The following is a 144,179-nucleotide window of genomic DNA, read 5'->3' on the forward strand; positions in this document are numbered from 1 at the left end:
TCACTGTTTAGAATGTCATCCCTGTGTTTACACATAAACCAATTACTGCCAAGGCGATGAGACCCCCACTGGCCTTATCAAGTTGGCTCAATTCAAGCTGAATCTATTCTCTGAAGCTGCCTCCTCCTTCCCTGAAGGACATGGAAGATATATGTGAATAAAATCACCACTTTGTTAGTAAAGAAGAAGTACACCATTTCACTTTTCTTCCTTTTTCAAGTGCGTGCATTTTGTCACTTCAGTCGTGTCTGACTCTTTGTGACCCCATGAACTGTAGCCTGCCAGGCGCCTCTGTCCATAGGATTTCCCAGACAAGAACACTGGAGTGGGTTGCCATGCGCTCCTTCAGGGGATCTTCTCCAATCAGGGATTGAACCCATGTCTTTTATGTCTCAAGTAGTTGTTTCAAATATTATTACTCACAATTTTAATTACCTTTTGACCCTAAACTTGCTGTCATCATTATTCTCATGTGTGAATATATGCAGAGATAATATAAAAATATACTAGAATGTATTAACTTTCCATTGCTGTATATCAAATCATCACAAATTTAGCTTCTTAAAGCAACAGGTGATTATGATGTGGGGACCTTATTCAGACCCTGATTCAAACAAAACAGTTACAAACACATTTGGAGATGATGCAAGAAGATTGAATGGGTACCAGGTATTAGATGACTTTAAGGTATTATGGTAATTCTGTTAGGTTTAATAGCAGCAATGAGCCTTGTAAAAATATTTATAATTTTTAGGGGTTTGCTTGAAAATATGTCAGGGTAAAATAATGGCTGGGGCTCTATTTAATAATTCAGAAAGAGAGGAAGAGGAAGGAAGGGAAAAGAGAGAGACCGCAGACAAAGTAAATGTGGCAAATTCTTGATAATTATTGAACCATGTGATAAGTATATATGGTAACTCATTATCTTAGTCTTTTTTCATATGTTTTAAATTTTTCATAATGAAACATTTTAAAATGAAATTTACCAATCTTCCATTAAAATTTAATGTGTTTAGGCACTTACTTCTCCACTTCAATGCCTTTTGCAAAAGCTAAAAGTGTAATGTAGCAGGATGTTTATTTTCCCCCTATATTTTTAATAAGAAGAGACTTAAACCATGAAATGATAAGTGTACTTAAAATAGATACCTTCCAGATCAATTTAAAGTTACCTTCCTGTAACATTTTAAAAGTCAAATCTGAATTGTTATGAAGTCCACAGTCTTGGCATCAGTCTTGAATCAAAATTTATTTCCCTTTCTCTCAGTGCCTTCAGAATAATTTTTTTAGAATTCATTTGGCAAGGTATCTGAAAGTTTGCCTTTATTTATTCATAAATCCCTGGGTTCTGCCTGCATATTTGGCAGTAAGGCCATTATGAAACTAGTTTGTGAGTAGACCCTGTCCTTTCATATATATTGGAATAATTCAGAAAGACCCAGACATAAAAGGTGTTATAGAGGCAACCTAAATAAATGGATGGTGGTGGTAGATGAACTAAAATGTAATAGAAAAATGCCTCTGTGTTGGTTCCTGCCCTGGTATGAAAATGCAGATACTATTTGCATTTATAATAACTCAACCCACCCACATTCATGGATGGATTATCGTGGCCCCATGTTTGCCTTTTTTTGCCAGCTCCTCTGATCTCTCTGGTGAAACATGACTTCATCCTGATCAGTATAAAGCTGAATGACTATTCAGTGTTGTGTCTTCAATGTTATTAGTAAGACTTTTCTATTTGTTTGCTTGTTTGTTTTGAAGTAGAGTTGAAAGAATTTTGTTATGAGTTGAATTATGCAACCCCGACATCAATATAAAGGATTCCCTGGTAGTTCAGTTGGAAAAGAATCCACCTGCAGTGAGGGAGACCCAGGTTCCATCCCTGGGCCGGGAAGACCCCCTGGAGAAGGAAATGGCAACCCACTCCAATATTCTTGCCTGGAGAATTTTATGGACAGAGGAGCCTGGTGGGCTATAGTCCATGGGGTCACAAAAGTCTGACATGACTTAGCAACTAAACCACCACTACCACATTAATATACTGAATTCCTAACCTAATGCTGAAAAGTGTAACTTTATTTGGCAATAGGGTCCTTATGGATGTAATTAGTTAAAATGATGTCATTAGGATGGGCATAACTGGGATCCTTATAAAAGGAACACCATGTGAAGAGAAAGAGACACGCACAGAGGAAAGACAAAGTGAAGACATAGTGAGAAGGTGACCATCCATAAGCCAGGAAGAGAGACGTCAGGAGGAAGCAAACTTGCCAACACTTTGATCTTGGATGTCTAGCCTCTGGAGTTGTGAGACAAGAAAGCGCTATTGTGTAAGCCACCCAGTTGGTGGTGCTCTGTTGCAACAACCCTAGAAAATGAATATAAACGCCAGACAAACATTAGGTGCCTTTTCATTTATCATTTTTTTAATTGGAGGAAAATAGCTTTGTAATGCTGTGTTGGCCTCTACCCTGCATCAATGCTAATCAGTCATGCTGCTGCTGCTGCTGCTGCATCACTTCAGTCGTGTCTGACTCAGTGCGACCCCATAGACGGCAGCCCACCAGGCTCCCCCATCCCTGGGATTCTCCAGGCAAGAACACTGGAGTGGGTTGCCATTTCCTTCTCCAATGCATGAAAGTGAAAGTCAAGTCGCTCAGTTGTGTCTGACTCTTCATGACCCCATGGACTGCAGCCTACCATGCTCCTCAGTCCATGGGATTTTCCAGGCAAGAGTACTGGAGTGGGTTGCCATTGCCTTCTCCGGCTAATCAGTCATAAGTATATATAAAACGCCTCCCTCCAGAGCCTCCCACCTCCCCCATCTTGCCACTGTAGGTTATCACAGAGTAGCAGAGTACCAGGCTGGGCTCCCTGGGCTGTACAGCAGCTTCCCACTAGCTATCTATTTTGCACTTAACCCTGGTGGCTCAGAGGTTAAAGCGTCTGCCTCCAATGCAGGAAGACCTGGGTTCGATCCCTGGGTCGGGAAGATCCCCTGGAGAAGGAAACGGTAACCCACTCCAGTATTCTTGCCTGGAGAATCCCATGGATGGAGAAGCCTGGTAGGCTACAGTCCACGGGGTCGCATAGAGTCAGACACGACTGAGCGACGGAACGGATATGGAACGGAGTGTATACATGGGCTTCCTTTGTGGCTCAGCAGTAAAGAGTCTGCTGCAATGCAGGAGATGCAGAAGATGTAGGTTCAGCGCCTGTGTTGAGAAGATCCCCTGGAGTAGGAAATGGCAAACCATTCCAGCATTCTTGCTAGGAATATCCCATGGACAGAGAGGCCTGGCGGGCTTCAGTTCATGGGGTTGCAAAGAGTCAGACATGACTGAGTGACTGAGCATGCACACAGCATATGTACATCAATGCCATTTTCTCCATTTGTCCCACCCTCTCCTTCCCCAGCTGTATCCACCAGGCCATTCTCCATGTCTGCATCTTCAATTCTTCCCTATAAATAGATTTATCAGTACCATTTTTCTAGATTTCATATATATGCATTAATATATTTGTTTTTCTTTTTCTGACTTACTTTTCTCTGTATAACAGGCTCTAGGTTCATCTACCTCATTACAATGGACTCAAATTTGTTCCTTTTTATGGCTGAGTAATATTCCATGCTTATTTAACTTATATGCAGAGTACATCATGAGGAACGCTGGGCTGGAAGAAGCACAAGCTGGAATCAAGATTGCTGGGAGAAATATCAATAACCTCAGATATGCAGATGACACCACCCTTATGGCAGAAAGTGAAGAGGAACTAAAAACCTCTTGATGAAAGTGAAAGAGGAGAGTGAAAAGGTTGGCTTGAAGCTCAACATTCAGAAAACAAAGATCATGGCATCTGGTCCCATGACTTCATGGGAAATAGATGGAAAAACAGTGGAGACAGTGTTAGACTTTATTTTTCTGGGCTCCAAAATCACTGCAGATGCTGACTGCAGCCATGAAATTAAAAGACGCTTACTCCTTGGAAGGAAAGTTATGACCAACCTAGACAGTATATTAAAAAGCAAAGACATTACTTTGCCAACCAAGGTCCGTTTAGTCAAGGCTATGGTTTTTCCCGTGGTCATGTATGGATGTGAGAGTTGGACTATGAAGAAGGCTGATCGCTGAATAATTGATGCTTTTGAACTGTGGTGCTGGAGAAGACTCTTGAGTCCCTTGTACTGCAAGGAGATCCAACCAGCCCGTCCTAGAGGAGATCAATCCTGGGTGTTCATTGGAAGGACTGTGTTAAAGCTGAAACTGCAATACTTTGGCCACCTCATGCGACGAGTTGACTCACTGGAAAAGACTCTGATGCTGGGGAAGGTTGGGGGCGGGAGGAGAAGGGGACGACAGAGAATGAGATGGCTGGATGGCATCACTGACTCAATGGACATGAGTTTGGGTGAACTCCGGGAGTTGGTGATGGACAGGGAGGCCTGGCGTGCTGTGATTCATGGGGTCGCAGAGAGTTGGACACGACTGAGCGACTGAACTGAGCTGAACTGAACTGAATATTCCATTGTGTATATGTACCACAGCTTTTTTATCCGTTCATCTGTCCATGGACATTTAGGTTGCTTCCATGTCCTGGATATTGTAAATAGTGTTTTAATGAACTTTGGGGTTCATGTGTCTTTTTAAATTGTGAGTTTTCTCAGGGTATAAGCACAGTATTGGGATTGCTGGGTCACATGGTAGTTTTATTCCTTTTCATTAAGGAATTACCATTGTCTTTTCATTTATATTACTGTGTTGAGTATTTTTTTTTGGCTAACATGCTTCAAGCATTCTTAAAATCTACATCAGTAAAATATCTGTTGGGGTGGGTCTACAAAGCACTAAGGGAAGGGAAATATCCATTACTTTTGACCAATACATAACCTCTAACAACCCAGGGCAGACAGATCCCCAAGGAGCTATCTGAACTGGTTCTCCTTTTTGGCCATTTCTGTTTGTCAGTTTCTACCCTTCATCATTCCAGTTAGTTTTTTTTTTTTTTATGTGGGAACTGGGGGGTATATTAAGAAGTGCTGAACACAATATTATAATAGTTTTATTTGAACTAATATTTTTATGCTATAAAATTACTTTTTAAAAAGTCTTGTAGGAAGGAATAAAAATAAAAAAGTCTTCACTACACAATAAAGAAATAATAAGAAGCTTTCTTTGTAACTTGAGTCTTGTTTCCATTATACATTACTTGTATGACCGTGGGTAAGTCCCTGAACACTTCTGAATTTCAGTTTACTCATATGCAAAATAGATACAACTAATCATAAGAATCTTTAAGGAACAAAGTAAAATAGCTGATATAAGCTTTGAAAACATAAAGCACTGTGGAAACATAAGCCATTAAAATTATTAGATCTATGAAGGCAGATTTTGTATCTTAGTGTAAACAAATACTCTTATAACACTTCTTAGCATGTTGCCTTGTAAGAAAATTCGTGACTGTGAAACCAAAATAATTGCTGGAGATAGTTGTGCATTGAGAAATTAATAATTCATCCTTCCTCCAGAAGTCTGGAGGAGGAAATGGCAACCGACTCCAGTATTCTTGTCTGGGAAATCCCATGGACAGAAGAGCCTGGTGGGCTACTGTCCACGAGGTCACGAACAGTCAGATGTGACTGATCGACTGAGCACACACCAGAAGTCAACTGAAGTCAAACACACAATAGCATTCTAATACTGGTGGTGATAGTCCTTCCGATACTATCTCATACCATACGCTCTTCTTCTAATGTGGCTGACCGTCCTCTCACGTGGATGATGGGTTCGTGTTCTCTTCCCTTGTGACTGTCCTATGCAATAGAGGACAGTGGAAGTGATCTTGTGTCTTCTGAGCATCAGAAAGAAAAAGATACAGCCTCATTCCTTCTCCATCTCTCTCTCTGATTCTCTCAGTCTCTCTTTTTCTTTCTATCACAGAACACATGCCTTTGGGAGTCATCCATCATGTTATAGGAAAGCCTAGGTCACATGGGAGCCAGGAGTAGATACTCCAGTCAACAGCCCAGCCCGTCTTCACCTGTATCAGCTGCAAGACGCACAAGTGAACAAGTGGTTACCTGACTGGAGCCACATTCTTCAAGATCCAGCTGAGATCTCAGACACAATGGAGTAGGGATGGGCTGACTTACTATAGACTCTGATGCTGGGAAAGGTTGGGGGCGGGAGGAGAAGGGGATGACAGAGAATGAGATGGCTGGATGGCATCACCGACTCTGTGGACATGAGTTTGAGTGTACTCCAGGAGTTAGTGATGGACAGGGAGGCCTGGTGTGCTGTGATTCATGGGGTCGCGGAGAGTCGGACATGACTGAGCGACTGAACTGAACTGACTTACTATAGAGAAGCTATAAAAAATTACAAATGATAATCTTTTCAAGGGGGTTATTTGTTATGTGGCAACATATAACCAATACATTGGTGAAACTACATTAGATAAAGGAAACCCTCTTTATTGCACCTTCAATTAACAAGTTACCCTCTGAGTTCAAAGCGAAGAAGCTACAGAAGGATTGTGACTCATTTGGCCTTCCTTATGAATAAAAAAAGAGGAATTGGAGAGTATACTTTGTTTGAAGGGCACAGGAGAGAGAAGGGGGAAATATCTTTGTTTCCCTGGGTGATGTTGCCCCAGTTATTCTACCACGGAGAAGAGTGGATGCAGAAGCAAAAAGAAAAGCATGAAGTGTTAACGTCTAGACATGTGAATTGCTATAGAAAATGGGCTCATTGTCCACCAATAGTGAACATGTATAATTAAAAATTCAGAAAAGGTGAAGCAATTATTTTTAACTCCTCTTTAGTAGCCATTTTTAAAGGGCAATGTGTGTGTTGAATATTTCTAGCACACACTGACCCACTCCCCAGTTGTAGCTTTTCCCCCTCTTGCCTGACCTACTTCGTGTTCAACATCACTATGGTTATGAAAATGAGGGCCATGATTAGCATCAGCAGTGGTCACTGGACCACTGAGAACACATGCAGTGGTTTCAAAGGAAGAAATTGGGGACAGAACTAATAATACTGAAATACTGAAAGGTGGAATCTGGTTCTGAGTAATGAGGATGTGGTTTCTAAAATCATCTGATCTGCCCCACCAGAGCTGATACAACTTTTCTTCATGGAAAAAATAAGCATGAAAGCAACCGATGGTTCTTTTTCATCTGGTGCTATTTTAAAATTGTGTGACAGTGTTAATACTTGCTCTTTCCTTTTAATCGACTTCCCTGGAGGTTTCATCCACAAAGCTTCCCTCTTTGTTTGAGCTCCCCAAAAGGGACACTTATTTTTCCTCCAGTGTCTATACCACTATGTCAGTGCTTTTCACTACTTTCTCATAGAAGGACGATATTTCGTCCTGGTTTCACGTTTCATCTTAGTGTTTACTCAAGGTTTCTGCGTTCAGGGATCATCATCTCATGTAAGCAACATATTGACCTCTTCAAAATCTGTTTTAAAACTGAATGGATGTCCAATTTAGAAATTGCCTTCTAGATTCGTCCGATTGATAAATCTGTTAAAAATTTTCAGAGGTGACATATTTTACAAATCTCATACTGTTCATGTCTTCCATAAACAAAAGTAACTGCAAGCTTAATGCTAAGTAGCCTAGTCTCAGCGCCTCTAGTGGAAAAGGGCACTGGGGAGTCTGTCTATCTCTGATCTTCCCTGGCAACAAATATGTTCTCTTTCATTTGACCTAGTCCAAGCCTGTCTCTTTGTCAAAACTTGTATTGGCCATTTCAAAATCCAGAGGTGAAACTTATTTACAGTAGAGTGTTCTAAAAGTTTGCTAGCAAATTATAAGCAATTTGCAATGCTTGTAAATGTTTCTGATGAATCATTGAACTTGACCTTGAGACCACCTTAAGCAGTCTGGGTATTTATCTTTCATATATTTCTCTGATGGGTTTGAATATTACTTGCATTAAAAATGATGGATGTGGGCAATTTTGTATTAATTGCCATAGGAAAAAAGTCTTAATATCTCTAAATGGGCAGGACTGGCCAGAGAGAGAGAGAGACTGTATTTCAGCTAAATATTTTTTTTTCATGGACATTTTTGTGTAAACAAGGTTTGAATTGATGCCTTAGAATAGTTGAGAAAAACGTGTCATTGGCAATTGCCCCAGAATTGCAAAAAAGTGCAAGAAAATGATGAAGTCACCTATTCAACTTAAACTCCAAGCACAAGAAAGAAAATAGGACATTTATTCTGTCTCACACTTTTCTTGGATCTGTTGTTGAGGAACTGAATCTCAGTAGGTTCTAAAAACAACTAGATTTGTGCTTATTCTTACTTATTCCTTGTAGAATTTCTCTTATAACCGACATCCGCATTTATCACATTAGAGCGTGCATTCTAATTAATTAAAGAAACTTCTAAAAATATTCTACAAACTCAGGTCTAACTACTTCAGTGTGCTTTAAAGATGGGAATATTTGGCATACTTTCAACCTTGAATATTCATTGGAAGGACTGGTGCTGAAGCTGAAGCTCCAATACTTTGGCCACTTCATTAGAAAAAGACTCTGATGCTGGGAACGATTAAAAGCAGGAGGAAAAGGGGACAATAAAGGATGAGATGGTTGGATGGCATCACCGATTCAATGGACATGAGTTTGAGCAAGCTCCAGAAGATAGTGGAGGACAGGGAAGCCTGGTGTGCTGCAGTTCATGGGGTTGAAAAGAGTTGGACATGACTTGGTGACTGAACAACAACATAGTCCTGTTAGGTGTATGTACGTGTGTGTGTGTGTTGTTAGTGAGCATTCTTTTTATTATGTATTGAAAGAAACTTGGAAAAAGCAATTTAATTCTGAAAAACTGTATGTGTACTATGTTTAACTAGCTGTATTACATTAGACAGACCTCACAAGAGCAATTTATTATTTGTTCATCCAAGCAGAATATATGCAATTTCAGCCCTGCTTCAATACACTGGTTTTTTCTTTCTCTGAACCATAGACCACATACTTTCCCTTCAGAGAGCCAAGCAGAAAGTAATCTAACCCAGGGATGAGAGTGGGGGTTGAGTGTGATCATGAGGTGAAAGTCACATGATTATTTATGCAGTTCAGGATACTATAGAGTGGATATGAGTCAAATAATGAATCCTCTGTTATCCCTGATGATGACAGGGAGATGGCTTTATTTTTCGATTTCACTTTGTGTGTACATATACAAGAAATCAATTTACCCTTATTTTTACAGCACAAGCCCAAGAGATTATTGATTAAAAGCATAAGTACTGGTTTTATAGCTCAAGACTATTATGAAGCTGCAAAGAATATTTCTGATGGAGCATTTCTCAAAAAATTTTAATTGAGACATGCATTTCACTTTTAATAATCAAGAAGTCTTCATTGGCAAAGAAATGATGTGTTTAGAACTCAACTGTTCTAGTTGATTACTCTTACTAAGAGGTTCCCTGGTCTCCTCATGTGGCACTGGACACCTCCTTGAGTCCCATGTTTCTGCAACATGTATGTTTCATACAACCTTGTAGATTTGTAATGAAAAAGCTGTTGTTTAGTCATCAAGTCATGTCCAACTCTTGTGACCACATGGATTGCAGCCCTCGAGGCACCTCTGTCCATAGGATTTATTAGGAAAGAACACTGGAGTCGGTTGCCATTTTCTTCTCCAGGGGATCTTCCTAACCCAGGGACAGAACTTGTGTCTCCTGTATTGGCAGGTGGATTCTTTACTGCTGAGCCACAGGGAGTTCAGTTCATTTCAGTCACTCAGTTGTGTCCGACTCTTTGTGACCTCATGGACTGCAGCCTGCCAGGCTTCCCTGTCCATCACCAACACACAGAGCTTACTCAAACTCATGTCCATCGAGTCAGTGATGCTATCCAACCATCTCATCCTCTGTCGCCCCCTTCTCCTCCTGCCCCCAATCCCTCCCAGCATTAGGGTGTTATCAAATGAGCCAGTTCTTCTCATCAGGTGGCCAAAGAATTGCAGTTTCAGTTTCAGCATCAGTCCTTCAAATGAATAGTCAGGACTGATTTCCTTTAGGATTGACTGGTTGGACCTCCTTGCAGTCCAAGGGACTCTCAAGAGTCTTCTCCAACACCACAGTTCAAAAGCATCAATTCTTCAGCACTCAGCTTTCTTTTTAGTCCAACTCTCACATCCATACACGATTTCTGGAAAAACCATAACTTTGACTAGATGGACCTATGTTGGCAAAGTAATGTCTCTGCTTTTTAATATGCTGCCTAGGTTGGTCATAGCTTTTCTTCCAAGGAGCAAGTTTCTTCTCATGGCTGCAGTCACCATTAGGAGCCCCCCAAAATAAAGCCTCTCACTGTTTCCATTGTTTCCCCATCTATTTGTCATGAAGTGATGGGGCCAGGCCATGATTTAGTTTTCTGAATGTTGAATTTTAAGCCAACTTTTTCACTCTCCTCTTTCACTTTCATCAAGAGACTCTTTGATTCTTCTTCGCTTTCTGCCATAAGGGTGGTGTCATCTGCATATCAGAGATTATTGATATTTCTCCTGGTAATCTTGATTCCAGCTTGTGCTTCATTCAGTCTGGCATTTTGCATGATGTACTCTGCATATTAGTTAAATAAACAGGGTGACAATATATAGTCTTGATGTACTCTTTTCCTGATTTGGAACCAGTTTGTTTTTCTATGTCCGGTTCTAACTGTTGCTTCTTGACCTGCATACAGATTTCTCAGGAGGCAGGTCAGGTGGTCTGGTAGTCCCATCTTTTGAAGAATTTTCCACAGTTTGTTGTGATCCACACAGTCAAAGGCTTTGGTGTAGTCAGTAAAGCAGAAGTAGATGCTTTTCTGGAACTGTCTTGCTTTTTCAATGAGCCAATGAATGTTGGCAATTTGAACTGTGGTTTCTCTGCCTTTTCTGAATCCAGCTTGAATATCTGGAAGTTCACGGTTCACATACTGTTGAAGCCTGGCTTGGAGAATTTTGAGCATTAATTTGCTAGCATGTGAGATGAGTGCAATTGTGTGGTAGTTTATACATTCTTACGCATTGCCTTTCTTTGGGATTGGAATGAAAACTGACCTTTTCCAGTCCTGTGGCCACTGCTGAGTTTTCCAAATTTGCTGGCATGTTGAGTGCAGCACTTTCACAGCATCATCTATTAGGATTTGAAATAACTCAACTGGAATTCCATCACCTCCACTAGCTTTCTTTGTAGTGATGTTTCCTAAGGCCCACTTGACTTCACATTCCAGGATGTCTGGTTCTAGGTGAGTGATCACACCATCGTGGTTATCTGGGTCATGAAGATCTTTTCTGTACAGTTCTTCTGTATATTCTTGCCACCTCTTCTTAATATCTTCTGCTTCTTTAAGGTCCATACTGTTTCTGTCCTTCATTGTGCCCATCTTTGCATGAAATGTTCCCTTGGTGTCTCTAATTTTCTTGAAGAGATCTCTGGTCTTTCCCATTCTATTGTTTTCCTCTATTTGTTTGCACTAATCACTGAGGAAGGCTTTCTTCTCTCTCCTTATTATTTTTTGGAATTCTGCATTCAAATAGGTATATCTTTCCTTTTCTCCTTTGCCTTTCACTTCTCTTCCTTTCTCAGTTATTTGTAAGGCCTCCTCAGACAACCAGTTTGTAAAGTCCGATGTTGTAAAGAACAATATTGCATGGGAACCTGGAATGTTAGGTCCATGAATCAATTTAGGTCCCTGAATCAATCCATTAGGGAAGCCCATAATGAAAAAGAATTCCCACCTATTTCTGTTATGCAATTTTGGCCACAATAGTAATAGATCTGACCCTAATGAAAAGACAAGAGGTCTCAATTTCTTTATAAAATGTAGACTGAAAAATGGATAATTGGGTGTTTTTAGTTTTCTTAATGATAAAATCCGATCAACTGTTAAGGACATTCAATCAGTTGCTAAGTAGGCAAATAATAAAAGACAGCCCAGTACTGAGTTAGCAATGACAAAAATATCCATTTAAAGACTGTGCCCCCCCTACAAATTTCCAAATAATGGAAGCTTAAAAATGCTTGAGTTAGAGAAAGCATGATGAAATAGTCTCAAACTGCAGACACATAGCACTTTGAACATCAGTAAAATTTGCCTCTGAGTCTTTTTAAAGAATTCTATCTTATTCTCATAGAATTTCCATCCCAAATATACAGACAGGCAAAAATTTTGTTTTAACATCTTTTTCTTAGTTTTCTTGAAAATTTCATTTTGGAAACTCTCTGAGTTTTTAAATATTCCATGACTAAGGAAATGCATTATTCCCATTAGTTAAATGGTTAATTTAAAGAAGTGATCTAAGATATACAAGTTAAAGGAAGGGGTGACTTGAATTAAGATGTGGGCAATTTTAATCAAGACACGCTATATTCAGTAAACTCTGTAAGATCAGTGAAGGGAAAAATGTATTAAGGTTAATCAGTTTTGAAGAAATGTAGCTAGTAGATAATGTGCCCTGATTTTTTTCTCTGTGACAGGTGTAATAAGCACAATCACTGTTCATCTATATTTCACTGGGCATAAATGCAAATTCCTCATTTTCACAGAAGAGAGAATTTTATTACATTATATTGATTTAGAAATAATTCATTAACCTCCACTCCTTCTTTTTCTTTACATATCAATCTGTCTCTATTCAAGGTTTTATCTTCATTTTTCAATGAGTTACTGAGAAGTGTCTTATATTGCAGGCTATTAAAAGACTGTCTTTTATACCTTCAGCTTTGTCCTTCTTGGCACAAAGCTGGTGCTTGTTTCCTGTACATTTTTGGATATCATTTGGTGTTCAGGAATGCTGGCTGCATTTCCTTTCAGTTGAGGATTTTGATAGTTTTATATAATGCACAATATTTGTTGCTTTCTTATGAACCTCCACCAGTTTTTGAAAAAGAGCTATGTTTATATGTTGATTTTTTTCCTTCCTCTTCCAAAGTCAGGTGTGTATAATGTTGATGGCTATAATGGAACTAAGTCAGTTAAAATAAATACAGTGATTTTCAACAGGGGAGAGGTCTTATGATCCACTCCTCCCCCACCCTGCCACCTCCAGGACAGGATGGACATCCAAAGACATTTTTGATTGTCATAATTACATGGATGGAGGCTACTATTAACATCTAGGAATAAAGGCCAGGAATACTGTTAAGCATCTTACAGTACACAGGCAAGTCCTCCACAGCAAAGGATGATCTGGTCCAAAATGTTAACAGTGATCCAGGTTGAGAAACCTCGTTTTAGATAATTTGTACTGAAGGCTGGAATCCACTTTTCAGAAGTGCGAAATCAGATACAGCTTAACTTCTCTGTGCCTTTCTTTTCCCTTTCCATTAAAGTTGAAATTTAAAAACCAAATGAACAATAAGAGATGCACAAAAGTGTCTAGGCCCAGGGGTGCATACCAAAATTTTATATATAATGGTAAAAGGTATAAAACTACCTAAAAGTCAAACAATACAAAATTTATAGTATTTATCATGGTTAATACATAATTGGAATACACTAGCATAAAGCTTATAGGTGAGTGTTAGAATAATATGCAAAGTGCTGAGTGTACCAAGTAGAACATTATTGAACCATTTGACTTATACAAAAATAATCTAATGTTAGAAGTGTTTATGCTTATAGAGAAAAATTGAAAACAAAAAATGTTACTTTGTTACTTCTAGGGATATGGGTCAGTTCTGCACCTAATGGTATTTTTTAAATGGTGGATAATAATTTAATCTGGTTGTGAGAGCACACACCCTGGGGCTTGACAGATGTGAGCTTGCACTCTTGTTTCATCATCCACAACCACTGTGTGACTTTGGGCTTCACTTTTTCGCTAAGTGAAACACCTTCTTTAAATGGTGGCTTTGAAGATTAAATGGCTCTGTGTATAAATTGCATGGTAAAATTTAGCTCTCTTCTTCCTTCCTCCAATGAGATAACTTGAGGCATTATTGAGAGAATTCTTTAAGATGTTTTCCTTTTTATGTATCTCCAGCATTGCTGGAGAAGACTCTTGAGAGTTCCTTGGACTGCCAGGAGATCCAACCAGTCAATCCTAAGGAAATCAGTCCTGACTATTCATTGGAAGGACTGATGCTGAAGCTGAAACTCCAATACTTTGGCCACCGGATGCGAAGAACTGATTCATTTGAAAAGATCCTGATGCTGGGAAAAATTGAAGGTGGAAGGAGAAGGGGGCAACAAAGGATGAGATGGTTGGATGGCATCACCGACTCAATAGACATGAGTTTGAGTAAGCTCCGTGTGTTGGTGATGGACAGGGAACCCTGGCGTGCTATAGTCCATGGGGTTTCCTAAGGGTCGGACACAACTGAGCAACTGAACTGACAGACCAAACCTTGACTAACAGAGATCTCAGATCTCATTTGGGCCCAGAAATGTAATTGCTAATTGATTTGTGAATGAATTGATCTGATGTCATATTCCCATCCCCACCACTACCCTGACTCCTAGTTTCAATTCAATTTGATTTAATTCTATTCAGTTCATCAATTCAGTTCAGTTCAATTCAACATATAAGTCTTAATGGGAAACATCTATTTATATGATAAACACAAATATGAATAAGATAAGATCCCTCTTCATCACAGCCTCACAGCCTAGAAACCAAGGTGGATATAAATATAAGAAACTCTAATATAAAATGGCAAAGAGGTACCAACTATGAAGCGAGTGGACAAGTAAGGGAAGGATGGAAACATTTTGTAAAACTAAGGGCAAGCATTTGGTGTAGCCTTCAAGAATGGGAGGAGGTTTTGATGGGAAAGGAACATTTTCCAATTGTCTCTTTTGTGATGTACGGACACCTTAGATATGCAGATTTCAGACATGGTCAGACATGGTAGAAAGTGTTATGTGGCTGGTATGTAGTGGTCAGTTCAAGAACAATGAGAATCAGACTGAAAAATAAAATGGTGGATTAGAGACATCCTTGCTTATTAAGTGAAAGGAACTAGATTTTATTTTGTGTGCAATGTGGAGTCACTGAAAGTTCTTTATGGGGAAGTGACATGAAAATAACTCTGATTAGTGAACTGAGAAAGATTTAAAAGCTAAATTTAAAACCTATTTCATCTTACATAACAGTGGGTTAACTTAATACTATACTAAGTATCTTAATGCAAACTACATGTTTAGCATTTTTGTACTAGAATTAAAAAATTTTAGATAAAACTATTTAGGGCATGAACAGTATCCTATGCTCTGATCCTGATAAATATTGATTGAGAATATAATGATTGATCCTGAATAAAATTATGATTTCTACCTCTAAAATGATCAGAGGAATTCATCTGTCATACAGTTGAGAAATAAATTTCTGTCAAGCTTAAATTCCAAATTTTCCCAATGAAGAATTAGAGACACTTTTGAATATATTCATGTGGCCAATCTGTAGGATTTATTTTTGAGAAGGTTACAGTGTTGCCTTATAATATTGTTAGTAAACTCATTTTCAGAAAGTAGAACATTTTACTTTGAGTCAGAAAAATTAGTCTTTATGTTATTAATTTTAAAGAATGGCCTGGGGATGAAAATAAAAAGAATTTGCTTATCTGCTGAAAAATATAATGGACTGGAGGACCTATCCACTTTCTTTTTAGGTGCGTCTGTGGAACACATTGGCCTATTACCAAAATACATATTTTAGGAATTATACTTCTTTCTAAGCATTGGTTTGCAGTCCATTTCCAAGTCTAAGGTGATTTAAATTACATGATTTCTCTGTGCATTTAAAATAAGGTTTTTAATATTTTAGTTTTAAGTAATAAAATGCCATTCAAGTGTGTAATTTATTACTAAACCCATTAATATTTATAGTCAAAAAATGATTTTCCTGAATGGTGGAAAAAACCCTCAATATCAATTTTTGCCTATAAAAAAAAGCAACAGTGAAGAGTCCTGTGACAGAGTATATTAAACATATATATATATATATTTAGACTAAAACCATAAACTTTCCATCTAGTCATTTTCTATTAGATCTTGCACTCTGAAATTCTAAACTATGTTTAATTGAAAGATTAAACATTTGGAGATGTTAATGAGGTTGTGTGGGCTTCCCTAGTAGCTCAGCTGGTAAAGAATCCGCCTGCAATGCAGGTGGTTAGATTGTTGATTCTGGAAGATGCCCTGGAGAAGGGATAGGCTACCCACTCCAGTATTCTTGTGCTTCCCTGGTGGCTCAGATGGTAAAGAATTTGCCCGCAATGTGGGAAACCTGGGTTCAATCCCTGGGTTGGAAAGATCCATGGAAAGCCTGGCAATCTACTCCAGTATTCTTGGCTGGAGAATCCCCATGGACCACGAAACCCGGGGCGGGGCTAGAGTCCATGGTGTCCCAAAGAGTCAGACACGACTGAGCAATTAAGCATAGCACAGCACATGTGGTTGTGTAGCACTCTGTATACTCTGATTTTGGAAATGAACAATTCAACTTACTGAACCCTCTATTTTATCTATTTAAATAAAGGTTTGTGATGTCTACTGACATCAATCATTACTTTATCCATATACCTACTTTATATACACATACATTCTGACATTGATATGTGCTGAACATTGTTCTAGGCACTGAAAATATAGCCGTGGAAAGACAAATCACCAACTTCCACAGCCTTATGGATCTTACATTTCAGTGGAAATCAGAAAGAGGTTCCTTTATTTTAATGTATTTAATAAATGAAAAGTACAACTCAGTTTTATGGATGTCATTCATTTTCAAATACTGTAAGCTTTCAATAGATTTCTACTGTGTGCCCAGGACTGCATGGCACCACGAAGACTCTGAAAAGAGGGAACTGCCAAAGACTTTGAAGACTTAATGTTCATTTCTTTAACTCTAACTTAGCTCCCACTTATATTACTACAACACTCCTCTGGTCCTACTCTTGCTTTCAGTTGCTGACTCACAATCCAGGATGAAATCAGGATGAAGTGTGACGTTGCTCAGTCGTGTCCGACTCTTTGCGACCCCATGGGCTGTAGCCTACCATGCTCCTCCGTCCATGGGATTCTCCTGGCAAGAGTACTGGAGTGGGTTGCCATTTCCTTCTCCAGGAGATCTTCCCGACCCAGGGATCGAACCCAGGTCTCCTGCACTTCAGGCAGACGCTTTATTTTTATTTATTTATTTATTTTTGTAATTATTTTTTATTGGAGGCAAATTATTTTACAATATTATATTGGTTGGTTTTGCCATACATTGACATGAATTCGCCCCGGGTTTACATAAGTTCCCCCTCCTGAACCCCCCTCCCACCTCCCTCCTCCCTTTATCCTCCCTCTGGGTCATCCCCGCATGCCAGCCCCGAGCATCCTATAACATGCATTGACCCTGAACTACTGATTCATTTCACATATGACAACATACGTGTTTCAATGACATTCTCCCAAATCATCCCACCCTCACCCTCTCCCACAGAGTCCCAAAGACTGATCTATACATCTGTGTCTCTTTTGCTGTCTCGTATACAGGGTTATCATTTGCATCTTTCTAAATTCCATATATATGCGTTAGTATGCTGTATTGGTGTTTTTCTTTCTGGCTTACTTCACTCTGTATAATAGGCTCCAGTTTCATCCACCTCATTAGAACTGATTCAAATGTATTCTTTTTAATGGCTGAATAATACTCCATTGTGTATATGTACCAAAGCTTTCTTATCCATTCATCTGCAGATGGACATCTAGGTTGCTTCCATGTCCTGGCTATTATAAACAGTGCCAGGCAGACGCTTTAAATCAGGATGAAAACCACTGTTAAATTCGTCTTCCTTAAGACCACATTTGCAATGTCTCTTCTGGCATGAGAATTCTTAATGTTCAATTATTTTCAGTGAGATCCAGGCTGAATTCTCAAATCTGGGTCAGTCAGTGTCAAGCAGGAAAATGTGGCACAAAGAGTTTTAATTTTTTGCCTACACTATTATAGCTAGTAAAATATGGAGACAAAATATGAACTCAGCCAATCTGGGTCAGAGTCTATTTTTTTTTTAAGTTGTACTATACGCTGTATCAGAGAAGGCAATGGCAAGCCACTCCAGTACTCTTACCTAGAAAATCCCATGGATGGAGGAGCCTGGTAGGCTGCAGTCCGTGGGGTCGCTAAGGGTCAGACACGACTGAGTGACTTCATTTTCACTTTTCACTTTCACACATTGGAGAAGGAAATGGCAACCCACTCCCGTGTTCTTGCCTGGAGAACCCCAGGGACAGGGGAGCCTGGTGGGCTTCCGTCTATGGGGTCACACAGAGTCGGACACGACTGAAGTGACTTAGCAGCAGCAGCAGCATACACTGTATGCTTGGGAGAAGGCAATGGCACCCCACTCCAGTACTCTTGCCTGGAAAATCCGATGGACGGAGGAGCCTGGTAGACTGAAGTCCATGGGGTCGCTAGGAGTCGGACACGACTGAGCGACTTCACTTTCACTTTTTACTTTCATGCATTGGAGAAGGACATGGCAACCCACACCAGTATTCTTGCCTGGAGAATCCCAGAGACGGGGAAGCCTGGTGGGCTGCCGTCTACGGGGTCGCACAGAGTCAGACACGACTGAAGCAACTTAGCAGCATACGCTGTATGCTTAGTCGCTCAACTGTGTCCCACTGTTTGAGATTCCACGGACTGTAACCTGCCAGGTTCTTCTCTCTGTGAGGATTCTCAAGGCAAGAATACTGGAGTGCTCTGCCCTCCTCCAGGGGATCTTCCCAAACCAGGGATGAAACTCAGGTCTCCTGCATTGCAAACATGTCTGAGTCACCAGAGAAAATGTCTTCACAAACCACACCTGAAGCATTTTCACGGCATTTTTTCCCATTTCCACCTTCTACCCAGTTTATTATGCTAATAGCCCATGAATTGCACATGTCACCTGGGAAACTTTGAAAAAAATACAAATCCTTGGATCTCATTCTAGATCTGTTGAATCATAATTTCCTGAGAAAGGGCTGGGAATCTTACAAATTACTTGACTTCTTCTAAACCAGAGTTAAACTTGGGCCCTTAAGTCAATACTCTAATGCCTCTTTATCCTCGACAGTAAAAAAAAAAGTGCAGAGGAAATACATGACACTCTCCCATGTGTTTATCGATCTCCTGCCCAAAGATCATCTTCTCTTGCACACCTTGCTCAAATCTTCAGGTGAAATCATTTTTCTCATCATGTTAAATAAATTTCTGTGATTGGACGTAGTATATCACATTAATCTATTTACATCTTATATCCTGGGTAGAGTTATGAATAAGAGCTCCATACATTTCACTGAATCAGGGAATATATAGGTAGATGTGTTATGAGCATATAGTGGCTTTTGTTAACAAAGGTGATTTCTTATTATTGATCATGACTGCCTGATCTCCCCATCTGCTTTCCCTCAGTGGTTGAGTTTTCAAGGTCACATTCTTGAAGCTTCTTATAAAGGAAAGGTCCGTGAATCATTTTATAGCATCATGTTTGGACCATCATTTTTATGACATATATTAAATATTTGTATTTGTGTAGTAGAGGAAAATGTGTAGACACCAAATTATCTCCTTGAGTGTTTTCAGAAATAGCTTGCAAACAACTTCATGTCAGAAGTTAGTGAATGCACTTATAGTAGTAGGTTATTTTTAAATGTACAGTATTCACTTAACACTACATAATAAACTTTTATTATTATATAGTAATGAAATGGATTCTTACAATTATATTTCAGTGATAAATCCTAGAGATAAAGACTTTAATGAATAGAAGTGAAATAAAATTTCACAATAGTCATGAAATAAAATTTCACTACACAGATTAAAATATACTGAAAACTCCTAGAAGTGGCATCTCTAAATTTTAGTTTCACAAGGTGGAACTGAGAGGACCATCTGGCTCGAACAAAAGAGAACAAGAACTTTTCTGGTGGTTCATTGGTTAAGATCCCAGGCTTCCACTGCAGGGGGCACAGGTTCAATCTCTAGTTGAAGGAACTAAGATTCCTCATGCCATGCAGTACAGACAAAAAAAATAAAAAAATAAAAAAATTTAAAAAAAAAGGGAAAATGGATAGACACATGCACAGAGCAAGTGCTTTGAGAATATCCATAAACTAATAGAATTTTAGAGATGTGAATGATTTTAAAAAGGGCATTTAGTCTAAGCCCTTTATTTCCAAACAAATAAACTAATATTTAACATCACACTCTTGCTAAAAGAATTTTCAAAAACTTTAAGCAACATGTGATATGGTCATGTATATTTTACTTAAAAAATGATGCTTAATGTTTAGCAGCCAGTGCAAATAAAGGAAAAAAATAAGTGCTTATTAATTTATAAGAAGAAGCTTAGAGGTCTGGAAAAACAGAAGTCAGAGAACCAAGTATAAAACTAGGTTATACCAATAGATTTACATGACTTTGGATTAGTCACTGAGCTTTTTTTGTTTGCTTTTTTTTTTGAGCTGGGTTTCCTGGTCTGCCTACTGTGAGATTTTCTGGGGCTTGGTGAATATGGTCACTATTCATCAAGTGGTATAAGCCAACTTCCTCCCATCAACTGTGACTCAGATTGCCAAATTGTCTTCCTAAATCCAAGTCAAATAAATTAATATTCTTCTGTATGTGTCTGTGTGTACATGCTCTGTTGTACTGACTCTTTGCGACACTATGGACTATAGCCCGCCAGGCTCCTCTGTCTATGGGATTTCTCAGGCAAGAATACTGGAGTGGCTTGCCATTTCCTTCCTCTAATATTCTTCTACATGTTTACAAATTTGATTGGTAGAAATGTTTCCTTTAATTTACCTTCTCCTGGTTATCAGTGAGTTGACCTATATTTTTATATTCATTTGCTATTTTATTCTGTGGTTTTACTCTATTTTACTGGATGTTCATATCCTTTAACTATTTTTCTACTTGCTGCTGGTTTAATTTGAAGTGGAATTTTAACATGTAAAGAATATTACTTTTTATGTTATATACATTAAAGTGTATTCTTACAAGCTGCATCTCCTTTTTTAAACTTTCTTGATGATGGTTTGTCTTTAGAGAATTTAAAATTTCAATGTGGTTGAATTTGCCAATATAATTCTCTGCAACCACTGAATTGTATGTCATAGAAAGACTTTCCATATACCTAATAAAACAATTATCCTATATTTTATACTACTAAATTTAAGAATTTTAGCATGCTGTTTTCTTTTACTTGATCTGGAACTTGGCTTTGGTCTTTGAATGTTACAATGTAAGGTTGAACTCCTGGAGTGTTGGAGAGGCTTGTGTATCTTGTATTGGGGTTATGTTGCTATTTACTAGCTATGTCTTCCTTTTATTAGTGGCAGGATGCTATATAGTCAAATCAGTTAGAAGGGTATATTAGAAACAAGTGCAGTGGCACTAACTTGGAAAAGAGACATGGCATCTCTTCTTTGAGCCGCTTTGTTTTGCGGAAACTCACTCTGTCTTTATCAAGAAGTGAAAAAATCTGCCTGTTTTTCTTTCCGAGTTATTCTCAGAATGCTGTGGAACATGGTGATGAAGGGGCCAATCTTAATCTGAATTTAGCTTAGACGTGTTCAATATTTATCCTAGCACTGTATGATATTTCCCCTAAGACAAAAATTGAGATAGTTGTGTAAAAGCGTGTAGATGTGTATACATGTTTAAGTAGATATCAATTGTTTCTGTGTAACTTGCTGCAAAGTAATATCTCTGCTTTTTAATATGCTATCTAGGTTGGTCATAACTTTCCTCCCAAGGAGCAAGCGTCTTTTAATTTCATGGCTGAACTTGATGCAATTTCCAGGAGAGATCCGAAGCATTCTATAACTTTGCTATTAGAATGTTATTTCATGAAACTCGAATTTAGCCTCAGAGCTGCAAATACTAAGAATTAGATATGAATGAACATCTATGTGAAATCATTATTGAAAACATGGTTTTCATGCTTTTGGAGGATACCCTCTTTGTGAGATTAGGAACCTTGTCCCAATTTTCCAAATTTAGGGTTTAAAAGTTGAGAATTTGGAAGCACAATAAAATTGTCTGCATATGAAAAAGTTTAGAGTTGCAGGATGAATTAACTTCTCTCTATTGGAAGCTGGAGAATGACTTTGGGGAGTGATTCTGAGGGCCAGAAGAATCCTGGTGGCTCTGAGTCCCACTGGCTGGTTCATAGAAGGCACCCAGGAAGTGCTTATTAAATGTTGATGAATAAATAGCTTCTCTACATTCTGGTGGGGAAGATACCATGGGAGAGTTAAAGTTTTTTAATGGTAAAAACAGATGGGTAGGTTAATTGACTGTTAAAGAAAACAATTTTTGACATCCAACACATCTTTAGCTTCCAAGATTAGGGATGTCCAGAGGTTTAATGTCTATGTTTGGAATCGCTGCTGTTGTCCTGGTTCTGAGAATACAGGTCTTTTTAAAGACTGCCTGGATCCTGAAGATTCTTTATATGTGCAGTTCACTTCTGCCTTGTCTAAGACCAGGCTGAGCACAACCTTGCTGTAACTCAGGAGAATAAACAGGGCACGTGCAGTAAAAGATCATTTGGGGACTTCTAAGCTGTCTATCGGAGAAGGCAATGGCACCCCACTCCAGTACTCTTGCCTGGAAAATCCCATGGACGGAGAAGCCTGGTAAGCTGCGGTCCATAGGGTCGCTAGGACTGAGTGACTAGACTTTCATTTTCACTTTCATGCATTGGAGAAGGAAATGGCAACCCACTCCAGTGTTCTTGCCTGGAGAATCCCAGGGATGGCGGTCCCAGGGATGGCGGAGCCTGGTGGGCTGCTGTCTGTGGGGTCACACAGAGTCGGACACGACTGAAGCAATTTAGCAGCAGCAGCAAGCTGTCTATCAAAACGAGGCCTTTAGCTAATTTTTTTTTTTTTTTTGCTAAAAAGGAAACGTTGTTGCTAAGTTGCCTCCAACTCTTTTGCTAATACATGGACTATAGCCAGCTAGGCTTCTCTGTCCATGGGACTTCCCAGGCAAGAATACTGGAGTGGGTTGCTGTTTCCTTCTCTAGGGGATCTTCCCAACCCAGGGATGGAATTCACATCTCCTGTGTTAGCAGGAGGATTCTTTACCACAGAGCCGCCAGGAAAGTCCAAAAAGGGGATAGTGAGGTATATTCTCAAAACCAATATGACAATATATTGTTTAATGTGTGCTAAGATCTGTGTGAAATTTGAATAATGGGATATCTCCTCAGGTGGTTTCCTAAACTAAGTAAAGGGTGCATTATGGAGAAAGAATGGATAAGCATTCTGTGAGATTAGGAGACAGCTTTCTGCTTTTCACAAAGAAAGCACCTGCAAAATATCTACCCAAACATAACGTCTGTTCCACATGCACTAAAGAATTTTATGTTTGTGTGAGAGGTAGATGGATGCTCCTTGTAAAACTAATCCCATTGTTTTGTCTTTTGGCTTCCTGACACCAAAAAAATGGTATGGGTGGATGAAAGCATCCATTTCTGTTCTTCCAAGAGTGAAGGTAACACTGATACCCTGTGTCTAGTTATAAAGAATAACAAAGCAGCAGGAGCCGGTGTATCTATTCTTCTTTGTGACAAGGAGTGATTTATGGCAACATGCCATGCTGAGCATATGCTTTATCTAACAAGAGTAGTTATTATTTGAGTGACCCATTGCCAGATCAAGCTCCAGGGAAAGTTGTGAAAGATTTAATTCTATAGGATGATTTCTGTTTCTGTTTTCTTTTACTCAATTGTGTTTCTGCTGGTGCTGCACAATAAAGGGCTCTAAGACTTGAATGAATTTTACTATTGAAATTTATCATTCAAAATACTTTATCTGTTACTTTGTGACTTCTTTTTCTCCCCCCCCCTTTTTTTTGTTCCTTTTTGCCCTTGTGGACTCCACATTTGATCAGTTTTCTTTATATATGTATTTTAGGTTAAAATTGCACTTCCAAAGAGTCTACAGAGAAATGGTTTAAACACACAGTCTTGATTTTAAGGAAAAACTGGGCAGAGATAATTACAACAACAGTAAAACTTGCGGTAATAACATTAGAAGGAATTCTATATTCTGTTTATACAGGATGTAGAAGCTTACAGAAAGCCGTTGAATTCCCATGATCTCTTTCAATTTACACAGACTTAAATCCTTCCTTGTAGTTTACGTGGTCATAGTCTAATTTCTGTCACTTCAGGTTGTTTTTTCACTAGTGGGTAAAATTGGAAACAAGTGTACTATAAGAAAAAAAGAAGTTCAGAGCCGCTTACAGTGTCAGTCACTAGGGGATGGTTTTTCTTTTCTTCCAAGTGACATGGATGGCTCTGTCAGACTGAGTGTTCACTGGACGAATGAATGGTTGGAGAATCCCTGTTTGCTTTCTCCTCTGAGCGATGCACAAGCACGCTGGTGAACACACTGCCGCCCGCCGGAGCTTCTGTTGAGCAGTCTTCTAACCTCTCCGCAGCTGCAGACCTAATACCCAAGCCAGCCTTACAGCTCCATCCTTCTTTTTGCGAGCTAATGATGGTGGATGGTGCAAGCTTATTTGACAACAACTAAATTTGCTTTAAGAGCAAGTATAATACAGGAGGGAAAAAAACCCAATCAGAATATTGTTATTTTGACCCTTTTAGTTACCTTGTAGAAAGTGCCCTCCTAATTTGCTGCTCCGTGTGATCTCAGCATTCAGTAGAAAGCTGAGGATTTTTCATTCCAATGACAGGAATCCATTAATAAAACAACAATCTTTTGTGTATAGTTATCTTTAATCTCATTTTGTCACACACTTCTCAGTAGCATTTCCACTCGTTTTACAGTATAATTTATGGCACTGAAACAACTCCTGCCCTAGAAAAGGTCATTCTGTCAAGGTTTACTTGTCTTTGAAGAAAAGTAATAGAGCATTATTTATGAACTGAAGAGTGCACTTCACTACTTTAATCAATCAGGAAGATGCTTGTATTATTGTATCTTTTGCTGCTACCCCCATCCCCCAACCCCCAAAGAACCACAAGCAAAAGAGGCGCCAATCTTGCTTTTTCTTTTATGTTGCAAAAGGCCTCTTACCTTTTATGTCTCTTCTGCTTTTGTGTTTATGGCACTATGGAAATAACAAGCCTGATGATGTCTGATATCTGGGAACAATTTGTAAATTCTATGCAAGGAGTTGATCTGTTCTAAAGATCATAGAACCTCTGGACAGATGAACCAGCCCATCCAATACGCTCATAATGGGAAATTCATCTGATAAAACGGAAGGGAATTTGTAGTTAAAAACTTCATGGATAGAGAAAAAGTTGAAGAGGTTTGAAACGGTCTCAGAGAGTAATCAGCAAAACAAAAGCAATTACCATGTTTTTGTACAGAAGATCCCCAAACATAACCACAGTTGGTCCCCATATGTTTCTAGAAACTACCACAAGCACAAATTAGAACATGCTGTGTGGGGAAATGAATTGATAGTTCATTAGAGAAAACAGTTACAGTTGGAATAAATGTCTCCAATAAGGATTTAATTTAAGCTAGAAAGGATGTTGGGTGTGAATTAAACACCAATAGATAGCAGTGTCATCTTCATGCAATTTAAAAAGTATGTTAAAAATGTAATTACAAAATGGTTAAATATGAGTCCATGTATTTTTGGTAAACTATATTATAATACATGAGTTTGACTTTAAGATTACGTAAAAGTCAACTGACAATGAATTTTTAGAACTTAATGGAAAAAAGCTGCAGAACCAGAAAATGACATAAGCGTTTGAAATATTTTGTTTTAAGTATCATATTAAGCAAAGCACCAAATTTATATATGTATTTTAGATTACAGTCACACTTCCAAAGAGTCTGCAGAGAAATGTTTTAAACACATAGTCTTGATTTTAAGGAAAAATTGGGCAGGGATAATTACCTGTGTTGAAACCTTATAGTGATTTCCAAGTTGATTTAGAAGTCAAGACTGGATCGAGTAACCTCAATTATTTGTTTATTTATTTACATCACTGCAAAGATTTTGCGGTAGTTTATATTCAGTTAAGACTGATTACTTTAAAAGAAAAACAACTGATTGATTCATTACAATTTTTAAAAAGTTAATTCCTGTCCCTCAAAATGATGATAAAACCAAAATTCCATTATCAATAGAGTGAACCGAATTTTAAGTATTTGAACATTGTTGTAGTGATTGAAAATAATTGCTTTTAGATATAAATAGATATTTTGAATTTCAGAATAAGGATAATGAACAGGGCATTCTCTTGAGGATCAAGGGAGAAGGGACCTTGCAGTTGGTACTGATGTGTGGATAAAACATAGAGGGAGGTAAAAGTGAAAAGGTGAGAGGGCGTCATGCTTTCCCTTGGAGAAGGCAATGGCACCCCACTCCAGTACTCTTCCTTGGAAGATCCCATGGATGGGGGAGCCTGGTGGGCTGCTGTCTATGGAGTCGCACAGAGTCAGACACGACTGAGCGACTTCACTTTCACTTTTCATTTTCATGCATTGGAGAAGGAAATGGCAACCTACCCCAGTGTTCTTGCCTGGAGAATCCCAGGGATGGGGGAGTCTGGTGGGCTGCCATCTATGGGGTCGCACAGAGTCGGACACGACTGAAGCGACTTAGCCGCAGCAGCAGCAGCAGCATGCTTTACCTCCATTTTATAAGCTCTCTCAGTTTCTCAATAAAGATCCTTGTGAAGAAATGAAGACATGGGAAGAAGACATGACAGTTGACAATGTTAAACAGAAGGCCAACTTTATGCCATAGGATGAAATGGAATTGCAATAGATAAATTATAAATCCCACACCTACAGTAGATGTTGCTCACTGGGAAGAAAGTAGGACTGTACCATATCTCTTCCCAAAGTAGGGATGTACCACACCTCTTCCCAAAGTGGGGATGTAGCATATCTTTTCTCAATGTAGAGATGTACCATATGACTTCTCAAAGTGGAGATGTACCATGCCTCTTCCCAAAGTAGGACTGTACCACACCTCTTCTCCAAGTAGGACTGTGCCATATCCTGTCCCAAAGTAGGGATGTACCATATCTCTTCCCAAAGTGGGGATGTACCATATCTCCCCCCATAGTGGGGATGTACCATATCTCTTCCCAAAGTAGGACTGTGCCATACTCTTCCCAAAGTAGGATTGTACCATATCACTTCCCAAAGTAGGTGTATACCACACGTCTTCCCAAAGCGGAGAGGTACCACACCTCTTCCAAAACTAGGACTCTGTCACAATTTCTTTTCAACATCTGTCCATTACCTCACCAGTACTTCCTTGGGTCTCTGCCATGCACATGCATTTGTTTGCACACCTCCTTTTGACATCACCTCCATATAAAAAGAATGCCTCTTTTTGTTTGTCAGCTTGGATCTCACAGTTCTTACAAAACAACAGGGAAGAAAGATACTGGTAGTGATTTAGTTTTCTGGAGGCTGGAGAATAGTGACGGGAAAAGGCATATATCTTGTAATGCTTATATTTGTAACATGCTATTTGTAATACTATATGTATACACTATATTTTATTCATATTACAAACATAATTTTTAAAATTATATACTTTTAATTACTTTAAATACAATGATCTCTTGTGAATGACTAAGATAAAATTTGAATCCTGATTTTTAAAAATGTCATGAACAGTTTGCACAATGACATATACATATGAAAATAAATATGCAAAAATGTTCAAACTCACATGACTGCTCAAATTAATGCAAATATAAAAATATACAGTTTTTTATTCATCAAATGTAGAAGATATTTAGTGATTGTTATTGATACGATTCAGTGACGTCAACACTCTTAGGCATTGCTCTAGTAAAGTAAATGAATACTTTTCCAGAAAGTGATTTGGCATCAGGTTTCAAAAGCCTTTAAGAAGTTCATGTTGCTTCAACCAGTAACTCTACCTTAATTAAAGCTGCAGACAAATATTCATGAAAAATGTTCATCACATAATTTTTTTAAGTAGATTCGCATGACTTGTATATTCAGAAAAAAGTATTTCTCTTAGTAGGAAGAAAGAAAATAATTAAGGGAAGATGGGGAACTGTATTAAATATAGAGAAACTTGTGTTTCCCTAGGGTAGAAATGAGTTGACCAGATGTGGGGTCAAGTAAATGTGATGTTTTGAGATATCTACATTTGGGTCTCATATTCACAGACTCCAAGTGAGGCTAAAAGTAATATGTCATTGGGAACTGGAGGTGATATTTGACTAGTCATCAAGAGCATAACTCCAGCAATCAAAGTCTTTTAAAAACTGGAGACATGGGTGAGTAAGTAGCAGGAGGTGTTGGTGAGCCAAGCTGCAAAAATCCTCAGCAAAATATGAACTGAATTCAATATTTATATTAAGGGGATGGGAGAGAAAATATTTGTAAATCATGTATCTGATAAGAGGACAAAATCCAAAATATATAAGGAACAGATATGACTCAATGACAAAAAAGATTAAAAGGCAGAGGAACCGAATTGAAATTTTTTCCAAAGAAGACATAAAAATGGCCAACAGGTACATGAAAAGGTACTCAACTTCATTAATCATAGGCAGGGTGATAATTAAAATCAGGATTTATTACACTGTTGTTGTTTGGTTGCTAGGTCATATCTGACTCTTTGTGAACACATGGACTGCAGCATGTCAGGTTTTCCTGTCCTCACTATCTCCCAGAGTTTGCTCAAACTCATGTCCATTAAGTCGATGATGCCATCCAACCATCTCATCCTCTGTCGTCCCTTTCTACACTGATAGTGAGAATGTAAACTAATACAGTCACAGTGGACAATAACATGGAGGTAACTCAAGAAATTAAAAAACAGAGCATCCATATAATCCAACAACCCCACTTCTAAGTATATCTCCAAAGGAAATAAAAGTCACTGTCTTGAAGATAACCATACTCCCATGTTCATTGCACCATTATTCACTATAGCCAACACATGCAAACAATCTAAGTGTCTGTCGATGCATAAACTTGTGCCTTGGAGAAAGACAGACATGGGTTCAAACACTAGTTCTACAACTCAATAATAGATATTCTAGGTGAGTTCTTCGACCGCTAAATCTCAGTTTCTTCTATTACATAATGTGGATTGTGTGTGTGCGTGTTGTATGTGTGCAGTAAATTCCCAATCAGGTTCTACCCATACCATGAGAGTTGGCATGAAATTCTCCAGGCCAGAGTACTGGAATGGGTAGCCTTTCCCTTCTCCAGGGGATCTTCCCAACCCAGGGATTGAACCCAGGTCTCCCACATTGCAGGTGGATTCTTACCCAGCTGAGCCATCAGGGAAGCCCAAGAATACTGGGGTGGGTAGCTTGTCCCTTCTTCAGGGTATCTTCCCGACCCAGGGATTGAACTCAGGTCTTCTGCATTGCAGGTGGATTCTTTACCAACTGAGCCACAAGGAGAACCCTTTTCTATGAAGGAGTCCCAAATAGAACTGAGTATTTCTGTGCTACCCAGAGCTTAACAAAATAAAATCCCTATTTTAGAGTTCCACTTTCTAATGTTTGATTCTAAGTACATCCTGCTTGCTGATTTATGCTAAGCCCTGTGGTTTTCTAAAATTCTGTTTCTTTTATGACTGCACAATATCATATTACAGTACCTAATGTGTTAGATACAATGACCATTGAAATGATAAAGCACAGTCTTTAAAGAATGTGGCATATATGTACATGTTCATTTCTTTCTCAACCAGAAGGAGCTATTTTAGAATAGAAAATAGGGATACACGTGAAAACCTATAAACTAGGAAAACATAGTATTCTAAGGAACAGTAATTAAAGCTAAGAAGATTATAATGCAGCCAAGGCTGGTTATATAACTTATTTGTGCATTGAGATTGAAATAATGCTGTTCGAAATTCTATTGAAAATATGATTGCTAATATCAAAGACGACAAAATGAGGCTAAATTTTAATGAGGATAGAAAATTGAATGACTCTCCAAGTATGTGTAATTTGTTCAACTCAGAGCTAAACATATAATCTAAAAATGTATAGAAACTGATATGTTCATTATTCCACAGTGGTAATGAGTGGATTATCAGCAAAGATTCATTTCTGCTGAAAGGTGATGATTCTTAGGAGCAAAATGAGAGACAGTAGATGGTGTTTCTTCTCAAAGGGTTAGTGTTTTTGGAGGGTGAATTTCACACACATTGTAATATGATGTTATAGACATTCTTGATGGCTTATGAGTATTTGTGCTTACAGAATATAAGGAGCAGCTAACTGGAGGCCAGGCTTTCCCTAAGATTTAAAACCATCATATATTCTGCTGGAAAACTTGAAAATTGTAATATATCCCTGTTTCTTTGTTTAAATGAAATGCCAGGGAATTTAGAAATTACACTATTTGAAAAAAATAGAGTACAGAAAGAGGAAATGAGATGGTAATTAATGGACAAGATGCCTTTTCTTGTTGCTCAATTTTTTGGTTACTGGAGTGTTAGTTAACCATTTTCCTGTTTGTAGCACAGTCTGTGTTGACAACTGACTGTCCTATGGGTTTGAAAAGGGAACAAATGTGCCCCCAAATGAGGAATCTCCCTTGTTTGCTTGTTTGTGATTTTCAGAAATAGTATCATAGCTTAGGGTCTTGCCAGGAGCCTTATGTCTTAACTGATTGAAACTTGGCTCACTTAGGAATTTGTGAAGAGGTGGGTGTCTGGCTTCCACTGTTCCTTTCAGGTAATTCTTTCTGTCAGCACCTTCTGAAGGAAATGAGAGGAATTTCTGATTTAGTAGAAGAGTTCCTCAACCTCCCTGCTTCTCACTTATTCCCTCAAATGTCCACTGCAATCCCATGTGTGTGTGTAAATATATGTATATGTGTACATGTCTGTAAGTATGCGTGCATGCTCATTTGCTTCAGTCGTGTCCAACTCTTTGTGTACTGTAGCCGGCCAGGTTCTTCTGTCCATGGGATTCTCCAGACAAGAATACTGGAGTGGGTTGCCATGCCTCTTTCAGGAAATCTTCCTGACCTAGGGAACGAACCTGCATCTCCTGCATTGCAGGCAGATTCTTTGCCATTGAGCCAACCGGGAAACCCCTCTGTAAGTATATGTGTCTGAATATACATAATCACCATTTGTTCATTCATGCAGTCATACAGTCACTCAATTGACTGCATATCTACTATTTGCTGCTCGATTAATTGCCAGGAGTACAAAGTAGAGGAAGACTTGAAGCCACGATGTTTGAATCAGGAAAACTTCAATTAAAATATTTACTCTGCGTCTTCCCTGTGTAACCCAATGAAAGTGTCCTAAACTTTTCTTTATTCAATGGTGATGAAGTAGCTCTTACAGTTAATGTGAGAAATAAATAATTTCTTTGTGACCAAAGGACACAGCACACTCAATAAATGACAGCAACACAGTAAAAACTAAGCTTTTATCTAATGAAAAATAATTTCTTCCCTCTCTTTAACCACCAGCTTCTCTCTCCCTAATGCATAAAGTAAAATAAAAATATTTTGCTATTTCATTTATTTTTTTAAAAAAATCTTACTTACCCCTCTTATCCACTTAGAGCCCTATTTCTCCTCTGCTTTACAGCAAAATCCCATACGTTGTCTGTACTTGTTCTGTTCAGTTCCTTCCCTCCCATTCCTTGAAATCAATGAAATCAGATTTTCCCCTTCTCAACTGCACCAAACTACTTTTATGAAGGCCAACAATGGCTTCTGTTTTAGAAAACTAAGCTCAGTAGTCAATCCTTATCTTAATTGATTCTCAGTATTATCTGAGATAATATCTCCTTCTTCTTTGAAAAGTTCTCTTTATTTGCTTCCAGGATGATACTTGGCTGGTTTTCCTCCTGCCTCACCAGGAGTTCCTTCTGTATTTCCGTTGTGGATTCCTCATTCTTTCCCTAAACTCTTCCAGTGCCCACATTCAATCCTTGGGGTATTTTTCTCTCTCTACGTTTACTTCCCTGGAGAGCTCTCTAGTTTCATACCTTTTTATGTCAAAGACTTGCAGATTTATACCTCCAATCTAGACCTCCCTCCCCGAATTCCAAGCTCCCTCTGTCAACTTCTGTCTTGCTATCTGTAGCTCACGGTCCAACTGACATCTTAAAATGAGCAGTTCTGATCTTTCCTTTAAATTTGCTTTTCCTGAAGTCTTTCTCATCATGCTGCTGCTGCTAAGTCACTTCAGTCGTGTCCGACTCTGTGCGACCCCATAGACGGCAGCTCACCAGGCTCCCCTGTCCCGGGAATTCGACAGGCAAGAACACTGGAGTGGGCTGTCATTTCCTTCTCCAATGTGTGAAAGTGAAAAGTGAAAATGAAGTCACTCAGTCATGTCTGTAGCGACCCCATGGACGGCAGCCCACCAGGCTCCTCCTTCCATGGGATTTTTCTAGGCAAGATTACTGGAGTGGCCTGCCATTGCCTTCTCGGGTTTCTCATCATAGTCAATGGCAACTCCATCTTTCCCATTGTCCATATCAGTAACCACATTATTTGCCATCCTTGATTCTCTGTTCTTCTCATATTGTATGTATTATCTCATCAATCAAATCTACCGCCATTGCCTCAAAAATAGATTCCAGATCTGACTACTTCTCACCACCCTGGCAAACCATTGGCATCTACTGAATGAATTAGTTGCAAAGGGGAACTAAAAAGCCTCTTGATGAAAGTGAAAGAGGAGAGTGAAAAAGTTGGCTTAAAACTCAACATTCAGAAAGCTGAGATCATGGCATCTGGTCCCATCACTTCATGGGAAATAGATGGGGAAACAGTGGAAACAGTATCAGACTTTATTTTTTTGGGCTCCGAAATCACTGCAGATGCTGATTGCAGCCATGAAATTAAAAGATGCTTACTCTTTGGAAGGAAAGTTATGGCCAACCTAGATAGCATATTAAAAAGCAGAGACATTACTTTGCCAGCAAAGGTCCGTCTAGTCAAGGCTATGGTTTTCCCGTGGTCATATATGGATGTGAGAGTTGGACTGTGAAGAAAGCTGACCACCGAAGAATTGATGCTTTTGAACTGTGGGGCTGGAGAAGACTCTTGAGAGTCCCTTGGACTGCAAGGAGATCCAACCAGTCCATTCTAAAGGAGATCAATCCTGGGTGTTCATTGGAAGGTCTGATACTAAAGCTGAAACTTCAATACTTTGGCCACCTCATGTGACGAGTTGACTCACTGGAAAAGACTCTGATGCTGGGAGGGATTGGGGGCAGGAGGAGACGGGGACGACAGAGAATGAGATGGCTGGATGGCATCACCGACTCGATGGACATGAGTTTGAGTGAACTCCGGGAGATGGTGATGGTCAGGGAGGCCTGTCGTGCTGTGATTCATGGGGTTGCAGAGTTGGACACGACTGAGCGACTGAATTGAACTGAACTGAACTAAGTAGACTTCCTGAGCTTGCCTTTGCTTAACCTGGCAGCTAGAGTAATCCTTTTAAATCCATATCAGCTCACCAGGCTTCTTTGATGAAAATCCTCCAATTATCTCACTTTCATTAACACCATAATAATCACAAGAGCCCACAAGGCTGTCCCTAGGAGACTTCTCTCCCCTCTAACCTTGCTCACCATGCCCCAACTACCCTGGCCTCCATGGTGCTGCATCTCGGTCACAACCCAGACTCTGCAACCATCTTATGGTTCTTTCTTTCCCTGGGTATCCACTGGGCTCACTTCTTCACGTGGCTTCAAGTCTTTGCTCAAATGTTCTCTTCTTCTGAGGGCTTCATTGAGACTCCTCTATTGAGAATTGAGAAGGAAGTGGCAATCCAGTATTCTTGCCTGGAAAATCCCATGGATAGAGAAGCCTGGTGGGTTACAGTTCATGGTGTCGCGAGAATCGGACAGGACTTAGCGAGTAAACAAACATTGAGAATTTAACCTTAACCCCACTCCAGCACTTCTTTCTCATTGTCTTTCTATACTGCATTTATCACCATTTGACAACTTTACTTACAGGATTTATTTGTTGGCTATTTTCCATACTACAATTTAAGCTTCAATCAGTGTGTACTTTTATTATAGTCTATTTTGTTTGTTGGGCTTCCCTAGTGGCTTAGAGAAAAAGAATCTGTATGCCAATGCAGGAGACACAGGTTTGATCCCTGGGTTGCCTGGAGGAGGAAATGGCAGCCCACTCAGGTATTCTTGCCTGGGAAATCCCATGGACAGAGGTGCCTGGAGGGCTAGAGCCCATGAGGTTGCAAAAAGTCAGATATGACCTAGTGACCAAAAAACAACAACAACAAATTTTGCTTATTATTATTTCCAGTTAGATCTAGGTTTTTGTGGGGCCTAGAGTACATACAAGTTAGGTGTATCTCTTGAAAACATAAAATTATGAAAACATATATATGAAAATTGATGATTATTTAGAATATAATTTTTAATTATACTTTTCGAAAAGCTTGGAAATGCAAACACCACAAAATAAATGAACCTTTTAAAATTAATTGCCCAAACTTTTTTGATGCATGTTTTATTTTTTTTAATGTCAGAATATACTCTTTTTTTTTCTTTTTTTTTAATTGGAGGCTAATTATTTTATAATATTATATTGGTTGGTTTTGTCATACATTGACATGAATCCGCCCTGGGTGTACATGAGTTCCCCTTCTAGAACCCCCCTCCTACCTCCCTCCTCCCCTTATCCTCCCTCTGGGTCATCCTCATGCACCAGCCCTGAGCATCCTGTATCATGCGTCGAACCTGGAGTGGTGATTTGTTTCACATATGATAATATACGTTTCAATGCCATTCTCCCAAATCATGCCATCCTCGCTCTCTCCCACAGAGTCCAAAAGACTGTTCTATACACCTGTGTCTCTTTTGGTGTCTCGTATTCAGGGTTATCATTACCATCTTTCTAAATTCCATATATATGAGTTAGTATACTGCATTGGTGTTTTTCTTTCTGGCTTACTTCACTCTGTATAATAGGCTCCAGTTTCATCCACCTCATTAGAACTGAATCAAATGCATTCTTTTTAATGGCTGAGTAATACTTTGGCCACCTCATGCGACGAGTTGACTCACTGGAAAAGACTCTGATGCTAGGAAAGGTTGGGGGCGGGAGGAGAAGGGGCCGACAGAGAATGAGATGGCTGGATGGCATCACCGACTCTGTGGACATGAGTTTGAGTGAACTCCGGGAGTTGGTAATGGACAGGGAGGCCTGGCGTGCTGAGATTCATGGGGTCGCAAAGAGTCGGACACGACTGAGTGACTGAACTGAACTGAATACTCCATTGTGTATATGTACCAAAGCTTTCTTATCCATTCGATGGGCCAAATTTCTCCAAAGAAGACATACAGATGGCTAACAAACACATGAGAAAATGCTCAATATCCCTCATAATCAGGGAAATGCAAATAAAAACCACAATGAGATACCATTTCATACCAGTCAGAATGGCTGCTATCCAAAAGTCTACATGCAATAAATGCTGGAGAGGGTGTGGAGAGAAGGGAACCCTCTTACACTGTTGGTGGGAATGCAAACTAGTACAGCCATTATGGAGAACAGTGTGGAGATTCCTTAAAAAACTGGAAATAGAACTGCCATATGATCCAGCAATCGCACTCCTGGGCATACACACCGAGGAAACCAGAATTGAAAGAGACACGTGTATTCCAATGTTCATCGCAGCACTGTTTATAATAGCGAGGACATGGAAGCAACCTAGATGTCCATCTGATGCATGTTTTAAAATCAATATTAAATAAATATTTTCTATTATAATTTTGATACAGCAAAGCAAAATAAAAGCCTCTAGATGGTCACTTGAAATTTACATTTTTGATAGTTTAGAAAAGTTACATTTTGTTTCTGTTTTTTTTTTCACTTGCAAAAATCACTCGCATATTTGGCGGGACTGGTAGAAAGTGGCCGTTAGTTAATTTTTTGTTGTTTTTGTTTTTTTAAATGTATTTTTTTTATTGTGGTAAAAGTCACATAACATAAAATATACTATTTTAACCTTATTTAACTGTGTATTCATTGGCAGTAAGTACATTCACATTGTTGTGCAACTCTCACCATCATCCATCTCCTGAATTTTTCATGTTCCTAAACTGAAACTCTGTCCTCATTAAGCACTAACTTCCCATTCCCCCTTCCCTCATCTCACACTTGGCCCCTGGTAGCTACTCATGCACTTTCTGATTCTCTGAATTTGACTATATAGGTACCTCATATAAGTGGAATCAAATACTGTTTGTCTGCACCTGGTGCATATTGGAATGGATTTTTAAGGTCAACTTATGACCAACCTAGATAGTATATTAAAAAGCAGAGACATTATTTTTCCAACAAAGGTCAAGGCTATGGTTTTCCAGTAGTCATGTATGGATGTGAGAGTTGGACTGTGAAGAAGGCTGATCGCCGAAGAATGGATGCTTTTGAACTGTGGTGCTAGAGAAGACTCTTGAGAGTCCCTTGGACTACAAGGAGATCCAATCAGTCCATTCTAAAGGAGATCAATCCTGGGTGTTCATTGGAAGGTCTGATGCTAAAGCTGAAACTCCAATACTTTGGCCACCTCATGTGACGAGTTGACTCACTGGAAAAGACTCTGATGCTGGGAGGGATTGGGGGCAGGAGGAGAAGGGGACAACAGAGAATGAGATGGCTGGATGGCATCACCGACTCGATGGACATGAGTTTGAGTGAACTCGGGAGTTGGTGATGGACAGGGAGGCCTGGCATGCTGTGGTTCATGGGGTCGCAAAGAGTCGGACACGACTAAGCGACTGAACTGAACTGAACTGAACTGAAGGGATTAATCTTCAAAACAAACAAACAGCTCATGTAGCTCAATACTCTAAAAAATAAACAACCCAATCAAAAAATGGACAAGTGTTAGTCACTCAGTCATGTCCGGCTCTTTGTGACCTCATGGACTGTCACTCACCAGGCTCCTCTGACCATGGAACTCTCCAAGCAAGAATACTGGCTTCTGCTGCTGCTGCTAAGTCGCTTCAGTTGTGTCCAACTCTGTGCGACCCCATAGATGGCAGCCCACCAGGCTCCGCCGTCCCTGGGATTCTCCAGGCAAGGACATTGGAGTGGGTTGCAATTCCTTTCTCCAAAAAATGGATAAAAGACCTAAATAGACATTTCTTCAAAGAAGACCTACAGATGGCCGAGAAGTACCTGAATAGATGCTCGACATCACTAATTATTAGAGAAATGCAAATCAAAATGACAATGAGGTACCACCTCACACAAACAAAAAATTCAGAATCAATAAATGCTGTAGAGAGTGTGGAAAAAAGGGTGGGAATGTATATAGATACAACTACTATGGAGAATAATATGGAGATTCCTTTACAAACTGAAAATAGAACTGCCATACAATCCAGCAATCCCACTGCTGGGCATATACTCTAAGAAAACCATAATTCCAAAAGATACATGCACTGTAATGTTCATTGCAGCATTATTTAAAATAAATTTTAGTTTAAGGATTCGTGGGTGCTAGTGAAGCTAGTCGGAGAAGGAAATGGCAACCCACTCCAGTGTTCTTGCCTGGAGAATCCCAGGGACAGGGGAGCCTGGTGGGCTGCCATCTATGGGGTCACACAGAGTCGGACACGACTGAAGTGACTTAGCAGCAGCAGCAGTGAAGCTAGTTTGCTTCAGTCATGTCCAACTCTGTGCGACCCTATGTACTATAGCCCACCAGGCTCCTCTGTCCATGGGATTATCCAGGAAAGAATACTGGAGTGGGATGCCACGTTCTCCTCCAGGGAATCTTCCTAACCCAGGGATTGAACCCACATCTATTATGTCTCCTACATTTGCAAGTGGGTTCTTTACCACTAGCATCACCTGGGAAGTCCAGTTTAAGGACATCCATGCAATATTTGGGGCAAAATTATACTAATAAAAATTCCCTTTCTTTATTTTCAATTTAAATTTAACTGGTGTTGCAGATCTTTATTTGCTAAATCTGAAGGTCTGTCTGACATTCAAGTAAGATAAAAATTTACCTGAGGCCTCAATTTTTGGTTTTAGTTTTTTATTTCATTTATTATATTTTTTATTGAGTTTTATTGGAATATATTTTCTTTACTATGTTGTGTTAGTTTCTGCTGTACAGCAGAAGCTCAAGTCATTTCAGAATCTGCGCCAGGAACCCATCTATGCCAGGTGCTCCAAGTAATTTAGTTGAGGTCATTCTCAAAAATCTTCATCCAGTAATATTTGTTGTTCCATTTTACAGGTGATGAAACGGTGGCTTGGAGAGACAGAGTGATGTGTCCAAATTCACACAGTGGATTGGTGGTGGGGTTGGAAGATGAACCCAGATCATCTGACATAAATTCATGCCCTTCTCATACCATCCTTCTCACTATTGAGTTCTGTAGCATCTACAAATGGCCCTGGGATGCTCCAGAATTACATGCGAAGTCACCTTGGCAGAGAGAAAACACTGAAAGAAGGATGGGTAGGCCCCAAATTAGTTCCCTCAACTTTCTAATAGTAACTTGGGGCCCACAGGTGTCTGGGAACACCCTTGTACTGCTCTTGTCCAAGGTTCCTGTATCTGTTTCTGTCCATCTTTTTAGACCATCAGTGCCTGCCTGGTGGAGAAGGCAATGGCAACCCACTCCAGTACTCTTGCTTAGAAAATCCCATGGAGGGAGGAGCCTGGTAGGCTGCAGTCCATGGGGTCGCTAAGAGCCAGACATGACTGAGCAACTTCACTTTCACTTTTCACTTTCATGCTTTGGAGAAGGACATGGCAACCCACTCCAGTGTTCTTGCCTGGAGAATCCCAGGGACGGGGGAGCCTGGTGGTGGGCTGCCGTCTATGGGGTCGCACAGAGTCAGACACGGCTGAAGTGACTTAGCAGCAGCAGCAGCCTGCCTGGGGTGGGACAGACAATGTTGACAGTGAGACTTATGGTAACATGGGCCTAGAAAATGTCATGTAGACTATCAGCCCTCCCTTCTTCTTGAACCTTTTTATCACATAGCTTCTCTATGAGAAATCACACTCTCTTATGTGTTGATACATTTCTCTTTAGCCTTTTTTCCGTTTTACTGAGCTGTGATTGACAAATAAATGTTGCGAATATTTAGGTGGTAAAAAAAATAAACACAGACTAACTTCCTTTTCTTTTAGAATGTCATTTACCTTTATTGGGCTTCCCTGATGGCTTAGCTGGTACAGAATCCACCTACAATGCTGGAGACCTAGGTTCAACCCCTGGGTTGGGAAGATCCCCTAAAGAAGGGAAAGGATACCCACTCCAGTATTCTGGCTTGGAGAATTCCAAGGACAGCATAGTCCGTGGGGTTGCAAAGAGTCGGACATGACTGAGCCACTTTCACTAACCTTTATTACACATTTGATTAATGGTACAAATTGGCCTGAGTTTCCTAGTCAGTGGATTATGTTACTAGAGCCAAAATTTAAAAAAAGAAATTTAAACATATTGTATTTGAATTTCTTGATCACGTCACTGGAATCACTGTTTCTGATAAACAGTTTTGAATACTTGCTACTTCTTGTCATGTTTACCTTCCGTGGTCTCCTGGCTAAAATTCTGAAAATGATCAAAACATCCATTTTCCTGGCTGTAAATCACTCATTTCAGAATTACTTTATTAAACAAAAAAATAAGGAATTAAAAAACATATTCTATAGAAACATAGCCAATAACAGAAAAAAGCAGTGAAGAGAATCAAATTCATGAGGAGGTGAATCTTTCCCCCTCCTCCTCGCTCTTTGACTGAAGTTTTCATTTTTCAATCAATTGTTTCTGCACCTGTTAGGCATCACCCTGGACAATTTTCCGTGTGTTTGTGGGAATGCTTGTAAAATTGCTTTGGATGAAAATGCAGGAAGCCAATACTTGAAAACTTTTCTGGGCTTTTTTTCATGTACCATTTAGGTAAGAGAAGAGCTGAAGAGATCAAAGATAAAAGTAAAAGTGTGAATGACACAGGCAAGAACTGTTTTTCAAAAAGGGTTTAAAATTGAGGCAAAAAAAAGGTCTGTTGGTTTATGCTTCTTCCCATTCTTGCTACAATCATTGTCTCAGGAATGAATTCATATTCTGCATCATTTTCGGTTACCTTTATAGTCTTTCTCACAAGAATGAAGAATGAAAATTTTAATGCCTCATATATTCTATGAATTACTGTAGATGGCTAGACTGCACTACTTTGATCTTTCCTATATTCTGTGGTTTGATTGGATCGTGATGTGAATGGAAAGCAGCACAAAACAAATCAGTTTCTGAGGGAACGACTTTAACAAGAAAAGGAGAAAAAGTACCTCAGCCCACTTCAGAATATTACACATGTGGCTGTAAGAGTCTAGACAACTACGCCTGTGTCCAACTCAGAATGATCACAGTCTTTCTGCTTGATACACATTCTGACCTGGGAATTCATTACGAAAAATGGCGATCGAGCTTTGGAACAAATAACCATTTAATATCATTTAGATTTATGTGTTTGCTTCCCGGGGGTCCCAGCGCCGTGCCTTGCACGTTGCAGGTTGACAGGACACTTGGAATGAACAAATGAGTGAATGACTGGATTCAACCCTAATATGCAAAGATAGATGGGACAGCACAGATAAATTTTTTTCTACTCTGATGTCTGTTTCTCTAATGCAAATTAGCTCATCTTTGCTTAGTAAATAGGAGAATCATGTTATTATAATGTGGAAATTGTGTTGGTTCGTAAGCAACTTTTCCCAGCATTTTAATGATTTGTGTCACCAAATCGTACCAGCTGATCTCCAAGAACAGAGACACAGGGGATCTCAGCAAGTGCATGGGGCACAGTTTCTTGGACCCAGGGGGCTTTTTGCTGTTGTGTCCAAATTAAAAGCCTCTGCACACAACTTAGCAACTGAGCAACAACAAACCACATGCTTTTGATGCTTTTGTGCATGCTTAAGACATTTCCAGGCTTTTCAAATGAATTGTGTAATTGAATTCTTACAAGACAGCAATAAAGTAGAGAGAGGTGTTATAACTCTTCCCTCTTTTAGATGGAGAAACCTAAGCACAGAAAGGGTAGACAACCTGCCTGAGTTTAGGCAATAAGTGCTGGAGTCTGAATCTGGACCCAGTTGGTCTGATTTCAGGGAGAGCACTGTTAGAAAAAGTGCCATCTCTTTGTCACTAGACCTCTTTCATCCTGAGATGTATAATGTGGTCACAATGTTTGCTGATTCTGGAAAACATCTCAGGATCCCCTTGAACTGATATTATAGTGATCATGTGCTGCCATCATAACCATGCACTTCCTTACATTTATTTATTTTTGTGTGAGCTTAGAGACATGAATGCAGTGGATTGGCACACACTCCTGAACAGGGATGTAATATACATGGTCCACAGGGAAGTGGTGGGTGAAGTGGGGAAGAACGTTGGCTCTCCAGATTTCTTGGGTCCAAATCCTGGCTCCACTGCTGACTAGCTGTGTGACCTGCGGTGACACTCTGTACCTCAGAGGATTGTTGTGAGGGTTAATGAAATAATATACTTAACCTCCTAGACTCAACCTGTTGCATAGATGTAGCCATTTTAATTATGATGTTCTTGAACTGCTTCTGAAACAGAGCAGAAAATCCAGTTGTCTTCAGTATTATTTTGCTGTTGTTGTTGTTATTGTTGTAGATCAAGAAATCTAAATATATGGCCAATTTGTCTTTGGTTAGGACTCTTGAAGTGAGCTGGAAGCAGCAAGACCCAGGTTCAATCAGCGGATTGGGAATGCAGTCTCCATCCCCATTAGTTGTGGTATTGGACAGAAGGTTTGTTTCTCTCTCCCTGGTTGCCTCTGCAAATGGAAAGAAAAAGTAAGTTCATCTTCATCAAAAGCCTGAAAAAGATTCATGTAAATATTAAGCATGTTATGCTGACATAGAAACTAGTCTTTTTCTCAGGGCTGACTATATGCTTTTCATCCCCAGATAATACAACCTCCTGTGACCACATCACTTCAACTATCTTGAGAAATAAACACAAGCAACACTTCTTTGAGAAATATAATTTTGAGAACCAAAAAAAAACAAAACCCAAAAAACAAAAACACCAGCCTCTTCATTACAGAGGGAAGTGTAAAGCTCTCTATTTTCCCTCTTGTGACATTCAACTATTAGAGGCAAGAATTCCATTTTATTGGCTTCTTGTAATCAAGATGATATGACCTTTACAGGATTAATATCTCATTCTTTTGCTAACTAATTTACTCTAATAACGCAGGAAGATGCTTTATAGTGTGAAAAACACCTTGGGGTATTGGGATTGGATATAATAGCTAGAATGAAGCCATTATACTTGGATATATAGTAGGAGTGTAATCTTAAATAAAAATTTGTAACCATGGGATGTGGAAAATTTCTTTTTTTTAATGGTAGAGTTTTGCTTTTATTAGTTCTTTGTTAAAAGAGCTACTCTGTTTTTGCAGTAAATTTTCTAGGGCTCCTATGACTTTGCTTAGTCTTTTGTCATTTTTACGCCTATTATTCTTGTGGTTATTCATTTTATACAAAGTTAAATTAGGTGGTCCTATCACAGTGTTGATATTAATTCATATGTAGCTGAAAGAAAAGACTCCCAGGACTCCTGTTCCATTAGATCTTGAGTTCACCCAAGGGAGGGACTTGCTTCCCAATCTCCCTATTCCTAGGATCTAATCAAGCAGCAACACACAGCAAATGCCCATCCCATGTGTGATAAATAAACAGTAATTTTCCTCTGCTCTTGAAAAACTTAGAATTTATATTTCCTAAGACCCTAACCAGGGGTCCCTGGTGGCTCAGTGGTAAAGAATCTGCCTGCTAATGCAGGAGACAAAGGAGATGTATGTTCGATCCTTGGGTCAGGAAGATCCCCTGGAGGAGGAAATGGCCACCTACTCCAATATTCTTGCCTGGGAAATCCCAAGGACAGAGGAGTCTGGCAGGCTACAGTCCATGGGGTTGCAAAGAGTTGGATATGACTGGGCACTTTCCTTCTTCTTCTTCAAGACCCAGATAGGATAAATCGCTCACTGTGGAATCACCAAGTGGAATTACCACTTGGCCAGTCTAACATTCTGACTTCAGTTACTCTTCAAGTACTTTTAAGAATGTTCCACCTCCTTTGTGGTTTTGCGACTGAATGTAAGGATGAATGGTGAGATCTGAATTCTATCTGCACAGGATAGCGTCTAGATCCAGACCCTCTTGCTTAACTGTTGATCTTTACAACTAATGTCCCAACCACGTGCCAAGAGGTCTTGGGCTCTTCTCTTCTTCCTTCATGCTCTGTCTTTGTGGTCTCAGTCATATCCACTGATTCCAAAAATCATCTTCATGTGTATCTGTTCCCAGTTCATGTCTTCTATTCTGACATGGACTTCCCTGCTGGCTCAGCTGGTAAAGAACCCACCTGCAATATGGGAGACCTAAGTTTGATCCCTGGATTGGGAAGATCCCCTGGAGAAGGGATACGCTACCCACTCCAGTATTCTTGGATTTCCCTGGTGGTTCAGCTGGTAAAGAATCCACCTGCAATGCAGGAGACCTGGGTTCAATCCCTGGGTTGGGAAGATCCCCTGGAGAAGGGAACAGATACCCATTATGCTCATTATCTGCTTGAGCTATTTGTCTGTGAGCAGACATCACCATGTGAACCTGTATCAGGTCAAACTTTTAAGAATAAATGCCACTGCTTCTCATTGAATTATACCAGAAATCTTCCTCTTAACTGTCACATCAATCCTTCAGGAAGTTCTATCAACCTTCTCTCAACATGTCAAGTCACCTTTTATTCCCCCATCTTCACTGCTACTTCCTAAGTCCAGGTCACCATTTTCTTTCACTTATGACTTCCTACCAATTCTCTCTGCTTTCTCTATTGCTTCTTTCCATTTCATTCTTCACACTGAAAAAAAATTTTTTTTTAATAAGCATTTTTCATGCTGAAACCTTTAAATGGCTTTCTAGTGCACTTGGTACAACAGCCATGCTTTGTGCTGTGGCATAGGAAAAACTTTATGATCTGGTGCCTACTTCTCTCTGTAATACCTGTGATAACTGTTAATTATATATTTGTAATTTCATTCATTAAAAAAGAAAATCTACCTTCCTCTCTCAGTTCAGTTCAGTCACTTAGTTGTGTCCAACTCTTTGCGATCCCATGAACCGCAGCACACCAGGCCTCCCTGTCCATCACCAACTCCCAGAGTCCACCCAAACCCATGTCCATTGAGTCGGTGATGCCATCCAGCCATTTCATCCTCTGTCATACCCTTCTCCTCCTGCCCTCAATCTTTCCCAGCATCAGGGTCTTTTCCAGTGAGTCAGTTCTTTGAATCAGGTGGTCAAAATATTGGAGTCTAAGCTCCAACAGTCCTTCCAATGAACACCCAGGACTGATCTCCTTTAGGATGGACTGGTTGGATCTCCTTGCAGTCCAAAGGACTCTCTAGCACATCAAATATTTGAAGGCAGAGACAATACAAACTCCATTTATTATTGTAGTCACAGCACCTAATATTCTGTCTGATACAAGGTAAGTACACAACAAGTATTTGGAGAATAAGTAAGCAGAACTTTCTGTAACCTCTTGCCCACATATTCTACACCTGAATCTATGCTCAAATGCACTCCACTCCATTACTTTCTCCCTGCTAATTATAACATTTTAAATTTTACTAAGAATATTAGATATCGATCCTTTAGTATTTCCTTCTCTTTGCCTAATTCTAGTTATTATTTTGACTCTTTCATTCTCCACACTCTTGCTATCCATCTTGATCCAAACAATATTCCCCTTGTCTGGCCAGCCTTCCACATGAGTTCTTGAACTTGGCATCTTCAATCTCTTCTTCTCCTCATTGGCTTCTTCTCTTTCCAATGTATTCAGGCGTCCTGTATCCTTTGACACGCCCTTTGTCTAACATTTCATTCTTTGTGTCCTTTTATCACCATATCTTTTGATGGGCTGACATATCTATTCCATCTAATTCTTTAGTGCTTATCTTTCTTCGCACCTCTGTAAGCTAAATATACTTTTTCTTCTATTAAATTTTTCTTCAGTCAAATACTTCCCTAATAGTCAAATCCAATTCAATAACCTGTATTTGCTGTTAACAGCTTCCTTTTTGAAACTCTTTTCTTCTGCATCCCAGAATTCTAGACTCTCTGATCAGCAATTTTCTGTTTTCTTCGTGGGATTACTAGCATATTACTGCCTTGTAAGTGCATATTGTTTTATAATTATATCTTTTTCATTTGATTTTCTCTTTGTACAGTCTACCAAGAAAAACTCATTTACATCTAACATAGATTAAACTTATCTTATTTTTTTTTCCAGATTAGTTTTCCCCTGAGTTCCTGCTTTTGTTTCTATCATCATGGCCCTCCATCCAAAACTTCAATTGATCTGTTTACCATTATCACCTTACTCTATGGGGTCTGAGACTCAGCCACATTACTTAGGACCCAGTAGGCACTCAGTGGATATTTGAACTAAATGAGAACATCCTATAATCTCACCTCTAGTACAGCAAGTCTTTAAATGTTCATCATCTTTACAACCAGTATTCCGTCTCATTGATGCTAAACCTGCCTTGAAACATGTTCCCATTTTCACTGTCTAGACAAGTACAGTAGTGCAAGCTGATTTTATCTTTGGAACCCACTCACAAGATGGACATTGCTACCTAGCAAGAAGTATAAAGGAGGATTCTGAGGTCTTATTAAGGCTCAGTAGGAAAGAGTGTAATGACTGTCGAGTGACAGCTCTGGGAAGAAGGGATGTAGAGAGGTATGCTGTGTGTGCTATGTTAATCCCTTGCCTACATATTTATTAGCCTATGAAATCAAAGCCTGAATTTTTGGCTGGTGACTCATACTTGCTTTCAATAACATCCCTAGTTATTTATAGTTACCAATATTTTGCTTCAGCAAACTCATTGCTCTTCAAACAAATCTCCCAAACTTCTCATGCTGTGGAATGCTCTTATATTACCTCAACTTAGATCTTCTTTTAATATCCTTACTTCCTTCCTCCTTTCAATTTAAATCTATCATTTTCTGTAAAGCTTTCTCAGAAGATTTTAATTCAGAACAGTGTCTTCTGAAGTTCTATGAAATAGGATTTGAACTGTTCATCTATCATTTAAGTACACAATACTCTGTGATATTTCCTGTGTTTTTGTATGAATTATTCAGTGCCTTTTGCTCTATCAGTTTCCATTTTCTGTGTTGTGCGTGTGCATGCTTAGTCATATCTGACTCGTTGCGACCATGGAATGTAGCCTGCCAGGCTCCTCTGTCATGGGATTTCCCAGGCAATAATACTGCAGTGAGTTGCCATGTCCTTCTTTCTCCAAGGAATCTTGCCAATCCAGGAATCAAACCTGTGTGGCTTGCATTGGCAGATAGATTCTGTACCACTGTACCACCTGGGAAGCTCCCTTTCTGTGCTTATCTTTAGTTCAACTTTAAGGACTCCTATGTTCATGGCACATAAGCTTTCTTACACATGCTGCTTGCTATGTGTTCTGTTCAGTTCAGTTGCTCAGTCATGTCTGACTCTGTGACCCCAGGGACTGTAACACGCCAGGCTTCCCTGTCCATCACCATCTCTCGGAGCTTGCTCAACTCATGTCCATCGAGTCAGTGATGCCATCCAATCATCTTACCCTCTTCTCATCCTTTCTCCTCCTGCTTTCAACCTTTCTCAGCATCAGGGTCTTTTCTAAGGAGTCAGTTCTTTGCATCAGGTGGCCAAAGTATTGGAGCTTCAGTTTCAGAAACAGTCATTCCAATGGACTGATTTCCTTTAGGATTGACTGGTTTGATTCTGTCAAGGGATTCTCAAGAGTCCTCTCCAAGAACATAGTTCAAAAACATCAATTCTTTGGGGCTCAGCTTTCTTTATGGTCCAACTCTCACATCTACACATGACTAGTGGAAAAACCGTAGCTTTGACTAGATGGACTTTGTCAGCAAACTAATGCTCTGCTTCTTAATAATTCTGTCTAGGCTGGTCATAGTTTTTCTTTCAAGGAGCAAGTGTCTTTTAATTTCATGGCTGCAGTCACCATCTGAGGTGATTTTGGAGCTCCCCAAAATAAAGTCTTTCACTGTTTCCATTGTTTTCCATCTATTTGCCATGAAGTGACGGGACTGGATGCCATGATCTTAATTTTTTGAATGTTGAGTTTTAAGCCAGCTTCTTCACTCTCCTCTTTCACTTTCATCAAGAGGCTCTTTAGTTCCTCTTCACTTTCTGCCATAAGGGTGGTGTCATCTGCATGTTTGAGGTTATTGATATTTCTTCAGGCAATCTTGATTCCAGCTTGTGCTTCATCCAGTCCAGCATTTTGCATGATGCACTCTGCATATAAGTTAAATAAGTAGGGTGACAATATACATCCTTGACTTACTCTTTTCCCAATTTGGAACCAGTCCATTGTTCTAGGTCTGATTCGAACACTTACTCTGTGTAGTAACCTCCAAAGCCAGAGGGATTGTTTACCTAACGAATTGCCTTTCACAAACCACAATGCTCATGAGATCTTTCTGGTTTAAATTCCAAATGCTAAGAGATATTTCTAAGTGCATTATGTGTTTTACTCTGTGCCCTATGCAGTATTTATATCATCCCATTTAGTTCTTGTGAAAATCTTATAAGTGGTATTACGATATCCAAGTTTTGCAGAGGCTATGAGGTCTGGAAATGTTGTAGTAAAAAAAAAATTATCCAGTGTTAAGTTATGCAGAGCCTTGGTTCCTGGAGCCTTGGTTAAAATCAAGGTCAGAAGTACTAAGAGTACCACTGGAAAAAGAGTGGAGAAGCATATTTTATTCTGAAAGAAAACCCTGTTACTCAGAGGATCTGTCTCAAAGGGTTAATTATTTGTGATCATTGGCTCTTGTGACAAAGTGACACTGGAGTTTGTATACCTGAAAACTGTACAATTGGCTTTCTCAAATGCTAATAAATCTTCTAGCAGAATAAACTCACGGTTTCGTGATATAACTCTAGTCGAGCATCTCTCCCTCATGGAAAGCAAGCCATGGAAACCAGGAGATGAATTGGGACTTTATTCCAAGAGATAACATTCTATTTGCCCGTTGTTCGGAGTGCAAGGAGGACTAAAAATCTCCAGCACCCTTAATACATTTGGCTCAGATAGATTACTTGTGGAGCCCTCAGATTAACTTGGGGCTTCCCTGGTGGCTCAGGAGGTAAAAAAAATCCACCTGCAATGTAGGAGACACAGGATATGAGGGTTCAATCCCTGGGTTGGGAAGATCCCCTGGAGGAGGAAATGGCAACCCACTCCAGTATTCTTGCCTGGGAAATCCCATGGACAGAGGAGCCTGGCGGGCTATAGTCCATGGAGTTGCAAAGACTGAATGACTAAGCACGCATGCACACAGATCAGCTTGGACCTTTGGGAATATATCCAAGTCAACTGGAATCCCTGAAAAGACCACGGACACTGGGAGATATCCGAAATGGCATCTATCTTTGCAGATAACTATAGGTTGTCTAAACTGAGATTGAAAACCTCTAGAAAGTTTAGAATAGAATAGAATAGATATGGGCATGGACAGTCTCATAAGGCCAGTACATCCATTCAAGTGGCTTCAGGATGCCCCTAGCTGTCTTAGAAAGGTGTAATTTGACTGCAGCCATCATCCTTCCCCACTTGGGGGCACCAAAATGATGCCTCTGTTTTCTTTATTTCTCATGGAAAGAATTATTCTACAATGAGATGAAGAGAATTCTGTATGCAATTATTTTAGTTTGAGGACAAGTTGGTAATGGTTTATATTTATCATTCACTCACACAGCCTGCTTTTAATGCTTTCAATCTCTCTGTTAATGAACTAGAAATTGGCTGCTTCCAGAAAGAGGTAATGTCCTTCTGATGGATAGTGAATTGGTGCTAGGAGTCAGCAGACCCAGGCGCCAGAACAGATTCAGAGTCAGAAGTGAGTTCGGAGGTTATGATCCAACTTCCAACTTAATTTGTGAATAACCTTTCCAGTGCCCCTGGCAAGGGATCATCCACTTCCAGTTCAGGAGGACCACTGGGTAATTGTGTGATTAGGCAAGGCACTTAGCAAGTACATTATAGAATCACAGGATGATTGAACAGGAGAGGACCTTGGAGGTGGGCAAGTCAGTCCCTTCACTCTGAGATGAGGGCCGACGAGGTTAAGTGACTTACCTCTGAAGGTTAGCAGTATAGCAAGAACTAAGTATCCTGATGCCCAAGTCAGAAGAATCATTCCACCATAGCAATTTCTCTGTTAGTTAAATGAAGGTAGTGGTGACTAGTTCCTAGATGTCAGAGCTTTGGAGAAACAACTGTAAATTGCAAATCCTATCATTTGAATATTCTGATTAAGGAATTAAGGCAGAATCTAGAGGGGAAGGAAGGGAGATGGCAATGTTATGGGGCCAGTTATAAGTTAATTCAATCAAGCAGCACAGTCAGGATTCAAATGGTATTATGTGCAAGAATAATCCCCTTTTCTTGAGGATCACTTTTAGGAAGGTTGATTATAGTACCCACCGGATTTTGAAGAAGTGTATATCTTCCCAACAACCTTGACCTTCCTTCAAGATTATAGGTGTTCTCTGGTTAACACATTTTAATCCATTTTGTCAGGTTTATCATTAAAGTATAAGTAACTTATAAAATGCAGCTATCTCTTCCTCAAACTCTGTTACTTTCAGCTACAGCTCCTTATTTGAACAGATTGAGAACTAATTTGAATCACACTTTACTTTGTGGAGGCTCAGAAAGTGTGCGATACCTTAAGGAGTTGCCTGACAGAGATTTTAAAGATGTTTTAAAATGAAGTACATCTAAGTTCTTTAAATTACATATGGTTTAATCTAGAAAAGGACAATTGAAGCCTTCATTAAAATAGATTTATTCCAATTTCATATGTGGAAATAAATTTGTCTGAGATAACTTGGTACACGCCTCTCCAGATTGTAGCATTTCCCCACTTTCTAAATTAAATGTTGCTGTATGTGAATCTTGGCTTCACAGCAGCATATATTAAAAGGCTTAGTCATCATTATTGTAAACATCCCAGAATTGAGTCAGGTTTCATTGGAACTTAGAAGTAACTTCTTTTTTTTCTTCTCTTTTTCGTTTTCACTTCTTATATTTGCCTGCAGTTCTCCTTTACATTTGCTTGCTATTTTCTCTTTCATCTATTTCAGCCTTTGTCAAGAATCTAAAACTGTCTTGCTCTGTTTAAAAACCTAGTATTCTCTGTCTTGAGTGAAAGGGGCAGTTCTGAGGCTTTATGTAGGAGGAAGAAAGAAACCTTTCTTACTACATAGGAAGCAATTTATTTTTACTATGTCATTTAATATTTTTTAAATCTTATAAGGTAATTTTAAAAGAGCCATTTAAATACTAGGAGAAAAACTCTGAGATTCAGTATCTTAACAAGGCCACATAAATAGTAAATGGCAGAGCTGGGATTTCAACCTGAGCCTCCCCTACTCCAAAGCCTGGGCACTTGGCACCACACCATGCCTCTCCTAAGTACTTGGCTTAAGTCAAAACCAAAACATTTCTTTAAAAACAAGAAATAAAATAGAACAAAGCAAACAACAACAAAAGCATATCTGTCTTGCAATTTGCTATAAATGAAGCAAAAATTATATGTATTTTATTATTCTGGGGGCACTCTGTCTTTCCATTTTCATGAGCTAGCCCCAGTTTTTGGAATCATCCAAAAACACTTTTGTTGCTTTCTGGCTTCTCCTTTTGGCATTAGGAGAGCACGATAATGGCTAACAACAACAACAACAAATAAAGCATGCCATCTGCACTGTGGTCATTTTGTGTAAGTGAGTAAAGACAAAATCAAGATTCAATGTATTGGACATCTCTGGTGGCGCAGTGGATAGAAGTCCACTTGCCAATGAGGGGGACACAGGTTCGATCCCTGGTTCAAGAAGATCCCACGTGCTGTGGAGCAACTACGCCCATGCACCACACCTACTGAGCCCAGGCACCTAAAGCCTGTGTTCCACAACAAGAGAAGCCACCGAAGTGAGAAGCCCGAGCACCACAACAGAGCAGCCTCTGCTCGCCAGAGCTAGAGAAAGCTCTCACAGTAATGAAGACCCAGCGAAGCCTAAAAAATCAATAAATACAAAAAAAGTTTTTAAAAAGATTCAATCTATGGACATGTTGAGTGCACTCTGAGCATCACTGCTCCATAGCCTAGAGCTGCACCTCTCAGCCAGCCAACCATCTTCTCTTGTTCTTATTAAAAGTACCAATCGAGGCCCAGGGAGAAGCTGCAGTGTCCTGGCACACACCTATAGCTGTAAGATTGTCTGAGAAAATGATTCTAAATATATATCATATTGATAATGGACTAACACATTCCCTTTGCATGTGTGTTCTGATGCATGTTTAAGTCTACTTCATTTCATTCATTTGTTTAGCCAATGCTCTTCAGAATGAGAACCAACTTTGAACCTTGAATTGAGAGGATTCAAATTTTGGCAAGTGACAAAGACATTTTCTCACCTGTGAAAACATGGAATGTAATAAAATACTGTCTGAAATTACTTGGACTGTGTTAGTATTAATTCTAACTAATGGGAGCTGTTATATTTTTCTCTTGTTCTGTTCTGGATTATAAGCACACTGAAAGCAAAGCATATGGGTGAAGTATCTTTGTATCCTCTGTGACACTCAACACAGCAGGCATTGAATGGCTTCCGATTTTCCACTGTGCCATGTGGTGGAAAGCATCAAACACACAGATTCTATAATCCAACTGTTTGCAACACGAAATGGATATCTATCGATATTGATGAGTTTGTTGAAAATTCTAGCCAATATAGGCAGCCACTTTACACAAATCGAGTACCTTATCTTCTCTCTTTTTATAGCAATGTGGAGAATGTAAACATTTTTATAGGTGGACAAAAGGATATCTTATGACTTCTAATCTGCTTGGTCTTTAAAATAAGATGCAAGAGAAAGAGGAATTTCCCATGAAAGGCTCTAATTTCCCATTAGGCATCTGACCTAATTTTGAATAGAAAGGGCACTGACTTGGGATCTGCTAAGTGAGAATCCCATGGACGGAGAAGCCTGGTAGGCTACAGTCCACGGTGTCGCAAAGAGTCGGACACAACTGAGCGACGGAACGGAACGGAACAGATGGAAGTTGACTTACTACACTGGGAACTCAGCTAGCAAAGGGCTTGGCTAGAGAACAGAATGCAACACAAGATAAAATGGGTAAATACAGTATCTTAAGTTGGAGTCACTATTATGTTATTTAATGTTCTACAGAGTAAAGGACAGGGACCTTCATTGCTGAAGGTATTGTTACAAAAAATAATTTCCCTATCATCTGGAAGTTTCTGTGGGTGTGCTGATTTTGAGTCCCCTATTCTGCCAAAGTTTCTATGGGATGATCCCTCCTAGCCCCCTCCCAGTTGGAGGGGACAAAGATGGTGGCCATCCAACCACCATTCCCAACACCCAGTCAGTAGGCAAGCAGTCCTTTACCTGTGGAGATACTGGCTGAGCTGATTTGACTGCAGACATCATTGACTGCAACATATGCCCTTTTAGTGTTTCCCATCAATCATTCAGGAACTATGAGGTTCTTTCATTTCCTATTGTAGGAAACAGCAGTCTGCCTTGCATGTAACTATATTAGTGGGAAGGCATTCTTTAAGGAAATCATATTGAACTCTTTTTGTTTCTTTTAAAGAGATTTTACTGAAGTCAAAAGAGGACTAATTGGTAGGTTTTCTTTTTGCCTGTCTTAAGGGGAAAAACGCTCTATCCTATTTTAAAGATTTATAAACAGCTCAGCTAATAGAAAGTGGGTGGGCAAAAAAATTAAATAAAGGCACTAACTTCTGAACTTTAGCAGAAGCCTATATGTTAGAATAAAGAAAATGATTCAGAAGAGCTCTTTGATAGTTCTTTCCACTACAATAAAGTACAGCTCTGCTTGTCAGCCCATCTGTATTTTCCCTTCATCTAATAAACTGGCTGGGCCAGAGCTGTAAAGGAACATTATAATATTGACAATGTTGCTGGAAAACCATGTGCTTTAGAATGAATTAACTTTTGCTGAACTGCTGAACAGATGAAGAAAAATTGGCTTAGCAGGAAAAAAATTGACTTTAACCCTTTTTTTTTTTTTTGTTACTGGAGTTTGATACAGCAATCAAATGAATAAGATCTCTCAAAAGAACTGGAGCATTTGTCCTTATAAAGAAACCCATCTTTATACAGCCATAGGCTATCATATACATCTCTGAAGCTTCAGAAAATTTCTGGCAGACCTTGGAGTGATGTGAATGGAATTGCAGATAAAACTTACCAAATTAACAAGTTATGGGGCCTGTGTTCATATGTAGCAGTTATTACACTAATTGCTTCCACCAGATTCTCTGGTGACTAGCTGAGGATAGATTGCATTCTTATAATTTTCTATCACCTACCTCTCAGGATATTTGCTAGGTGGAAAATGCTTGAACTGACTTTCTCTTTTACTCTCACCTCATTAGAGTTTCATAACATTGTTCCCTAACTCTTGTTATTGTTCAGTCACTAAGGCATGTCCAATGCTTTGTGACCCTGTCCTTCACTATCTCCAAGAGTTTTCTCAAACTCTTGCCACTGAGTTGATGTCATCCACTATCTCATCCTCTATCACGCCCTTCTTCTTCTGTCCTCAGCATTCCCAGCAAAGGGTCTTTACCAAAGAGTCGGCTCTTTGCATCAGGTGGCCAAAGTATTGGAACTTCAGCTTTAGCATCAGTCCTTCCAATGAATAACTCTAACTCTTATCTTCTTTCAGTTCCCTAAATAGACACATCAGTTCAGTTCAGTTCAGTTGCTCAGTCGTGTCCGACTCTGCAACTCCATGAATCACAGCACGCCAGGCCTCCCTGTCCATCACCAACTCCTACAGTAGTAAGATAAGCAAATAAATGTAGCTAGACAGCCCCACATTCAAATCCATATTGCTCATAGCTGTTTACTAAGATATGGACTTTGGCAAGTTATTTAACTTCAAGTGTCAGATTTTGGACTTTTGTGTTTTTAAGTCTACAGAGTAGGATCTAGTGTTAGCTTTTTGTTTCATTTTGTTGTTTTAAAGAAATGTTTAAAGACTGAGTTAACTTCCAAACACAATGCCTGGCTCATGGTAAGTTACCAAGAAATGTTACTGTTTTTGCCTTCTTATTTTAATGGATATTTCACTCAGGTTCATCAGCTTTCAGCAGCTCTTTAGAAGCCACTGGATTTAAACTTTAGCCAATGCTGTTTATGCCAACTGAGTCAGACTTCCTTTTAGTGGGGATCTGATGAATTTTCCATTTCAATTTCCATTCCTCACATGGAAACGCAGCATCAGAAGGAAGCGGTTTTTACGTGTTTCTTGGGTTTGGTGGAACATTGGTAACAGTTTGGAATAGTGTATAAAGGGGACCCAATGGTAAGGAAGTGTGTCTGCAAGTCCTGTGCAGAGTTCTGTCTCTACTATAGTGATTTTGTGGAAAATAATTTATCTTCAAGGAAGTAGAATAGTTTCCATTGCTATAAGGCTACAGAGTATAAAAGATCAAGCTTTCAACTCTAAAGATCACTGGCTGGGATCCTTTGTGACTTCCATACTGTATTACATGAAAAAAAAAAGACTCAAAATGACAAATGCTCTGTTTGTTTGTTAGGAAAACAATCAAAGGTAATTAATTTTCTTCAACTTTTCTGAGCTTTATCCAATCTAATGTAAAATTGCTCAACTCAATCCCTCTTCATTAGTTCTCCAAGAACTGAATAAAATTCTTCTTACAAATTTATATTTGTAATGAAATATTGGGTAGAATTCAAAGAGATCTTTATGATCATCTAGTCAGTTTTCTTCACTTTCAGATAAAGAAGCTGGGGCTGAATGGAAGTGGTGCACTCAATTAAGGAGGCATGGTTAATGAGCAGGAAGGTCTTACTCAGGTTTACCACTTAAGGCCACCTAATTGAATATGTTTTCCACTCTACTCTCAACATCATTGTCATACAGCATAAGATATTTATTTCCTTACCTTCTTAAAACTATTGGAGACTTTGAGACCTTCCGCTATTTCCACAAAACTATTTGCAATAGATTTTCCCTGTTAGAGATTAGAACTTGAAATCCCCAACAGTCCAATTTGAGATCCTTTTGTACAAGTTAATTTCCTGTTTTATTCTTTAAAGCATGAATCCACCCCCACCCATTCCATTTAAATGGTTAACATTCATTTTGATTGCCTTCAGAAAAACTAGAGTGACATCTAATTTACGAAGTGGTGGTGGTAGTTTAGTCGTTCAGTCATGTCCAACTCGTTGTGACCCAGTGGATTGTAGCCCACCAGGCTCCTCTGTCCATAGGATTTTTCCAGGCAAGAATACTGAAGTGGGTTGCCATTGCATCACCAGGAGATCTTTCTGATCCAGGAATTGAACACGAGTCTCCTCCACTGCAGGTGGATACTTGAGTGCTAAGCCTCTAGGGATTCCCAGTGGTATGGAGTAAAGAATGTTTTTTTTTAAGCTTTGCCACAATGTATATTGGAGGATTCCTAAACTGTAGTTTCTGTATATCAAATATTTCAACAAAAGAATGCATTTACTTATCTCTCTATTTGGTCTATTTTGTGTTGCTAGATTTTATTCACTTAAGTAGATTAAAACAAGGGGACTGGGTGGAGAGTGTAAAACCACGAAGCAAAGAGACTTGTGTTACTCTGAAAGAAACTTCATTACTCAAGCCATAGATATGAAAAATAAAAGGCAGGGTGTACTTTAGAAATATCCTTCTTTAAATCGGGATGATGATATAGTTTGGGGATCTCATTAAAAATTCTTTCATTTTTACTTACTGACTATAAGTTGGGGTGCAGATTTTATTCATTTTAATTGGTTATTATAATGGTCAGTGACAAGTTATAGTCATGTAGCTACAGAATTGTAAGCACTTTTTTTCCCTCTCTTTTACAATATTATATTGGTTGGTTTTGCCATACATTGACATGAATCCACCCCGGGTGTACATGAGTTCCCCTTCCTGAACCCCCACCTCCCTCCTCCCTTTATCCTCCCTCTGGGTCATCCCCGCACACCAGCCCCGAGCATCCCGTAACATGCATCGACCCTGAACTGGTGATTCGTTTCACATATGACAACATACATGTTTCAATGCCATTCTCCCAAATCATCCCACCCTCACCCTCTCCCACAGAGTCCCAAAGACTGTTCTATACATCTGTGTCTCTTTTGCTGTCTCGTACAGGGTTATCATTACCATCTTTCTAAATTCCATATATATGCGTTCAGTTCAGTTCAGTTCAGTTCAGTCGCTCAGTCGTGTCCGATTCTCCGCGACCCCATGAATCACAGCACGCCAGGCCTCCCTGTCCATCACCAACTCCCGGAGTTCACCCAAACTCATGTCCATAGAGTCGGTGATGCCATCCAGCCATCTCATTCTCCGTCGTCCCCTTCTCCTCCCGCCCCCAACCTTTCCCAGCATCAGAGTCTTTTCCAGTGAGTCAACTCGTCGCATGAGGTGGCCAAAGTATTGCAGTTTCAGCTTTAGCATCAGTCCATCCAATGAACATCCAGGATTGATCTTCTCTAGAATGGACTGGTTGGATCTCCTTGCAGTATAAGGGACTCTCAAGAGTCTTCTCCAACACCACAGTTCAAAAGCATTGATTCTTCGGCGATCAGCCTTCTTCACAGTCCAACTCTCACATCCATACATGACCACGGGAAAAACCATTGCCTTGACTAGACGGACCTTGGTTGGCAAAGTAATGTCTCTGCTTTTTAATATACTATCAAGGTTGGTCATAACTTTCCTTCCAAGGAGCAAGCGTCTTTTAGTTTCATGGCTGCAATCAGCATCTGCAGTGATTTTGGAGCCCAAAAAAACGAAGTCTGACACTGTTTCCACTGTTTTTCCATCTATTTCCCATGAAGTGACGGGACCAGATGCCATGATCTTTGTTTTCTGAATGTTGAGCTTCAAGCCAACCTTATATGCGTTAGTATACTGTATTGGTGTTTTTCTTTCTGGTTTACTTCACTCTGTATAATAGGCTCCAGTTTCATCCACCTCAATAAAACTGATTCAAATGCATTCTTTTCAATGGCTGAGTAATACTCCATTGTGTATATGTACCAAAGCTTTCTTATCCATTCATCTGCAGATGGACATCTAGGTTGCTTCCATGTCCTGGCTATTATAAACAGTGCTGCAATGAACATTGGAGTACATGTGTCTCTTTCAATTCTGGTTTCCTTGGTGTGTATACCCAGGAGTGCGATTGCTGGATCATATGGCAGTTCTATTTCCAGTTTTTTAAGGAATCTCCACACTGTTCTCTGTAGTGGCTGTACTAGTTTGCATTCCCACCAACAGTGTAAGAGGGTTCCCTTCTCTCCACACCCTCTCCAGCATTTATTGCATGTGTAGACTTTTGGATAGCAGCCATTCTGACTGGTGTGAAATGGTATCTCATTGTGGTTTTGATTTGCATTTCTCTGATTGTGAGGGATGTTGAGCATTTTTTCATGTGTTTGTTAGCCATCTTTCTGTCTTCTTTGGAGAAATGTCTGTTTAGTTCTTTGGCCCATTTTTTGATTGGGTCATTTATTTTTCTGTAATTGAGCAGCAGGAGCTGCTTGTATATTTTGGAGATTAATCCTTTATCAGTTGCTTCATTTGCTATTATTTTCTCCTATTCTGAATGCTGTCTTTTCACCTTGTTTATAGTTTCCTTTGCTGTGCAGAAGCTTTTGATTTTAATTAGGTCCCATTTGTTTATTTTTGCTTTTATTTCCAATATTCTGGGAGGTGGGTCTTGGAGGATCCTGCTGTGATTTATGTCGGAGAGTGTTTTGCCTATGTTCTCCTCTAGGAGTTTTATAGAATCTGGTCTTACATTTAGCTCTCTAATCCATTTTGAGTTTATTTTTGTGTATGGTGTTAGGAAGTGTTCTAGTTTCATTCTTTTACAAGTGGCTGACCAGTTTTCCCAGCACCACTTGTTAAAGAGACTGTCTTTTGTCCATTTTATATTCTTGCCTCCTTTGTCAAAGATAAGGTGTCCATAGGTGCGTGGATTTATCTCTGGGCTTTCTATTTTGTTCCATTGATCTATATTTCTGTCTTTATGCCAGTACCATACTGTCTTGATGACTGTGGCTTTGTAGCAGAGCCTGAAGTCCGGCAGGTTAATTCCCCCAGTTCCATTTTTCTTCCTCAAGATTGCTTTGGCTATTCGAGGTTTTTTGTATTTCCATACAAACTGTGAGATTATTTGTTCTAGGTCTGTGAAAAATATCGTTGGTAGCTTGATAGGGATTGCATTGAATGTATAAATAACTTTGGGTAGTATACTCATTTTTACAATATTTATTCTTCCAATCCACAAACACAGTATATTTCTCCATCTATGAGTGTCCTCTTTGATTACTTTCACTAGTGTTTTATAGTTTTCTATGTACAAGTCTTTTGTTTCCTTAGGTAGATATATTCCTAAGTATTTAATTCTTTTAATAAGGATTGTTTTTGTTTGCTTTATTAAGCAAGCATAACTCTTAATTTTGTTTGATTAATTATTTTCCTTTAAGTCATTTCTTAGTTGATGATTCAACCATTCTCACAATATCAGTTGTATTCATTTTTTCAACTTAAAAAAATGACAGTTGAAGGAGGATACACATTTCTAGGAGATACAGGAATGGTTTGCTGACTTGACAAATGACATCTCTGGGTTTAGTTGTCTTTTGAAGATTTTAACTCCAGCTCTTAATCTATTCATTAGTCCTACAAATGCCTATAATGCATGTCTAGTAATCCTGGGTGTTCATTGGAAGGACTGGTGCTAAAGCTGAAACTCCAATACTTTGGCCACCTCATGCGACGAGTTGACTCACTGGAAAAGACTCTGATGCTGGGAAGGATTAGGGGTGGGAGGAGACGGGGACGACAGAGAATGAGATGGCTGGATGGCATCACCGACTTGATGGACATGAGTTTGAGTGAACTCCGGGAGCTGGTGATGGACAGGAGGCCTGGCGTGCTGTGATTCATGGGGTCGCAAAGAGTCAGACCCGACTGAGCGACTGAACTGAACTGAGGTAGTTATCTGGTCAGTACTTCACAGTAATTACTGTATGGTCATAACCAATGTTTTGTTTTTTGTTTTTTGTTTTTTTACTTTCAAAATTACTTCTTTCCCCTCTGAGTTCCCTGTTTCTCTTGTTTGTTTGCTTGTTTTGGTCATGCCCACGGTATGTGGGATCTTAGTTCCCAAACCAGGGATCAAACCTGTGCCCCCTGCAATGGAAGAAGCATGGAGTCTTAACCACTGGACCATCAGGGAAGCTCCTACTGTTTCTCTTAATGATGTAGTAATTCTCCCAGACATAGAACTGAAAAGAAGTCATTACTATCCCCAGTATAGTAAAGTCTCTAAGCCAGGCAGATTCTATAGTTTTGAAACTTGACACTGCCAGTTATTAAGATGAGGAATGTTACCAATGTAACAATACATGATGTGTATATGTTGTACTATTAGATCTGTGGGCATCAATTTTCTATTCTAAACTGTGAATTCCATAAGGACAATAAGTATATCTTCCTTATTAGGATTTACATGTCTTACAGTATAAACATGACACAATGTTTTACATATGACAAAAGCTCCGTTATATATGAATGAATGAGTAACTGAATCAAAATACAGATGAATTGTAGCGTTTAAAATCTGAAATGGAAATTAAATTTTCCATTTACCCCCCGCCTCACCAACTGGATCATCTCTACAAGTTATCAGGAATGCTATATTTAATGAAATCAGCTTGAGAAATTATTCTGAAATAGTGCTCATATTTAGACAAGATATTTTAAAAATATCTCATTGGCAAATCTAACTTTGGAAACTGGCAGACATGATTTCCAAAGGTAATAAAGTTATAATAGGAATTTGATTACATCAAGGAAAAAGTTACTTTCATTGACAGAAATTAATAGCATTGAAAACAGAATTCAATATCATTAGGAATATAGTTTTATTCAGAAGTTTTTATCATTGATAAACTTTGTTTACTTTGAATCTAAGAAAGCATCTGAATGCCTTAGGGTGTGAAGTAGTTGGAATGAAAAAAAGTGAACAAGGGCTCATTATTCATATACATGAGAATTTTAAATCTCACCATCCATCTGAATGCATTGATATCATGAGGAAGAGAAATATAACTAATTGCAAAAAATATGTCAATCCTTTTCTTCATTTTTAGAAAATATCTAAAAATTCAAACCTGTCCAGTTCTGTATAAGTAAAAACATTTATTTTCCTTTTGATTTTTTGTTACTGCTACTTAAATTATTTGATTTAAGTGGGATGATTTGAGAAAATAGTATTGAAACATGTATATTACCATATGTGAAATAGACTGCCAGTCCAGATTCATTACATGAGACAGGGTACTCAGGGCCGGTGCACTGGGATGGCCCTGGGGGATGGGATGGGAGGGAGGTAGGAGGGGGTTTCAGGATGGGGGATACATGTGCACCCATGGCTGATTCATGTCAATGTATGGCAAAAACAACTACAATATTGTAAAGTAATTAGCCTCCAATTAAAATTAATTAATTAATTTAAAAAATGTTTTTTGACTGTCACCATGTGCAAGGGAGTGTGCTAGGAACTGATCATAAAAGAATGCCTATTTAACAACAGAGATTATATATTAGGTATATGTGTGGTGGTGGTTTATTCACTAAGTCGTGTCCAACTCTTGTGACCCCATGGACTGTATCCCTCCAGGCTTTCTGTCTATGGGACTTCCCAGGCAGGAACACTGGAGTGGGTTGTCATTTCCTTCTCCAGGGAATCTTCCTCACCCAGGGACTGGACTCTGGTCTCCTTCATTGCAGGCTGTCTATGCGTTGCAGGTGGTCTTATACATTGCTGGCAGATTCTTTACCTACTGAGCCACAGGGAAACTGTATATATGTGTATGATATATATTATATAAGTATGTGTGTATAACAAAAATGTGTGTACTTATGTACACATATAACAGGAGCAATTGAAAAGATAGTTACCATAAAATGCTTTGTTGTCACTGTTGTTGGTTAGTCTTTAAGTCTTATCTGACTTTCTGCGACCCCATGAACTGTAGCCTATCGGGCCCCTCTATCCATGGAATTCTCCAGGCAAGAATACTGGAGTGGGTTGCCATTTCCTTATCCAGGGAATCCTCCCAATCAAGGGATCGAACTTGCGATCTCCTGCAATAGCAGATGGATTCTTTATCACTGGGCCAAAATCATGCTACACATACTATGATTTGTAGGTAATGATAGTTATGATATTGGTACTAGAATAAGCAGAAATATATTCAACTAATCAGAATTAATTTATCTGTCATGTTCCAGGTGTTGTGACATAGGAAAGAGTGAAAATTGTCCCTCGAGGAGCTTATAGTATAAGAGGAGAGATAATCCATGAATGTAGGAAACTCCCATGTACAACTTAATGTCTCATGAGGGGTATGAATTCCACATTAGTCTAGTCGGGAGGAGCACCAGGAAAGGGTGACTCTCCAGCGTCAGATGATGAGGTATAGAAACAGAAAGCCTTCAAAAGGTCACTTTCTGTGAGGGGCACAGGATCACCCGCATAAAGTATAACCTGCGCTGTATACCCTTGCAAGTTCAGGACCTAAACACATTATCAGCTGAAAAAATATCCAGATTTTCAATACAAATGAAAAAATGACAAAGTTCATTCAAAGGTATACCTGACAGAACTGGGGCTGGTCTGGTGGATTCTGGCCTTTTGGTGTATGCTGTCTTGTCCCTTGGAACTGCACAGCTGCTCCAGGGACTGGAATGGGGTACTCAAAGGCACTCTTCCTGCTATGATTGCTGTTTCTGGCAGCAGCCAGAGTCTTGGGGAATTATATCTCTTACTCAACTCACCAAACAGCAGTTTGGAATGATTAGCTGTAGAATTTTAAAATGCTGATTTGAAGTAGATTGTCCTTGACTTTCCACAGTGGAGGCTTTGTGGCTGTATGTTGTTTTTCTTTCATCATTGCCTAATAATCCACAGACCCCAGATGTTCTGTGCTTCATGAACAGAACTTGAAATTAATAATAGGTTAGATTTGGGGTGAAGCAAAAATATAACTGGAGTAGAAAACCTCACATAGAAGCTCCAATTTCTTTAATTTTCCTACCAACTTTGTGATGGGCCATGCCCATGGATCTGTACTTACCCCTAGACATTTTATCATTAATGATTAAAAATTCTCAATATTTTCTCACTGTTTCATTTCCTTCAGGATTGACTGCTTTGTTGTCAGTACCTTGCAGTCTAAGGTACTCTCAAGAATCTTCTTCAGCACTACAATTCGAAAGCATCCGTTCTGCCCCACTTAGCCAACTCTCACATCTGTACATGACTGCTGAAAAAATCATATAGCTATCTGTAGCTATGGAATAATATTAAAACCAGGAAATTGTATTGTACATTAACTAGATTACGTATAAGTTTTCACCATTTGAAAACCTGGATTCATTTGTGTGTGTGTGTGTGTGTGTGCATGTGTACATATGTGGTCCTATGCAGTAGAATTTTCCATTTTTAATAAGTCCTCCAGGTGAATTATGATCAGACAAAGTTTATACACACCAATTTAGTGCAATTATTCACAAGTAGAATTCAGAAGAATCCCCCTCATGGCTTTTTAAAACCACAGCTTGTCCCCAACCCCAAATGCCTGGCAGGTTCTCAATGAGGAATTGTGGATAGGACCCAGGAGTTAGCATGAAACATCCAGCTCATTTTGGTCCTACTTTTCTACAAACCAAACTTTGAGAAATCTTGGTTTCCTAGGTGGCACAGTGGTAAAGAACCTGCCTGCCAGTGCAGGAGACATGGGTTTAATCCCTGGGTCTGGAAGATCCACTGGAGGAGGAAATGAAAACCCACTCCAGTATTCTTGCCTGAGAAATCCCATGGACAGAGGAGCCTGGTGGGCCCCAGTCTATGGGGTTGCAAAAAATCCACACAATGAATTTTAGTGGGTGAAACCAGGCTTCCCGGAGAGACCTTCATTGAGAGGAATCATGATGAAACAGAAATGGAACATGATTAGTTATAATTGAACATGTGTACTAGGGCCAGCTTTTTAACAAATTCATGTATCAAGTGGTGCAATGTGGTTTATCGTTCTGGTATTCAACTTCCCCATCTGTAAAATAATGTGTATGGATTATATCATCTTTTATGTCCCTCGAAGCTCTAAAATATTTTAGCTTCATGCTTGTAGATTTTGCATTCTCTAGATTTGACAAAATTCTCATCTATTTTTTTCCAGGACTTGATGTAGGACACAGACATTCAATGAACTTTATATTGATGTGAAAGGATCAAGTTGATTTCATAAATCTAAGAATATTATTAATGATATGATATAATTTAATCCACAAGAGTGTTTTTGTCTCTAACTGGAAAAAATAATAAATAAATTCACCATTTTGTGATACACATATTCTACAAATAGTTGATGACAGTAAATTGCTTTTTTCTAATCAAATTAAGTACCTGTGAATTTCTAGTTTTAGCAAATATAAAATTGAATTTTGATAAATATCCTTCCCCCTTCAGTTCAATATAAATTCCTTGAAGAGATTATCTATCCCCCCATTTACTTTGTTACACTTCTGACCTAATTGTTCTGAACCACATTTTTTTAAGCTTTCAGAAGATATCTCAGTCATCCAAGCTAGTGAAGCAATTTGGGATGAGTTTGCTGAAAGCAGTTTTCTACAAAGATAGAATTAGAGCAACAGCTGGAACTACTTCTGCCACCCAGAAATATAATAGTTTATTTATTATTGCTTGTCTTTATTGTATCCATTCACAGCTGAAGTCATTACGCACAATTTAAGATATTCTGAAATGAAGAACAGTGTCTGTCTCTATAGCTTTTGACAAATACAATAAAAAAAGTTTTTTAAAAAAGCAGAGGCACAAAGTACACAACTCTCCCAGTCCCAGTCAAAGGAGAAATGGCAGCTGCCAATCAGAACCTCACAGTTGAGCTTCACGGTCTCTCCACATTTGATGATTTTGGCCCCTTTAAGTATTGCTTATTTCAACTTTGATTTCTTGAAAAATATTTTGTCTCAATTTCTGGCCCATCGATTGGGAAAATTTGCCATAGGCATAGATGACTGAAAAGATAGCTTTGTCAGTTTCCAGAGGCTGGGCTTAGTCATACATTTTTGCATTTGAATACTTGGTATTTGAAGTTATTTTTCTATTGATGAAATTCCTTGAACAAGATATCATCTGTTGCCACATAATTGAATATTTTATTTGCTTATTAGAGTAGGTTTGTTTTAAACGCCACGAATGAAGGGTAAGAGGCAAACTAAGTGGTACAGGAATGAAGTGTCATCTTAGGAGCCAGAACACCTGGGTTCAGTCCCAGCCTTGTCAAAGCCTCAGGTTTCTTTTTGCAGCCTTGAGAATGATATAAATATCTGTCAGTTCCACTGAGTTATATGATAAGATTTTTAATGTTAAGGTAATTTGCAAATGCAGGTTTTAGAGTTTAGTTTTGCCAGAGAAACAAGAGGAAGATTACAAAATTGAAGATAACTAAATCCTATAATTCCTCTATCATCAGTGTATGATGTAACTCTGTTTCACAGGTAATATTTTATTGTGCATATGCTAAATATAATGTTTGATAAGATACACGACAACATATGTGGAATTATTTTGGAGAGGAAAGGTGACAATAACCTCTAGTAAGATGTGAAGGAGGACCTTTTTTTAAATCAAACTCTTAATTTTAAAATATGTTTAGATTTACAGAAAAATTGTGAAGTTAAGAACGAGACTGCAAGGAGATCCAACCAGTCCATCCTAAAGGAAATCAGTCCTGTATATTCATTGGAAGGACTGGATCCAACCAGTCCATCCTAAAGGAAATCAGTCCTGTATATTAATTGAAGCTGAAACTCCAATACTTTGGCCATCTGATGCGAAGAACTGACTCATTTGAAAAGACTTGGATACTGGGAAAGATTGAAAGCAGGATAGAAGGGGATGACAGAGGATGAGGTGGTTGGGTGGCATCACCGACTCAATGGACATGAGTTTGAGTAAACTCCGGAAGTTGATGATGGACAGGGAGATCTGGTGTGCTGCAGTCCATGGGATCGCAAAGAGTTGGACATGACTGAGCGACTGAACTGAAGAACAAGAGCTCCCGTATATCCCAATCCTTGTTCCTACTGTTATTAACATCTTACATTATTACGGTACATTTGTTTCAATGAATGAAACAATATGGACACTTTTTTATTAGCTAAAGTCCATAGTTGATTCAGATTTTCTTACTTTTTACCTCATACACTTTTTCTACCAGGGTCCATCCAAGACACTTGGTGCCTAACTAAATTATACTTAAGTCATTTTGTCTCCTTGGCTCCTTCTGCCTGTGATAGTTTCTCAGGCTTTCCTTGTTTTTGATGACCTCAACAATCTGGGTGAGTCCTGATCAGGTGTTTGGAGAATGTCTATCAACTGGGATCCATCTGTTGTCTTTCTCATTTTCAGATTTTGGTTCTAAGTTTGGGGGAGGAAGATCAGAGAGAGGTGTCCTTGTCATATTTTATCAAAGGTGCCCACTATGGACATGACTGATCACTATTGATATTGACCTTGATCACCTGGCGGAGGTACAGAGGAGACACTGAATTCATGTTGACTGACATTGTGGAAAGAAGTGTTAAACATATGGCATCCAAATTCTGTTTTAATTTCATTTGCATCAAATAGAATGATTATTGGACCCTGAACTGGTCTCTGCAGTGTGGTGCTGAGTCAGCAATCTATGATTTCTTTGCCTAAAAGTCATAAAATAGACTAATGAAACATGATTTGTGTAATTGGTAAATTACAAACTGGTATATATTTTAGGTTTAAAATATTATTCTGGAAGGAATCCTAGCCACATCAGTGTGCTAGGATAATAATATTAGCTTTACAGGTTTAATGGAAAGCTAGAGAAGGCAATGGCAAGCCACTCCAGTACTCTTGCCTGGAAAATCCCATGGACGGAGGAGCCTGGTAGGCTGCAGTCCGTGGGGTCGCTAAGGGTCGGACTCGACTGAGCGACTTCACTTTCACTTTTCACACATTGGAGAAGGAAATGGCAACCCACTCCGGTGTTCTTGCCTGGAGAATCCCAGGGACGGGGGAACCTGGTTGGCTTCCGTCTGTGGGGTCACACAGAGTCGGACACGACTGAAGTGACTTAGCAGCAGCAGCAGCAGTGTTATTTACAAAACACCATAAGGAAATGGGGCTTCCCTTGTGGCTCAGTTGGTAAATAATCCGCCTGCAATGTGGGAGACCTGGGTTCGATCCCTGGGTTGGGAAGATCCCCTGGAGAAGGGAAAGGCTACCCACTCCAGTATTCTGGCCTAGAGAATTCCATGGACTGTATAGTCCATGGGGTTGCAAAGAGTTGGACACGACTAAGCGAAATAAGGAAATGATTCATTATTCCTCATGGTATTGACTTTGCAAATACCTGGAAACCTCCTTTAATTATCAAAATTGCACAAGTCTTTTCCCTGAGCCAGAACTTAGATCTTTACTCTGCTTTTCTGTCAAATCTATTCTAATCATTCAAATACCCATTTTGGGCTCTCTTGACTAAGTATCATCCATTCAAACAGCCAGGTCTGTTTCCTTAACCAATATTTATTACCACTATCACCAAGAAATATGCTATTTATTGCTGTTGGAGTAAGCGATTTCTACTTATTTAACTATGAGTATTAGTGTTAGTCGCTCTGCTGCTACTGCTGCTAAGTCACTTCAATCGTGTCTGAATCTGTGCGACCCCATAGACAACAGCCCACCAGGCTCCCCTGTCCCTGGGATTCTCCAGGCAAGAATGCGGGAGTGGGTTGCCATTTCCTTCTCCAATGCATGAAAGTGAAAAGTGAAAGTGAAGTTGCTCAGTCGTGTCCAATTCTTTGAAACCCCATGGACTGTAGCCCACCAGGCTCTTCTGTTCATGAGATTTTCCAGACAAGAATACTGGAATGGGTTGCCATTTCCTTCTCCAGGGGATCTTCCCAACCCAGAGATCAAACTCATGTCTCCTGCATTGGCAGGTGGATTCTTTACCACTGAGCCACCTGGTAAGCCCAGACTATGAAGTACTGATTAAATATCGTATCACTGACAATGTAATCTATGTCCAAATCACAAGCTAGAGAAAAATTGCACTAGTAAATGTGTAAAGGCTGAAAAGAAAAAATCCTGAACATATTGACATGTTATTTATATTCTTGAGCTTATTGAAAAAAAAAATTTCTTAGTGATAGCTTGACATTTGGGGCCAGGGGAGAAGAAACTCTAACATATGTTTACCAAATTACCTTATTCACTCAACCTAAATACACTATTATGTACCCAGTTTGAAATAATCAATATGTTTTCTTTTAATATTGAATAACCAGGACTAAAACTTCAAACCCGTTAAAAAATAATTATACCTATAAGACAATAGGACTATGGGATGACTGAAATCCATTGATGCTGCCAGTAGTTAAAAGTTTATAACAATATAGATAACTATTGCAAACTCCAGAGAATATAAAAATTTAATACATCGGTATTTTCTAATTGAGAATTTAAATGTACAGATATAAAATAAGTTCCATTTGTTTTACAGAAAATATACCACAGAGCAATACTATTGTGAAACACAGCTAGGCAAGGATTAAGGAAGGATGAATGTTATGTGGATAGGTGTTTTTTATAGTAAGATTCTGATACTGAATATTTTTACATGTAGTATTGCTATTTAGACCAAAATTTTTTTTAAAAAATGACAATACCAGTGCCTTAGACAAGGAGGGTTCTGTCACTCACTTACTATGTGAAATAAATTATTCATTGAAATAATTTTAAGAGACATATTCATTTTTTCATGATTGAATTAATTTATTTTCAGACTTATGTTCCTGTTTCAGGGCATGGTGTCAGATTGGAAGTGGAGCCTCCCAAAGCAATGGAGAAAGAATGATGCCCTGGACATAGTTGCCTTGTTGTGCTGTGTTTAGTCATTCAGTCATGTCCAACTGTTTGTGACCCCATGGATTGTAGCCTGCCAGGCTCCTCTGTCCCTGAGGATTCCTCAGGGAAGAATACTTGAGTGGGTTTTCATGCCCTCATCCAGGGGATCTTCCTATCCCAGGGACTGAACCCAGGCAGGTGGATTTTTTACCAGCTGAGCTACCAGAGAAACCCGAGTGGATATATTTACATGGTACAGTTTCAGATGCTGGAGTGTGATGGACTTTGCTTTAGATTGCATGGTCTAGGATAATTTGTTTAGGACTTGTATTTATTTAATTCTTCTCTAGCACTGAATCTCATGCCAACTGTCAAACTCGAGAGAGGAAATGCCCAGCCTTGAAGATTCTTGTACACCTGACAAGTCATCTTGTCCTATCTTCTAAACCCTGACTTCACAGCCTTTCCCCCGCTCAGAGCTTTATATTTCTTTACTCTGGCACCTGTTGTTACTTACCTAGTTATGACTTTAGTTGCTGAGAGTAGAGTAGAACCTTTACCAAAATTCACCAGTTATTAACTCTTTTAAGCATTTGTTCAACCTCTTTCTTTGTACATAAACAGAAACACAAACATAAATACACATTCACTTCAGCTAAACTATTTAAGAAGCAGTTCCTAGATATCACGATATTACTCTCCTAAATATTTCAGATGTATCTATCAACAAGAATAGTCTCCTTGAAACCACGTTTTTTGTTGTTGTTTAGTTGCTAAGTCGTATGCAACTCTTTGCAATCCCATGGACTGTACTCCACTAGGCTCCCTGTCCATGGGATTTCCCAGGCAAGAAAACTGGAGTAGGTTGCTGTTTCCTTCTTCAGGGGATCTTCCTGACCCAGGGAATCGAACCACAATACAGCTATCAAACTCAAGAAATTTAGCACAGATACAATCCTGTTATTTAGTATACAGTCTATTCAAGTTTTTCCATGTGTTAATAATAGAGTTTGTCATTATATTTCCATGCTTTATTGCAGTATAATTACATTTAGTAAAATGCACAGATTTAAGTGTACAGTTTAATGTTGCGAAAATGTATAAACCCATGTAACCAACGCCCCAAACAAGATATAAAATATTTCTGTAACTCAAGAAAGCTCCTTCTTGTCTCTTTCAAATCAGCCTTCTTTCCTCTATACCTCCTAGAGGAAACAGCTATTTTATCTTTACAGATTATACTTGCTTGTTTATAAATTTCACATCCAGTGTGTATTTTTCCCCCTCAGGTCATGGGTTCCAGAATTTGTAAATAAAGTTTTATTGAAACACAGCCATACTCATTCAGTTGTATGGTCTATACTGCTTTCATACTGTAGCAACAGCATTGAGTAATTGTGACAGGATTAGATATAACAGTTTCACTGCTTTCTGTTGCTACTTCAGTTCAGTTCAGTCGCTCAGTCGTATCCGACTCTTTGCGACCCCATGAATCACAGCACGCCAGGCCTCCCTGTCCATCACCAACTCCCGAGTTCACTCAAACTCATGTCCACAGAGTCAGTGATGCCATCCAGCCATCTCATTCTCTGTCATCCCCTTCTCCTCCCGCCCCCAATCCCTCCCAGCATGAGGGTCTTTTCCAGTGAGTCAACTCGTTGCATGAGGTGGCCAAAGTATTGCAGTTTCAGCTTTAGCATCAGTCCTTCCAATGAACACCCAGGACTGATCTCCTTTAGAATGGACTGGTTGGATCTCCTTGCAGTCCAAGGGACTCAAGAGTCTTCTCCAATACCACAGTTCAAAAGCATCAATTCTTCGGTGCTCAGCTTTCTTCACAGTCCAACTCTCACATCCATACATAACCACAGGAAAAACCATAGCCTTGACTAGACAGACCTTGGTTGGCAAAGTAATGTCTCTGCTTTTTAATATGCTGTCTAGGCTGGTCATAACTTTCCTTCCAAGGAGTAAGCATCTTTTAATTTCATGGCTGCAGTCACCATCTGCAGTGATTTTGGAGCCCCAAAATTAAAGTCTGACACTGTTTCTTGATCTATTTCCCATGAAGTGATGGGACCAGATGCCATGATCTTAGTTTTCTGAATGTTGAGCTTTAAGCCAACTTTTTCACTCTCCTCAAGAGGCTTTTGAGTTCCTCTCCACTTTCGGCCATAAGGGTGGTATCATCTGCATATCTGAGGTTATTGATATTTCTCCTGGCAATCTTGATTCCAGCTTGTGCTTCTTCCAGCCCAGCGTTCCTCATGATGCACTCTGCATATAAGTTAAATAAGCAGGGTGACAATATACAGCCTTGACGTACTCCTTTTCCTATTTGGAACCAGTCTCTTGTTCCATGTCCAGTTCTAACTGTTGCTTCCTGACCTGCATATAGGTTTCTCAAGAGGCAGGCTACTTGGTATACTGCAAATTACTGCAATCCAATTATAACAGCATTTTGAATGTCATGCTTATCACTATGCCATTACATTTAATTATTTATTTTTTGATTACAGTACCTACACAACATGTCAAAATCAAGAAAGAAAAGATGGGTTTGCCTGCTGTACTTTCAAGAATGATTGGAGGGTGAATTCTTTGTTACCCAATTAGAGGGCAAAGCATTGTGTTTATTAGGCAGTGACACTGTAACTGTGCTAAACTAACACTATATGCATTGATATTATTAGATTAAGCATTCATTATAATAATCCCACTTACAGAAAAGCAATTTTCAGAAAAATTAGACATCTTATAATGGAATAGCTCATTGAGACAAAATTTTTTAAAGATTTAAAATATTGAAATAAAGCTGAAATTATAGTAAATGCCTGTGTAGCTCATTTGTTAACCAAGCAAGGAAAACCATTTACCAATGTTGAGTTAATTTAATTGTGTTTGATTGTAGCAGATGAAGAAATGTGTCCAGAGAAAATGAACTCAATTATGCCTTTTAGTGAGAACAATTGCTGGAAGAGGTAAGGAGCAACAGATGGAATAAATATACTTTCCACTGTCCTCCTACTGAGTACATCTAAAATTCCTGGATATTATATATTGAAAGATATAAGAAGGCTCTGAAAAGTAGAGGGAAGACCACCAAACAGGGAGCTTAGGACCCAAGGAATGACAGAGTTCTGAGCTCTCTGAGCTTTTCTTTCTGACTCATCTTTCCCACATTGGGTCTGGAGAGGCCAGCTTCTCAATAATGCCAGTGGGAACATTTTTAAAAAGCCCCAAGAAAAGTATGCTCTCTCTAGCCAAGACACTAAGAGAAGGACTACGTAGCAAGACAGAATGTTAGATAATAACTGTCCATCTCCAACCATGTACCCCAGAAGAAGCTGTGGCCAGCCCTCACTCCACCATCAAAACTGTAGTGGAGAGTCTGGATGTGTCACAAGGTGCCCCAAATCCCCTGTATTAAAAACAAAACAAAACTTTATTTATTCATTTTTTTGGGCTGTGCTGAGTCTTCATTGCTGCACAGGTTTTTCTCTAGTTGCAGTGAGTGGGGGGCTACTCTCTAGTTGCAGAGCACAGACTCTAGGCTGCGTGGGCTTCAGTAGTTGCAGCACATGTTCTCAGTAGTTGCAGCTCCCAGAATCTAGAGCACAGGCTTAATAGTTGTGGCACACACACCTAGTTGCTTTGCAACATATCCCTTCCCAGACCGGGATCTAACCCATGTCTCCTGCATTGGTAAGCTGACTCTCTACCACTGAGCCACCAGGGAAGTGCCCCCTATATCTTGATTGCGCGATAGTGGTTGCTTCAGTTTACCCATGGAATAAGTTGACAAAAAAATTATGCACACATATTAAATCCATCTGCCCTTGCTAAAGCTTCTCAGTAATCTCTTGGATAAAGTTCATCCTTCTGTTGAGTTTCTCAGATTAGGCTCATGAGTAGAGTATTTCTTGAGATCCTGCAAGATTATAACTACTTTTTTATAGCCTTAACATTTGAAGAATATAACACCCTTGTCTCCATGTTTGTTTTACTGAGTTTCTGAAAATGTTGTTCTATTCTTCTATTGCTTCATTGGCAGTTGTCAGGAAGTCCATGGTCAATAGATTAACTTTCCTTGGTAAGGAAGTCTTAGCTGGATATAAAATTCATTGATTCTCACTTTGTTTTGTATAGTTACTTGAAAGTTGGCTCACCGTTTTCTTGCTTATATGTGGTTGCTGAGAAGCTCATCAGCAGTATTTTCTTCCCTTTTCTGAACGACTATCTTTTTTTCTTGGATCCCCTGAATGTTTGTTCTCAATTTTTAATTTTGTTTTAAGTCTATAATAGATTTATCAGGACATACCAGTTTTCTAAGATATACAACGAGGACTTTCAATATATAGATATAGGTCTCCTTTTATTTCTAGGAAGTTTTCTAGAATAAGAGTTTAAAATATTCTATTGATTTTTTATTTTTTCCATGAATAGTTATATGAATGTATTATACCTTCCTTGCCTACCTTCTATTGCTCTCACATCCTCTGTGATTCTTTCCACTTTTCAAAATAACTTCTTCACTTTTTTTCCTTCATGTCTCTCATTAACTTTTCATTTGAATCTCTTCTTCCCTGGGCTTATTGTAATTTAGATTTAATTTCTCTTCATTGTGAATTCCTATAACTACTGGATGGCATCACCAACTTGATGAAGGTGAATTTGAGTGAACTCTGAGAGTTGGTGATAGACAGGGAGGCCTGGAGTGCTGTGATTCATGGGGTCGCCAAGAGTCGGACACAACTGAGCGACTGAACTGAACTGAACTGAACTGACTGCTATTATAACACAACTCAGACACATTTCAAGTATTTTCCACTAAGGATGGTATTTTCCTATTTGGAATGACTTTGTTTTCCATTATTCCTAGGCTTCATACTGCCATTCCCTCTTTGCTACACAGTTTTCCACTTGACTTTCACCACAACCCTTGTTTCTGAAACTGTATCTTATAAATTTGGATGTTTATTTTTCTATTTACAGGTAATTTAAATGATATTAGAGTTGTCTCATTAATTTGACGATAATATTTCCAAATGTGTTCCTCCACGGCTAGGTAACTCCCAAATAGTCTGTTTCAGATCACTGAGGGAGTACAGCAGTTAAATATGTCTTTCATTATTATAACAAGGCAGTAATTTTGACAGTAGCATCGGCACAGGGACAGACATATAAATAAATAGTCGAGACTGGGGATGCCAGAAATATATCACACATATAACTTCCATTGATTTATTGCCAAGAATGACAATGTAGTCAATGGATAAAGAATATTACCTTTTAACAAGTGATATTTGGACAATAAAATAAAGAACATTGACTCTTATCTCATGACATATTTGAAAATTAACAAAATGAATCATAGTTCTAAATGTAACAGTTAAAATGGTAAAATTTCTAAAATAAAATGAAAGAAAATTCTTCTCAGCCTTGAGATAGGCAAAGACATTTTAAGACACAAAAGCACTAAAAAATGATGTTTGATTATCAAAAAATTTGCTCATTGAATTACATAATTAAGAAAACAAAAAGGGAAGCCACGGAATGGGAGAAAATGCATGCAATACATATATTTGACCAGAGACTTGTAGCCTTACATTATAGAATTCAATAGTAAAAAGAGCATAAACCCGATAATAGCAAAATATTTGAATAGTTGTTTCAAAAACAATAAACTACAAATGGCCAGTGAGCACATAAAAAGATACTCATCATTATTAGCCATCAGAGAAATGCAACTCCAACTGCAAAACAAAATGAGCTCCACTCCTCACAAACTTGAATGGCTAAATTAAAAAAAAAAAATTATTAGCAATAAAAAGGGTTGGATTTTGGAACTTTCATCCATTTATGGTTCAACTATAAAATAACACCCTCACTTTGGGAAACTGGCAGTTTCTTTCACGTTAACCATAAATTTCCCATATGATCTAGCAATTCTACTTTCAGATATTTATCAAAGAGAATGAAAATATATATCTATGTAAAAACTTGTGTTTGAATGCTTGTAGGAGTTTTATTCATAGTAGTCAAAAATTGTAAGCATATCTATAAGCTGGCGAATAGATAAACAAACTGTGACAATATCCATGTCACAAGATATTCAGTTCAGTTCAGTTCAGTCGCTCAGTCGTGTCCGACTCTTAGCGACCCCATGAACCACAGCACGCCAGGCCTCCCTGTCCATCACCAACTCCCGAGTTCACTCAAACTCATGTCCATCGAGTCAGTGATGCCATCCAGCCACCTCATTCTCTGTCTTCCCCGTCTCCTCCTACACCCAATCGCTCCCAGCATCAGAGTCTTTTCCAGTGAGTCAACTCGTCGCATGAGGTGGCCAAAGTATTGCAGTTTCAGCTTTAGCATAAGTCCCTCCAATGAACACCCAGGATTGATCTCCTCTAGAATGGACTGGTTGGGTCACATTGCAGTCCAAGGGACTCTCAAGAGTCTTCTCCAACACCACAGTTCAAAAGCATCAATTCTTTGGTGCTCAGCTTTCTTCACAGTCCAACTCTCACATCCATACATGACCACGGGAAAAACCATTGCCTTGACTAGACGGACCTTGGTTGGCAAAGTAATGTCTCTGCTCTTTAATATGCTATCTAGGTTGGTCATAACTTTCCTTCCAAGGAGTAAGCGTCTTTTAATTTCATGGCTGCAATCAGCATCCGCAGTGATTTTGGAACCCCAAAAAATAAAGTCTGACACTGTTTCCACTGTTTCCCCATCTATTTCCCATGAAGTGATGGGACCAGATGCCATGATCTTAGTTTTCTGAATGTTGAGCTTTAAGCCAACCTTTTCACTCTCCTCTTTCACTTTCATCAAGAGGCCTTTGAGTTCCTCTTCACTTTCTGCCATAAGGGTGGTGTCATCTGCATATCTGAGGTTATTGATATTTCTCCCAGAAATCTTGATTCCAGCTTGTGATTCTTCCAGCCCAGCGTTACTCATGATGTACTCTGCATATAAGTTAAATAAGCAGGGTTACAATATACAAGATATTACTCAGCAATATAAAAGAACAAGCTATTGATACATTTAATAATATGGATGGATCTAAAAACAGCAAAAATGCAAAGAGGAAAAGCCAGACACAAAAGTACACACTGAATAATTCTCTTTAAATGAAACTCTGGAAATGACAAATTCAGTGGAGAGAGATGGAAAGCATGCCAGTGGTTGATGAAGGCTAGCAGTGAGCTGGATTAGCTGGAAAAGAGCACAGTGGAATTATTCTGCATCTTATGGTGATAATGCCTACATTTGTCAAACTCATCATACTCTTCACTTAAAACGGATTCGTTTTAAGAGAATTGTGTTGCAATGGAGTTGGTAAGTTATAAAATGTTGAAAATATATCTTTCAATCATCTCTCTATGGCTTGTGGTTGTCTTCTTTCTTGCTGTGTCCTCACAGAGTGTTTCCTCTGTGAGTACACATTCCTGCTATCTTCCCGTGTATCCAGATTTCCTCTACTTATGACACCAGTTAGGAACTAACAGCCTTGTTTTAGTTTAATTACTACTTTAGAAATCATATCTCCTAATATGATCACATTCTAAGATATTAGAGTTTAGGGCTTCAGTGCATGAATTTGAAGTGGGGGATACAATTCAGTCTGTAACACATGCTTTCTCATTCCCTTTCATGTGACTCTTTAGGCGCATAAGATAACAATAGACACCCTCCTGGTAAAAACTGTGCCTCAACAGAGTATTCTCATAGACCCTCAAACAGTGCTCTGAGTGAAATCACCTTACTTCTTGAGTTTTGCTTAAATTCAGAATATACATTGATGTCAGAGATTATTCACTTTGGCAATTCAGAAACAAGCCTTGTTGTGCAAAGTTCAACCCACTTTGCTAACTCTGTGAATAATATCTGAGAGGAAATGACTACCACTTCACAAAAACTCATTATAGAGCTTGGACACAATCTTATTTAAGTAGCAATTGTGATATTGTCTGATCAGTCATCACATCTGGAACTTTCAAAAGGAATTCCATCTCTGCTATAGCTGACTCTGGAATACGTGCCAAGTATATTTTTTAAAAAACATTCACCTTCTGCAATGTACGTTTTTGGAAGCATGTGGTTTACATTTGCATTGAATTTCTCATCCATCTGTCCATAAGAATGGATATGTTTTTATCGAGCATTTCCTGAGTTCACACTGGAAAACTATTATTATCCCAAAACATTGACAACCAAAAGGCAAGAGTTAGGGTTGCACTTTTATCAGCCGACGATAAAAGTTTTGAAGATGAATGTAGAGTTTCAGCTGCTTCTCATGTACATAGAAATCAAAATTGTGCTTTCTGGGGCTTCCATCTTCTTGCATTGTCAACTGTGAGTCACCATCAAAATGAGTAAAGCCATCTAGAATGTAAGTGACTGAACCACCACAAGCTGAAGTTGAAAAGAAATTGTCATCATCACTCGAGTTACTACCTTGCTATATACCAAACAGATTAAACAGGCAGAGGTGGTCTAAGATGGTTTACACAGTATTCCCCAATTGCTGAGGACAATTGTGTAATTCTGCACCATTTCTTTTGTAGCGGAAGTGTATCGCCAGCTCCCTGCTTGGAATGTATTGGCTTCTACCTCTTCCTACTTTTCCCTACCTCTACCTCTCCCTTTCAACTTTGTTTCCTGCAGCATTGTGGAGCAGTTGTCATGTGTAAAGTAGCCAGCACATTCACAGAGGTCCAAACTGATATCTTATACCTAAACTTAGCCTATCAGTTCAGTTCAGTCGCTCAGTTGTGTCCAGCTCTCCGCGACCCCATGAATCACAGCACGCCAGGCCTCCCTGTCCATCACCAATTCCTGGAGTTCACTAGAACTCATGTCCACAGAGCCGGTGATGCCATCCAGCCATCTCATTCTTGGTTGTCCCCTTCTCCTCCCGCCTCCAACTTTTCCCAGCATCAGAGTCTTTTCCAGTGAGTCAACTCATCGCATGAGGTGGCCAAAGTATTGCCTATAGGTGGGTTTTATTTGTATCATATAGTCTTAATCTTTCAATTCATCCTCTACAAAATCAGAAGATTTCACAAAAATGTAGAAACTTGGGAGTTTTTTTCCCACTAAAATTGTTACTGTTGGTGTTATGTCAGGAATCTAAGTCCTGGTTTAAAACATCAGTTCAGTTCAGTCGCTCAGTCGTGTCCGACTCTCTGCGACCCCATGAATCACAGCATGCCAGGCCTCCCTGTCCATCACCAACTCCTGGAGTTCACTCAAACTCATGTCCATAGAGCTGGTGATGCCATCCAGCCATCTCATTCTCTGTTGTCCCCTTCTCCTCCTGCCCCCAAACTTTCCCAGCATCAGAGTCTTTTCCAGTGAGTCAACTCATCTCATGAGGTGGCCAAAGTATTGCAGTTTCAGCTTTAGCATCAGTCCCTCCAATGAACACCCAGGATTGATCTCCTTTAAAATAGACTGATTGGATCTCCTTGCAGTCCAAGGGACTCTCAACAGTCTTCTCCAACACCACAGTTCAAAAGCATCAATTCTTCGGTGATCAGCTTTCTTCACAGTCCAAATCTCACATCCATACATGACCACGGGTAAAACCATAGCCTTGACTAGATGGACCTTTGCTGGCAAAGTAATGTCTCTGCTTTTTAATATACTATCTAGGTTGTTCATAACTTTCCTTCCAAGGAGTAAGCGTCTTTTAATTTCATGGCTGCAATCAGCATCTGCAGTGATTTTGGAGCCCCAAAAAATAAAGTCTGACACTGTCTCCACTGTTTTTCCATCTATTTGCCATGAAGTGATGGGACCAGATGCCATGATCTTTGTTTTCTGAATGTGGAGCTTCAAGCCAACCTTTTCACTCTCCTCTTTCACTTTCATCAAGAGGCTTTTGAGTTCCTCTTCACCTTCTGCCATAAGGGTGGTGTCATCTGCATATCTGAGATTACTGATATTTCTCCCAGCAATCTTGATTCCAGCTTGTGCTTCTTCCAGCCCAGCGTTCCTCATGATGTACTCTGCATAGAAGTTAAATAAGCAGGGTGATAATATACAACCTTGACGTACTCCTTTTCCTATTTGGAACCAGTCTGTTGTTCCATTTCCAGTTCTGACTGTTGCTTCCTGACCTGCATACAGGTTTCTCAAGAGGCAGGTCAGGTGGTCTGGGATTCCCATCTCTTTCAGAATGTTCCACAGTTTATTGTGATCGACACAGTCAAAGGCTTTGGCATAGTCAATGAAGCAGAAATAGATGTTTTTCTGGAACTCTCTTGCTTTCTCCATGATCTAGCGGATGTTGGCAATTTGATCTCTGGTGCCTCTGCTTTTTCTAAAACCTGCTTGAACATCTGGGAGTTCACGGTTCACATATTGCTGAAGCCTGGCTTGGAGAATTTTGAGCATGACTTTACTAGCACGTGCACACATGTAAATATAACACCTATACATTTAAAGGTCTTTTATAAAGTTTTATGAAATTGGCAGTGATGTTACTATTATAGTAAGATGATGAATTTTGCTATAAGGGATAAAATCATTGAAAATATAAACAAATTGCTATGTTCTACTACCTAAAATAGGTAAGAAACATTTGTAATTCACCTACCTTTATCAATGTGCTTCTGAAAGCTTTGGTAATTCAAATGTTTAAAAAAATATATAGTATTGTGATTTTCTGAAAGCTTTCCAAACTTTTCATTCACTCATTCAATCTTTTTTCTAACTAGTCGGTAAGAAATAATTCTGTAGTAGGTGAAAAAGACTATCCAAGCTGCATTTTATGAAATAACTTTGGGGAGCAGTGGAAAAGCTTATAGGTGTTATGTTGCCTGAATATTGCTATGATTAGTAGAGAAAATGCTGCTTTGAAGGAATTCAATATGCATAAGACACATCCAATACACATATACATACATACATGCACATACTGTGCTGTGCTGAGTCACTCAGTCACATCTGACTCTTTGCAACATCATGGACTGTAGCTCACCAGGTTTCTCTGTCCATGGGATTTCCCAGGCAAGAATACTGGAGTGTGGTGTCATTTCCTCCTTCAGAGGATCTTCTTGACCCAGGGATCCAACCCACGCCCCCTGTATCTCCTGCATTGGCAGATGAATTCTCTACCACTGAGCCACTTGGGAAGCCCACATGTACATACACATACCTCCAAAGAACAAGTATTTCCAGTAGGAATTCCTCCCCAACATTACTTTGGGAAATTTATATTTTCTAAATCCTGAGAAAAATTAGTCCTTAAAATGGGAAAATGGAAAAAAAGTATGATAGTTTTCATGTGAGAATCTATAAAGAGATGTTACTGGTTGGAAGGAATCCACAGATGCCAAGCAGAAAGCAGGAGTGGGAGATGCCAATGCTGTGGACTAGAATGTCAAAGTTGACACTTCCAGGACCTGGCACAGGAGCAGGCAGAAGGGAGGTGGTCCATTCATCAGCCTACTGGTAGCTAGTGCTATGTTGTAGCTACGTTTGTGACTCTTGCTGGCTAACAATGAGTCATTGTGGTAAGCTAAATATTAATAAGTTATTCATATACTTTATATAAACCCTGTTAGTGTTATCCCAAGAAGTCACAAGTTTTGGAAGCCAAATGCATCCTTCAACTGAAATTTTAGCACATGCCCTTAATAAAAGGTCTGAAGGTTACATTATACAGATACTACCTAATAATGTTTATTAGAGTTTTCTGTTATTTTAATATTTGCTACAAGTGACAGTTTTTTGCAAAAGCCATCCAACTTAACATTTCTTATTTCCAAAGCGATTGTGTAAAGACATCTATAATAATCATGAAAGAGAATGAAGAATGTTGGAAGCATTTTTGACTAACCTAATATTTCAGGAATTCATGACAGTTTTCAGAAATTCTGATTTTTTATTTCCAAATTCTGAAAATTAATGTCTGTTGGAAATTTTGAAACATTATCTTCCACTAATTTCAGAGTTTCACGGAGTCAAAATTTCTAATTTTAAAGCCTGTTTTCAGTCACTTATTTGGATTCACTAATTTGGCACATACAGAAATTTTATGATTATTTTTTCAGGAGCAAAACAGAAAAGTACTTTATGTTCAATCTTTTGAATGTGTGTGTGTGTGTGTGTGTAGGATAGTAAATGGATAAATTTTCACAAAACAGAAACAATGAGAATTAGCTAATAATTTTGAAAAAATAGGGTACACTTCCTATTTCCATATAAAATGAATTAATCTGCCCTTAATACAATGCATTACTTACTCACACTTTATTTAATAGTAAGTAATTTTAAGAATTTTATTTGAGCTTTCTCTTCTATTCTGTTTACTTTGCCAAGGAAAGAAATACTGTGAACATTGAGATTTGCATCAAGTATTTCTAAAATCACCCACAAGTGTAGACATAAAGGACTTTAAAAACCTGATTGTTCACACACTTGTAATGATGACTCATGTCTTATAAAGCTGCCTTGAAAACCCACAGATCTTTCTGTACTTAAAAAATGTAAATGACTTTTTCACCCATGGGGAGATTAATAAATTCACTAAGGTGAGAAAAAATGAATTCTGTCTTCCCCAGTAAGAAAATTGCTCAAAGATTAATTTAGCCTATTTAATTCAGCTCTCAAATGTTTCTCAGAGCTCTAAAATATTTTTCTACCTTCCTTGCACCTGGGGCATCAATTTGATTATTTTTACTCTTGATTTTAATGTGTCTACTTTCTTCTCTATCAAGCTATTTTCATTTTCATTCAGCACATTTTTACCCTTGGTTTCTGTCATTTTTTGATGATTATTGCTATTCATATTTTTCTGATAATCTTCTCTTGCATTATTTTGGACTCAAAGCTGGAAGAAATTTGTAACAGATATAGCATTCCCCCCCCCTTTTCCAGTCTCCGTCTTTTCCTCCTCTATGGATAAATACACATCATCAATGTTGATTAACTTGTGGCTTGCTCAATACTAGAGCCATTGCTTTTTCAAGGAAACTAACATTTCAAGCTGAGGAAGCCTATAACAAATCTTAACAAACCTTTAGTAACAACTCCAGGTTTCCAAGATCCTTAGGATCAAGATCCTAAGATCCTTATACTTAAAGGGAAAACTGAGTCAAATTTCACATATTTTATGCATGCTATTTTTATCAAAAACACAGTTGATTGTGACTTTTTTTTTTTTACCACCTGTTTTAAACAGCGTAGTAGTTGCTCTGTGGCTGTTACTACTCTTGAGGTCAATGTTTAGTGATTTATTTCTGATATTGTCATTTTTATACTGTGAAATGCAGTGTGCATTATGAAAGTAAAATGATTCTCTTATTGTTTATTTCATTTTTTCTTCTTCTGATATTACTCTGGTTAAATTTCCTTATAAAATATCCCAGATTTTATTACTTAGTTTATACTCGATATCAAAATCCATTTGTTTTATGTTCTTCCTTTTCATACTTATATTTTATAAATAATGAAAAAATTCATTTTGACTTGAAATAATAGACACTTTTGAAAACAATGAGACTGAGTACCTTTTCTGCTTTAAGGAATCAATTTTGATGGAAATACTTTGATGAGAGTAACACTAGAAAAGCTTGGTTTTATTAATAAAACCAGTTTGGTGTCTTGTCCTTTTGCTTTCATCATTTTGCTTAAGAAAGTACACCAATACCTCTATAATTTTTAACTTTAAAGAATTTCTTAAGGTTATGATAAAGTTTTGAAAAGTCCACAATCCTGTAGCTAAGGGCACTGTGTATGCTTCTTCAATGCTTTACTCAAGACACAAGAAAAGTCAAGTGGGACATTTAACCCAGATCCAGGAGCTTACAAAACTGCTGTGAAACAGGGAAAGGACCATGATTAAGTTCCAGTTTGTTGCATCATTGCTTCAGGTTGTTTCTATCTGCATATTATGTGCTTGATCAATTCCTGGGACAGAGGTGAGGGACTGATCATTAATGCCTACTGAAGTCCACACAGGAAAGCAGAGTGTCTGGCATATTCACCTCTCTTAAGTGGCCTCTGACTGCTGTTCATTACTAGGGGCCAACACAGCACTGATGACACATGCTCAGGCCAGGTGCTTCTGTTTATTGGGCACAAAGTCTGATGTTGCCTCCCCTAATGCAAAATGAATTCAAAGAGCAAGAAGATACCATTTCAATAAGACCAGGTAAAAGATGCAACCCATAAACTGTCCACGGATGACAGAATAAGTGAAATGTTATGACAGGGAGAAATATGAGCTTGACTCATATTTCCAGAGCAAAATTGAAACCATACTTCTGGAGGGTACAGATGGTGACAATGGGAAAGGTGCTCTGAAACACTACTATTTCAGCATGTGACACACAGACCCTCCTCCGCCCAATCACTTTCATGTGTAGGATAAATATCTCAGGAGGTAAAAGCAGTTTTTCTCTTAAGTTCTGGGGTGAAAAACTGTGAGGGGGAAGAGGGGAAAAAGGTAGCATATTAAAAAAAAAGGAATACATTCTTTAAAACAACGTGAATGCTGTATTAATAAAACATCACACACACAATAGGGCCAAAATTCATTAATTCCTTGAAGAAGTGAGTATCATGAAGTTAAGGTCTGGTTATTGGCCAACAGGGTAGACTATATACGACTAAAGTAGTCCGAACTTTTACACCATATGGTACTTTTTGTACTTTAAGAGGCAGTAGCTCATTTTGAATCAAATGCAAGGTAAGTTTTTATCTTAATATCATGGTTAGATGAATTCCCAGAGAGTTAAATATCTAAGCAAAAATGAGTGTCACAAATAATGTCTAGTATAGACTTCTCCTTTAGCTTTGATTTTTAAATTTCCTTTTAAATTTTTTGCTTTTTATTGCAGCTAAAAGTAATGGCTTAAATAATATAACAGTAATTGCTTTTTAGGCAAAAGTGCAATGATAATTTCTTTGCATTGTGTGCAATGATAAGTTCTTACAATATTTTTTTGGTTAATGAAACTTGGATAAGCATTTAAATTCTCAGATGAAGAGTGAAACTTGAGTGGACTCAGGGAGACAGTGCAACTCTTCACCCATGAGTTCAGTTTTATATTGAGTGAGTTTTATACAACTTTTAAAATTATTCTCTGAAGTGGGGCTGTGGAAGTTCTTTTTAATTCCACTGAATCAGAGAAACACAGCATCTCTTATTCACCCTGAACTAGGAGTGCTCCAGGAGGCTCTTGTCCAGTGTGGTCCAACGACACAGTGAGGGCAAGGACTTTCTGTGCTACACACCTTACACCCCAGCTGCTGGCATGTGCTGGCTCATACCAGGTGCACAAGGGCATTGTCAAATGAATGAGTGAAACCCTTTCCGCATTCCTTTTATAAAACTTTCTTCTCTGTTTCACTGGCTCCTGGTTTTCCACGTAACCCTGTCTGCTTCTTCTCAGGGCTGTGTGTGTGGTGCACGCACCCATTAACGCCTGTGTTTTCTCTTTGTTCACTTGCCCATTCAATACATTTGTTATTTAAAGTCCAATTTTCTTCTCATCTAGGTCTCTACTCCCTAGGCAGAGACTCACCAGAAGTACAGTTGAATGGTTTCGCATGCCATATAGTTGTGTGACACTTGAATGCATACATAAGTGCAGAACTTTTTCCAGGATTCTAAATCCACATACCTATCTAGCAAATGGATGATTTTCTCTTAAAATTTCATAGATGATAAATCATACCATTCATGATTCAGAAAAATATTTTCACTTTCCAAATTTGTTCTTCATTTTATATTCCCTTTCATCCACTCCTTGGAATCAAAATGGTTATCTCAGCATTTGAGATTTTTTTTCTGCTCTTTACCTAACAGGATGCCAAGTCCCTGAAATCTCTTTTCTCAATATTTTCCTATTCATCTGCTCCTTGTCTTTCTTACTGGCACTCTACTGGTCCCCATCTTAATGACTTATGACTCATATTGGGATTCAATAACGTTCTTCTTGCCCCATCAACCTCCATTCTCACCCTCCTCCCTACATCTTCCCACTTCTGTGAGAGGCGTCTTTTGAAAATCTAGCCTGCTCATGCCATTCATCTACTCAAACCTCTATTTTCCTCTAAGATTGCAAAGTAGGATTTAAACTCTTGAGTTCAGTATAAGGCCTTCCACAAACTGGCCTGTCTCTGCTTTTCTAGCTTCACCTTCCACACTTGTGCCCTAGGCTTCTGTAATGTATACCTGCTGCTGCTGCTGCTAAGTCACTTCAGTCGTGCCTGACTCTGTGTGACCCCATAGATGGCAGCCCACCAGGCTACCCCGTCCCTGGGATTTTTCAGGAAAGAGTACTGGAGTGGGTTGCCATTGCCTTCTCCGTAGCTGCTTGTAATGAAGAGGTTCTATCTCTTTCATGCGTCCACATTTTCATTCTTTATGCTACCTCTGCCTGAGATATCTGCTTGAATCCCTTCTCTTCCCCTGCCTACCTCCCTAGCATTTATTCCCTTAAAATATGTTCACCCCCTGGAGACGTCTCCTCAATTATACTTTGTGTGTGTGTGTGTGTGCCCTCAGTCGTGCCCAATTCTTGCGACCCCATGGACTGTAGACCACCAGGCTCCTCTGTTCATGGAATTTTCCAGGCGAGAATACTGGAGTGGGTTGTCATTTCCTCCTCTAGGGGGTCTTCCCAACCCTGGGACTGAACACACAACTCTTGCATCTTCTGCATTGGCAGGTAGAATCTTTACCACTGCACCACCTGGGAAGTCCCAATTATACTTTGATCTTCATGATTGACAAAGTCCTCTTTTATCCTCTGTCATTTTAAAAGCACCACTCATCACAATTATATGATCACTTCTCTCACCATTAACTCTTTGAAGGCAAGTAACTCCTTATTCAACTTTGTATGTTCAGAAGATATCATGGTGCCTGACACACAGTAGACACTCATTAATGTTTGCTGAATGGATAAATACACAAGTTCATAGGCAGAAGTCTGGGATTTAATTATGGCTTGGACATTAAGAAAAACATGGTTCTGATCATGGATAATTGGGCTCTGACTTATTGTGAAATTTCACGCATCATTCCAGATATTTGGATTTCAACGATAAGATTAAAAGTGTGCTATTAATATAGCCATGACAGTTAGAGTAGGGTTATGAGCTTGGATTTAATGTATCAAGTTCAGTGATTGTTTTCATTAGTCTTTAGGTTTTATGTTCATGTGAAACTTGGACTAAACTGAGCTGCTTGAGTTTCATTATGAAACTAAAGCTTGTATCTCCTCATATTAAAACCTCAGTTTAATACTCAGCAGTTTCAGGGGATCATTTCATAAAAATGTCAATTCCTGCAGTTTTGGAATTGAGTGACAGCCAAAAGTTTTAGCAAAACATCTGAGCAGAATTATTCACCAGTACTTCACAAATGGTGAATAAAACATAGGAAGACTGAAAAGTAGATATTTTACAGTTACATTATTTTAGCTATAAATTAAATGTGTTTTGAACAAAAATCCTTATCTCAGGAAAATTTATTATAACCTTAAAATATTCACAGGGTCATTTAATATTTTTGAGTCACTTCTCATGTTCTTATTCTTCATTCCCTTCAAATTTTCAGAGAACCTGAAATCTTGACCTTAGGTTTCTGGAATATTCTCATCTATTTGCTATTTCTTTTCTTTAAAATAAAACTGATTTGAAATTACTTGGAGCCATCTTACTACATGAAAAACAGGGAAATTACTTAACCTCCTGGTGTCTTATTTCTCCCTCACTGACACTCTGATGGTAGAGTTTATACACTCTTTATGGTGCAATTTTATGTAGGTTATTTCAAGCAGAAGAGTGTATTGATTTTTCAACAAAAACATGAGTGTAAAAGGCAACTTTATCATTAGGCTAAATTCTTAATATCCAGCGTATTTCATCTGCCAAATTTCAATGTGAAATTTTTATAAGATTCCTATATTTGATCTCCCACTAAAACATGTCTACTGCTTTAAGTCATTTATAAGATATGTGTTACTATTACTTATAATTTACATGAAGAGATTTTAAACTGAATTAATTTTGTCTTCTGACATAGTTTGACTCATTCTAATACTTTCTTTTTGATTACCCACAACCTTTTTCATATTCCATAGCAAGTATATAATTTGATATAAGGTCAATCTCCTTAACGGGCATGTTTTACAATGTTTCTTTAGTATTACTAGTCTCATTATCAACTTTAGTTGGCATGTGAACAAAAGTAGTGTTGATCAGCATCAGTTCAGTTCAGTTCAGTTCAGTCGCTCAGTCGTGTCCGACTCTCCGCGACCCCATGAATCACAGCACGCCAGGCCTCCCTGTCCATCAAGAAATATTAAGGTTTTCAAAGGAGCACAATGTGTGCTATATTACACTTAAAAAAATCACTGCCTGCATTGTATGTAATCTTTTATTTATAAATTTATTTGTTTTTATCTGTTTATTTACTTTATCTCTTTTTTATTTATAAATAAATTTGTTTATCTTTCCCTATGAAGAACACACATGGGCATCTAAAATAGGTGTTGTCTAATTTTCATGAAATCACCTGCTTTAGTTGGGATATAGACACCATACCAATAATTTGAAATGATAAAATGAAATAAAAAGGAAGATTGATTTTCAACTTAACAGTGTGAGATACTCTATGGACTTAATTCCCATTAGAACTGATGAAAATTAATTAAAAAAGAACACAACTAACTCTTTACAGGGGCTTCCCTGGTGGCTCAAATGCCAAAGAATCTGCCTACAATGCAGGAGACCTGGGTTTGATCCCTGGTTTGAGAAGATTATTTGGAGAAAGGAATGGCTACTCACTGCAGTATTCTTGCCTGGAGAATTCCATGGACAGAGAAGCCTGGTGTGCTACAGTCCATGGGGTCACAAAGAGTTGGACATGATTGAGCGACTAACATTTTCACACTTTAACTTGACAGCCCTTCGAAGCCTCTGAAATGGTCTTCAGCACATACGAATGAAGAAATATCCAGTCAAGAAAATTCCATTGAAGAAGGAAGACCACTCCCTTCCTCCTGTTTCCCAGTCTCCCATCAATCAAGAACACAGGAATCCCTCTCTCTTTAGTTCCCAGTGGGAGGAGCTCACAGTAGGAGAAGCGTGGCATCAACATTTCTCATCCTGCCTGTTCCTGAGACTAAGTTCCGGGCAGGTGCTCTTGACAGGTGAGGAACTAGCGTCTACACATTAATCAAAAACTTTACCTTCGGCAGGGAGCTGCTGAGCCCTTTTGGACCAAGATTTCCCTTGCCCTAGCGTGCAAAACAATGGTTCCACACTAGAAAAATTCAAGCCCAGAGGGCCTCAGGCTGCTGTCTGTCACCTGCCACCAAGCACTCTGCTCCCAGAGTGAGAATGTCACTCTGAGAAAAGCTTACCGTTTTCCTGTCACTTCTAGCTTCAAATTCTGGCTCAGATACATTGTGTGGGTTGGGAATCAGGCTGTGAAACAGGGAACACCTAAATGTTTTTCAAAGGAATTGATACCATTTGCAGCATAACATAGAGAAGTTCAAGCTTAAGGGTGCCCTCAAAAACATTGGGGGTTGTATTAGGAGACTATTGGAAGAAGAGCCAAGGTACAGGTTGAACTGAAAGCCAACTAGTTTGCAGGAGAGAATTAGGGAAGGGGATGTTTAGAAAGGCCCTCCTGGGGTGAGAACAAACACAAAACACTGAGCTTAGGAGCTGTCCCCTTCAAGGGAGCCCAAACGTAATCAGCTTAGTTTGTAGAATAATCTATGCCATAGGGCACTGTTGAAGCTATGAAGCAGTCAGCCTGCAATCAGTGTAATTTAGTAGCTAGGAGAGGTCAAGGAAAGAGAGGAAGTTCAGTTCAGTTCAGTCGCTCAGTCGTGTCCGACTCTTTGCGACCCCATGAATCATAGCACGCCAGGCCTCCCTGTCCATCACCAACTCCCGGAGTTCACTCAAACTCATGTCCATCGAGTCAGAGATGCCAACCAGCCATCTCATTCTCTGTCGTCCCCTTCTCCTCCCGCCCCCAATCCTTCCCAGAATCAGAGTCTTTTCCAGTGAGTCAACTCGTCACATGAGGTGGCCAAAGTATTGGAGTTTCAGCTTCAGCATCAGTCCTTCCAATGAACACCCAGGATTGATCTCCTTTAGAATGGACTGGTTGGATCTCCTTGCAGTCCAAGGGACTCTCAAGGGTCTTCTCCAGCACCACAGTTCAAAAGCATCAATTCTTCGGCGATCAGCTTTCTTCACAGTCCGACACTCACATCCATACATGACCACTGGAAAAACCATAGCCTTGACTAGACGGACCTTTGCTGGTAAAGTAATGTCTCTGCTTTTTAATATACTATCTAGGTTGGTCATAACTTTCCTTCCAAGGAGTAAGTGTCTTTTAATTTTATGGCTGCAATCAGCATCCGCAGTGATTTTGGAGCCCCAAAACATAAAGTCTGACACTGTTTCCACTGTTTCCCTATCTATTTCCCATGAAGTGATGGGACCAGATACCATGATCTTAGTTTTCTGAATGTTGAGCTTCAAGCCAACCTTTTCACTCTCCTCTTTCACTTTCATCAAGAGGCTTTTCAGTTCCTCTTCACTTTCGGAACACCCTCTTCCAACAACACAAGAGAGGACTCTACACGTGGACATCACCAGATGGTCAACACCGAAATCAGATTGATTATATTCTTTGCAGCCAAAGATGAAGAAGCTCTATACAGTTAGCAAAAACAAGACCAGGAGCTGACTGTGGCTCAGATCATGAACTCCTTATTGCCAAATTCAGACTTAAATTGAAGAAAGTAGGGAAAACCACTAGAACATTCAGATATTACCTAAATCAAACCCCTTATAATTATACAGTGGAAGTGAGAAATAGATTTAAGGGACTAGATCTGATAGATAGAGTGCCTGATGAACTCTGGATAGAGGTTCGTGATATTGTACAGGAGACAGGGACCAAGACCATCCCCATGGAAAAGAAATGCAAAAAAGCAAAATGGCTGTCTGAAGAGGCCTTACAAATAGCTGTGAAGAGAAGTGAAAAGCAAAGGAGAAAAGGAAAGATATAAGCATCTGAATGCAGAGTTCCAAAGAATAGCAAGGAGAGATAAGAAAGCCTTCCTCAGCGATCAATGCAAAGAAATAGAGGAAAACAACAGAATGGGAAAGACAAGAGATCTCTTCAAGAAAATTAGAGATACCACGGGAACATTTCACACAAAGATGGGCTTAATAAAGGACAGAAATGGTATGGGCCTAACAAAAGCAGAAGATATTAAGAAGATGTGGCAAGAATACACAGAAGAACTGTACAAAAAAGATCTTCACAACCAAGATAATCACGATAACGTGATCACTGACCTAGAGCCAGATATCTTGGAATGTGAAGTCAAGTGGGCCTTAGAAAGCATCACTACAAACAAAGCTAGTGGAGGTGATGGAATTCCAGTTAAGCTATTTCAAATCTTGAAAGATGATGCTGTGAAAGTGCTGCACTCAATATGCCAGCAAATTTGGAAAACTCAGCAGTGGCCACAGGACTGGAAAAGGTCAGTCTTCATTCCAATCCCAAAGAAAGGCAATGCCAAAGAATGCTCAAATTACCGCACAGTTGCGCTCATCTCACACGTTAGTAAAGTCATGCTCAAAATTCTCCAAGCCAGGCTTCAGCACTATGTGAACCGTGAACTCCCAGATGATCAAGCTGGTTTTAGAAAAGGCCGAGGCACCAGAGATCAAATGGCCAACATCCGCTGGATCATGGAGAAAGCAAGAGAGTTCCAGAAAAACATCTCTTTCTGCTTCATTGACTATGCCAAAGCCTTTGACTGTGTGGATCACAATAAACTGTGGAACATTCTGAAAGAGCTGTGAATCCCAGACCACCTGACCTGCCTCTTGAGAAACCTGTATGCAGGTCAGGAAGCAACAGTTAGAACTGGACATGGAACAACAGACTGGTTCCAAATAGGAAAAGGAGTACATCAAAGTTGTATATTGTCACCCTGCTTATTTAACTTCTATGCAGAGTACAACATGAGGAATGCTGGGCTGGAAGAAGCACAAACTGGAATCAAGATTGCTGGGAGAAATATCAATAACCTCAGATAGCAGATGACACCACCCTTATGGCAGAAAGTGAAGATGAACTCAAAAGCCTCTTGACGAAAGTGAAAGAGAGGAAGGATCCTTGCTAAAACCACTGTCATTCCAGAGTAAATGTGGGCATATCCAAAGTTGTGCCTTCCGGGAAACCAACATCACAGGTTTAATACTGGAAGAAAAATAAACTTCACTGAAAGAAACCAGTGAGTCTCTGAACAAATAAAACAACAAATAATAACCATAATAACAAGCCCCAAGGTGAAAGGGAAGAAGTACCCAGAGTTGCTACAGTGTATTAACCAAAAGGTCCAGTTTATAACCAGAAAAATGAGACATGAAAATAGATACGAAATTATAATACACACACACACACACATATTGTGGCAGCATAAACTGCCTGTGAGAATGACCAGATGTGGGGTTTAATAGGAAAGAACTTCAAGAAAATATGTTTGAAAAGAAGTAAAGTATGTAAAGTAAAATATGATGACAACACTGCATGAAATTAACAGAATCCATAAAGAGACAGGAATTATAAAAAAGAACCAAAAGAAAATTTTGGTGTTGAAAAATACAATAACTGAAATGAAAAAGTCACTACAGGTGCTCAATAATAAATTTAATTTATCAGAATAAAGAATGATGAAAATTAAAGATAGATTGATCAGTGCATCTTACAAAATAAAGAGGAAAAAGAAGAAAGAAAAAAATCTTCATAGAAATATTGGTTACTACTGAACACATCAAAAATGCATAATGAGAGTACCCAAAAGAGAGATGTGAATAAGAAGAGCAGAAAATATTAGGACAAATAACTGCAAAGTCCCCACATTTACTAAAAAACTAATTCATGTACACATTCATAAGTTTCAACTTCCAAGTAGGATTAACACAAAGAGATTAAAAAATAGACACAACATAGTAAAAATGCTTTAAGTCAAAGATAAGGAGAAAATCTTGAAAGCAATAAGAAAATAATTGACTCCTCGCTTACAAGGGAACTCCAATAGTGTAACAGCTGGCTTCTCAGCAGAAAGGTAGTTGGAAGACATATTCAAAGTGCTCAAAGATAAAAAACTGTCAACCAAGATTACTATATTCAGCATAGCTACCTTTCAAAAGTGAAATGAAATAGAGGCCTCTCCAGATAAACAAAAATGGACAGAATGTATTACTTGCATACATTCCTTACTAGAGACTGAAGGAAGTGCTTTAGACTGAAAGCTGCTGCTGTTGCTGCTAAGTTGCTTCAGTCGTGTCTGACTCTGTGCGACCCCACAGACGGCAGGCCACCAGGCTCCGCCACCCTGGGATTCTCCAGGCAAGAATACTGGAGTCGGTTGCCATTTCCTTCTCCATTAGACTGAAAGCAGGTGCCCCAAAATGATCATTTGAATCTACACAAAGAAATAAAAAGCACTGGTAAAGTAATTATGTAATTATAAAAGGTAGTACACATGCATATTTTTCTCATTTCTCTTCTGATTTTAAAAATGTATAAAACAATAGATATACTACAATAATACTTATAATGTATTCCTGAGTTCATAGCATATAGAAATGTTATATATTTGTCATATAGTTGCCAATAACAGCACAAAAGAAGTGTGTGGGAGCAAAGCTGTATTGGGCCAAGGAAATGACTACAGATGGTAAGTTAATTATAACAAATCCAACACCCTTTCTTGATAAAAACACTAAGTAAAGTAGGAATGAAAAGGAGTTTCCTCAAGTTGGTAAAGAGCAGCTATGAAAAACCCACAGCTAGCATCATACTTAATGATGAAATACTGGATACTTTCCTTCTAAAATCAGGAAAAAGACAAGGATGTCTGTTTTCTTTTCAATACTGTGCTGGAGATTCCAGCAAAACAATAAAATTCATCTCAATTGTAAAGAATGAAGTAAAACTATCTGGATTCACAGATGACACAGTCTTATATATTAAAGAAAAGCTTACAAAATCTTCTAAAAAATAAGGAGAGCTAATAAAAGAGTTTAGTGAAGTTTCAGGACACAAGATCAATATACAAAAATCAATTGTTATTTGTCTATACTCACAATGAAAAACTTGAAATAGAATGGACATGTAGATCAATGAAATAGATTGGGAGTCTAGAAATAAAACCAGGTGTTTGTGTCTAGCTAATTTTTGACAATGATGCCAGGACCATTCAATGGAGAAAGATTAGTCTTTTCAATAAATGGTGATGAAACAACTGAATAGCCACATGCAGAAGAATGAAGTCGGATACATTATACAAAATTAACTTGAAATAAATTAAAGACCAAATTGTAGAATAAAAACTATGACACTATTAGGAAAAGACAGAAATGACTCTTCATGACTTGGATATGACAAATGGTTTTATATATTACACCAAGATCGTAAGCAACCAAAGAAAAAATAGATAATTTGGACTTCAATAAAATTAAAAGCTTTTATTTTTCAGAGAACATCATCAAGAAAGTGAAAAGATAACTCACAGAATAGGATAAGTTACTTGAAAATCAACTATTTTTAAGAGACTTATATCCAGAAACAGGAAGAGTTGATTAAATTTTTCCAGAGCCAGTAAATTAATATCCATGGTCACAAAGTAACTTTCAGTTCAGTTCAGTTCAGTTCAGTCGCTCAGTCGTGTCCGACTCTCCGCGACCCCATGAATCACGCCCCAGTAATTTGAAGGAGCACTAGTGTTGGTCAGCATTAATTACCTACTGCTTGTCAGTGTGCCTGTTCTAGTTCATACATTAGCTACCCAGGACTTCATTGCCTGAAAATATAATGCAGGTCACAGAATGGGTTAAATATACATTTGCAGTGTGCAGTCCTGGAATTTGGTGACCCCTAAGGTACTCTGTTGGGCTTCCTTGGTGGCTCAGTGGTAAAGAATTCACCTGCAATGTAGGAGCTGCAGGTTTGATGGATTAAACTCTATAGGGTCACAAAGAGTTGGACACCACTGAAAAAACATATGCAAGGTACTCTGCCAGAGCAAGCATCAACCTTTTTCTTGGCCATCACTTTTAAGTGCAAAAAGGATAAAGAGGCCAAATTTCTTTGGTTAAGTAATATCACATTTTTAAAGACATGTTTAGTAATGTATACAGATATACAATATTCACAACTCTTTGGTAAGTACTGAATATGTGCCAAGTGCCTACACAAATGAAGTTATTTACCCCATAAATGCTATAAACCCTCACAAAGTCTTCTGAAGTAAAGATGGACAAAGGCAAAGCTATTATCGTCTCCATTCCAGTGATGAAGTAAGAGACTATTACAGGCAGATTAATTGCATCAATATCATAGTCTGTAAATGGGAGGCCAGGTTCTTAATTATTAGAGGATGCAGTGTTTTTCATTTTTTTTTTTTTAATGTAACTCTCATTGGAGAAGGAAATGGCAACATACTCCAATATTCTTGCCTGGGAAATCCATGGACAGAGGAGCCCCCCCTCCCTGCCCATGGGGTTGCAAAGAGTTGTACACTATTTAGTGACTAAACAACAACAAACTTTCTCAAACATATACTTAACTCTCACATCAAATCTATTTGCTTGAGACTTCCCTGGTGGTCCAGTGGTTAAGATTTCACCTTCCAATGCAGAGGGTGCTGCAGGTCCCATCTCTGGTTGGGGAGCTTAGATCCCATCTCTGGTTGGGGAGCTTAGATCCCATATGCCTCATGGTCAAGAAACCAAAACCTAAAACAGAAGCAATATTGTAACAAATTCAATAAAGACTTTTAAAATGGTTCACAGCAAAAAAAGAAAAATCCCAACTCTACTTGCTTATCAAACAACAAACAAGTACAAATATACCTATATAAATACAAAAATGTAAACAAAATAAAATTTTTAAATATCAGTTTAAATAATTCGGCCAGCCAATATACATAATGGCAGTAGAATGGGATCAGTGGTTGTGGTTTCCTCAGTAAGCCTGTGTGTGCATGTGCTTGTTGTGAGATGAACACTCATCCTGCAATGATGAGTGATTGATGATATGCTTTTATCTTACAAATCACTCTGAAAAGAAGTTGACTCCTTTGACTCACACATATAAAGAACATGTTATTTGAACATGTAAGATTTTTACTTTATGTACTACCTACTTCTCAGACATATGTTGTGATTATACATACACATATATTTGTAATGTAGAAATATACAGGTTGGATGATGTAAATTATATTGCTTTGCATGTCGAGGCAAGTTGTATCTACTATGATTAATGTATTCTGGAGGAAAAAACAATTAACAAAATCACAAACTTAAATTCTCTTTACTACCTATTATAAAAGGTAATTACCAGCTCAAATAAGACTTTATACCTTGATGGCAGATGATAATAGGTGAATATTGATCTAGTCTGAATCTCTACTCTGGAATGCTAGGAAGTGAAACTTAAACATTGTTATGTATTGACAGGCTCTAATGAATATAATGCAGGCAGAAGATCTTAGTTAAAATAAAGTGTCTGTTGACAAAACCAATAATCCCTCTTGGTTGTGAACAGAACTGGTGTTTAATTTTTAGTTACTGTCTATTTTACATTGGAAGTTTGCATTTTATTCCTACTGTGATTAAAATGAAAATATATTATTTATATTAAAATTAATTTTACTTTAATGATAAAGATTTGCATTTTGTTTTTTAACAGCTATAGCAATTCCAGTACCGAACAATGACTTATAGTTGTTCGCTCTCTTGTCTTTAAGTAAACTGTGATCAACAAATTTAAAAACAAAACAATTTAGTGATCAGTAGTAGTAAAGAGACCAAAAACCTCTCATAACAGTGAAATAGTAAACCATAAAAGGGACAGAGCTAATTCTTTGTGAATTTTAAATGTGTGCTACAGACAGACATAGTCTTTTTATTCTTGACAACTGTACTACCTGGGAATTGTTTACCAGATGCAAGACCTGATCCACAAAGAAATTTAGGAAACTGTTCACATAGTTAGTTAGAAGCAGAGTCTCAATTTGAATGCAAGTCTATCTGGACCCCAAATCTGTTTTCTCTTCTATAGTCCACTCCTTTGGAGAAGAATCCTTCATTTAACTCTATAAACAACATCATCATTTGGAGTCTTGTTTTCTGAAGCAAATATTTTAAGAGGCATAAAAATGTTATTAGGACGTTCTGAAATTTAAGAAGAAACTATTTTGAGTAAGCCTAATAGTAAAGATGTTTAAAAATCCAACATTTTGTTTATATGTAGAAATAATGATGCTGCTGCTGTTAATAATGATGGTGATGATAACAAGTTTAAAATAAAGATAGGAGTAGGGGATTGAGGGTACAAACTATAATATATAAAAGAAATAAATTACAAGGATATGTTTCACAGTGCAGAGAGTATAGCCAATATTTTATAATAAGTATATGTTTATGTATAACCGTTAGAATTTGTGAGTCAGTATGCTGTACACTTATAACTTATATAAATTCAACTATGCATCAACTATGTGTGCATGTGCGCTAAGTCGCTTCAATCATGTCTGACTCTTTGCAACCTTGTGAACTGTAGCCTGCCAGGCTCCTCTGTCCATGGGATTCTCTAGGCAAGAATACTGAAGTGGGCTGCCATTCCCTCCTCCAGGGGATTTTCCTGATCCAGGGATTGAACCTGCATCTCTTATGTCTCCTGCAGTGGCAAGGCAGATTCTTTACCACTACCACCACCTGGGAAGACCATATCATCTATACCTCAATTAAAAAAAATTTTTTTTAATTAAAAAAAAAATAGATAAGGGACTTCCCTGGTGGTCCAGTGGTTAAGAATCTGCCTTTAAATGCAGAGGATGCAGGTTAGATTCCTGGTTGGGGAACTAAGATCTCATGCTGTGAGACAACTCAGCCGTGCCACAACTACTGAGCCTGCTTACCCAGACAAAGATCTCAGTTTTGCAACTAAGACCCAATGCAGCCAAATAAATAATTTATACATTAACTACCTATATATATTTTTTGAAAAATCGGTAAAAGAGATACACTGAAATCATAGGACATGATGCTATGTAAAAGGGTTGAAAAATACATATGAGGCAAATGGTAGCCAAAAGAAAGCTGATGTAGATATGGTAATGTCATATAAAATAGTCTTTAAGACAAAAGATATTTATTAGGGATAAAGAAAGTAACTGCATAATTATACATAGTGAAATGCACCAAGACGATTGAATAATTCTAAACTTGTATGCATTTAACAAACCAAATTCAAAATACGTAAACAATATTAATATCATGAAATTCAGGAAGACAGAGGAACTGTTCCAGATTAAAAGAAACTAAAGATACATGAAATGAACACAATGCGTGACCTTGGACTTAATCTTACGTCAAGAGGAAAAACAATATTGTTAAAAAAAGCATCACTGGACAATTGGCGAAATTCAAATATGGACTTTATATTCTTTATTTCCTGAATTTGATTAGGTTTCTGTGTGATGTAAAGTTTATTTTTGTTTCTAAAGAATACATGCTGAAACATTTAGGAGTGAAGAGGCATTATGTCCGTAAATAATTTTTAAATGGTTTACCCGTATACTTGACAGGAAAGAGAGAAGACAGAGAGAGGAAGAGATAAGATTATGTAAATATGATAAAAGCTTCTTTAGAAAATCATGTGTCTAGATAGCAGGTCCTCCAAAATGATATGTACGTCCAAGTTCTCATTTCCAGTTCCTGTGATTGTGACCTTATTTGGAAATAAAATCTTTGTAGATGGAGATGTAGTTAAGGACCTTGATATGAGACCATTCTGGCTTTAGGGTGGACCCATGAGAAGAAAAGCCCAGGGCTATGAATTATTAAGGGAGATTAGTTCTCATCCACATTTCTGGTTCAGGAAGACATATCTTCTGTAACTGAGCATGCTCTATGGATTCTTCAGCCCATCACTGCCTTAATTTAAAAGTTAATGTGAAAGACACACAATCACACACAGAGTTCCACACATAAATACAGCACAGGGTTATGTTCTAAGGAATTTATAATCTATTTGGAAGATAAGACTAATAATCATAAAAATTAAGTGTTATAGCTAAATGATATAATCATTTATAGCATAAGTAATTTGTGTGGTGTTCATAGTGATATGACAGAGTGGGAAAACATTTAGTCAATGCAAGGGCTTTTAAATAATACTTTTTAATTTGAATAACTATCTGTCTTAATCTGCTCAGGCTGCTATGACAAAATACCACAAACTGGTTGGCTTAAACAACAGATATTTATTTCTCATAGTTCTGGAGCCTGAGAAGTCCAAGATCAAAGTACCAGCATATTTAGTATCTGATGAGATCTGATTCCTGGCTTGTAGACACCTGCCTTCTTGCTGTGCACTTACTTGTGTCTGGTGGGAGAGAGAGGGAGTGCCCTTGTCTCTAAACTCCTTACACAGGCACTAGTCTCATCATGATGGCATCACTTCACCTAACTTAATTACCTCCCACCTACCTCCAAACACTATTACCATGGGAATTCAAGCTTCAACTTGCAAATCTGGTGGGGATGGGGGGTACGCAAACATTCAGTCAATAACATTATCATCAGTCGGAAGAGGAATGTCGTTAGAATAAACTGGCACAAGAAAAGAGAATTCCAGAAGAATGTATGTTGAGAGAATAAATGAGATTTTTTTTTTCCTCAGGGAAAAATAACGAACATGCCTTTTGACCAACTTCGGGATACACATGACATAACTTCAACTTGAGTTTCTTTTTTGTTTTAACCACACTGTGTGACATATGGAATCTTAGTTCCCTACCCAGGGATTGAATCTGCACTGGAAGCATGAAGTCTTAACCACCAGGGAAGTCCCCTTAACTAGAATTTTTAAAAGTCAAGCATAAGAATTTAGAGTTAATGTGACAGTTAATGAAAATGATAATATCTGATATTATTGAGCCTTCCTTTATCATATTCTTAGCACTGTTTCAACAATTTTTATTCTAACAGTAATTCTATGAGTAGAAACTATTACTGTTTTTCAAAAGAGGGAACTGAGACATGGAGAAGTTATCTAACTTTTCCAGGTTGACAAATACAAATAGCAGAAACAAGATTCTTTGCCCACTGAAATGGGAATTAATTAGAATAAAGTGTCAATTAGCTTGCTATTTTAACATCCAAGATATACTGTAAAATCACTTGTCCTATATGGAACTAGGAAAATCACAACTTAAATGAAAAAAAAAAAAAAAGCAATCAATGGAAGATAACATTGAGATGAATCAGAGAATAAAAGTATGTGAAAACTTAGAGAAACTTGACAGTAGAGTGGAGAAGACAGAAGATAGAATCAGTAAACTTGAGGACAGATCAGTAGAATTCACAATCTGAACAACAGAGGGAAACTAGACCAAAAAGTGTGAATAGAGACTCAAGGATATGAGAACAAAAGATCTACTTTTCATAACATTATAATTCAACTTCTGAAACCAAACACAAAGGGAAAATATTAGAAGCGACCAGAGAGAAGTGATACATTGACTTCAGGGAGACTTCAATTTGAGTGGCAGTGCATTTCTCATCTAAAAGCATGGAGTAGAGAAGGAAGAGGTACATTTTTCAGGTGTTGAAAGTAAAAGACCATCAAAGGGAATTCTTTATTCAATAAAACTATCTTCCAGAAAAGAAGAGAAACTAAAGATGTTCTCAGAGGTGGAAATTATGAGAATGACTCAAAATGGATAGAAAAGACAAGGAAAGCATAGCAAGTATTTGAGCCTATCAAATCATTGAGAAATATTTCAGCCAATGGTTTTGGCTTTGTTAATGTTAAGATGTCCTATTTGGACACTCTAGAAAGTGTTAAATTAAAAATCTTTTTGTTTCAGCACATTTAAAAAGCAACAGCCGTATCTTTTATCTCATTGACAATCAATCCATTTGAGAAGATTGGAATCTAGCCTATTTACCTACATTTTCAAGGCAAGGAAATGAAGGTGCCATGTGGTTAAGGGACTTTTCCACAGGCACAAAGTTGGGTGATGAGATGAGAGGAAAGAGAATATCTAGATTGTGGCCTCTTCCCCTAGGCCACATTGACTTCCCCAAGCATCAACCACTCATTATGCCAAAACTCACATCAAATCTTCCCTAAAGCACATTTCCTTGGTTAGCCACAAAACCCACTCCTTGCTTTCTAGAGGTCAACTTCACAAAAGTAAGTAAGGAAGTGTGTTCCAACATGACTATGGAGAGTGTTATGCTCCAGATAAGGAGGTTAGATGTAATATGATTGACAATATCACTGAAGGTAGTTGAATAAAGAATTCCTTTAGCAAGATGTATCTGTTCTAAAACATAAAGAAATAATATTGGCAGAATTTAGTTATGGAACTTCTGCAATAATCCAATTGAGAATTGAAAAAATCTAACTAGCTTATGATTTTTCAATGATGGGAAGAAAGGAACACAGGAACAAATATTTATTGGGTAACTGATTGCAGCCATGAAATTAAAAGACGCTTGCTCCTTGGAAGGAAAGTTATGACCAACCTAGATAGTATATTAAAAAGCAGAGACATTACTTTGCCAACCAAGGTCCGTCTAGTCAAGGCTATGGTTTTTCCCGTGGTCATGTATGGATGTGAGAGTTGGACTGTGAAGAAGGCTGATCGCCGAAGAATCGATGCTTTTGAACTGTGGTGTTGGAGAAGACTCTTGAGAGTCCCTTATACTGCAAGGAGATCCAACCAGTCCATTCTAAAGGAGATCAATCCTGGATGTTCATTGGAGGGACTGATGCTAAAGCTGAAACTGCAATACTTTGGCCACCTCATGTGACGAGTTGACTCACTGGAAAAGACTCTGATGCTGGGAAAGGTTGGGGGCGGGAGGAGAAGGGGACGACGGAGAATGAGATGGCTGGATGCCATTACCAACTCTGTGGACATGAGTTTGAGTGTACTCTGGGAGTTGGTGATGGACAGGGAGGCCTGGCGTGCTGTGATTCATGGGGTCGTGGAGAGTCGGACACGACTGAGCGACTGAACTGAACTGAACTGAATATAGATATTGGGCAATATAAAGAGATCTAAAATAGTGTTTGGCCATATGGGACAAATTTAATAGTGACTTTTGTTAGCTATAAAAATAAAAACCACGTTTACCAATAAAACACAGCAGCAAATGTTTTATTGATACAATAGTGGTTAAGGAATAGAATAACAAGGCTCTGCTTTGACAGAACATCTCCCCATGAAAAGAAGGTATAAAAAGAGTCTGAAAATTTTGTCTTTGAAATCTTCTAGAATTCAAACTAACTGAAGAGTTATAAATGTCCTAGTAGTGTAGTGGCATGGGTGCTGTTGTGTCTGACCCTGTAGCCCACCAGGTTCCTCCACCCATGGGATTCTCCAGGCAAGAATACTAGAGTGAGTTGCCATTTCCTACTCCAAGGGATCTTCCTGACTCAGGGATCAAACTCACATCTCTTGCATCTCTTGTGATGGCAGGCAGATTCTTTACCACTGTGCCACTTGGGAAGCCTTGATAAACATCCTATCAAGATTAAATTTTCCCTGAATGAGTAAGATTTCTTTTTTTTTTAATTTTTAAATTTTATTATTTTTATTTTTTTATTTTTTAAATTTTTTGTATAAGCTTTCTTTACAAAACAATTCTTCACCTCTTCAAGCCTAAACTGGTTCCTGTTGGACACTTACCCATTGCTAAAATGATCAACAACTCCAAAGAAATCCTGTCTATGATGAACATTGTATAATAATGTTTATTATAAAGAGAACAATATAATAAGAAGAACTGAGGCTGTGGAAATATGAAAAATAGAACTTAGGAGATGGGGGAAACTCATTCAAACCAGCACTGCTATTAAAATGGACTCTGCTTTCCCTTAGCTGAGAATTGTCCACTCCTCAAGAACTGAAAATGAGAACTGTAATTCCCTGAAAGGTGCATACATTTATATTATAGCTGATTCATGTTGTTGTATAGCAGAAATTAACATAATATTCTAAAGCAATAATTCTCCAAAAAACCCTTCAAAATAACAAAATAAAATACTGGATTTATGCTTAAAAATATATGTACAAGCTGGAACCATAAGCACAAGGATGAAGCACAAGCTGGAATCAAGCTTACTGGGAGAAATATCAATGTCCTCAGAGAAGCAGATGACACCACCCTTATGGTAGAAAGAGAAGAGAAAGTAAAGAGCCTCTTGATGAAAGTGAAACAGGAGAGTGAAAAAGTTGGCTTAAAACTCAACATTCAAAAAACTAAGAGCATGGTAACCAGTCCCATCAGTTCAGTTCAGTCACTCAGTCCTGTCCAACTCTTTGCAACCCCATGAATCACAGCACACCAGGCCTCCCTGTCCATCACCAACTCCTGGAGTCCACCCAAACCCATGTCCATTGAGTCGGTGATGCCATCCAACCATCTCATTCCCCGTCGTCCCCGTCTCCTCCCACCCACAATCCCTCCCAGCATCAGACTCTTTTCCAGTGAGTCAACTCGTCACATGAGGTGGCCAAAGTATTGGAGTTTCAGCTTTAGCATCAGTCCTTCCAATGAACACCCAGGACTGATCTCCTTTAGGATGGACTGGTTGGATCTCCTGGCAGTCCAGGGTACTCTCAAGAGTCTTCTCCAACACCACACCTCAGAAGCATCGATTCTTTAGTGCTCAGCTTTCTTTATGGTCCAACTCTCACATTCATACATGACCACTAGGAAAACCATAGCCCTGACTAGACGGACCTTTATTGACAAAGTAATGTCTCTGCTTTTTAATATGCTATCTAGGTTGGTCATAACTTTCCTTCCAAGGAGTAAGCGTCTTTTAATTTCATGGCTGCAATCACCATCTGCAGTGATTCTGGAGCTCCCCCAAAACAAAGTCAGCCACTATTTGCACTGTTTCCCCATCTATTTGCCATGAAGTGATGGGACCGGATGTCATGATCTTAGTTTTCTGAATGTTGAGCTTTAAGTCAACTTTTTCACTCTTCTCTTTTACTTTCATCAAGAGGCTCTTTAGTTCTTCTTCACTTTCTGCATATCTGAGGATATTGATATTTCTCCCAGCAATCTTGATTCCAGCTTGTGCTTCTTCCAGCCCAGCGTTTCTCATGATGTACTCTGCATATAAGTTAAATAAGCAGGTGACAATATACAGCCTTGATGTACTGCTTTCCCTATTTGGAACGAGTCTGTTGTTCCATGTCCAGTTCTGTCATTTCCTGACCTGCATACAGGTTTCTCAAGAGGCAGGTCAGGTGCAAATAGATGGGGAAATAGTGGAAACAGTGACAGATTTTATTTTCTTGGGCTCCAAAATTACTGCAGATGGTGACTGCAACCATGAAATTAAAAGACACTTGATCCTTGGAAGAAAAGCTATGACCAATCTAGACAGCATATTGAAAAGCAGAGACATTATTTTGCCAACAAAAGTCTGTCTAGTCAAAGCTATGGTTTTTCTAGCAGTCATGTACAGATGTGAGAGTTAGACCATAAAGAAAACTGAACGCTAAAGAATTGATGCTTTTTAATTGTGGTGTTGGAGAAGACACTTGAGAGTCCCTTGGACCGCAAGGAGATCAAACCAGGCAATCCTAAAGGAAATCAGTCCTGAATATTCATTGGAATGACTGATGTTGAAGCTGAAATTTTAATACTTTGGCCACCTGTTGTGAAGAACTGACTCATTGGAAAAGACACAGATGCTGGGAAGGATTGAAGGCGGAAGGAGGGGCTGACAGGATGAGATGGTTGGATGGAATCACTGACTCAATGGACATGAGTTTGAGCAAGCTCCGGGAGTTGGTGAAGGACAGGGAAGCCTGTCATGCTGCTGTCTATTGGGTCACAAAGGGTCAGACATGACTGAGCAACTGAACGAACTGATGCTTAAAAATAAAAAAGTGCATATGAAAGAGATGAGAGGTATTGTATTACTCATTCTCATACTTTGTGTGGTTAAGAATCACGAGAGGAATTTGTTAAAAGGCAGTTTCTTTACCTGAAAAAACAATCCTACCTGGAAAGATTCTGACTTAAGTCTGTAATGGGATGCAGAATTTTGCATTTTTATATGTATTGTACTCTAATCACCCCCCCCACCACCAAAGCTGGGTAATTATAACGATTGCAAGGATCATTGGAAGAACACATTATGAAACACAGGATTGAAATCTTCACATGACAGTCTTGCAGAAGAAGGAACAGAGACGCAGAAACATTAGATACCTCATCCAGCATCATACAGTGAATTTATCTGGTAGTATATATACTAATTTGACTAACACCTGCACACTGTTCTGTTTCTCATAATACATAAAACATGGCAGTGGCATCCAATGTGCTAGTATTTTCCTCTTTATGATGTCTTTGTTGAGTTGTAGGCTCCTTGACATGGGTATGGTAGAAGCTGGGCTCTGATCTCACAAATGCCATGGTTTGGTATGGAGTCAATGTGAGCCCAAAGGAACATTAGGAGACAACTTTAAACCCTTTGCTTTCCTATAAATACACTTTGCAAGTCCATGAAATTGCCATCCTTGGGGTTATGTCTCCTGCTCTCTCCAGCTGTTTAAATCTTAGCAAACTGGGTGATGATAGTCTGATAAGAACATATATACCAGGGTCAGGCCCTTCCCTTTCCAGACACCCTTACTTTTCTACCTCTTCTGTTATTAGATTAAAGTAACAAAAGCATTTGTTCGTGGCAAAAACACAGATGTCTCATCGCCAAAAAAGAGAGAGAGAGAGAGAGAGAGTATTACATTTTTCAGAAGCCTGTTTCTTATTAAGCCAGACTTGATTGGTTTTAGACCCAAGAGACATAGGCCAGTGCTTATTTCCATGGACTCCTTAAAGTTATATTCCCCCAGAATCTTTCCTTTTTCTATTTTCTCTAGGAAAAGTCACCAAAGGAACACATTTTCAACCTCGATGCTATCTCCTAAGAGGTTAGAAGAATCAGTTAACTTTTTCCTGTATTTGGACTGTCAGCTACAATATTCTCCCTGATATTACTTTATTTTTTTAATCACAGTCTCCAAGCAATAGCAAATTTTTATTCATGCACATGATGACTGTGATTTTCTAGATAGAGTTTTGTGCTTTGGAACTTGAATTGCAATGCAATTATCTTTCCTTTTTTACCCTTGCTTTCCAGGGAGATAACCCTACAAATTTTGATTTTCTAGACATAGTGTGGTCTTCTTTGAATTGCAAATTTTTCTTTCCTTTATATTTTTAAGATGAGATTTTATATTGAAAAATGCATTCTTATATATTTATATGTGTGCACATATATGACCACATGCATTTGAACATACATGTTTAAAAATGTAAATATAGAGATGGGTAATAACCTTCTGCTCAGCATTATCTTAAAGGCTTGTCTAATTTAACATTTTATGTACACAGAAACACAAGAAAATATCTCTCTTGGCTCTTTTCAATCTGTGGCTTGTTAATTTACCATGTAAATGAGTGGCATTTTCACAGTTTAAATGGATACATTCTATCCTTTAAGATTAATGTAAAATTGGAATATTAGTATTTAAGAGTAGTTTTAGAAAGTGGTAAGGTAGAGAATAGAGGGATATTAACTGTGATATTTCATAATATTAAACTGCTGCTGCTGCTGCTGCTGCTACATCGCTTCAGTCGTCCGACTCTGTGCAACCCCAGAGACGGCAGCTCACCAGGCTCCCTGTCCCTGGGATTCTCCAGGCAAGAACACAGAAGTGGGTTGCCATTTCCTTCTCCAATGCATGAAAAGGAAAAGTGAAAGTGAAGTCGTTCGGTTGTGTCCGACTCCCAGCGACCCCATGGACAGCAGCCTACCAGGCTCCTCCATCCATGGGATTTTCCAGGCAAGAGTACTGGAGTGGGGTGCCATTGCCTTCTCCAAATATTAAACTAAGAATGTTAAAATCAGAAGGAGGCTTGGGAAACCCAGCTAAACTATTGACACTTTGTAAGAATCTGATGAGAAGTATGGCTTTTCTTTCCCCTCTCCAAAATATATGCATGGTTACACATTCACACACACACGCACACAATTTTGATAAAATGCTCAGTGGGTTTCCTGTGTAGCTATAATTCTGGTTTAGAACACTTGAGTAACTGTAAGATTTATTAAAAATGAAGATGACATTGATTTCATTGTTACTGAATCTATCGCATCTAGTATAACGCTTTGTATATAATAAGCACTGAGTGAATAGATGTTTGATGAATGAATAAATAAATAATGAGTAATTCTTATTTCCACATAAAGACAGATAATTCTTTTCTTTCTTCTCTGAACCCCACAGTTATAATTGTTAAAACTAAATTGAGTTTTACCTCCCTGTAAATCTGAACTCTATAAATTTCTACTTACTATAAAAACAAAGCAAAACATAAGTATGTTCTTGATTTAATTTAACTATGGAAATTGTTGAATACATTTACCAAGAATGCCTTCAATTCCCCAAACTGAAGATATTCTTGAAATAGTCCACACACTAGATGGTTTCCAGAATCCCTCATCACCTTAATTACACACTTATACTCCCTTGCACACTTTACATATCTCCTCCTTACAGAGTGAATCAGAAGGGGAACAGCTCCCCAGGTGGTGCTATAGTCAGTGGAGTAGGACAATGACCACTTTTAATCTAAAGACTTAAATTTACTTTTCATACACTGTTCTTTATAGAGATTTACAGCACAGTAATTTGAGAAAGTCCATTGTCTGTGGGACTTTCTTTCCTTTTCTGAAGGTACACGGAGACTCAGTATAAATCTACAGAGAAGTTCTTTGAACTTGAGGAAATCACTGTCTTTTCAGTTCAGTCCTAAACTAAACAGATTTTGAGCATCTAAAATTGCCTCAAAAATAGAAGTGATTTCTACAGATGAAATATGAGACTTTGTCTCAAAAACCTCAAGTCTTTTAATTCTCAGATAGATGATCCCCATCCTTATAATTATGGGTTAGAAGCATACTTGAGACTATATAAAAAGCAAAGAAAGTTCTGGACACATCAAATTACAGCATCCCATTTGACCAACTCATTCCATCATTGTCGTCGTTTAGTTGCTAAATCATGCCTGACACTTTGCGACTCCATGGACTGTAGCCCACCAGGCTCCTGCATCCATGGAATTCTCTAGGCAAGAATACTGGAGTGGGTTGCCATTTCCTTCTCCAAACTCAGTCCATAACGAATTCTTTTTGTATTTATCTTTTGAGGTAATTAAGTGTAGATTCCTATCTTTTTATCAAATTTGAGAAGTTTTTGGCTACTAGATTTTGGAATAGATGGGCAGTGGTATCTCCTTGTTTTAATTTGTATTTCTCTATGCCATATAATGTTGAGCATTTGTTTCTAGTTTTCTAAGATTTTATCATGAATGGGTATTGGATTTTGTCAAATCCTTTCATTTTTTTTTTGCCTGTTGAGGTGATAGATGACATTAGTTGATTTTCAAATGTTGAAACCAACCTGGAATACCTGAGATGAATCTTGCTTGGTCATGGTTTCTGCTTCTTTTTATATATTGTTGAAGATTTTTGCACTTGAGAGAGATACTGGCCTAGTTTGCTTAAATATCTCTGTCTGCTTTTAGTATTAGGGTAATGCTGGACTCATAGGATGAGTTAGTATTCCCTCTACATCTATCTTCTGAAAGAGAATAGAGAAGTGGTACAATTTCTTTCTTATTGTGAAATGTGATATAAAATGAAGTCACTTATGTCAAGGAGTTTGAAAATGGAGCTGGGAGACCATTAATGAGTCCTTATCTAGTGGAACCAAGAGCTATTGAAACAAACCAAATCATAAATGTTCCAAGAACTCTGCAAGAACACTTGCAATTTGCCTAAGTAATGGACTTCTACCTCCCTCTAACCTCTGTCTCTAACTCCAATTAAAATTCTTTTTAATGTATATTTCTCTTCTTTGTCATTAAAAGCCCCCAAATTTTACTTCTATTGGGACACTGTCTGGGTTGCTACCCAAATCTGTGTGCCCCAAGTTAATACTCTGATCCCAAATAGATACTTTCTGCTTGATTGTTGACTGCTAGGTTTATTGAGGCTGACATTCTATATTCAACAGAATTCACCATAAAACCATCTGGGCCTTGTACTTTTTATTTTGGAAAATTATTAATTATTGATTCAATTTCTTTCTTCCTGTGTGAGTTTGGCACACTGTGTCTTCCTAGGAATTAGTTCATTTCATTAGAATTGTCAGGTCTGTGGGCCTAGAGATGTTCACAGTATTATTTTATTATCTTATTAATTTCTAAGAGCTCTATAGTTATATCCTCTTTTTCATTTCTGATATCACTAATTTGTGTCCTTTCTCTTTTTTATCTTAGTCTGCTGCTGCTGCTGATAAGTCGCTTCAGTCGTGCCCGACTCTGTGCGACCCCAGAGATGGCAGCTCACCAGGCTCCCCCGTCCCTGGGATTCTCCAGGCAAGAACACTGGAGTGGGTTGCCATTTATCTTAGTCTAGCTATGGGTTTATTGATTTATTTCATCTTTTCAAGAAACCAGCTTTTCGTTTCATTGACATTCGTTTTCTATTTTCAATTTCATTAATTTTTGCTCTCAACCTTCTTATTACTTTTCTTCATATTTTGGACTTTATTTTCTCTTCTTTTTCTAGCTTTCTAGATGGAAGTGTATACTGATTCTAGATCTTTCTTCTTATCTAATGTATATATGCAATGCTATGTATTTCTCTCTGAGCACTGTTTTTACCGCATTCCACAAATTTTGATAAGCTGTATTTTCATTTTTGTTTAGTTCAGGATTTAAAAGAATTTTTCTTGAGGTTTCTTCTTTGACTCATTTTGTTTTTGGAAGTATGTTGTATAATCTTCAAGTTTTTGGGAATTCCAGCTATGTGTCTGTTACTGATTTCTAGCTTAGTCCCATTGTGGTGTGAGAGCACACATCATAGGATTTCTACTCTTTCAAATTTGTTAGGATATGTTTTATGGCTCAGGCTTGCCAATATTTGAATTTGGTTTTTGTAAACTTTGCAAAGGAGATTTGGCTCAGATAATTTTTAAAAAGATAAATATTTTGTTTTGCAATCCATTTAGTGTTAATGAAAATTTATGAATATAATACAAAAAATTCCCATATACTTTCACTAGTTTCCCCTATCATTGACATTTACGTTACTATGTTATATTTATCACATTAAATGACACAACATCAATACATTATTAATTAAAGCCTCCACTTTACTTAGATCTCTTCAATTTTTTACTTAACATTTTGCTTTTCTAGAATTCCATCTGGGATATCACATTACACTTAATTGTTTTGTCACGGTTAACTCTTCTTGGCTATGGAGTTTCTTAGACTTATCTTGTTTTTGATAATCTTCAGTTTTGAGGAGTACTGACTGGTCTGGTATTTTGTAGAATATCTACCAACTTGGATTTGTCCTGTGTTTTTCTGGATTTTAGACTGAGTGATGGATTGTCAGAGGAAGATCATAAAGTGTCATTTCATCATATCATACCAAAGTTACAGTGTTTCATCATGATTTATTATTGGTAATGCTAACCTTGATCAGCTAGTTGAGATAGTTTTTATTGAGTTTCTCTACTGTAAAGATGCTCTTTTACATCCTTTCTGTACTGCACATTTTAGAAGTCACTACACTCAGCCTACAGTTAAGGAGTTGAGAGCTATACTCCACTTTCTTGAGGCTGGAGTATGTAGTCAAAATATTTGGATTTATTTGCTTTCTAGTTAGCATTTTTGACTTTGCAAAGTTCTCTGGCTTATCTTTTGGTGTGATGTTAGAGAAAATAGAACTTCTTGCTTTCTGAGACTCCCTGGCTTTGTTTCTTTTCCCTACTTTCATTTAGACTTTATTTTATCTCTGTTTTTCTCCATTCTGTTCAATTTTGACTCTACTCCCAGCTATTCTCCTCTGTTTGTGTCTCTGACTGGTAAGGAAACATTACTGGTTTGTTTCCTGAGTTCATGTGGGGTGGCTTGTTGTATCCCCTACAGATCTCATTGCAGGTTTCTTACACTTATCCAGTGGGCAGAACTCCTTCCACCATCAGTTATTCTCTAATGTCCTTGAATGAGCTTACTGCACGTTGCAGTGAATGTTTTTGTCTTTTTGGAGTTCTCATAATTCTTTTTTTGGTGTATGTGTATGTATATTTATAGCATGTGTATGTACTATGTGTGTGTGAGTGTGTGTGTAAAAACAGAGATAAAAAAAATCTATGCTCCCATTTTTACTATTGCTTCAGAATCTTACCCACTTCCCTCCCACATTTTTTGATTGGTTACTTTTTAACAACTTTATTGAGGCATAACTAATATACAAAGAAATGCACAAATTTAGTATGTACAACTTGATGTGTTCAGACATATGCATATACCTGTGGCGTATCTCTACAAGCAAAGTGATATCTAAAAATTCTGAAATTTCCTGTTGGTACTGAAAATAGGAAAAAACGAATACCTGGTAAGACCACAGCTGTAAAATCATCAAAAGATATACTTGCTTGTACTCAGTCATGTTCAACTTTAAGACCCCATGGATTGAAGTCTGCCAGGCTCCTCTGTCCATGGGATTCTCCAGGCAAGAATACTGGAGTGGGTTACCATGTCCTCCTCCAGAGGATCTTCCTGACCAGGGATCGAACCCATGTCTCCTGCATTATAGGCAGATTGTTTACCACTGAACCACCTGGGAAGCCCATGTTTATTCTTTCATAATTACTTCCCTACTTTGCTGAAGTTACCTGTACTCTAAATTTGGGTAATATGATCTAACCATATACATTTACATATTTGTACAAGCAGTATGTACAACATTTATACTGTCAAATGCATTTTCACATGAATTCCCACATATACACACCCATTCAGGCACAATCACTCACATACACAAACTACTTACATGCATAGACCTATACATGCTCACAACATCTACCAATGAAAAACACATACATATAAATCTAATGAAATATTTCATACATCAATTCATAGGACCATAAATCAATATATATTTTTAATTCAACCCTTGTGCTTTATCGACTACAAAAGTCTACAAAAGAGTAGCTTCAACATACATTTATGGAATGAATGCAAGAATGAATAATTTACATTTTAGAAAAGCTAATGATGTCACCGAAAACTACTTCATGTATGAGTTAGCCAAAAACAAATAGAAAATTTAAAATCAGTATCTCTCCCTAAACTACAGGCTGATCCATCATCTTATCTCTCAGATTATTTAGATGATCAATTTCAATTATTTCTTTTCTAACTAAATAAAATCCCATCAGATAAAATGCTATTTCCTACAATTCTGAATTGAATTTTTATGAGACATACAGAAAAATTTAATCAATGATTATGGTTGGGGATTTAAATCCACTAATGTACCTTAATTTGCATGATAAACAGATACCTTTGTGAATTCTCCCTGAAAAGGTAATCACATTCTGTATCTAAAGAGACTTGCATCTTTAGCTTAATTTAACTTAAAAAAGAAACATTTATGTTCTCATTAAATCTGTTCCTACAGTTTTATTTCATTGATTTAAGGTTCTTTTAAAAATGCACATAAACTGCCCACACTAGTAATTATTCTAATTTTAAAAACTGCAGTCACCATTCAATCATTAAGAAGGGAAGCTAAGCTTCAGTCCATTAGCAGTTGTTTATAATAGCACATCTCAATTGATTAAACTCTAGATTTTTTTTGTAGGTCTTGTTTTATAAATTGAGCTAGTCAAGTAAACATAACATTTGGTAATAGTCCTCATAGCAACTGTCAAAATGACTTATTGTTTTTACAGTCCTGCATTCCTTCAGAATTAATAATACCTTTGTGCCCTTTACAACACTTATTATTGATGCCATGAAGTTCTCTATATTTAATGAGTAGATGTTTCATTATAGTACATAGTTCTGTTGACAGAAAATTTTTCTAATTTGTTTCTCTTTTCCTCTTGATTGAAGGATTGTAAATATGCAATTAGCAGTTGAAGTAGAAGTAAAAGAAAAAAATATCAGCTGTCAAGTATTTCTGTTGAAAGAGACAGGATGCTTTAAGCTAAGAACAGCATGACAAAAGATAAAAGCATTCTTGCCAATGAGGCTGAAAGTTGCAAAATGTTTAAACATTTGATTTGTTTTTTTCCTTCTATGAAATAATTGTAATCCTTGTCTTGTATGAAACAGGAATTAATGAAAAGACACATTCTTTTCCAACAATTGACGAAGGTCAAGCTTTCATTCTTCTCCACCAGATACTCAGCTTTTGATTTCTGTACTTAATTGCTTTTTAGTATTTTTCAATAATGATAGGGTCACTAGCTTCTAAGAGAGAAAGAAAATGGAAAATACAGCTATAGGAGTTTGCAATTTATAGAAGTGATATTGGCCAAAACAATAGTATATGCTAGCAATTCTTGGTCAATACCAGCTAGAATATTTATTACTCTTTTCAGTTTACCAACTTAATCTTAAAATGGCAGAGACTCATGTTTTGGAATCTCAAATTACACTTTTCAATTCTCTATGATTTTTATTTTGATATCACGATTTTGGAAATACTTCTTCCTTTTATTTCATAAGACAAACAGACTTTCAACACACTGCTGGAAACAAAATGAATCTTGTGACCTATAAATAATAAGCATGCTCCCTCTTCATGAGGGAATATCTTCAGATATTTTGGAATGTGCAAATATATTAGAAATTTGACAATATGAAGTGCAAATGACTATTTCTAAATATTTTTTTATAGTTCCTTTATTATTTTATATTTATATACTATGCATTAAGTATATAGTTAATAAATGATGAAGATATATTTATACTAATATAAATTATATTATATTATTTTTAAAAGATTTCAATGGAGTAAAAAACTTCTCCCATCTCTTTGTTTATGATTTATAAAGAACAGTCCTTAATTTTGATGGACTCAAATTTACTTTTATCCCATTGAAAAGTAATTCCTTTCTTATTTTGAACAGACAAGGAAATTCTGCATTTCTTCTGTTATCTTCAGCACCTTTTTGTTAATATCTAACTATTTGATGACTTATTTGGGTATTCTATGAAGTAGAGATCCAATTTTACTTTTCTCTACATGGTGAACCATTTTCTCTTGCAATGATTATGAAACAGTCTCAGTGATTTGTAATGCCAGTTCTTTTATTTACCAAGTTTGCATGACTGGATGATTGTTATCTGGCCTCTCTATGCTGCTTTATGACTATTGGCTTATTCATCTTCCTCTACTACATTGTTTTATTGCCATGATATTTTTGTAGGTTTTATATTATGGTAGTTGCTTCTTCTCAATTTGCTTTAATTTTTACTTTTAAAAAAATTGCCTTTGATACTCATAGAATTTTTTCATATGAGTTTTTTATACAGTTTTCTTTTTCTTTTATAGATATTTGGGGCAGATGTATACAAGTGATTGCTTTTATTAGATTGATCTTGTACTCAACAGCCTTGATAAACTCCACTTTTTAATTCAAGTTCCTCCTAAAAATCTTAGTGTGAAGTGACTTGAATTTGAGGGTTAATTTTGTGAGGGTGCAGTAGGAATTGACTTTTTTGCAATCTTGAATTATCCCAATCAAAAATAAGATCTTTTCAATATAATTTACTTCATTATTCTTCCATGTCATTAAATGGAGTTTAACTCTTTTTTCAGGATTCCCTGTTTTTTTAAAATATTTAATTTATATTTTACTTCTTAAATTTTATTTATAATTGTTTTTGAGGGAATTGAGAAAAGCAATTGAAATTTTAAGGTGGTCTTTTTATCTGGTCAATCTTGCTTAAGTTTTCTGTAGTTTTGAAGGAATCAAAAACTATCCAGGATTAGAAAGTGAAAATCAGTTCTCACTGAAAAAGCAAAAAGCAGCCAGGCCATTAATCAGGATGGTAGGAAAGACACAGATAAAGTCAGCAGCAAAGTTAATAACCTTGTATCTACAAAGGTCATGCCACAGTTGTAAAATGACGTCAAGAACCTACTTTGAGTGATCACTGCTTTCTTCCCAATGATGCACCTCATCTGTTTTGCTATTAAGGATAGGGGATTCCAAATTATTTAGCAACCTTAATTTAAGAAAGCAGAAAATCCCTAGCTCATCCCTGCATCTTTCAAGCTCTTCTTAAAAACAGAAGCCAGTTGATTTTCATCCTTGCTTCCCTCAGACTTCCTCGGTGTCCTTCAGAGAGAATCCAAGCCTAGCCCAAGATGAATTGCTTCTACCTTTTGTTTAACAGCATTCCATGTTCCTCTAGAATTTTTTTCCCAAATGCAAGCACAACAACAACAACAATGAATTTTTATCAGACTGCAGACTAATTAGGCTTTACAAGTCTTATTAGCTTATCTGCTCATTCTGATTGGGTTTCTGCAAATATGCTCAAATATTCTTTTCCTTCATGCCTCATCACTTTCCTTTCCCAATTACATTGGCCAAGACCTAAATACTATTATGCTGAGCAAAAACAAAGATAGTGATCATCCTCAACTAGTTCCCTGTCTTATCAGTGGTTAGAAACCGTATCCAACTCCCTATTCTTAAAGATATTGTTTAAATATATCTGGCTTCCTGTCTTAAAGTTCAGTTCAGTTCAGTTCAGTCGCTTAGTCGTGTCCGACTCTTTGCGACCCCATGAACCACAGCACGCCAGGCCTCCCTGTCCATCACCAACTCCCGGAGTTCACTCAAACTCATGTCCATCGAGTCGGTGATGCCATCCAGCCATCTCATTCTCTGTCGTCCCCGTCTCCTCCTACCCCCAATCCCTCCCAGCATCAGACTCTTTTCCAGTGAGTCAACTCGTCACATGAGGTGGCCAAAGTATCGGAGTTTCAGCTTTTAGCATCAGTCCTTCCAATGAACACCCAGGACTGATCTCCTTTAGAATGGACTGGTTGGATCTCCTTGCAGTCCAAGGGACTCTCAAGAGTCTTCTCCAACACCATTATTATTTTTTCTTTCTTGGTTAAACATGTTTGGTAAAAATTTTTGCAACTTGACCTTTATTAAGTTAAGAAGTTCCCTTCTTTTCCTTGTTTTATCATTTATCACTTATTTTTTAAAATCATATATTGAAGTTAACAATTCATTTTTCTTTATCTACTGAAGCTTTCCTGTTAGTTTGGAGCATTTCCTAATGAGAAACCATTCTTAGGACCTTGGAATAATCCAAAACGTATAAAGATGTGGTATTTTTAAATACACTTTTTGTATCATTGTACTTTTAATTTGCAATTCCTTAATAACTAATGAATAATGGGCATTTTTAATGTGCTCTTTGGTCACTTATATATCTTCTTTTCAGGAGAATGAAAAGTTAATTTTTACATTCTGGATAATAAAACTTCAAATGTATATCCTTCCAATCTATGACATGCCTTTTAATTTTCTGATAGTGTTTTGAAGCACAAAAGGTTTTAATTTTGATGCAGTCTAAAGAGGAACTCAAAAGCCTCTTGATGAAAGTGAAGGAGGAGAGTGAAAATGTTGGCTTGAAGCTCAACATTCAGAAAACAAAGATCGTGGCATCTGGTCCCATCACTTCATGGGAAATAGATGGAAGAATAGTGGAAACAGTGTCAGACTTTATTTTTTGGGCTCCAAAATCACTGCAGATGCTGATTGCAGCCATGAAATTAAAAGACACTTGCTCCTTGGAAGGAAAGTTATGACCAACCTAGAAGTATATTAAAAAGCAGAGACATTACTTTGCCAACCAAGGTCCATCTAGTTAAGGCTATGGTTTTTCCAGTGGTCATGTATGGATGTGAGAGTTGGACTGTGAAGAAAGCTGATCGCTGAAGAATTGATGCTTTTGAACTGTGGTGCTGGAGAAGACTCTTGAGAGTCCCTTGGACTGCAAGGAGATCCAACCAGTCCATTCTAAAGGAGATCAATCCTGGGTGTTCATTGGAAGGATTGATGCTACAGCTGAAACTCCAATACTTTTGCCACCTCACGCGACGAGTTGACTCACTGGAAAAGACTCTGATGCTCGAAAGGTTGGGGGCGGGAGGAGAAGGGGACGACAGAGAATGAGATGGCTGGATGGCATCACCGACTCTATGGACATGAGTTTGAGTGAACTCTGGGAGTTGGTGATGGACGGGGAGGCCTGGCATGCTGTGATTCATGGGGTCACGGAGAGTCGGACACGACTGAGCAACTGAACTGAACTGAACTGACCTGAATTTATTAATATTTACCTATGCTTTGGTGGTTTTTCTATCTTATCTGAGAAATCATAGCCTAACATAGGTTTAATGATTTCTCTCCTATTTTAACTTACAGAAAATTTGTAGTTTTTGGTTTCATGTTTCAGTCTATGATGCATGTTAAATGAATTTTCATATTTGATGTGATGTAGAAATTAAAGTTTTTTATTTTTCTTTAAAAATATTTAATTGTTTCAGCATCATTTGCTGAAAAGACTATCCTTTCCTCCTTTGAATCATTCTTACAAATTTCTCCAAAACTCACCATTTTATGTGGATCTGCTTCTGGACTCTAGTCTGTTCCATTGATACATACACATATTTTTATCCCAGCCCTACACTATTTTGATTTCTGTAGCCTTATAGTAAGTCTTAGTACAGTAATATGCAAATTTCATATTGTTCTTTAGCTATTGTAAATTATATCAATATTTTATTTTAATTTACAATTGCTTGTTGCTACTGCATGCTATATATTCAAGATGGTGAAGTAGAAGGATGTATGCTCATCTTCTCCTGAGAACTCCAAAATTGCAACTCACTGCTAAACAATGATCAATAAGAGAATGTTGGATCCCACCAAAGATACCCCACATCCAAGGGCAAAGGAGAAGTCCCAGGAAGATGGTAAGAGGGGCAAAATTGCATTTAGAATCAAGCCTCATACCCACCAGAGACACTGGGAAGGCTCAAACGTAACCTTGTGCACACCAGGAAACCCCACAGAGACTGAGCCAGACCTGCCTCTGAGTGTTTGAGTGTGGAGGAATAGATCAGCAGCAGCCTGCCACAAGGGTATGGAATAAGCCCTCTTGGAGGAGATCCCTATTGACCCCCATTGAGCTGCCAGAATTTACACAGGACTGGGGAAACAGACTCTTGGAGGACACAAACAAAACCTTGTGAACACCCAGGGGAAAGGAGAAGTGGCCCCACAAGAGGCTGACCCAGACTTGCCCTTGAGTGTCCAGGAATCTCCAGTGGAGGCATGGGTCTGTAATGGCCTGCTGCAGGGTCAGGGACACTGAGTGCCACAGTGCCTGAAGGGGATCTTTTGAGGAGGTTGCCATTATCTTCATTACTCTCCAACACCCTCACCCCACCCTTGCCCGCCCCCATAGTTTGGCCTCAGGTCAAACAACAGGGAGGGAACACAGACACCCAAATCAACAGAAAATTGGATTAAAGATTTGCTAAGCTAGGTCCTCACAGAGCTATTTCAAATCCTGAAAGATGATGCTGTGAAAGTGCTGCACTCAGTATGCCAGCAAATTTGGAAAACTCAGCAGTGGCCACAGGACTGGAAAAGGTCAGTCTTCATTCCAATCCCAAAGAAAGGCAATGCCAAAGAATTCTCAAACTACCTCACAATTGCACTCATCTCACACACTAGTAAAGTCATGCTCAAAATTCTCCAAGCCAGGCTTCAGCAATGTGTGAACCGTGAACTCCCAGATGTTCAAGCAGGTTTTAGAAAAAGCAGAGGCACCAGAGATCAAATTGCAAACATCCGCTGGATCATGGAGAAAGCAAGAGAGTTCCAGAAAAACATCTATTTCTGCTTTATTGACTATGCCAAAGCTTTTGACTGTGTGGATCACAATAAACTGTGGAACATTCTGGAAGAGATGGGAATCCCAGACCACCTGACCTGCCTCTTGAGAAACCTGTATGCAGGTCAGGAAGCAACAGTTAGAACTGGAAATGGAACAACAGACTGGTTCCAAATAGGAAAAGGAGTACGTCAAGGTTGTATATTGTCACCCGGCTTATTTAACTTATATGCAGAGTACATCATGGCTGGGCTGGAAGAAGCACAAGCTGGAATTGAGATTGCTGGGAGAAATATCAATAATCTCAGATATGCAGATGACACTACCCTTATGGCATAAAGTGAAGAGGAACTCAAAATCCTCTTGATGAAAGTGAAAGAGGAGAGTGAAAAGGTTGGCTTGAAGCTCCACATTCAGAAAACAAAGATCATGGCATCTGGTCCCATCACTTCATGGGAAATAGATGGGGAAACAGTGGAAACAGTGTCAGACTTTATTTTTTTGGGCTCCAAAATCACTGCAGATGCTGATTGCAGCCATGAAATTAAAAGACTCTTACTCCTTGGAAGGAAAGTTATGACCAACCTAGATAGCATATTAAAAAGCAGAGACATTACTTTGCCAACCAAGGTCCATCTAGTCAAGGCTATGGTTTTTCCTGTGGTCATGTATGGATGTGAGAGTTGGACTGTGAAGAAAGCTGAGCGCCAAAGAATTGATGCTTTTGAACTGTGGTGTTGGAGAAGACTCTTGAGAGTCCCTTGGACTGCAAGGAGATCCAATCAGTCCATTCTAAAGGAGATCAGTCCTGGGTGTTCATTGGAAGGACTGATGCTAAAGCTGAAACTCCAATACTTTGGCCACCTCATGTGACGAGTTGACTCACTGGAAAAGAGTCTGATGCTGGGAGGGATTGTGGGTGGGAGGAGACGGGGACGACGGGGAATGAGATGGCTGGATGGCATCTCTGACTCGATGGACATGAGTTTGAGTGAACTTTGGGAGTTGGTGATGGACAGGGAGGCCTGGCTGCTGTGGTTCATGGGGTTGCAAAGAGTTGGACAGGACTGAGTGACTGAACTGAACTGAAGCTAGGCCCTGCCCATAAGAACAAGACCCAGTTTCCCCACCAGTCAGTTTCTCCCATCAGGAGGCTTCCATAAGCCTCTTATCTTTAGCCATTAGAGGGAAGAATGAAAATCACAATCTCAAAAAACAACAGAATGGTCTCTGTTCCTTTCCAAGGGAAACCATTCAATATCACAGTAATCCAAGTCTATGCCTCTACCAGTAATGCTGAAGAAGCTGAAGTTGAACAGTTCTATGAAAACCTACAAGACCTTCTAGAACTAACACCCAAAAAAGATGTCCTTTTCATTATAGGGGACTAGAATGAAAAAGTAGGAAGTCAAGAGATACCTGGAGTAACAGGCAAATTTGGACTTGATGTACAGAATGAAACAGAGCAAAGGTTGACAGAGTTTGCCAAGAGAATGCACTGGTCATAGCAAACACCCTCTTCTAACAACACAAGAGAAAATTCTACACATGGACATCACCAGATGGTCAATACTAAAATCAGATTGATTCTATTTTTTTCAGTCAAATATGGAGAAGTTCTATACCGTCAGCAAAAACAAGACCAGAGGCTGACTGTGGCTGAAATCATGAACTCATTAATGCAAAATTCAGACTTAAATTGAAGACAGTAGGGAAAATCACTAGACCATTCAGGTATGACCTAAATAATTCCCAAATGATTATACAGTGGAAGTGACTAGATTCAAGTGATTAGATATGAAGAGTGTCTGAAGAACTATGGATGGAAGTTCATGTGATTGTACAGGAGGCAATGGTTAAGACCATAACCAGGAAAATGAAATGCAAAAACGCAAAATGGTTGTCTGAGGAGGCCTTACAAATAACTGTGAAAAGAAGTGAAAGGCAAAGGAGAAAAGGAAAGATATATCCATTGGAATGCAGAGTTCCAAAGAATATCAAGGAGAGATAAGAAAGACTTCCTCAGTGATCAATGCAAAGTAATAGAGGGAAGCAATAGCGTGGGAAAGACTAGAGATCTCTTCAAGAAAATTAGAGGCACCAAGGGAACATTTCATGCAAAGATGGGCACAATAAAGGACAGAAACTGTATGGACCTAACAGATGCAAAAGATATTAAGAAGAGGTGGCAAGAACACACAGAAGAACTATACAAAAAACATTTTCATGACCCAGATAACCACGATGGTGTGATCATTCACCTATAGCCAGACATCCTGGAATGCAAAGTCAAGTGGGCATTAGGAAGCATCACTATGAACAAAGCTAGTGGAGGTGATGGAATTCCAGTTGAACTGTTTCAATCTTAAAAGATGATGCTGTAAAAGTGTTTCACTCAACATGCCAGCAAATTTGCAAAACTCAGCAGTGGCCACGGGACTGGAAAAGGTCAATTTTCATTCCAATCCCAAAGAAAGGCAATGCCAAAGAATGTTCAAACTACCGCACAATTGCACTCATGTCACACGCTAGCAAAATAATGTTCAAAATTCTCCAAGCCAGGCTTCAACAGTACATGAACTGTGAACTTCCAGATGTTCAAGCTGGATTTAGAAAAGGCAGAGGAACCAGAGATCAAATTGCCAACATCCATTGGATCATGGAGAAAGCAAGAGAGTTTCAGAAAAATTTCTTCTTCTGCTTTATGGACTATGCCAAAGCCTTTGACTGTGTGGATCACAGCAAACTGTGAAAAATTCTGAAAGAGATGGGAATGCCAGACCACCTGACCTGCCTCCTAAGAAATCTGTATACAGGTCAGGAAGCAACAGTTAGAACTGGACATGGAACAACAGACCGGTTCCAAATCGGGAAAGCAGTATGTCAAGGCTGTATATTGCCACCCTACTTAATTAACTTATTTGCATAGTACATCATGAAAAATGTTGGACTGGATGAAGCACAAGCTGGAATCAAGATTGCTGGGAGAAATATCAATAACCTCAGATATGCAAATGACACCATCCTAATGGCAGAAAGAAAGCAAAGAACTAAAGAGTCTTTTGATGAAAATCAAAGAGGAGAGTGAAAATGTTGGCTTAAAACTCAGCATTCAAAAAACTAAGATCATGGCCTCTGTTCCCATCACTTCATGGCAAATAGATGGTGAAACAATGGAAACTGTGACAGACTTTAATTTTTGGGCCTCCAAAATCACTGCAGATGGTGACTGTCACCATGAATTTAGAAGGCACTTGCTCCTTGGAAGGAAAGCTATGACCAACCTAGACAACATATTAAAAAAGCTAGAAACATTACTTTGCCAACAAAAGTAGTAGTAAAGCTATGGTTTTTCCAGTAGTCATGTATGGATGTGAGAGCTAGACTATAAAGAAAGCTGACCACCAAATATTTGATGCTTTTGAACTGTGGTGTTGGAGAAGACTCTTGAGAGTCCCTTGGATTGCAAGGAGATCACCAGTCTATCCTAAATGAAATCAGTCCTGAATATTCATTGGAAGGATTGATGCTGAAGCTGAAACTCCAATACTTTTGCCACCTGATACAAAGAACTGACTCTTTGGTAAAGACCCTGATGCTGAGAAAGATTGAAGGTGAGAGAAGAAGGGAACAACAGAGGATGAGATGGTTGGATGGCATCACTGACTCCATGGACATGAGTTCGTACAAGCTCTGGGAGATGGCAATGAATAGGGAAGCCTGGTGTGATGCAGTGAATGGGGTCACAAAGAGTCGGACACGACTGCGTGACTGAACTGAACTGCATGCAAATATAATTGTTGTACATTGATCTCCCATCTCAGAAACTTCATAAACTAAGTTAAACTCTTTTGTAAATTTTAAAAATGCTCTACTTTTCAATAATGTGGTCTAAAAATACATTTTCCCTTATTCTTTTTCAATATTTTCACTTTAATTTTTTATCTCCTTAGTGAAGTGGGTAAGACTTCTAGTAGAGATCAGCATACATTTAGTTCTATTCAAAATATTCAATAAGACATTTGATCCAAATATTCTTAAAATTTTGTCCTATCAAAAACATCCATGAACATATTTATCCAGGCCAAATAGTTCTTGATATTTGGTAGTAAGATCCATACTTAGAAAATGTACCTGGGTTCAAAAAGCACTTAATATTTATGCTTTTGGCTTACAGAATTAATATATATAAAATACTATAAAGTTTCATTGATGCAATAATTGTGGTATGGCTTTTTTGCTAATAATAACCATTTTTGCTTTGGTGAAGCTAGTGGTAAAGAACTTGCCTGCCAATGCAGGAGACATAAGAGATGTGGGTTCAATCCCTGGCTCCGGAAGATCCCCTGGAAGAGAAATGGCAACCCATTCCAGTATCTTTGCCTGGAGAATCCGAAGGACAGAGGAGCCTAGCGGGCTACAGTCCATGGAGTTGCAAAGAGTAGGACACGATTGAGGGACTTAGCACTCACACAAAGCTACCTGTTAATGGCACATAGAGTTAGGTATATGGGTCAATATTGAACTCTTGCAGAAGAATGGTATTTACATTAAATATGTGTACAAAGGAAGAGTCCTACAGTTAAAGAAATGCACAGAAAAAGAGGGCTTCCCAGGTGGCGCTGGTGGTAAAGAACTCGCCTGTCAAAGCAGGAGACAAGAGAAGCAGGTTCAACCCCTGGTTTGGAAAGATAAAGCTCCAATACTTTGGCCACCTGATGTGAAGAGCTGACTCATTGGAAAAGACACTGATGCTGGGAAAGATTGAGGGCAGGAGGAGAAGAGGGCGACCAAGGAGTAGATTGGTTGGATAGCATCACTGACTCAATGGACATGAGTTTGAGCAATCTCTGCCACATGATAAAGGACAGGGAAGGCTGGCATGCTGCAGTCCATGGGGTCACAAACAGTCGGGCATGACTGAGTGACTGAAAAACAGAAAGAAAAATTAATGCAGTGGAAAGTTGGTATAGCAAGTTTCAGAAGTTGGTGAAGTGAAAATGGTCATGCCTCATCCTTCAATTTGGAGATTTATTGAAGTGTTTTACAAAATGAACAGCAAAGCAATGAGCAAATTATCACTCAGGGCCTTGATAGTCACACTCAAACACAGCCAACAACTTCACAATACTTGTTAAGTTAAATTTGCATAACCGAAATTCTTAATACGTATAATGAATATAAAGCCAATAATCAGGTCAATATATGTGTGTGTGTGCTCAGTCATGTCTGACTCTTTGCAACTCCATGGACTGTAGCCACCAGGCTCCTCTGCCCTCCAGGTTCCTCTGTCCATGGAGTTTTCAAGGCAAGAATACTGGAGTGGGTTGCCATTTTCTACTCCAAGGGATCTTCCTGATCACTGGCCTTAAGAGTAACCATGCCAAACTTCATGATGAAGAAGAACAAGAATAAATCTGAAACCCAGAATTCATAATGAATTACAATAAAATAATATAAATAAGCCTTAATAAAGTTAAATGTTTATGCTATTTAACAAATCAGTGACCAAATGTTTCAAAGGACGTTTATAACAAGACCAAATTTAAAAGATCTTTTTTGGCACAAACCAAACATCTTAATGGAAGTTTTGGCTAGAACCAAGCATCTCAATGGATGTTTTGGACAGGACCAAATTTCAAGAACTTTTTGGCATGGACAAATGTCTCAATGGATATTTTGTTCTTCTTTCTCAAGATTGTTTTGGCTATTCCCCATTGTTTGTGGTTTCATACAGATTTTGGATTATTTGTTTTAGTTCTATGAAATGTGCTATTGGAATTTTAAAAGGGATTGTATTGAATTGGTAGATTGCTTTGGTTAATATGGACATTAACAACATTATTCTTCCAATCCAGGAGCATGAACTATCTTTGTTTATTTGTACCTTCTTCTTCAATTTCCTTTACCAGAGTCATAGTTTTCAATGTATTTGTATTTCACCTCCTTGGTTAAATTAATTCCTAGTTATTTATTCTTTTTGATATCATGGATTTCTGGTTTTGTTTCCTGCAATGAAATTCAATCATTAGTTCTAATATTCTTTTTTTTTAGTAGAGACTTTAGGATTCTTTCTATATAATATCATGTCATCTGCAAATAGTGATAGTTTAAATTTATCCTTTCTAATTTGGCTGCATTTGCAAGCCTAACCTTGTGTAACTGCAGCGGCTAGGCTTTCCAATACTGTGTTGAAAAAAAAAGGCCAAGAATGAGCATTCTTGTCTTACTCTTGATCTTAGAGGAGAAGTTTCATTTCTTATCAGAGTATGGTGTCAACTGTGAATTTGTCATATATGGTCTTTATTATGTTGAAGTACCTTTTCTCTCTACCCATGTTAAGAAAAACTTTAGAAAGTGAAGAGGAACTAAAAAGCCTCTTGATGAAAGTGAAAGAGGACAGTGAAAAAGTTGGCTTAAAGCTCAACATTCAGAAAACTAAGATCATGGCATCTGGTCCCATCACTTCATGGGAAATAGATGGGGAAACAGTGGAAACAGTGTAGGACTTGATGTTTTGGGGCTCCAAAATCACTGCAGATGCTGATTGCAGCCATGAAATTAAAAGACACTTACTCCTTGGAAGGAAAGTTATGACCAACCTAGATAGCATATTAAAAAGTAGAGACATCACTTTGTCAACAAAGGTCCATCTAGTCAAGGCTATGGTTTTTCCAGTGGGCATGTATGGATGTGAGAGTTGGACTGTGAAGAAAGCTGAGTGCTGAAGAATTGATGCTTTTGAACTGTGGTGTTTGAGAAAACTCTTGAGAGTCTCTTGGACTGCAAGGAGGTTCAACCAGTCCATTCTAAAGGAGATCAATCCTGGGTGTTCATTGGAAGGACTGATGCTGAAGCTGAAACTCCAATATTTTGGCCACCTCATGTGATGAGTTGACTCACTGGAAAAGACTCTGATGCTGGGAGGGATTGGGGGCAGAAGGAGAAGGGGACAACAGAGAATGAGATGGCTGGATGGCATCACTGACTCGATGGATGTGAGTTTGAGTGAACTCCGGGAGATGGTGATGGACAAGGAGGCCTGGTGTGCTGTGATTAATAGGGTCGCAAAGAGTCGGACACGACTGAGTGACTGAACTGAACTGAACTGAAATGGTTCTTAAATTTTGTCAAATGCTTTTATTTTGCATCTATTGAAGTGATTTTTATGATTTTTATCCTTTTGTTTTGTTATTATATTATGATGTTTCATGTTGATTAATTTGCAGATGTTGAGCCATCCTTGCATCCCTGGAGAAAAGCCCCACTTATTGATGCTATGTACATATATTGTTGGATTTGGTTTGCTAGTATTTTGTTGAAGATTTTTGCCTCTATTATCCATCAAGGATATTGGTTCGTAGCCTCTGTGTGTGTGTGTGTGTGTGTGCGCGCGCGCATGCGTGCACTATCCTTGTGTGGCTTTGGTGTCAGGGTAATGCTGGCTTCATAACATGTACTTGGAAGGTGTTCTTCCTCTTCATATTTTTGGAAGAGTTTGAGAATAAGTATTAAATCTTATTTTAGTGTTTTGTGGAGTACTCCAGTTAAACCATCTGGCTTTTGTTTGTTAGGAGATTTTTGATTACTTTTCATTCTCCTAACTAGTATTCCATCTATTCAGATTTTTATTTCTTCATGATACATCTTGGAACATTTGTTTCTAGGACTTCATCCATTTATTCTTGGTTATCCTGTTTGTTGCCATGTAATTGTTCATCTCTTATGATCATTTATATTTCTATAGTTTCAGAGTAATGTCTCCTTTTGAGTAATGTCTCCTTTTTTATCTCAGATATTGAGTCTTTTTTATTCTTGGTTAATCTAGCTAAAGGTTTGTCAATTTTGTTTGTCTTTCAAAGAACTAGCTGTAACATTTACTGATCTTTTATTATTATTATTATTATTTTTAGTTTAGTTTATTTACTTCCACTCTGATTTATTTTTTTCTCCCAATAACGAATTTTGGAATTTGTTCTTCCTTTTCTCATTCCTTTAGGTACAAAGTTAATTTGTTTATTTTTTATTTTTCTCATTTATTGAGGTAGATTTTGGTACATCATATTTATGATTTTATTTGTTTCAAGGCATTTTTAATTTCTCTTTGATTTCTTTGGTGATCCACTGATTGCTCAGTATTACATTGTTTTTTCTTGTGATTGATTTCTAGTTTCATACCATTGTGATCAGAGAAAATGCCTGTTATGATTTTCTTTACTGAGTATTGTTTTGTGACCTAACGTGATTTATCCTAGATAATGTTCCATGTGCACTTGAGAAGAATGTGTATTCTGATGCTTTTAGATAGGATGTTCTGTATATTATCTATGAAGTACATTTGTTCTAGTAATTTCTTAAGTACAGTATTTCCTTACTGATTTTCTGTCTAGATGATCTATCTACTGGTATAAATAGGGCGTTAAAGTCCCCCACTATTACTGATTTGCTTTCAAATTCTCGTTTTAAGTCCTTTAATGCATGCTTTATGTATCTTGCCATCCTCTAATGGATGCATACACATTTTAAAAGGTTGTATTTTTGGTTCTCTGTATATAATACATTATTCTTTGCTTCTTAAGTCTTTCCCTATAACATAATTTGAAATATCATTGGCATAATTTTATACAAAAGAAATCTTCAAGACCCAGATCATCACGATGGTGTGATCACTCACCTAGAGCCAGACATCCTGGAATGTGAGGTCAAGTGGACCTTAGGAAGCAGCATCATTATGAAAAAAGCTAGTGGAGGTGATGAAATTCCAGTTGAACTATTTCAAATCCTGAAAGAGAATGCTGTGAAAGTGTTGCAGTCAAAATGCCAGCAAATTTGGAAAACTCAGCAGTGGCCACAGGATTGGAAAAGGTCAACTTTCATTCCATTCCCAAAGAAAGGCTATGCCAAGGAATGTTCAAACTACCGCACAATTGCACTCATGTCACACACTAGCAAAATAATGTTCAAAATTCTCCAAGCCAGATTTCAATGGTACATGAACTGTGAACTTCCAGATGTTCAAGCTGGATTTAGAAAAGGCAGAGGAACCAGAGATCAAATTGCCAACATCCGTTGGATCATCGAAAAAGCAAGAGAGTTTGAGAAAAACATCTTCTTCTGCTTTATGGACTATGCCAAAGCCTTTGACTGTGTGGATCACAGCAAACTGTGGAAAATTCTGAAAAAGATGGGAATGCCAGACCACCTGACCAGCCTCCTGAGAAATCTGTATACAGGTCAGGAAGCAACAGTTAGAACTGGACATGGAACAACAGACCGGTTCCAAATCGGGAAAGCAGTATGTCAAGGCTGTATATTGCCACCCTACTTAATTAACTTATTTGCATAGTACATCATGAAAAATGTTGGACTGGATGAAGCACAAGCTGGAATCAAGATTGCTGGGAGAAATATCAATAACCTCAGATATGCAAATGACACCATCCTAATGGCAGAAAGAAAGCAAAGAACTAAAGAGTCTTTTGATGAATATCAAAGAGGAGAGTGAAAATGTTGGTTTAAAACTTGGCATTCAGAAAATTAAGATCATGGCCTCTGTTCCCATCACTTCATGGCAAATAGATGGGGAAACAGTGGAAACAGTGACAGACTTTATTTTGGGGGGCTCCAAAGTCACCACAGATGGTGATTGCAGCCATGAGATTAAAAGACACTTGCTTCTTGGAAGAAAAGTTCTGATCAATTTAGACAGCATATTAAAAAGCAGAGACATTACTTTGCCAAGAAAAGTCTGTCTAGTCAAAGCTATGGTTTTTCCATTAGCCATGTATGGATGTGAGAATTGGACTACAAAGAAAGCTGAGCACCAAAGAATTGATGCTTTGAACTGTGGTATTTGAGAAGACTCTTGAGAGTCCCTTGGACTGCAAGGAGATTCAACCATTCCATCCTAAATGAAATCAGTCCTGAATATTCATCAGAAGGACTGATGCTGAAGTTGAAACTCTAATACTTTGGCCACCTGATGCAATGAACTGACTCATTGGAAAAGACCCTGATGGTGGGAAGGATTGAAGGTGAGAGAAGAAGGGGATGACAGAGGATGAGATGGTTGGATGGTATCACTGACTTGATGGACATGAGTTTGAGTAAACTCCGGGAGTTGGTGATGGACAGGGAGGCCTGGTGTGCTGCAGTCCATGGAGTCGCAAAAAGCTGGACATGGCTGAGGGACTGAACTGAACTGAAACTGATGCTTTGGGATTTCTGAGCTTCTTGGTTCTGTGGATGGATAGCTTTCTCCAAATTTGAAAAATTTCAGCCACTATTTCTTGATTTTTTTTCTCTTACTCCTACTTTCGTTCTAAATTTCGTCATACACTATGTTAACTGTTTGACATTGTTTCATAGGGAAATAATTATTTTAATTTTATTTTTCACTTTGTGCCTCATTTTTATAGATTTTTATTGCTTTGTCTTTAGTTCACTTATCTTTCCTTTTGTAGTGTCTAATGTACTGCAGTATCTAATTTTAGATATTTTATTTTTCACTTTTAGAAGTTTCATTCCATTTCTATTTTTTATATCTTCTTTTCCCTCTCTTTATCCTGTTTGCATATGTTTAACTTTCTTGTTCACAAGGAGAAACTTTATAAATATCAGTGTTCTTTTCTGCTGATTCCATAATCTTTCTCTTATTTCTGTGTTTTGTTGGTTGATATTAATCTCAGTTATGAATCATATTTTGGTTTCTCAGGTGGTGCCAATTGTAAAGAACACACTAACTATTGCAGGAGATGGAAGAGACACAGGTTTGATCTTTGGCTAGGGAAGATCCCCTGGAATAGAAAGTGGCAACCCACAGAACAAAGAACTGAGCAGAGCGAGCCAGCTGCAGTCGGCCCATCCCCCATCCCCCACCGAGACAGGCAGGGAGGTCAGCCAGAGCCGGAGGGGGCAACCGTGGCCCCAGAAAGGCATCTGATATAAACTGCAGGCAGGCTTGTTGCTAATCAAGACTTCTTGGGCTCGGCCGGTCGATATCCGCCTGAGAAGGTGCACCGGTTGTACACCCAGAAAACCGAGTGGCAGGGACTGGGGAGGTGATAAGTCGCAGCGAGCGCGCTCTCCAAACACCTGGTCACCTGAGCTGCTCAGACCGGGGAAGGCACAAACCACAGGCCCAACCAAGTCTGCGCCTTTGTGGAGTACCCAAGAACCTGAACTTGAGCCGCTCAGACCTGGGAAGTGCATACAACCCAGCGACAGCATTGGACAGTTCCCAGCAGAGCAACCTAGAGCCTATGCAGTGTAGACTGGGACAGCACACATGCTGTGAGCGGGGCAAACCCAGTGTGGCTGAGAGGCTGCAAGCACTCCCCACGGACGCCAGAGATATTTGTCTGCAGCGTTCCTCCCTTCCCAGAACAGGACTGAACAACTGAGCCATAAAAAGTGTCCACCCGCCCCCTAGTGTCAGGGCGGAAATTAGACACTGAAGAGACCAGCAAACAGAAGCTAAAACAGAGGGAACCACCTTGGAAATGACAGATAGAGTAGTCTAGAGGCTACTCCAAGAATAAGACCAAAAACCAGAGGTAAGAGGCTTAAGCCCGAATCCTGAGAATACCAGAGAACTCCTGACTCCAGGGAACATTAATCGATAGGAGCTCATCAAACGCCTCCATACCTACACTAAATCCAAGCACCACCCAAGGGTCAACAAGTTCCAGAGCAAGACATACCACGCAAATTCTCCAGCAACACAGGAGAATAGCCCTGAGCTTCAATATACAGGCTGCCCAAAGTCACTCCAAACCCACTGACATCTCATAACTCATTACTAGACACTTCATTGCACTCCAGAGAGAAGAAATCCAGCTCCACCCACCAGAACACCGACACAAGCTTCCCTAACCAGGGAATCTTGACAAGTCACCTGTCCAACCCCACACACAGCGAGGAAACTACATAATAAAGAGAACTCCACAAACTGCCAGAAGGGGGAAAGGCCACCCCAAGCAAAGCAATATAAGCAAGATGAAGAGGCAGAGAAATACCCAGCAAGTAAAGGAACAAGATAAATGCCCACCAACACAAACAAAAGAGGAAGATATAGGGAATCTACCTGATAAAGAATTTCGAATTTTGGTGGTGAAAATGATTCAAAATTTTGAAAGCAAAATGGAGTTACAGATAAATAACCTGGAGAAAAGGATTGAGAAGATGGAAGAAAGGTTTAATGAAGACTTTAGAGGAAATAAAAAAGAGTCAATATACAATGAATAATGCAATAGATGAGATCAGAAACACTCTGGAGGGAACAAACAGTAGAATAACAGAGGCAGAAGACAGGATTAGCGAACTAGAAGATAGAATTTTAGAAATAAATGAAACAGAGAGGAAAAAACAAAAACGAATTAAAAGAAATGAGGACAATATTAGAGACCTCTGGGACAATGTTAAACGCTCCGACATTCGAATCATAGGAGTCCCAGAAGAAGACAAAAAGAAAGACCATGAGAGAATACTTGAGGAGATAATAGTTGAAAACTTCCCTAAAATGGGGAAAGAAATAATCACCCAAGTCCAAGAAACCCAGAGAGTCCCCAACAGGATAAACCCAAGGTGAAATACTCCAAGACACATATTAATCAAATTAACAAAGATCAAACACAAAGAACAAATATTAAAAGCAGCAAGGGAAAAGCAGCAAATAACACACAAGGGGATTCCCATAAGGATAACAGCTGATCTTTCAACAGAAACTCTTCAGGCCAGGAGGCAATGGCAAGATATACTTAAAGTGATGAAAGAAAATAACCTACAGCCAAGATTACTGTACCCAGCAAGGATCTCATTCAAATATGAAGGAGAAATCAAAAGCTTTACAGACAAGCAAAAGCTGAGAGAATTCAGCATCACCAAACCAGCACTCCAACAAATGCTAAAGGATCTTCTCTAGACAGGAAACACAGAAAGGGTGTATAAACTCGAACCCAAAGCAATAAAGAAAATGGCTACGGGATCGTACTTATCAATAATTACCTTAAACGTAAATGGATTGAATGCCCCAACCAAAAGACAAAGGCTGGCTGAATGGATACAAAAACAAGACCACCATATATGTTGTCTACAAGAGACCCACCTCTAAACGAGGGACACATACAGACTGAAAGTGAAGGGCTGGAAAAAGATATTCCACGCAAATAGAGACCAAAAGAAAGCAGGAGTAGCAATACTCATATCAGATAAAATAGACTTTAAAACAAAGGCTGTGAAAAGAGACAAAGAAGGAAACTACATAATGATCAAAGGATCAATCCAAGAAGAAGATATAACAATTATAAATATTTATGCACCCAACATAGGATCACTGGAATATGTAAGACAATTACTAACAGGTATGAAAGGGGAAATTAACAACAGTGCAATAATAGTGGGAGATTTTAATACCCCACTTACATCTATGGATAGATCAACTAAACAGAAAATTAACAAGGAAACACAAACTTTAAATGATACAATAGACCAGTTAGACCTAGTAGATATCTATAGGACATTTCACCCCAAAACAATGAATTTCTCAAGCGCACACGAAAACTTTTCCAGGATAGATCACATCCTGGGCCATAAATCTAGCCTTGGTAAATTCAAAAAAAATTGAAGTCATTCCAAGCATCTTTTCTGACCACAATGCAGTAAGATTAGATCTCAATTATGGGAGAAAAACTATTAAAAATGCCAACATATGGAGACTGAACAACACGCTGCTGAATAATGAACAAATCATAGAAATCAAAAGAGAAATCAAAATTTGCATAGAAATGAATGAAAATGAAAACACAACAACCCAAAACCTCTGGGACACTGTAAAAGCAGTGCTAAGGGGGAAGTTCATAGCAATACAGGCACACCTCAAGAAACAAGAAAAAAGTCAATTAAATAACCTAACTCTACATCTAAAGCAACTAGAAAAGGAAGAAATGAAAAACCCCAGGGTCAGTAGAAGGAAAGAAATTGTAAAAATTAGGGCAGAGATAAATGCAAAAAAAACAAGAGACCATAGCAAAAATCAACAAAGCCAAAAGCTGGTTCTTTGAGAAGGTAAATAAAATTGACAAACCACTAGCCAGACTCATCAAGAAACAAAGGGAGAAGAACCAAATCAATAAAATTAGAAATGAAAATGGAGAGATCACAACCGACAACTCAGAAATACAAAGGATTATTAGAGAATACTATCAGCAATTATATGGCAATAAAATGAATAACCTGGAAGAAATGGACAAATTCATAGAAAAGTACAACTTTCCAAAACTGAACCAGGATGAAATAGAAAATCTGAACAGACCCATCACAAGCACGGAACTAGAGGTGGTAATCAGGAATCTTCCAGCAAACAACAGGTCCAGACGGCTTCACAGCTGAATTCTACCAAAAATTTAGAGAAGAGCTAACACCTATTCTACTCAAACTCTTCCAGAAAATTGCTGAGGAAGGGAAACTCCCAAACTCATTCTATGAGGCCACCATCACCCTAATCCCAAACCCTGGTAAAGATCCCACAAAAAAAGAAAACTACAGGCCAATATCACTGATGAACATAGATGCAAAAATCCTTAAGAATTTTAGCAATCAGAATCCAACAACACATTAAGAAGATCATACATCATGACCAAGTGGGCTTTATCCCAGAAATGCAAGGATTCTTCAATATCCGCAAATCAATCAATGTAATATACCACATTAACAAACTGAAAAATAAAAATCATATGATTATCTCAATAGATGCAGAGAAAGCCTTCGACAAAATTCAACATCCATTTATGATAAAAACCCTCCAGAAAGTGGGAATAGAAGGGACATACCTCAACATAATAAAAGCTATATATGACAAAACCACAGCAAACATTATCCTCAATGGTGAAAAACTGAAAGCATTTCCCCTAAAGTCAGGAACAAGACAGGGGTGCCCACTCTCACCACTACTATTCAACATAGTTCTGGAAGTTTTGGCTACAGCAATCAGAGCAGAAAAAGACATAAAAGGAATACAAATTGGAAAAGTAGAAGTAAAACTTTCACTGTTCGCTGATGACATGATCCTCTACACAGAAAATCCTAAAGACTCTACCTGAAAACTACTAGAGCTAATCAATGATTAGAGTAAAGTTGCAGGATATAAAATCAACACACAGAAATCCCTTGCATTGCTATACACTAATAATGAGAAAATAGAAAGAGAAATTAAGGAAACTATTCCATTCACTGTTGCAACGAAAAGAATTAAATACTTAGGAATATATCTACCTAAGGAAACAAAAGACTTGTACATAGAAAACTATAAAACACTAGTGAAAGTAATCAAAGAGGACACGAATAGATGGAGAAATATACCGTTTTCGTGGATTGGAAGAATAAATATTGTAAAAATGAGTATACTACCCAAAGTAATTTATACATTCAATGCAATCCCTATCAAGCTACCAACGATATTTTTCACAGAACTAGAACAAATAATCTCACAGTTTGAATGGAAATACAAAAAACCTCGAATAGCCAAAGCAATCTTGAGGAAGAAGAATGGAACTGGGGGAATCAACCTGCCGGACTTCAGGCTCAACTACAAAGCCACAGTCATCAAGACAGTATGGTACTGGCATAAAGACAGAAATATAGATCAATGGAACAAAATAGAAAGCCCAGAAATAAATCCACGCACCTATGGACACCTTATCTTTGACAAAGGAGGCAAGAATATAAAATGGACAAAAGACAGTCTCTTTAACAAGTGGTGCTGGGAAAACTGGTCAGCCACTTGTAAAAGAATGAAACTAGAACACTTCCTAACACCACACACCAAAATAAACTCAAAATGGATTAGAGAGCTAAATGTAAGACCAGATTCTATAAAACTCCTAGAGGAGAATGTAAGCAAAACACTCTCCAACATAAATCACAGCAGGATCCTCCAAGACCCACCTCCCAGAATATTGGAAATAAAAGCAAAAATAAACAAATGGGACCTAATCAAAATCAAAAGCTTCTGCACAGCAAAGGAAACTGTGAGCAAGGTGAAAAGACAGCGTTCAGAATGGGAGAAAATAATAGCAAATGAAGCAACTGATAAAGGATTAATCTCCAAAATATACAAGCAGTTCCTGCTGCTCAATTACAGAAAAATAAATGACCCATTCAAAAAATGGGCCAAAGAACTAAACAGACATTTCTCCAAAGAAGACAGAAAGATGGCTAACAAACATATGAAAAATGCTCAACATCCGTCATAATCAGAGAAATGCAAATCAAAACCACAATGAGATACCATTTCACACCAGTCAGAATGGCTGCTATCCAAAAGTCTACATGCAATAAATGCTGGAAAGGGTGTGGAGAGAAGGGAACCCTTTTACACTGTTGGTGGGAATGCAAACTAGTACAGCCACTATGGAGAACAGTGTGGAGATTCCTCAAAAAACTGGAAATAGAACTGCCATATGATCCAGCAATCGCACTCCTGGGCATACACACCAAGGAAACCAGAATTGAAAGAGACACGTGTACTCCAATGTTCATTGCAGCACTGTTTATAATAGCCAGGACATGGAAGCAACCTAGATGTCCATCTGCAGACGAATGGATAAGAAAGCTTTGGTACATATACACAATGGAGTATTACTCAGCCATTAAAAAGAATGCATTTGAATCAGTTCTAATGAGGTGAGGTGGATGAAACTGGAACCTATTATACAGAGTGAAGTAAGCCAGAAAGAAAAACACCAATACAGTATACTAACGCATATATATGGAATTTAGAAAGATGGTAATGATAACCCTGTATACGAGACAGCAAAAGAGACACAGGTGTATAGAACAGTCTTTGGGACTCTGTGGGAGAGGGTGAGGGTGGGATGATTTGGGAGAATGGCATTGAAACATGTATGTTGTCATATGTGAAACGAATCACCAGTTCAAGTTTGATGCATGTTACGGGATGCTCAGGGCTGGTGTGCGGGGATGACCCAGAGGGAGGATAAAGGGAGGAGGGAGGTGGGAGGGGGGTTCAGGAGGGGGAACTCATGTACACCCGGGGTGGATTCATGTCAATGTATGGCAAAACCAACCAATATAATATTGTAAAATAATTAGCCTTCAGTAAAAAATAAATTAATTAATTAATTAAAAAAAAATTCAATGTTTGAAACCTGGAAAAAGGAGACCTCAAACACAATACATTAAAAAAAATAATGAAAAAGGCAAATAAATACTATACAAATGAAGGAACAAACTAGAAACACAGAAGTCCAAATAAATGAAGAGGAAATAGGCAAACTACCTGGAAAAGAATTCAGAATAATGAAAGTAAAAATGATCAAAAACCTTGAAAACAAAATGGAGAAAATGCAAGACTCAATTAACAAAGACCTAGAAGAATTAAAGAATAAATATACAGAGACAAACAACACAATTACATAAGTTAAAAATACTCTAGAAGGAATCAATAGCAGAATATCTGAAGCAGAAGATGAATCAGTAAGTTGGAAGATAAAATGGTGGAAATAACTTCTGAAGAGAATAATGTAAAAAGAATGAAAAGAACTGAGGATAATCTCAGAGACCTCGGGGACAATATCAAACACACCAACATTTAAATTACAGGGGTCCCAGAAGAAGAAGAGAAAAAGAAAGAGTATGAGAAAATTTTTTAAGAGATTATAGTTGAAAATTTCCCCAACATGGCAAAGGAAATAGTCAATCAAGTCCAAGAGGCACAAGTGTTTATTCAAGATAAACCTGAGGAGAAACACCCCAGACACATACTAAAAAAAAAAAAAGAAAGTGGCAACCCACTCCAGTATTCTTGCCTGGAAAATTCCATGGACAGAGGAGCCTGGCAGGCTACAGTCCATGGAGTCACAAAGTGTTGGACACAACTGAACACACACACACACACACACATCACACAAGTCACATTATTCTGCTTTTTTGAATGCCTAACAATTTTTGTTTGTATTCTAGATTATCTCATTTACACTGGACATATTTCTTTAAAGAATATTCAGCTTTGTTCTGACATGCAGTTGCCTTTCAACTATTTGAATTTTTCAAGGTTTTCTTTTATATTTTTTTTACTGTTAATCCAGGGCAGCCTTTTGTCCTCTAGTGTTCAATTAATTTCACTATTAAGGAAAAAGTTTTAATGCACAAGAACTCTAACACCCCATTCTTATGAGGCCTGTTCACTATGGCTGGTGACGGCACAGACTGTTCACAACCTTGTGTGAAGTCCTATAAATTGTTCAGCCTACTGGTTTCTGATGATTCTGTTATGATAGAATGTTTTTCATATTAGTGGAAATCTCAAAGGGATTCCTCTGTAGACCTGCAGAAATATCTCTCTGTGCAGATCCCTACTCTCAAGACACCCCCTGCCCAGAGTATATATTTCAAGGCTCCTTGGTTTGCTAAACTCCAATTACCATCTACTCAACACAGGGAGGCTATAGAGCTTTGTTTGCATTTCATCCTCTATAATGGAGGCTGGGAACTACCTCTAGGAGGTATATCTGGTGAGTCATAAAGCTGACTTTATTTTCCCCTTTTCTTGGAGATTATAATCCTGCTCTGTTTTCATATATTTTACCTTGTTTTGTAGTTTTGCAGGGAGAGCAGTTCCCATGGTATTAATAGTAATCCTTAATGGGCAAAAGTAGAATTTGAGATTTATTTTCAACTTGTGTATTCTTCAATTATAATGTCCTTGTTTTAAAATAAGCAATTTTGATAGCCTCATTAAATGAGATGTATCGCTTTCTTGTTTTTAAATATTTTCTGTAACAACTTGTATTTATGGTCATTAATAACTCATTAAAATTAGTTCTCAAACTGTGTGGGCCTGTTTTTTTAATCACCATTTTAACTTTTACTTAATAGATATTTGTACATTAAAGTTTTTATTTTTCTAATTATCTGACATATTATATTATCCCCAAGATCTTAACATGTCATCTCATTTTCCAAATTTACAAATGCATAGTTTATAAGAAAAATCACTATTATATACCTATTTGGTTTTCTTATTATGAATTTATTTATAGCTTATTTATGTTATATTTATTATATATTGCAAAAAGTTTGATTGATTTTAGATGCTTTTTTCCAAAGAAATGCTGTATCTTTAAAGGTTTACTGTGGCCATTTATCTCTATTTCATGAGCCCTGTATTATTTATATATTATTTATTTCCAGCCTTCTTATTTTGGGCCTGCTATGTTTTTTTAGCTTCCCCCCCATATTTCTTATTTTCTAATAAAATTATTTTTAAATGCTTAAGAGTAAAAAAAGGAAGCAGAAAAATTAAAAACAATTATCGATAGGCAGTTCACACAAAGTTAAAACCACATGATTTTAGAGATCTATGTAGAAATCAGAAATCTAGAAAATTTCTACAAATCAGAGAAATAATATGTCATTTAAATCAGAGAAATAGTATGTCATTTTATTTCTATCAGGTTGCCAAATATTAGAGATGCATAATTCCCTGTATCAGCTAAATTTGGATAAGGGAAACAACAGTATTCATATATTATTCTTGTTTTAACTTGGTGAAATTATTTTGGAGTGGATTTTGTCAATGAAATTAAATAGTGAAATTAGGACTGTATATACTGCAAAATCCAGCAGGCCCTTTCTTGGATATATTCTCTGGAGAAAATCCACTAGAGCATAAGCTCCTTATAGCTCAGGCTTTTAGCTTCTTTTTTTCATTGATGCATCCTGCATGATGAGAACAATAATGAGACAATTATTAGATACTTAATACGTATTTGTTGAATAAATAACTGTCTTACACAAGTGTTACAAATGGAGATGGGTGAGAATGTTCACTGGAGTTAAGATTTCCAGCAGCAAAGAAGGCCTTATTGTATTCATTACTAAGGGAACAGAGAAGCGAAGTGTAATAACAGAATTCAAAGTAATACTATGTTACAGTGAGAAGTACTAAGTACACAATAATATGACTAGATTGATGTGAATAGTAATAAGCATCAAACAAGATCAAAGCAGTATATCAATTTAAATTTTTAAAAATAAACATAAAATATAACCGTATTTGAAGGAGGCACTTAAAGATGGGAATTAAAAGCAATTAGAGTAGGTAGGAGAATGGATGTAGAAATGAAAATAGAAAATTACAGTTAAAAAAGAAAATAAATATAGCCACAAGGCACCCGGCATGGACAAGTAGTGAGATGCTATAGCTCAATCTGCATTATGCCTTTGAAATTCAAGAACAAAAAGTGTGTGCATATGCCATTTTAACATGTTTTGTCTTTCTGAAAACACAATTCAATTCACTAATGACTTGTTTCTCAAGAAGGTTTTACATTACAAAATTACTCCTTCTTTAAGTGAATTGATTTTATGCCCCAAACCAGGTATTTCCTTGTGATTAGTTAACAAGGAACAATCTGACTTGCTAGTTTGTGGCAGACAGACCACCTGTTTATTTTGGTTTAACAAATCCAGGATTGTAAACAGTAGCATCATTTTACAAAACAAGTGAGGGACTGAGTAGGCCCGGAAATATACAAAGACAATAAAAACTACCAATTTTATGTAACTCGTTGTCAGATTGATATGTAGAAACTGAAAGTTTTTATATGACAATTGCTTTTGGTTTTGGCCTATTAGCACATATGTGAAAGGGCTGTGGGCCAGGCCCATTGTATCATAAACAGGTGTCTTCTCCAGGGCACAGCTGGCACCTCTGAGGCTGAAATGGCATGATGAATGTCACACTCTCACAGCAAGGCACAGTTTATCAATGTTAACATCACACCTAATGGTCACTGAAGAACAAACATTTTTCTTTTTTTTTTCTTTACTGAGAAAACTATGTTTTCCGTGGTCTCATCAGAAATGGGTAAAATGAGTAACATAGGGGAAAAATGAAGAAGAAAATGTCAGTTGAATACTGCAGCATTCTTGGAAAAGCACAGAGCTGGCGGTAAGGAGAGCAGAGACACACAAAGAGGAACTGAATGGCTCCTCTTGTGCTCAAAATCCTCCACGAGTTGAAGAAAAGAGACCAAAATGTGAAGCACGGGGGGAAAAGGAAGATTACAAAAGAGCCTTTATCTAAACGTCCCTATTCAAAGATGTAGTTTTCTTTTCAGGCAAGCACAACAGTTACAAGAAGTGGGATTGTCCCTTTACCTATACATGTCATGCTGTCCATGTCGTCATTTCAGAGAGTAGCATTTTAAAAGGATTCTCATTTTTGTTGGCAATAATTAGGGGCAAATTAGTTTGGAAAATAAGTACAATATGCCTGTTGTTTAATATAAGGAGTTTGCTTGGTTCTACCTACAATTTGCACTATCTGATTATATGAATGTATTATTTATATTCACGTAAATCTAAGAAGGATTTGAAGTGATTATGTCTTTGTAGACTATCTCACAGGTTAATGTGTTAAATTATTAAATATTCTTTCTTTCTTATGATATTGGTCTTGCTCTGACTTGCTTCACTTATGATAATTTCTAGGTTCATCTAAATTTGCTGCAAATGGCATTATTTCATTCAAACATCATATGATACCACATATGTGGTATCTAAAAAAAATGATACAAATGAATTTACTTACAAACAGAAATAGATTCACAGACATGAAAAACAAACTTATGGTTACCAAAAGAGACAGTGGGAAGGAGATAAATTAAGATTAGGGTTTAACATATACACACTACTATATATAAAATAGGTAACCAAAAGGCCCTACTGTGTAGCACAGGGAACTGTATTCATTAGCTCATAATAACCTATAATGGAAAATAATCTGGAAAGAATGTATATATGTATGTTGCTGTGAAAAGAATAGAATACAAATAGCTGTGAAAAGAAGAGAAGCAAAAAGCAAAGGAGAAAAGGAAAGATATAAGCATCTGAATGCAGAGTTTCAAAGAATAACAAGGAGAGATAAGAAAGCCTTCCTCACCGACCAATGCAAAGAAATAGAGGAAAACAACAGAATGGGAAAGACTAGAGATCTTTTCAAGAAAATTAGAGATATCAAGGGAACATTTCATGCAAAGATGGGCTCAATAAAGGACAGAAATGGTATGGACCTAACAGAAGCAGAAGATATTAAGAAGATGTGGCAAGAATACACAGGAGAACTGTACAAAAAAGATCTTCACGACCCAGATAATCATGATGGTGTGATCACTCACCTAGAGCCAGACATCCTGGAATGTGAAGTCAAGTGGGCCTTAGAAAGCATCACTAGGAACAAAGCTAGTGGAGGTGATAGAATTCCAGCTGAGCTATTTCAAATCCTGAAAGATGATGCTGTGAAAGTGCTGCACTCAATATGCCTGCAAATTTGGAAAACTCAGCAGTGGCCACAGGACTGGAAAAGGTCAGTTTTCATTCCAATCCCAAAGAAAGGCAATGCCAAAAAATGTTCAAACTACTGCACAATTGCACTCATCTCACACGCTAGTAAAGTCATGCTCAAAATTCTCCAAGCCAGGCTTCAGCAATACGTGAAACATGAACTTCCAGATATTCAAGCAGGTTTTAGAAAAGGCAGAGGAACCAAGATCAAATTGCCAACATCCTCTGGATCATCAAAAAAGCAAGAGAGTTCCAGAAAAACATCTACTTCTGCTTTATTGACTATGCCAAAGCCTTTGACTGTGTGAATCACAATAAACTGTGGAAAATTCTGAAAGAGATGGGAATACCAGACCACCTGACCTGCCTCTTGAGAAACCTGTATGCAAATCAGGAAGCAAGAGTTATGGTCATGGAACAACAGACTGGTTCCAAATAGGAAAAGGAGTACGTCAAGGTTGTATATTGTCACCCTGCTTATTTAACTTATATGCAGAGTACATCATGAGGAATGCTGGGCTGGAAGAAGCATAAGCTGGAATCAAGATTGCCGGGAGAAATATCAATAACCTCAGATATGCAGATGACACTACCCTTATGGCAGAAAGTGAAGAGGAACTCAAAAGCCTCTTGATGAAAGTGAAAGAGGAGAGTGAAAAGGTTGGCTTGAAGCTCAACATTCAGAAAACAAAGATCATGGCATCTGGTCCCATCACTTCATGGGAAAAAATGGGGAAACAGTGGAAACAGTGTCAGACTTTATTTTTTTGGGCTCCCAAATCACTGTGGGTGCTGATTGCAGCCATGAAATTAAAAGACGCTTACTCCTTGGAAGGAAAGTTATGACCAACCTAGATAGCATATTAAAAAGCAGAGACATTACTTTGCCAACCAAGGTCTGTCTAGTCAAGGCTATGGTTTTTCCCGTGGTCATGTATGGATGTGAGAGTTGGACTGTGAAGAAAGCCGATCGCCGAAGAATTGATGTTTTTGAACTGTGGTGCTGGAGAAGACTCTTGAGAGTCCCTTGGACTGCAAGGAGGTCCCTCAGTCCATTCTAAAGGAGATCAGTTCCTGGGTGTTCATTGGAAGGACTGATGCTAAAGCTGAAACTCCAGTACTTTGGCCACCTCACGCGAAGAGTTGACTCACTGGAAAAGACTCTGATGCTGGGAGGGATTGGGGGCAGGAGGAGAAGGTGACGACAGAGAATGAGATGGCTGGATGGCATCAACCGACTCAATGGACGTGAGTTTGAGTGAACTCCGGGAGTTGGTGATGGACAGGGAGGCCTGGCATCCTGTGATTCATGGGGTCACAGAGAGTCAGACATGACTGAGCGACTGGACTGAAATGAACGGAACCAAAAGGCCCTACTGTGTAGCACAGGGAACTGTATTCAGTAGCTCATAATAACCTATAATGGAAAAGAATCTGGAAAGAATGTATATATGTATGTTGCTGTTTAGTCACTCAGTCATGTCTGACTTTGCAGCGCCATGGACTGTAGTGTGCCAAGCTCCTCTGTCCATGAGATTTTCCCGGAAAGAATACTGGTGTGGGTCACCATTTCCTACTCCAGGGGATCTTCCTGACCCAGGGATCAAACCCACATCCCTGCATTGGCAGGCTGATTCTTTACTGCTGAGCCACTAGGGAAGCTTGCATATATGTATAGCCAGTATATATGGATATATATGTGGCAAATTGATTCAATTACATATATGTAATTGAAGCACTTTTCTGTATACCTGGAACATTGTAAATCAACTAGAGTTCAAAAAATTAATAAAAAGACTTTCTAATGAGTATTTCTAATACTTCAATAAAATCTGGAACAAAAATCTTACACTCATAAAAATGAGTGAATCTTACAAATCCTTTAGTCTTAACATGATATTTTCTTTATTTGTTCTTTTTAAAGTAATTTTAATTGTATAGTATATGAATGCATTTTCCTAGTAAAAATTAAAACACAAAAGGTAAGCCCAAATAGATCTTTGTGAGAGAAAACTTTTTATGGCAAATGGCTAAAAAGTTAACCCAACTGGCACAAACACCAGCATGATATGTTGACTGCATGATGGAAGCCCTTGTCTTCCCAGGGTTTCAATGACAGCAGGACCCTGACTGTGCCTTTGTCTATATCTTGATTCAACTCCTTTCCGGCAACCAACGAAGATGGCCTAGTTCTCAGGCTCTTGCTCTAAGATTGCAAGAGGACTGCCATAGTTTCAGTCTTTCTTCTTCTGGTTTGATACTTTATAATAGATTTCTTTCAAGTTTCCACAACTAAGTTTCCTTTGTTTTGAATTGAGAGTCTTGAGCTGATCACTGTTTGTATGGTTCTGAAAAGCACTGATTGTTTTGGGTCTTATTTACATGTTTCAGTGCAAGATGAAGAGTGTTCAGTCTCAACCAAGCATGTTGGTTGACACGGGAGGTTTATCCAAATGCAAAATCAGTTCTTTAAGGAGCAGGACCAGATACTGGGGGATAAAAGAGGAGATCTTCATGATCTTCCCCTGTGAAGACCCCTTCCAGGTGCTTTTCCCTTACTCCCAGTAGATAATTGCTTTCACCAAATTTTTTGTGGCTATTCATCCACACATTTTTTTTCTGTGAATTTACATAAAATATTTGTATATTTTGTTGTGTGTGGTTTTATTTCTTACTTTTCATCTGCATTTTTACACGAAATGAAGTGGCATGTTCTTCCACTTATTTTTTTTACATTTGATCTTGAAGAGTTAACCATGTCAGTAGGAGTGGATCAGGGTTTCACAGGTGGGGCTAGTGGTAAAGAATGCCCCTGCCAATGCAGGAGATGTGAGAGACACAGGTTTGATCTTCCCCGGGTTGGGAAGATCCCCTAGAGGAGGACATGTCAACCCACTCCAGTATTCTTGCCTGGAGAATCCCACGGACAGAGGAATCTGTCCTGCTACAATACACAGGGTCACAAAGAGTCAGACACAACTGAAGCGACTTAGCACACACGCAGGCAGGAGTGGATAAACCTCTGTAATATAAGTACATAAGAGCTACCTTAAGAAAGATAGTATCTATAGGTCTACTCTGACATCTGTTGCATATTTTCATGTAGTATACATTGTACCATGGTATATTTAACCACAGGGTACTTAGCTACAATTCAATTAAGATTTTCTCTTTCTTCCTCTCCCTTTCACCTGTGCTTTTAGCATTAACAATGTCATAATGAACATTCTTGTGCAAGTCTATTTGTACATATATTATTTATTGAAGGTAAATATTATTCTCAGAAGTGGCATTATTAGGTAATGGCATAGTTCATTCAACATGTCTGTACCAATTTATACTCAGTGATGATTCTGACTCATTGAAAAAGACCTACTGCTGGGAAAGATTGAGGGCAAGAGGAGAAGGGAGAAACGGAGGACAAGATGGTTGTACGGCATCACCAATTCAATGGACATAAGCTTGAGCAAACTCAGGGAGAGAGTGAAGGATAGGAAATCTTGGCATGCTTCAGTCCATAAGGTCTCAAAGAGTCAGACATGACTGAGTGACTGAACAATAACAAAGGAACATTCTTATGCAAGTCTATTTGTACATATGATAGACTGTACCAATATATACTCATAGAAATTTACCACTACTTTATAGCAGTGGTATGAAACTGCTGACAATCTTAGCTACACATGCTATAATCAACCTGTAATTTTTGCTAGTCTAAAGGATGAAAATTTGGCATCAGAATTTCCTTGTTGATTATTGAGGGTTATCACATTTTACAACTGTATTGGTATTTTGCATTTTATTTTCTATAAATTTCCTGGGGGGAGGTGGGAGAGAGGCTCAAGAGGGAGGAGAATATATGTATACTTATAGCTGATTCACTTTGTGGTAAAGCAGAAACCAACACAACATTGTAAAGCAATTATCCTCCATTAAAAATAAATTTAAAAATTTAAAATATGGATCACCTGAATATATGCTCTGCTTAAGTCAATATTTTTTGTTGTTTAACTATTAGTAGAGTATTCTTATGCATGCTGAATACCAATTTGTCTTATTATCTAAGTGATAAATATTCATACCCTATTCCTTATTTGTTTTTTAAAATTTATCAATTTATTCATTCACTACTTTTTATTTTTAGTTATTTAAAACTGAAATATAATTGACATATGACATTGTGTTAGTTTGTTGAACTACTAACAACTTCTTTGTGGAAGACATCAGTCTTCCAATGTAATGATTTGATATATGCTTATTTTGGAAATGATCACCACACTGTTTAGTTAACATTTATCACCACACATTATTACAAATTGTCTTTTCTTTTTGTAATGAGAATTTTTAAGATTTACTCTCCTGCTGCTGCTAAGTCACTTCAGTCATGTCCGACTCTGTGTGACCCCAAAGACGGAAGCCCACCAGGCTCCCCCTTCCCTGGGGTTCTCCAGGCAAGAACACCGGAGAGGGTTGTCAAATGACTTTCAAATATACAACAGAGTATTGTTAACTATATTCACCAAGTTGTGCATTACATCCCAGGACCTACCTGATAATTGGACCTCTGTACCTTTCCCACTGCCTCTGGCAACCACCAGTGTGTTCCCTGTATTGTTGAGTTATGTTTGTGTGTGTGTGTCTATATTTTTAAATTCCACATGGAATTGCGATCATATGG

Source organism: Moschus berezovskii, chromosome 16 (assembly GCF_049115385.1).
Source record: "Moschus berezovskii isolate FMDL1 chromosome 16, NW_MosBer_1.0, whole genome shotgun sequence".
Taxonomy (NCBI): Eukaryota; Metazoa; Chordata; class Mammalia; order Artiodactyla; family Moschidae; genus Moschus; species Moschus berezovskii.